General features: G+C 50.6%; 1 pseudogene; it reads left to right on the top strand.

Moving 5' to 3' along the window:
- Positions 1-41,647: 41,647 nt before the first annotated feature.
- Positions 41,648-122,815, top strand: LOC141264144 (uncharacterized; annotated as a pseudogene).
- The last annotated feature ends 21,364 nt before the right edge of the window (positions 122,816-144,179 follow it).

Raw genomic sequence — 144,179 nt, 5'->3', positions numbered from 1 at the left:
CCCCACCCTCACATGCCTGCCGCCTTGGTGCTGCCGACCGTCTGGACCTTGCAGATGTTAGCCCTTCCGCATACAACTCCTCCTCCTCTACTTCCTCCACCTCCTCTTGTGCCACCACCTGACTCCGAATTCTGTTTAACATGTGCTCCAGCATGTAAATCACCGGAATAGTCATGCTGATAATGGCATCGTCAGCACTAAACATCTTCGTCGCCATTTCAAAACTGTGCAGAAGGGTGCATAGGTCCCTGATCTGAGACCACTCCTCCAGCGTGATTTGCCCCACCTCTGAATCTCATTGGCCCAGGCTATACGTCAGAACGTATTGCACCAGGGCTTGTCGGTGCTGCCACAGTCGCTGCAACATGTGCAGAGTTGAATTCCACCGGGTAGGCACATCGCATTTTAGCCGGTGAAGTGGCAGGCCCAACGACTTCTGTAGAGATGTAAGTTGCTGAGCTGCGGGATGCGAACGGCGGAAGTGAGCACACAGCGACCGTGCCCTCTGCAGAAGGCCATCTAGTCTGGGATAGTGGGCTAAAAATTGCTGGACAACCAGGTTCAACACGTGAGCCATACAAGGCACGTGTGTGACATTGCCCCGGCGAAGGGCCGCACCCAGGTTTGCAGCATTGTCGCACACGGCCTTCCCTGGTTTCAGGTCCAGTGGAGACGACCATTCATGAAACTGGTTCTCCAGAGCTGACCACAACTCCTCAGCTGTGTGACTCACAATTCCCAGACATTTCAAAGTAAAAACCGCCTGATGACGTTGAGCCCTACTGCCAGCATAGTAAGGAGGTGTGCAGGATCCCTTCTGCGCAGTTAGAAAGCTTGTGGCATGACCAGACAGGCTTTGGGTGCAGGTGGAAGACCGAGAGGAGGTTGAGGAGGCAGAAGCAGTGGAGGAACTTTGACATAAAGAGGATTGACGCACAACTCGTGGGGACGGCAAGACTTGGACAGCAGCCCCTTGTCCTGCTGTCACCATAGTTACCCAGTGCCCAGTCAGCGACATGTAACGCCCCTGTCCATGCCTACTCGTCCAAGTGTCTGTGGTGAAATGCACCCTGTCACACACAGAGTTTCTCAAAGAAGCGGTGATGTTGTGTGCGACATGCTGGTGGAGCGCAGGCACACCTTTCTTTGAGAAGTAGTGCCGACTGGGCATCTGGTACTGGGGCACTGCGACGGACATAAGGTCTCGAAAATCCTCTGTGTCCACCAGGCGGAAAGGCAGCATTTCTGTAGCCAAGAGCTTGCAGATGGTGAAATTCAACCTCTTAGCTTTCTCATGGCTAGGAGGAAATGGTCTTTTACTTGTCCACATCTGAGGGACCGAGGGCTGGCTATTGTGCTTAGACGGGGTTGATAAGGGTGTCCCCGGCAAACTGCCGGTCTGTGAGGAAGATGCAGGCGGACATGTTAGGTTGCCTTCATCCAAAGGTGGTGCTATCGATGTCGGACAGCGCTCAACACCAGCTGGTGTTACCACCTCCAAAGAAAATGATGACCTGCCAATCACGCTGGCTGTTGCGGGTAAAGAGGTGGCAGGTCTGCGCCCCAAAACAGGTGTGACTGCTGTCCCCCCAGTCACAGAGGATGAAGAGGCCGCGGATGCACAAGATATGGCAGACGGTGGTTGGCCCGGCCGGCTAGGCCGCATTGTAGCACACTGAGCTTCCCACTGCAACTTATGCTTCATGTCCATGTGCCGGTTCATGCATGAAGTACTCAAACTATGTATTTTTTGGCCTCTACTTAGCTTTTGCTGACAAATGTTACAGATAACACGAGTTGGGTCATCTTTATCGATCTGAAAAAATGCCCAGGCTATGCAAGGCTTAGCACCCATGCGACCTGAAGAGCCACCACGACTTGTGGTGGGAGGCAGAGTTGTGTTTGAGGATGCAGTTGTTGACGTGCTTCCAGTACTACGTCTCTGTCCAGGAAGGCGCAACCTGACCTCGTCGTCACTAGCATCTTCCTCCACCTCCTCTGCTGACCTCATCTCTTGGCTGACTGTGGGTTGACAGTAAGTGGGATCTCCGACCTCATCATCATCACCCTGTGCGTTATCACACCCGTCGTCCTCAGAGCCAACCTGTTCCTGCCCTGACAAAAAACTAAAGTTGTCGCTCCAATCAGGTATTTGAGTCTTATCATCGTCTTCCTCATTGTCTCCACCAACAGGAGTTACAGTTTGGGAATGAGGGTCTACATTATGGTCAGAACCTTCTGCGTCTGGTCCTGGATCCGACTCATAAAGATTCTGGGCATCAGTGCAGATCATTTCCTCGTCTGGATTCACAGAAGCGCTGGAGTCGACCTCTGATTCCCAGGCTATAATATGAGTAAACAGCTCTGCAGACTCAACCATCTGTTCTACCTCATACTCAGACGGGCAGCTGGAGATTTGGGAGCTGTGAGGAAGCAAGTGCGATTTGGGTGACACCTTTGAGGACTGGAGTATTTGTGATGTTGAAGTTGATGTGGAGGAGAGCCCACTTAAAGGAGCACTTGATATCCGTTGAAGCACCTGCTGTTTTTGTGCCTCATCTGGAATTTGTAGCGATTGGCGTGGCCGTAAGAAAGGGATCTTATCACATTGTCCGCTAAAAGAAGTAGACATTTTAGTTTGGCTGGAAGATGGTCTTTCTTCTGCAGATGTTACTGTTGCTTTAACACCTACCCCACGGACACCACCTTTTTTTCCCTTCCCAACACGCCTATTCCCCTTTCCACCAGCAGCAGGCCTTTTTCCACTCATTTTGGTGGTTAACTAATTCACAACTCTGGAGTTGTTTGCACAAAAAAACAATGGATGGGAACCGAGCAGAGCTGAGTGGCCAAACTGTGGTATTAGGCCAAAACTATTGGCTGGGTTAGATGCAGAAAAAAATTATTTTGAATTTGCAACCTGATGGAGGTCAGTATAGATGGACTAATAGAGAAAGTCCGACACACTGCTAGAAGCCCAAATATGTTTTCAGAGGTACTGTAGATGCAGATAAAAATTAGTTTTAATTTGCAACCTGATGGAGGTCAGTATAGATGGACTAATAGAACAAGTCCCACACACTACTAGAAGGCCAAATATTTTTTCAGAGCTAGATGCAGAAAAAAATTATATTCAGTTTGCAACCTGATGGAGGTCAGTATAGATGGATTAATAGAACAAGTCCCACACACTGCTAGAAGCCCAAATATTTTTTCAGAGGTACTGTAGATGCAGATAAAAATTATATTCAGTTTGCAACCTGATGGAGGTCAGTATAGATGGATTAATAGAACAAGACCCACACACTGCTAGAAGCCCAAATATTTTTTCAGAGGTACTGTAGATGCAGATAAAAATTAGTTTTAATTTGCAACCTGATGGAGGTCAGTATAGATGGACTAATAGAATGATGCTATGCCCAAAAGATTTTACTTCACTAGGTGCAGTAAAAAAATTGGTATTCTATACACAGGTGGTATATCTTGCAACACAGATAGGCTACTCCACTGACTAACACACTCTGCAATAGGCCAAAAAGGATTAGCTTTGCTAGATTCAGCCAAATGCTGTGAAAAAAACTTGCACAGCACTGGCACAGACCTGCCTGGCAAAAACTGATAGGAACTGATGTAACCTAGTCCTGAAAAGGACTCCAATTACAATTAGTCTTTACTCCCACAATCTATCTATTTAAGAGCACAGACCTCCCTGATAAAAGTCGTAGGAAATGCTGTAACCTAGTCCTTAAAAGGACTGCAATCACAACTATTCCCTACTCCCAAGCTATCTGTAGATTTGTGCGAAAATTGGCTTGAAATTAACAAGGTATAGCGCACACAGCAACAGCGGTGCCGTCTAACACGCAGCTGCAGCAGTGAGAAAATGGTGGCGACGGGGAAAATGGCTTGGTCTTATAGGGCAAGGACATGTGACATACACTGCCAATGACACATGCCCTTGCTTGTGTGAAAAAAAGCACTTCGCTCCGTGTGTGCGCTGCTGATAGGCTGACAGATTGCACCTCCCCACTGCAAATGCGGGAAAGAGAAAAAAAAATGGAGATCTTCATTGTTCCTGCAGAGATCCATCCCCTGCCCCTCCCCCCACCCCGCTGTACACTCAAACTGCGTATTAACATTAATTTTCATCATTACTGAGAAAAAATCCAGTTATGATTTTGGTGCACGAACAGTTATCGAACATAACCTCGAACAGCCGAATTTTTCTCAAATTGTTCGTGTTCGCCGAACGGCTCGAACACCGCCCAAAACAGCTCGAATTTGAGATTGGCGAACAGTTCGAGTAGAACAACGCTCATCTCTAGTCTTTAATAAAAAGGAGGCAGAGACACTACCCCCTCATAGACCATACGACTGCCCTATCGACCTGTTACCTGGTACTTCTCCTCCCCGTGGGCGTATTTATCCATTATCCGCTGCTGAGACCCGGTCGATGTCCGAATATATTGAGGAGAATCTGGCCAGGGGATTCATCCGGAAATCTACCTCCCCGGCGGGAGCAGGCTTCTTTTTCGTCAAAAAGAAAGACGGCTCTCTCCGTCCCTGTATAGACTATAGAGGCCTTAACCAGATCACGGTGAAGAATAAGTACCCCCTTCCGCTCATTCCGGAGTTATTTGATCGTCTGAGGGGGGCTAGAATCTTCACCAAACTGGACCTCCGTGGGGCGTACAACCTGGTTCGTATCCGTCAGGGGGATGAATGGAAGACGGCATTCAACACCCGGGACGGCCACTATGAATATCTGGTAATGCCCTTTGGCCTCTGTAACGCTCCTGCCGTCTTTCAAGAGTTGGTCAATGACATCTTCCGGGACCTTCTCTACTCCTGCGTAGTGGTGTACCTGGACGACATCTTGGTCTTCTCTCCGGATCTCCAGACTCACCGGAGGGATGTTTGTCAGGTCCTGCTCAGGCTCAGGCAGAACCATCTCTACGCTAAATATGAGAAGTGCCTCTTTGAGCAGACCTCGCTTCCGTTTCTGGGCTACATTATCTCTCAGACCGGCCTACAAATGGATCCTGAGAAACTGTCTGCCATCGAGAAATGGCCCCGACCAGAGGGGTTGAAGGCTATTCAACGGTTCCTGGGCTTCGCCAACTATTACCGCCTCTTCATCCCGCACTTCTCTTCCCGGACTGCCCCAATTTCCGCGCTCACCCGTAAGGGTACTAATCCCAAAGAGTGGCCGCCCGAAGCAGAGGAGGCCTTTCTTTCCCTAAAACAGGCCTTCTCTTCCGCCCCGGTGCTGCACCGCCCGGACGGCAACAAGCAGTTCTTCCTGGAAGTTGACGCCTCCTCCTCTGGAGCCGGAGCGGTACTTACTCAAAAATCATCTTCCGGGAGAATGGTAACTTGTGGCTTCTTCTCCAAACTCTTCTCCTCTTCTGAGCGCAACTATTCCATAGGAGATCGAGAGTTATTGGCCATCAAGCTGGCGTTGGAGGAGTGGCGTTACCTACTCGAGGGGGTTCTTCATCCGGTAATAATTTACACTGACCACAAGAACTTGGCTTACCTCCAGCATGCCCAGAGACTTAACCCGCGCCAAGCCCGGTGGTCCTTGTTTTTTGCTCGCTTTGATTTTGTTCTTCATTTTCGCCCGGCTGACAAAAACGTCAAAGCAGACGCCTTGTCCCGATCCTTTCTGGTGTCCGATCTCGAGGAAGAACCTAAACATATCATCGATCCCGCCAGAGTAATGCAGGTGGCTCCCGTGAGTCTAAATCGTCTCCCTCCCGGTAAGACGTTTGTTTCAGTACCTGATCGGGAGAAGATCCTACACTGGGGCCATTCGTCTAAACTAGCTGGCCACGCCGGTCAGAAAAAGACCCTCCAGCTTATTGCCCGGCACTATTGGTGGCCTACCCTGCACAAGGACATAATAGACTTTGTTTCTGCCTGCGTGTCCTGCGCCCGCAACAAAGTCCCGAGACATCTGCCAGCCGGACGCCTCCTTCCGCTTCCTGTACCTGCTGCCCCCTGGCAGCATATAGCAATGGACTTTATAACTGATCTCCCCGTCTCTGCCGGTTGTACGGTCATTTGGGTGGTCGCTGACCGCTTTTCCAAGATGGCTCACTTTATTCCCCTGCCAGGCCTCCCGTCTGCACCCGAGCTGGCTAAAGACTTTATCCGCCACATCTTCCATCTTCATGGCCTGCCCCTCCACATCGTGTCGGATCGTGGGGTACAGTTCACCTCACGTTTCTGGAGAGCCACTTGTAAACTACTAGACGTCACCCTGGACTTCTCTTCCGCTTACCACCCACAGTCCAATGGTCAAGTGGAGCGGATCAATCAGAACCTGACCAGCTACCTCCGGCACTTCGTTAATGCCCACCATTCTGACTGGGTGGATCTCCTACTATGGGCCGAGTTCTCTTATAATAATCACGAGAGCGAATCCTCCTCCAAATCCCCGTTTTTTGTAGTCTTTGGTCAGCATCCTCGGATTCCTTTTCCTGTCTCCACCTCTGTGGACAACCCGGCTGCGGAATCTCTCGTTAGCAAATTTTCCTCCATATGGGAGAGTACCCGGTCCGCACTCCTTCTGTCATCCGAGCGTATGAAAAGACACGCTGACAAAAAACGCCTGGATCCTCCACAATTTCGTCCAGGAGATAAAGTCTGGCTCTCATCTAAATATGTTCGACTCAAGATACCTTCTTACAAGTTAGGGCCTCGGTTCATCGGTCCTCTGGAGGTCATCAGTCAGATCAACCCGGTGGCCTATAAATTGAAACTCCCGGCCAATTTACGGATCCCTAACTCCTTCCATGTATCTCTCCTCAAACCCGTGGTGCTTAACTCTTTTTCCAAGTCTACAGGTACGCCTCCTGCTCCGGTTTCTGCTGAGGACGAGTTTGAGGTAGAGAACATTCTTGCCACCAAAAGGGTAAGAGGAAAGACCTTTTTTCTGGTAGATTGGAAGGGGTTTGGTCCTGAGGAGAGAACGTGGGAGCCCCGGGAGAACATCCATGCCCCTCTCATCCTAGCTAAATTTCTATCTGGCCTAAAAAAGGGGGGGCCTAAAGGGGGGGGTACTGTAGCGTCGGCGTCCCTGCCCTCTGCTAGGCAGGGACGCTGTTCCCCTCACCGCTCTGCTCCGTGCCCGGCGTCCCTCTCCCGCTCTGCTGGCAGCGCGCGCTCCTTCCCGGCCACTGTGCTTAGGGCGCGCGCGCGCGCCCTCCCTCCCTCTTAAAGGGGCCGCGCGCGCCGTCCTAAGGAGTCCCCGGCCAATGGCCGGAGGACTTTACCATATATAAGGCACCTCCTCCAAAATGGAGGTGCCCGAGCAATGTTGTTGCACCGTTCTACTCTGCTTCAGCCCTCAGGTCCCGTTGCCAGTTACCTGCCAGATTCCTGCCAGCTTGCTGTCCTAATCCTGCCTGATTTCCTGTTACCTGTCTGCCTGCCTGAGGTCCGACGGTCTGCCTTACAACTCCGGTCAGTCTGTCTAAGGACCAACTTGCCCGCTCACCTGGGAGCGCACATCAGCTACCTGCCTGCTTGCCTGAGGTCCGATGGTCTGCCTTACAACTCCGGTCAGTCTGTCTATGGACCAGCTTGCCCGCTCACCTGGGAGCGCTTCTCCGCTACCTGCCTGCTTGCCTGCCTGGAGGCTCCGCCGTCACGTGCTGTGACCACCTGCTATTCCAGAGACTCTCGCTTGCTCACCTGGGAGCACACATCCTCCATCTGCCTTGCTAGCCTACCTGGAGGTTCAGCCATCACAGGTCGTACCTACCCTTTACCTAGAGACTGCCCCGGTCACTTGCCGTGACCTCCAGCCCGTTCTTCCAGAGACTGCCCCGGTCACTTGCCGTGACCTCCAGCCCGTTCTTCCAGAGACTGCCCTGATCACTTGCCGTGACCTCCTGCCCGTACACCCAGAGACTGTCCCGGTCACCTGCTGTGACTGCCTGCCTGGTCGCCACCCGCTCCCTTACAAGGACCGCTCCCTTGTATAGTAGCCTAGAGGTTCCGCCTCCCAGACCCGTTACACAAAGATACATGATAAGATTCTGCAGCCACCACTAGGGGGAGCTCACTGTATACAGAGATACATGATAAGATTCTGTCTGCAGTCACCACTAGGGGGAGCTCCCTGTATACAGAGATACATGATAAGATCCTGTCTGCAGTCACCACTAGGGGGAGCTCCCTGTATACAGAGATACATGATAAGATTCTGTCTGCAGCCACCACTAGGGGGAGCTCACTGTATACAGAGATACATCATAAGATCCTGTCTGCAGTCACCACTAGGGGGAGCTCCCTGTATGCAGAGATACATGATAAGATTCTGCAGACACCACTAGGGGGAGCTCCCTCTATACAGAGATACATGATAAGATTCTGCAGACACGACTAGGGGGAGCTCCCGCTATACAGAGATACATGATAAGATTCTGTCTGCAGCCACCACTAGGGGGAGCTCCCTGTATGCAGAGATAAATGATAAGATCCTGTCTGCAGCCACCACTAGGGGGAGCTCCCTGTATACAGAGATACATGATAAGATTCTGTCTACAGCCACCACTAGGTGGAGCTCCCTGTATACAGAGACACATGATAAGATCCTGTCTGCTGCCACCACTAGGGGCAGCTCCCTGTATACAGAGATACATGATAAGATTCTGCAGTCACCACTAGGGGGAGCACCCTGAATACAGAGATACATGATAAGATTCTGTCTACAGCCACCACTAGGGGGAGCTCCCTGTATACAGAGATACATGATAAGATTCTGTCTGAAGCCACCACTAGGTGGAGCTCCCTGTATACAGAGACACATGATAAGATCCTGTCTGCTGCCACCACTAGGGGGAGTTCCCTGTATACAGAGATACATGATAAGATTCTGCAGTCACCACTAGGGGAAGCTCCCTGTATACAGAGATACATGACTAGATTCTGGCTGCAGCCACCACTAGGGGGAGCACCCTATATACAGAGACACATGATAAGATCCTGTCTGCCTCCACCAGTAGGGGGAGCTCCCTGTATACAGAGATACATGATAAGATTCTGTCTGCAGTCACCACTAGGGGGAGCTCCCTGTATACAGAGATACATGACAATATTCTGTCTGCAGCCACCACTAGGGGACCTCCCTGTATACAGAGATACATGACAATATTCTGTCTGCAGCCATCAGTAGGGGGAGCTCCCTGTATACAGAGATATATGATAAGATTCTGTCTGCATACACCACTAGGGGGAGCTCCCGGTATACAGAGATACATGACAAGATTCTGTCTGCAGCCACCACTAGGGAGAGCTCCCTGTATACAGAGATACATGATAAGATCCTGTCTGCAGTCACCACTAGGGGGAGCTTCCTCTATACAGAGATACATGATAAGATCCTCTCTGCTGCCACCACTAGGGGGAGCTCACTGTATACAGAGATACATGATAAGATTCTGTCTGCAGTCACCATTAGGGGGAGCTCCCTGAATACAGAGATACATGATAAGATCCTGTCTGCAGTCACCACTAGGGGGAGCTCCCTGCATACAGAGATACATGATAAGATTCTGTCTGCAGCCACCACTAGGGGGAGCTCACTGTATACAGAGATACATGATAAGATCCTGTCTGCAGTCACCACTAGGGTGAGCTCCCTCTATACAGAGATACATGATAAGATTCTGCAGACACCACTAGGGGGAGCTCCCTGTATACAGAGATACATGATAAGATTCTGTCTACAGCCACCACTAGGTGGAGCTCCCTGTATACAGAGACACATGATAAGATCCTGTCTGCTGCCACCACTAGGGGGAGCTCCCTGTATACAGAGATACATGATAAGATTCTGTCTACAGCCACCACTAGGTGGAGCTCCCTGTATACAGAGACACATGATAAGATCCTGTCTGCTGCCACCACTAGGGGGAGCTCCCTGTATACAGAGATACATGATAAGATTCTGCAGTCACCACTAGGGGGAGCTCCCCGTATACAGAGATACATGATAAGATTCTGTCTGCAGCCACCACTAGGGGGAGCTCACTGTATACAGAGATACATGATAAGATCCTGTCTGCAGTCACCACTAGGGTGAGCTCCCTCTATACAGAGATACATGATAAGATTCTGCAGACACCACTAGGGGGAGCTCCCTGTATACAGAGATACATGATAAGATTCTGTCTACAGCCATCACTAGGTGGAGCTCCCTGTATACAGAGACACATGATAAGATCCTGTCTGCTGCCACCACTAGGGGGAGCTCCCTGTATACAGAGATACATGATAAGATTCTGTCTACAGCCACCACTAGGTGGAGCTCCCTGTATACAGAGACACATGATAAGATCCTGTCTGCTGCCACCACTAGGGGGAGCTCCCTGTATACAGACATACATGATAAGATTCTGCAGTCACCACTAGGGGGAGCTCACTGTATACAGAGATACATGACAAGATTCTGGCTGCAGCCACCACTAGGGGGAGCTCCCTATATACAGAGATACATGATAAGATCCTGTCTGCCTCCACCACTAGGGGGAGCTCCCTGTATACAGAGATACATGATAAGATGCTGTCTGTAGACACCACTAGGGGGAGCTCCCTGTATACAGAGATACATGATAAGATTCTGTCTGCAGTCACCACTAGGGGGAGCTCCCTGTATACAGAGATACATGACAATATTCTGTCTGCAGCCACCACTAGGGGAGCTCCCTGTATACAGAGATACATAAGATTCTGTGTGCAGCCACCACTAGGGGGAGCTCCCTGTATACAGAGATACATGATAAGATCCCTTCTGCAGCCACCACTAGGGGGAGCTCCCTGTATACAGAGATACATGATAAGATTCTGTCTGCAGCCACCACTAGAGGGAGCTCCCTGTATACAGAGATTCATGATAAGATTCTGTCTACAGCCACCACTAGGGGGAGCTCCCTGTATATAGAGATACATGATAAGATTCTGTCTGCAGTCACCACTAGGGGGAGCTCCCTGTATACAGGGATACATGATAAGATTCTGTCTGCATCCAGCACTAGGGGAGCTCCCTGTATACAGAGATACATGATAAGATTCTGTCTGCAGCCACCACTAGGGGGAGCTCCCTGTATACACAGATACATGATAAGATTCTGTCTGCAGTCACCACTAGAGGGAGCTCCCTGTATACAGAGATTCATGATAAGATTCTGTCTACAGCCACCACTAGGGGGAGCTCCCTGTATACAGAGATACATGATAAGATTCTGTCTGCAGTCACCACTAGGGGGAGCTCCCTGTATACAGAGATACATGATAAGATTCTGCAGTCACCACTAGGGGGAGCTCACTGTATACAGAGATACATGACAAGATTCTGGCTGCAGCCACCACCAGGGGGAGCTCCCTATATACAGAGATACATGATAAGATCCTGTCTGCCTCCACCACTAGGGGGAGCTCCCTGTATACAGAGATACATGATAAGATGCTGTCTGTAGACACCACTAGGGGGAGCTCCCTGTATACAGAGATACATGATAAGATTCTGTCTGCAGTCACCACTAGGGGGAGCTCCCTGTATACAGAGATACATGACAATATTCTGTCTGCAGCCACCACTAGGGGAGCTCCCTGTATACAGAGATACATAAGATTCTGTGTGCAGCCACCACTAGGGGGAGCTCCCTGTATACAGAGATACATGATAAGATCCTGTCTGCAGCCACCACTAGGGGGAGCTCCCTGTATACAGAGATACATGATAAGATTCTGTCTGCAGCCACCACTTGGGGGAGCTCCCTGTATACACAGATACATGATAAGATTCTGTCTGCAGTCACCACTAGAGGGAGCTCCCTGTATACAGAGATTCATGATAAGATTCTGTCTACAGCCACCACTAGGGGGAGCTCCCTGTATACAGAGATACATGATAAGATTCTGTCTGCAGTCACCACTAGGGGGAGCTCCCTGTATACAGAGATACATGATAAGATGCAGTCTGCAGCCACCACTAGGGGGAGCTCCCTGTGTACAGAGATACATGATAAGATTCTGTCTGAAGCCACCACTAGGTGGAGCTCCCTGTATACAGGGACACATGATAAGATCCTGTCTGCTGCCACCACTAGGGGGAGCTCCCTGTATTCAGAGATACATGATAAGATTCTGCAGTCACCACTAGGGGGAGTCACTGTATACAGAGATACATGACAAGATTCTGGCTGCAGCCACCACTAGGGGGAGCTCCCTATATACAGAGATACATGATAAGATCCTGTCTGCCTCCACCAGTAGGGGGAGCTCCCTGTATACAGAGATACATGATAAGATGCTGTCTGTAGACACCACTAGGGGGTGCTTCCTGTATACAGAGATACATGATAAGATTCTGTCTGCAGTCACCACTAGGGGGAGCTCCCTGTATACAGAGATACATGATAAGATTCTGTCTGCAGTCACCACTAGGGGGAGCTCCCTGTATACAGAGATACATGATAAGATGCAGTCTGCAGCCACCACTAGGGGGAGCTCCCTGTATACAGAGATACATGATAAGATTCTGTCTGAAGCCACCACTAGGTGGAGCTCCCTGTATACAGAGATACATGATAAGATCCTGTCTGCAGCCACCACTAGGGGGAGCTCCCTGTATACAGAGATATATGATAAGATTCTGTCTGCAGCCACCACTAAGGGGAGCTCCCTGTATACACAGATACATGATAAGATTCTGTCTGCAGCCACCACTAGGGGGAGCTCCCTGTATACAGAGATACATGATAAGATTCTGTCTGCAGCCACCACTAGGGGGAGCTCCCTGTATACAGAGATACATGATAAGATCCTGTCTGCAGCCACCACTAGGGGGAGCTCCCTGTATACAGAGATACATGATAAGATCCTGTCTGCAGCCACCACTAGGGGGAGCTCCCTGTATACAGAGATACATGATAAGATTCTGTCTGCAGTCACCAATAGAGGGAGCTCCCTGTATACAGAGATTCATGATAAGATTCTGTCTGCAGTCACCACTAGGGGGAGCTCCCTGTATACAGAGATACATGATAAGATTCTGTCTGCAGCCACCACTAGGGGGAGCTCCCTGTATACAGAGATACATGATAAGATCCTGTCTGCAGCCACCACTAGGGGGAGATCCCTGTATACAGAGATACATGATAAGATTCTGTCTGCAGCCACCACTAGGGGGAGCTCCCTGTATACAGAGATACATGATAAGATCCTGTCTGCAGCCACCACTAGGGGGAGCTCCCTGTATACAGAGATACATGATAAGATCCTGTCTGCAGCCACCACTAGGGGGAGCTCCCTGTATACAGAGATATATGATAAGATTCTGTCTGCAGCCAACACTAGGGGGAGCTCCCTGTATACAGAGATACATGATAAGATTCTGTCTGCAGCCACCACTAGGGGGAGCTCCCTGTATACAGAGATACATGATAAGATTCTGTCTGCATCCACCACTAGGGGAGCACCCTGTATACAGAGATACATGATAAGATTCTGTCTGCAGCCACCACTTGGGGGAGCTCCCTGTATACAGAGATTCATGATAAGATTCTGTCTACAGCCACCACTAGGGGGAGCTCCCTGTATACAGAGATACATGATAAGATTCTGTCTGCAGTCACCACTAGGGGGAGCTCCCTGTATACAGAGATACATGATAAGATGCAGTCTGCAGCCACCACTAGGGGTAGCTCCCTGTATACAGAGATACATGATAAGATTCTGTCTGAAGCCACCACTAGGTGGAGCTCCCTGTATACAGAGACACATGATAAGATCCTGTCTGCTGCCACCACTAGGGGGAGCTCCCTGTATTCAGAGATACATGATAAGATTCTGCAGTCACCACTAGGGGGAGTCACTGTATACAGAGATACATGACAAGATTCTGGCTGCAGCCACCACTAGGGGGAGCTCCCTATATACAGAGTTACATGATAAGATCCTGTCTGCCTCCACCAGTAGGGGGAGCTCCCTGTATACAGAGATACATGATAAGATGCTGTCTGTAGACACCACTAGGGGGAGCTCCCTGTATACAGAGATACATGACAATATTCTGTCTGCAGCCACCACTAGGGGGAACTCCCTGCATACACAGATACATGATAAGATTCTGTCTGCAGCCATCACTAGGGGGAGCTCCCTGTATACAGAGATACAAGATAAGATTCTGTCTGCAGCCACCACTAGGGGGAGCTCCCTGTATACAGAGATACATGATAAGATCCTGTCTGCAGCCACCACTAGGGGGAGCTCCAAGTATACAGAGATATATGATAAGATTCTGTCTGCAGCCACCACTAGGGGGAGCTCCCTGCATACACAGATACATGATAAGATTCTGTCTGCAGTCACCACTAGAGGGAGTTCCCTGTATACAGAGATTCATGATAAGATTCTGTCTACAGCCACCACTAGGGGGAGCTCCCTGTATACAGAGATACATGATAAGATTCTGTCTGCAGCCACCACTAGGGGGAGTTCCCTGTATACAGAGATACATGATAAGATCCTGTCTGCAGCCACCACTAGGGGGAGCTCCCTGTATACAGAGATACATGATAAGATTCTGTCTGCAGCCACCACTAGGGGGAGCTCCCTGTATACAGAGATACATGATAAGATCCTGTCTGCAGCCACCACTAGGGGGAGCTCCCTGTATACAGAGATATATGATAAGATTCTGTCTGCAGCCACCACTAGGGGGAGCTCCCTGTATACAGAGATACATGATAAGATTCTGTCTGCAGCCACCACTAGGGGGAGCTCCCTGTATACAGAGATACATGATAAGATTCTGTCTACAGCCACCACTAGGGGGAGCTCCCTTTATATAGAGATACATGATAAGATTCTGTCTGCAGTCACCACTAGGGGGAACTCCCTGTATACAGGGATACATGATAAGATTCTGTCTGCATCCACCACTAGGGGAGCTCCCTGTATACAGAGATACATGATAAGATTCTGTCTGCAGCCACCACTAGGGGGAGCTCCCTGTATACACAGATACATGATAAGATTCTGTCTGCAGTCACCACTAGAGGGAGCTCCCTGTATACAGAGATTCATGATAAGATTCTGTCTACAGCCACCACTAGGGGGAGCTCCCTGTATACAGAGATACATGATAAGATTCTGTCTGCAGTCACCACTAGGGGGAGCTCCCTGTATACAGAGATACATGATAAGATGCAGTCTGCAGCCACCACTAGGGGGAGCTCCCTGTATACAGAGATACATGATAAGATTCTGTCTGAAGCCACCACTAGGTGGAGCTCCCTGTATACAGAGATACATGATAAGATTCTGTCTGCAGCCACCACTAGGGGGAGCTCCCTGTATACAAAGATACATGATAAGATCCTGTCTGCAGCCACCACTAGGGGGAGATCCCTGTATACAGAGATACATGATAAGATTCTGTCTGCAGCCACCACTAGGGGGAGCTCCCTGTATACAGAGATACATGATAAGATCCTGTCTGCAGCCACCACTAGGGGGAGCTCCCTGTATACAGAGATATATGATAAGATTCTGTCTGCAGCCACCACTAGGGGGAGCTCCCTGTATACAGAGATACATGATAAGATTCTGTCTGCAGCCACCACTAGGGGGAGCTCCCTGTATACAGAGATACATGATAAGATTCTGTCTGCATCCACCACTAGGGGAGCACCCTGTATACAGAGATACATGATAAGATTCTGTCTGCAGCCACCACTTGGGGGAGCTCCCTGTATACACAGATACATGATAAGATTCTGTCTGCAGTCACCACTAGAGGGAGCTCCCTGTATACAGAGATTCATGATAAGATTCTGTCTACAGCCACCACTAGGGGGAGCTCCCTGTATACAGAGATACATGATAAGATTCTGTCTGCAGTCACCACTAGGGGGAGCTCCCTGTATACAGAGATACATGATAAGATGCAGTCTGCAGCCACCACTAGGGGGAGCTCCCTGTATACAGAGATACATGATAAGATTCTGTCTGAAGCCACCACTAGGTGGAGCTCCCTGTATACAGAGACACATGATAAGATTCTGTCTGCTGCCACCACTAGGGGGAGCTCCCTGTATTCAGAGATACATGATAAGATTCTGCAGTCACCACTAGGGGGAGTCACTGTATACAGAGATACATGACAAGATTCTGGCTGCAGCCACCACTAGGGGGAGCTCCCTATATACAGAGATACATGATAAGATCCTGTCTGCCTCCACCAGTAGGGGGAGCTCCCTGTATACAGAGATACATGATAAGATGCTGTCTGTAGACACCACTAGGGGGTGCTTCCTGTATACAGAGATACATGATAAGATTCTGTCTGCAGTCACCACTAGGGGGGCTCCCTGTATACAGAGATACATGACAATATTCTGTCTGCAGCCACCACTAGGGGAGCTCCCTGTATACAGTGATACATAAGATTCTGTGTGCAGCCACCACTACGGGGAGCTCCCTGTATACAGAGATACATGATAAGATCCTGTCTGCAGCCACCACTAGGGGGAGCTCCCTATATATAGAGATACATGATAAGATTCTGTCTGCAGCCACCACTAGGGGGAGCTCCCTGTATACAGAGATACATGATAAGATCCTGTCTGCAGACACCACTAGGGGGAGCTCCCTGTATACAGAGATATATGATAAGATTTTGTCTGCAGCCACCACTAGGGGGAGCTCCCTGTATACACAGATACATGATAAGATTCTGTCTGCAGCCACCACTAGGGGGAGCTCCCTGTATACAGAGATACATGATAAGATTCTGTCTGCAGCCACCACTAGGGGGAGCTCCCTGTATACAGAGATACATGATAAGATCCTGTCTGCAGCCACCACTAGAGGGAGCTCCCTGTATACAGAGATACATGATAAGTTCCTGTCTGCAGCCACCACTAGGGGAAGCTCCCTGTATACAGAGATACATGATAAGATTCTGTCTACAGCCACCACTAGGGGGAGCTCCCTGTATACAGAGATACATGATAAGATTCTGTCTGCAGCCACCACTAGGGGGAGCTCCCTGTATACAGAGATACATGATAAGATTCTGTCTGCAGCCACCACTAGGGGGAGCTCCCTGTATACAGAGATGCATGATAAGATTCTGTCTACAGCCACCACTAGGGGGAGCTCCCTGTATACAGAGATACATGATAAGATTCTGTCTGAAGCCACCACTAGGTGGAGCTCCCTGTATACAGAGACACATGATAAGATCCTGTCTGCTGCCACCACTAGGGGGAGCTCCCTGTATACAGAGATACATGATAAGATTCTGTCTGAAGCCACCACTAGGTGGAGCTCCCTGTATACAGAGACACATGATAAGATCCTGTCTGCAGCCACCACTAGGGGGAGCTCCCTGTATACAGAGATGCATGATAAGATTCTGTCTACAGCCACCACTAGGGGGAGCTCCCTGTATACAGAGATACATGATAAGATTCTGTCTGAAGCCACCACTAGGTGGAGCTCCCTGTATACAGAGACACATGATAAGATCCTGTCTGCAGCCACCACTAGGGGGAGCTCCCTGTATACAGAGATGCATGATAAGATTCTGTCTACAGCCACCACTAGGGGGAGCTCCCTGTATACAGAGATACATGATAAGATTCTGTCTGAAGCCACCACTAGGTGGAGCTCCCTGTATACAGAGACACATGATAAGATCCTGTCTGCTGCCACCACTAGGGGGAGCTCCCTGTATACAGAGATACATGATAAGATTCTGCAGTCACCACTAGGGGGAGCTCACTGTATACAGAGATACATGACAAGATTCTGGCTGCAGCCACCACTAGGGGGAGCTCCCTATATACAGAGATACATGATAAGATCCTGTCTGCCTCCACCAGTAGGGGGAGCTCCCTGTATACAGAGATACATGATAAGATGCTGTCTGTAGACACCACTAGGGGGAGCTCCCTGTATACAGAGATACATGATAAGATTCTGTCTGCAGTCACCACTAGGGGGAGCTCCCTGTATACAGAGATATATGATAAGATCCTGTCTGCCTCCACCAGTAGGGGGAGCTCCCTGTATACAGAGATACATGATAAGATCCTGTCTGCAGCCACCACTAGGGGGAGCTCCCTGTATACAGAGATACATGATAAGATTCTGTCTGCAGCCACCACTAGGGGGAGCTCCCTGTATACAGAGATATATGATAAGATTCTGTCTGCAGCCACCAGTAGGGGGAGCTCCCTGCATACACAGATACATGATAAGATTCTGTCTGCAGCCATCACTAGGGGGAGCTCCCTGTATACAGAGATACATGATAAGATTCTGTCTGCAGCCACCACTAGGGGGAGCTCCCTGTATACAGAGATACATGATAAGATCCTGTCTGCAGCCACCACTAGGGGGAGCTCCAAGTATACAGAGATATATGATAAGATTCTGTCTGCAGCCACCACTAGGGGGAGCTCCCTGCATACACAGATACATGATAAGATTCTGTCTGCAGTCACCACTAGAGGGAGTTCCCTGTATACAGAGATTCATGATAAGATTCTGTCTACAGCATCCACTAGGGGGAGCTCCCTGTATACAGAGATACATATTAAGATTCTGTCTGCAGCCACCACGGGGGGGAGTTCCCTGTATACAGAGATACATGATAAGATCCTGTCTGCAGCCACCACTAGGGGGAGCTCCCTGTATACAGAGATACATGATAAGATTCTGTCTGCAGCCACCACTAGGGGGAGCTCCCTGTATACAGAGATACATGATAAGATCCTGTCTGCAGCCACCACTAGGGGGAGCTCCCTGTATACAGAGATACATGATAAGATTCTGTCTGCAGCCACCACTAGGGGTCGCTCCCTGTATACAGAGATACATGATAAGATTCTGTCTACAGCCACCACTAGGGGGAGCTCCCTTTATATAGAGATACATGATAAGATTCTGTCTGCAGTCACCACTAGGGGGAGCTCCCTGTATACAGGGATACATGATAAGATTCTGTCTGCATCCACCACTAGGGGAGCTCCCTGTATACAGAGATACATGATAAGATTCTGTCTGCAGCCACCACTAGGGGGAGCTCCCTGTATACACAGATACATGATAAGATTCTGTCTGCAGTCACCACTAGAGGGATCTCCCTGTATACAGAGATTCATGATAAGATTCTGTCTACAGCCACCACTAGGGGGAGCTCCCTGTATACAGAGATACATGATAAGATTCTGTCTGCAGTCACCACTAGGGGGAGCTCCCTGTATACAGAGATACATGATAAGATGCAGTCTGCAGCCACCACTAGGGGGAGCTCCCTGTATACAGAGATACATGATAAGATTCTGTCTGAAGCCACCACTAGGTGGAGCTCCCTGTATACAGAGACACATGATAAGATCCTCTCTGCTGCCACCACTAGGGGGAGCTCCCTGTATACAAAGATACATGATAAGATTCTGCAGTCACCACTAGGGGGAGTCACTGTATACAGAGATACATGACAAGATTCTGGCTGCAGCCACCACTAGGGGGAGCTCCCTATATACAGAGATACATGATAAGATCCTGTCTGCCTCCACCAGTAGGGGGAGCTCCCTGTAAACAGAGATACATGATAAGATCCTGTCTGTAGACACCACTAGGGGGAGCTCCCTGTACACAGAGATACATGATAAGATCCTGTCTGCAGACACCACTAGGGGGAGCTCCCTGTATACAGAGATACATGATAAGATTCTGTCTGCAGCAACCACTAGGGGGAGCTCCCTGTATACACAGATACATGATAAGATTCTGTCTGCAGTCACCACTAGAGGGAGCTCCCTGTATACAGAGATTCATGATAAGATTCTGTCTACAGCCACCACTAGGGGGAGCTCCCTGTATACAGAGATACATGATAAGATTCTGTCTGCAGTCACCACTAGGGGGAGCTCCCTGTATACAGAGATACATGATAAGATGCAGTCTGCAGCCACCACTAGGGGGAGCTCCCTGTATACAGAGATACATGATAAGATTCTGTCTGAAGCCACCACTAGGTGGAGCTCCCTGTATACAGAGATACATGATAAGATTCTGTCTGCAGCCACCACTAGGGGGAGCTCCCTGTATACAGAGATACATGATAAGATCCTGTCTGCAGCCACCACTAGGGGGAGATCCCTGTATACAGAGATACATGATAAGATTCTGTCTGCAGCCACCACTAGGGGGAGCTCCCTGTATACAGAGATACATGATAAGATCCTGTCTGCAGCCACCACTAGGGGGAGCTCCCTGTATACAGAGATATATGATAAGATTCTGTCTGCAGCCACCACTAGGGGGAGCTCCCTGTATACAGAGATACATGATAAGATTCTGTCTGCAGCCACCACTAGGGGGAGCTCCCTGTATACAGAGATACATGATAAGATTCTGTCTGCATCCACCACTAGGGGAGCACCCTGTATACAGAGATACATGATAAGATTCTGTCTGCAGCCACCACTTGGGGGAGCTCCCTGTATACACAGATACATGATAAGATTCTGTCTGCAGTCACCACTAGAGGGAGCTCCCTGTATACAGAGATTCATGATAAGATTCTGTCTACAGCCACCACTAGGGTGAGCTCCCTGTATACAGAGATACATGATAAGATTCTGTCTGCAGTCACCACTAGGGGGAGCTCCCTGTATACAGAGATACATGATAAGATGCAGTCTGCAGCCACCACTAGGGGGAGCTCCCTGTATACAGAGATACATGATAAGATTCTGTCTGAAGCCACCACTAGGTGGAGCTCCCTGTATACAGAGACACATGATAAGATTCTGTCTGCTGCCACCACTAGGGGGAGCTCCCTGTATTCAGAGATACATGATAAGATTCTGCAGTCACCACTAGGGGGAGTCACTGTATACAGAGATACATGACAAGATTCTGGCTGCAGCCACCACTAGGGGGAGCTCCCTATATACAGAGATACATGATAAGATCCTGTCTGCCTCCACCAGTAGGGGGAGCTCCCTGTATACAGAGATACATGATAAGATGCTGTCTGTAGACACCACTAGGGGGTGCTTCCTGTATACAGAGATACATGATAAGATTCTGTCTGCAGTCACCACTAGGGGGGCTCCCTGTATACAGAGATACATGACAATATTCTGTCTGCAGCCACCACTAGGGGAGCTCCCTGTATACAGTGATACATAAGATTCTGTGTGCAGCCACCACTAGGGGAAGCTCCCTGTATACAGAGATACATGATAAGATTCTGTCTACAGCCACCACTAGGGGGAGCTCCCTGTATACAGAGATACATGATAAGATTCTGTCTGCAGCCACCACTAGGGGGAGCTCCCTGTATACAGAGATACATGATAAGATTCTGTCTGCAGCCACCACTAGGGGGAGCTCCCTGTATACAGAGATGCATGATAAGATTCTGTCTACAGCCACCACTAGGGGGAGCTCCCTGTATACAGAGATACATGATAAGATTCTGTCTGAAGCCACCACTAGGTGGAGCTCCCTGTATACAGAGACACATGATAAGATCCTGTCTGCTGCCACCACTAGGGGGAGCTCCCTGTATACAGAGATACATGATAAGATTCTGTCTGAAGCCACCACTAGGTGGAGCTCCCTGTATACAGAGACACATGATAAGATCCTGTCTGCAGCCACCACTAGGGGGAGCTCCCTGTATACAGAGATGCATGATAAGATTCTGTCTACAGCCACCACTAGGGGGAGCTCCCTGTATACAGAGATACATGATAAGATTCTGTCTGAAGCCACCACTAGGTGGAGCTCCCTGTATACAGAGACACATGATAAGATCCTGTCTGCTGCCACCACTAGGGGGAGCTCCCTGTATACAGAGATACATGATAAGATTCTGTCTGAAGCCACCACTAGGTGGAGCTCCCTGTATACAGAGACACATGATAAGATCCTGTCTGCAGCCACCACTAGGGGGAGCTCCCTGTATACAGAGATGCATGATAAGATTCTGTCTACAGCCACCACTAGGGGGAGCTCCCTGTATACAGAGATACATGATAAGATTCTGTCTGAAGCCACCACTAGGTGGAGCTCCCTGTATACAGAGACACATGATAAGATCCTGTCTGCAGCCACCACTAGGGGGAGCTCCCTGTATACAGAGATGCATGATAAGATTCTGTCTACAGCCACCACTAGGGGGAGCTCCCTGTATACAGAGATACATGATAAGATTCTGTCTGAAGCCACCACTAGGTGGAGCTCCCTGTATACAGAGACACATGATAAGATCCTGTCTGCTGCCACCACTAGGGGGAGCTCCCTGTATACAGAGATACATGATAAGATTCTGCAGTCACCACTAGGGGGAGCTCACTGTATACAGAGATACATGACAAGATTCTGGCTGCAGCCACCACTAGGGGGAGCTCCCTATATACAGAGATACATGATAAGATCCTGTCTGCCTCCACCAGTAGGGGGAGCTCCCTGTATACAGAGATACATGATAAGATGCTGTCTGTAGACACCACTAGGGGGAGCTCCCTGTATACAGAGATACATGATAAGATTCTGTCTGCAGTCACCACTAGGGGGAGCTCCCTGTATACAGAGATACATGATAAGATTCTGTCTGCAGCCACCACTAGGGGGAGCTCCCTGTATACAGAGATATATGATAAGATTCTGTCTGCAGCCACCACTAGGGGGAGCTCCCTGCATACACAGATACATGATAAGATTCTGTCTGCAGCCATCACTAGGGGGAGCTCCCTGTATACAGAGATACATGATAAGATTCTGTCTGCAGCCACCACTAGGGGGAGCTCCCTGTATACAGAGATACATGATAAGATCCTGTCTGCAGCCACCACTAGGGGGAGCTCCAAGTATACAGAGATATATGATAAGATTCTGTCTGCAGCCACCACTAGGGGGAGCTCCCTGCATACACAGATACATGATAAGATTCTGTCTGCAGTCACCACTAGAGGGAGTTCCCTGTATACAGAGATTCATGATAAGATTCTGTCTACAGCCACCACTAGGGGGAGCTCCCTGTATACAGAGATACATGATAAGATTCTGTCTGCAGCCACCACGGGGGGGAGTTCCCTGTATACAGAGATACATGATAAGATCCTGTCTGCAGCCACCACTAGGGGGAGCTCCCTGTATACAGAGATACATGATAAGATTCTGTCTGCAGCCACCACTAGGGGGAGCTCCCTGTATACAGAGATACATGATAAGATCCTGTCTGCAGCCACCACTAGGGGGAGCTCCCTGTATACAGAGATATATGATAAGATTCTGTCTGCAGCCACCACTAGGGGGAGCTCCCTGTATACAGAGATACATGATAAGATTCTGTCTGCAGCCACCACTAGGGGGAGCTCCCTGTATACAGAGATACATGATAAGATTCTGTCTACAGCCACCACTAGGGGGAGCTCCCTTTATATAGAGATACATGATAAGATTCTGTCTGCAGTCACCACTAGGGGGAGCTCCCTGTATACAGGGATACATGATAAGATTCTGTCTGCATCCACCACTAGGGGAGCTCCCTGTATACAGAGATACATGATAAGATTCTGTCTGCAGCCACCACTAGGGGGAGCTCCCTGTATACACAGATACATGATAAGATTCTGTCTGCAGTCACCACTAGAGGGAGCTCCCTGTATACAGAGATTCATGATAAGATTCTGTCTACAGCCACCACTAGGGGGAGCTCCCTGTATACAGAGATACATGATAAGATTCTGTCTGCAGTCACCACTAGGGGGAGCTCCCTGTATACAGAGATACATGATAAGATGCAGTCTGCAGCCACCACTAGGGGGAGCTCCCTGTATACAGAGATACATGATAAGATTCTGTCTGAAGCCACCACTAGGTGGAGCTCCCTGTATACAGAGACACATGATAAGATCCTCTCTGCTGCCACCACTAGGGGGAGCTCCCTGTATACAAAGATACATGATAAGATTCTGCAGTCACCACTAGGGGGAGTCACTGTATACAGAGATACATGACAAGATTCTGGCTGCAGCCACCACTAGGGGGAGCTCCCTATATACAGAGATACATGATAAGATCCTGTCTGCCTCCACCAGTAGGGAGAGCTCCCTGTATACAGAGATACATGATAAGATCCTGTCTGTAGACACCACTAGGGGGAGCTCCCTGTACACAGAGATACATGATAAGATCCTGTCTGCAGACACCACTAGGGGGAGCTCCCTGTATACAGAGATACATGATAAGATTCTGCAGTCACCACTAGGGGGAGTCACTGTATACAGAGATACATGACAAGATTCTGGCTGCAGTCACCACTAGGGGGAGCTCCCTATATACAGAGATACATGATAAGATCCTGTCTGCCTCCACCAGTAGGGGGAGCTCCCTGTATACAGAGATACATGATAAGATTCTGTCTGCAGTCACCACTAGGGGGAGCTCCCTGTATACAGAGATACATGATAAGATTCTGTCTGCAGCCACCACTAGGGGGAGCTCCCTGTATACAGAGATACATGATAAGATTCTGTCTGCAGCCACCACTAGGGGGAGCTCACTGTATACAGAGATACATGACAAGATTCTGGCTGCAGCCACCACTAGGGGGAGCTCCCTATATACAGAGATACATGATAAGATTCTGTCTGCAGCCACCACTAGGGGGAGCTCCCTGTATACAGAGATACATGATAAGATCCTGTCTGCAGCCACCACTAGGGGGAGCTCCCTGTATACAGAGATACATGATAAGATTCTGTCTGCAGCCACCACTAGGTGGAGCTCCCTGTATACAGAGATACATGATAAGATCCTGTCTGCAGCCACCACTAGGGGGAGCTCCCTGTATACAGAGATATATGATAAGATTCTGTCTGCAGCCACCACTAGGGTGAGCTCCCTGTATACACAGATACATGATAAGATTCTGTCTGCAGCCACCACTAGGGGGAGCTCCCTGTATACAGAGATACATGATAAGATTCTGTCTGCAGCCACCACTAGGGGGAGCTCACTGTATACAGAGATACATGACAAGATTCTGGCTGCAGCCACCACTAGGGGGAGCTCCCTATATACAGAGATACATGATAAGATCCTGTCTGCCTCCACCAGTAGGGGGAGCTCCCTGTATACAGAGATACATGATAAGATGCTGTCTGTAGACACCACTAGGGGGAGCTCCCTGTATACAGAGATACATGATAAGATTCTGTCTGCAGTCACCACTAGGGGGAGCTCCCTGTATACAGAGATACATGACAATATTCTGTCTGCAGCCACCACTAGGGGAGCTCCCTGTATACAGAAATACATAAGATTCTGTGTGCAGCCACCACTAGGGGGAGGCCCCTGTATACAGAGATACATGATAAGATCCTGTCTGCAGCCACCACTTGGGGGAGCTCCCTGTATACAGAGATACATGATAAGATTCTGTCTGCAGCCACCACTAGGGGGAGCTCCCTGTATACAGAGATATATGATAAGATTCTGTCTGCAGCCACCACTAGGGGGAGCTCCCTGCATACACAGATACATGATAAGATTCTGTCTGCAGCCATCACTAGGGGGAGCTCCCTGTATACAGAGATACATGATAAGATTCTGTCTGCAGCCACCACTAGGGGGAGCTCCCTGTATACAGAGATACATGATAAGATCCTGTCTGCAGCCACCACTAGGGGGAGCTCCAAGTATACAGAGATATATGATAAGATTCTGTCTGCAGCCACCACTAGGGGGAGCTCCCTGCATACACAGATACATGATAAGATTCTGTCTGCAGTCACCACTAGAGGGAGTTCCCTGTATACAGAGATACATGATAAGATTCTGTCTGCAGCCACCACTAGGGGGAGTTCCCTGTATACAGAGATACATGATAAGATCCTGTCTGCAGTCACCACTAGGGGGAGCTCCCTGTATACAGAGATACATGATAAGATTCTGTCTGCAGCCACCACTAGGGGGAGCTCCCTGTATACAGAGATACATGATAAGATCCTGTCTGCAGCCACCACTAGGGGGAGCTCCCTGTATACAGAGATATATGATAAGATTCTGTCTGCAGCCACCACTAGGGGGAGCTCCCTGTATACAGAGATACATGATAAGATTCTGTCTGCAGCCACCACTAGGGGGAGCTCCCTGTATACACAGATACATGATAAGATTCTGTCTGCAGTCACCACTAGAGGGAGCTCCCTGTATACAGAGATTCATGATAAGATTCTGTCTACAGCCACCACTAGGGGGAGCTCCCTGTATACAGAGATACATGATAAGATTCTGTCTGCAGTCACCACTAGGGGGAGCTCCCTGTATACAGAGATACATGATAAGATGCAGTCTGCAGCCACCACTAGGGGGAGCTCCCTGTATACAGAGATACATGATAAGATTCTGTCTGAAGCCACCACTAGGTGGAGCTCCCTGTATACAGAGACACATGATAAGATCCTGTCTGCTGCCACCACTAGGGGGAGCTCCCTGTATACAAAGATACATGATAAGATTCTGCAGTCACCACTAGGGGGAGTCACTGTATACAGAGATACATGACAAGATTCTGGCTGCAGCCACCACTAGGGGGAGCTCCCTATATACAGAGATACATGATAAGATCCTGTCTGCCTCCACCAGTAGGGGGAGCTCCCTGTATACAGAGATACATGATAAGATCCTGTCTGTAGACACCACTAGGGGGAGCTCCCTGTACACAGAGATACATGATAAGATCCTGTCTGCAGACACCACTAGGGGGAGCTCCCTGTATACAGAGATACATGATAAGATTCTGCAGTCACCACTAGGGGGAGTCACTGTATACAGAGATACATGACAAGATTCTGGCTGCAGTCACCACTAGGGGGAGCTCCCTATATACAGAGATACATGATAAGATCCTGTCTGCCTCCACCAGTAGGGGGAGCTCCCTGTATACAGAGATACATGATAAGATTCTGTCTGCAGTCACCACTAGGGGGAGCTCCCTGTATACAGAGATACATGACAATATTCTGTCTGCAGCCACCACTAGGGGAGCTCCCTGTATACAGAGATACATAAGATTCTGTGTGCAGCCACCACTAGGGGGAGCTCCCTGTATACAGAGATACATGATAAGATCCTGTCTGCAGCCACCACTAGGGGGAGCTCCCTGTATACAGAGATACATGATAAGATTCTGTCTGCAGACACCACTAGGGGGAGCTCCCTGTATACAGAGATACATGATAAGATCCTGTCTGCAGCCACCACTAGGGGGAGCTCCCTGTATACAGAGATACATGATAAGATTCTGTCTGCAGCCACCACTAGGTGGAGCTCCCTGTATACAGAGATACATGATAAGATCCTGTCTGCAGCCACCACTAGGGGGAGCTCCCTGTATACAGAGATATATGATAAGATTCTGTCTGCAGCCACCACTAGGGGGAGCTCCCTATATACAGAGATACATGATAAGATCCTGTCTGCCTCCACCAGTAGGGGGAGCTCCCTGTATACAGAGATACATGATAAGATTCTGTCTGCAGCCACCACTAGGGGGAACTCCCTGTAAACAGAGATTCTTGATAAGATTCACCTAGCTGCATCTTCCCTGCTGTCTACTAATCTCTTTTACTTCATATTTCTCCATCTTATGTATATGATTCTTATAATTTTATATTATGTATAATATTTCTTTTTGCTTAATTGCATATATTTGGGGCCATTAATCATTTTTGCATTTGGGATAAATAAATTTTGCATCATTTAGCTCTATGACTGCTGACTGCAGAATGAATTAACTGAGAATTCGACAGCGAGCTCGAACTGGGAGGGAACTTGCAACTCTTAGGCTGCGTGCACATGATGCGTTTTTCATGCGTTTATGCTGCGGAATTTCCGCAGTGGAAACTCATCAAAAACGCTTGGTAATCCGCACCCCATGGTCCTCAATGGCATTCCGCAATGTCAATGCACATGGTGCGGATTTTTCCGCAGCGTTTCTGCAGCGCAAATAAATCCGCAGCATGTTCATTAATTTTGCGGACATGCAGCGGAAGCGCCGCCATTGACTTGCATTGAGACGCATAGAATCTGTGTCAGTACATTTGTACAAGCGGCTTCTATGCGTCTGACGCGCCCCTGGGCCTGTGCTGAGTAGCGTTGCGCACGCGGGGGCCTACCCGGAGCCGGATCTGAGAGGGGTAGTAGTTTCGTGGCGGTGACCCGATCCGTGCCCAGGGAGTCAAACTGAGCGGCAGTATTTAGCAGTAGATGTTAGAATGTTCGACTACGCCACCCGTTGAATGCGGTCAAGAGACCGCCGCTGCAGGGCAGACCGCTGAGGCCGGTGATACGGTTATGCAGCGGGGATGGTATAACCCCCAACGGGAGGGGTATGGCCTCAGGGCAGCGGACGTGGATGATGAAACACTCGGAGACGGTGCGGTGTAGTTCAGGGTCTTTACTGGTGGCAAAGGTAGACCCTCCCGGAGTACTGGCTAGCGATCGGGGCCTGGTCAATCCGCGAGCAGATGGGATCTCCCCTGGCCAGGCGGAGTTGTAGGCCTCCCCAACTAATCGTACTCTTCTGGCTACCTTGCTAGAGGCTGGTAAAAGTAGCCCACGTCCCTGAGTGTACCGTGTGGTGCTCACCCGTATGGCCGGTGACTCGGGGCCTTTTGGTAGCTTCCGCTCCACGTCGCGGTGCTGGTCCCTTGCGTGTGACCGTGCCTTCGGGTTTCTTGGCCAGAGGACCTGAAATCCCCTGCCAGGCGGTTTCTGCTGCTGGGTAAGGATTAGTCCCCACAGCCTCGGTCTCCGGGTCCGGCAAGAACTCTTCAATCAGGGCGAGCTCTACAGCCTCCAGCCCCTGATCACTTTTTAGCACTGCTCCCACTGAGCTCCTGATCTTTCTTTTTCCTAAAGCTGCTCCACTCCAGACCAGACTGTGTCTCTGTCTGTGTTCTCTGCTCTTTCTCCCTAACCCTGCCTCAGCCCCAGCTTTATATAGGGGAAGTTCTTCCCCTCCCAGGACTGGGCAGGAGGTGTGGCATGCATAGGATTCCTGACCAAGAGACCTCCCACCTGCTCTCAGACATAACATTGCTGTTACTGTGGAAACCAGACCCCTGGGGTGCCACATTCCCCCCTAGTGAAATTTAGTACTCCGGGACTAAACATATTTTTAAACATAACAAGGTATAAACAATAATAGTACAATAAGAAAAACATATAAAGATGGTCACGGCGTGTCCGCAACCGGGTGCAGTTTTTGAAGAAAAGCGAGGTGTCCATTTCACCAAAACAGGGAGACGTAACCAGGTAGGGGTCTGTCCTACCCCGAGTCTTTAACAGTCTTTAGTCCATTCCTGGGTTACGCTCCAAACATATGTACAAAGGATTCCGGATAATCCATAAACGACACCTATAAACTAACTAGAAATACACAATTATTTACAGGTAACAATAAACAGGTAAATACAAATAAAGCAGTCTAAACACTTAGATCCTCCAACGTACGGGTAACTGGCCTCTAGTGGCTCTAGTGCAGAGGTCCCCAACCGCCGGTCCGCGGACCAGGACCGGGCCGTTGGGGTTTTTCAGCCGGTCCGCGGGGAGAGGGGGCCCCTCCAGCCTCCAGCAGGGCCGCCATCAGGGCATGACTGCCCTGACTCCAGTATGGGGCCCGGCCGGTAGGAGCCCCCTCGGAGCCCCCCTCTTGTGCGTCTCTCTCCTCATGGGGCCCCCGGCCGCATGCTAAGCGCCGGGTCCGGGACATCTTAGCGCTGCGCTGCTGCGGCAGCACCTTCATGATTCCCCTGACTTCCGGTCATGTGACGGCGCCGTCACATGGCCGGAAGTCAGGAGAACCAGGTGTCAGCGATTTGGACGAGCGCCAGGATTCTGCAGGGATCGCATGGGGGTAAGTATAACAAGTTTTATTTTTTTTAAAATACAATTAAATAGGAGTGGGGGGAATGGGAGATGCACATGGGGGGAGGGGAGAGATGAGAGATGCACATGGGGGAGGGGAGAGATGAGAGATCCACATGGGGGGAGGGGAGAGATGAGAGATGCACATGGGGGAGGGGAGAGATGAGAGATCCACATGGGGGGGGAGGGGAGAGATGAGAGATGCACATGGGGGAGGGGAGAGATGAGAGATCCACATGGGGGGGAGGGGAGAGATGAGAGATGCACATGGGAGGGAGGGGAGAGATGAGAGATGCACATGGGGGGAGGGGAGAGATGAGAGATGCACATGGGAGGGAGGGGAGAGATGAGAGATGCACGGGGGGTGAGAGATGCACGGGGGGGTGAGAGATGCACGGGAGGGATGAGAGATGCACGGGGGGTGGATGAGAGATGCACGGGGGGGTGAGAGATGCACGGGGGGGTGAGAGATGCACGGGGGGGATGAGAGATGCACGGAGGGGATGAGAGATGCACGGAGGGGATGAGAGATGCACGGGGGGTGGATGAGAGATGCACGGAGGGGGATGAGAGATGCACGGAGGGGGATGAGAGATGCACGGAGGGGGATGAGAGATGCACGGGGGTGAGCTGCACATGGGGGGGTGAGAGATGCACATGGGGGGGTTATGTTTACATAACTTTGTTGCCTTATGAAGGGCGGGGGGGGCCCCCAAAAATTTCTTGCACAGGGGCCCACTACAGTCTGTGTCCGCCCCTGGGATGAAGTAAATGCAGCTGAACAGCAGCTGTCAGGACAGCTGCCCTGTCCTGCTGCAGGGCGTGATGGGGCCTCAGTGATGCGGCTCCTGGCACAGCACATTATGTGGGGCTCCTGGCATAGCTCCTGGCGGGGACCTGGTCTACACTATATGATAAGTATGCACTAAACTCCAAATCCCTCCATTACCCCGCCCCCATATGACCAAAGCCCCGCCCACCCCACCCCCTCCTTGCTGGGCCATGGAAAAATGATCTTGCTTCAAGCCGGTCCCTGGTGCAAAAATGGTTGGGGACCACTGCTCTAGTGGACCTACGGAGCTGACTGACTGGTCCTGAGCTACGGGGTGTAGGAGCTGTCAAAGATAAACTGGGCAGCTGTCTACGGGCTCTTTGGCTCACTAGGGGTACGGCAGGCTCACTATAAGCAGAGGGTTGATCCTCCTGGTCTGCTTGTGTGGGGTCTCCTGCCTCCTGGACTGGCTGCTCTTCCAGCTCTACCTGTTTCTCCGTAGGTACTTGAGATGCTGGTTGGAGGAAGGTGAGGACGGGTACCACAACTGCGCCATTGACTTGAGTCCAAGACCGAGGGAAGTCTCCGAGCACAGTACTAACCATATCTTCCCTTTCCTCTGCGGGTCGAGGGTCTTCTTGTTCTTCTTCAGGGCTTCGTAGCTGTTCGGGACACTTCTTCAGGTGATCTCGGGATACAATGGCTGTGGTTTCTCCTCCATCCTTACTGATTATGCAGACTTTCGGGTTCTCATGGCTTGAGGGCAGTATGGTGTACGGGTCCTTCTCCCACTGGTCGTCCAACTTGTGGAGGCGTCTCTTCCTCTTCAAGACCTGCTCTCCAGGTACCAGGGGAACAGCGGGAGCATGCTGGTTGTAAGTCTTCTCCTGTCTTTCTCTAGCTTGACAGAGACTTCGCTCCACGCTCTCCTGTACTTTCCGGTACTGCTGCTGCCTTTCTGTGTCCCAGTCTGCTTCTGGTGAAGTGTCCTCGGGTGTCAGGACTCCCATCTCCAGATCAACAGGAAGCTTACCAGGTCTTGCTCTCATTAGGTAAGCCGGGGTACAGTTGGTAGAACCTACCGGGATGTGGTTGTATAGGTCCACCAGATCAGGCAGTTTCTCAGGCCACAGACTGCGTTCCTCCAGGGGCAATGTTTTCAGAAGATCTATCACCACCTGGTTCATTTTCTCGCAGAGCCCATTGGTTTGCGGATGATAGGGTGTTGTTCTTATCTTCCGGCAGCCATACAGAGTACAGAACTTCTGGAAGACTTCCGCTTCAAAGGCAGGTCCCTGGTCCGTCAGCACCTGCTCCGGGTATCCGTGTGGACGGCAGAAGTGCTGCTGGAAGGCTCTAGCTGCTGTTTGAGCCGTTAAGTCCTTGACCGGGACCACCACCAGGAACCGGGAGTAATGATCTACGATTGTGAGGGCGTAGACATACCCAGATCTGCTTGGAGCCAGTTTCACATGGTCCAGGGCTACCAGTTCCAGTGGCTGTCGGGTGATGATGGGCTGCAAGGGAGTCTTCTGGCTGGCACGGTCCTTCCTTCTTAGGTGGCACGGTCCACAGTCTCTGCACCACCTCTCGATGGTTCCCCTAATGCCTACCCAGTGGAACCGCCCACGCAGCAGGAACTCCAGCTTCTTCCACCCGAAGTGCCCAGCTCCGTCGTGGTATGCCTCCAGTACCATAGCCGCGTCTCTTCTTGGCACCACTACTTGCCAGATCAGTTCATGCGTCCGGGAGTTAACCATTCTGCGGCACAACTTCCCCTTGTAAAGGAACAGTCGACTCTTCTCAGCCCACAGTTGCTTGGTCTCTTCCAGAGCGTCTGAGTCAAGGCGGGCATCTGGCTGAGTCAGCATCTCCTTCACCAGTCGGACGGCGGGGTCACTGTCTTGCGTTTCCGCCCAGTTGTAATGAGGTAAGGGGTTGAACGTAGCGGATTGCTTACCCCTTACACGGTGGGAATACTGGATAGTCCCATGACGGTGGAACGCGGGGAGTTCAACTTCTTCCAATTCCTCTGGATCTTCCCCTACGTCCGGTAGGTTTGGCATTCTGGACAGGGCATCCGCGTTGGTATTGGAGCGTCCTGCCCGGTATTTGATCGTGAACTCATAGTTGGACAGGCGGGCCATCCATCTCTGCTCCAGGGCACCGAGTCTTGCCGTATCCAGGTGTGTCAACGGGTTGTTATCCGTGTACACGGTGAACCGGGAAGAGGCGAGGTAGTGCTTAAAGCGTTCGGTGACTGCCCACACCACTGCCAGGAATTCTAACTTGAATGAGCTGTAATTCTCAGGGTTTCTTTCGGTGGGTCGCAGTTTTCGGCTGGCGTAAGCAATTACCCGTTCCTTCCCCTGCTGAATCTGGGACAATACGGCTCCTAGCCCGATGTTACTTGCGTCGGTGTAGAGGATAAAGGGCTGGCTGTAATCAGGGTACGCCAGGATTTCATCCCCCGTGAGGGCCATCTTCAGCTGGCGGAAGGACTCTTCTTCCAGCTTCTCCCATCTGAAGGGTGGCTTCTGGTTCTTGGCCTTCCTGGACTGGCCTATCAGGAGGTCCTGCATAGGAGCTGCCTTTTTGGTGAAACCGGGAATGAATCTTCGGTAGTAGCCTACCAACCCGAGGAACTGCCGCACTTCCTTTACGCTGGAGGGGCTTGGCCATTCCTTAATTGCGGTGATCTTATCAGGGTCGGGAGCCACTCCGTCAGCACTCACCACGTGTCCCAGGTACTGCACCTTTGGTTTCAGGAGGTGACACTTGGAGGGTTTCACCTTTAGGCCGTAGTTTGCCAGGGCTTCGAACACTTCTGCCAGGTGACATCGTCCAGGTATAACAGGACCGTCTCGAAGTTTCGGTGTCCCAGACAGCATTCCATCAACCGTTGGAAGGTTCCTGGTGCGTTGCAGAGTCCGAACGGCATGCAGGTAAACTCGCTAAGTCCCATCGGGGTGGTGAATGCGGTCTTCTCCCGGTCCGCCTCTGCTACAGGAACCTGCCAGTACCCGCTAGTGAGATCCAAAGTAGAGAAGAAGTTAGCAGATTTTAAAGCAGCCAAAGACTCCTCTATCCTTGGTAAGGGGTACGCATCTTTGTGTGTGATACGGTTGATTTTCCAGTAATCTACACACATTCTCATAGTGTTGTCTTTCTTTTTAACCAAGACTAGTGGAGCTGCCCAGGGGCTACAGCTATCCCTGATTACCCCAGCCTCCTTCATGTCTCTAAGCATCCCCTTGGCGTGTTGGTAGTGTGCAGGGGGTACGGGTCGGTATCTCTCCTTTATGGGAGGATGGTCTCCCGTGGGGATGTGGTGTTCTACCCCCTTTACTCGCCCGAAGTCTAACGGGTGTTTACTAAACACTCTCTCGTACTCTTGAACCACCCGATAGACTCCCTGTTTCTGGTGTGAGGGAGTGGAGTCAGTACCCAAATGTAGTTGCTGACACCAGTCCTCTATTGTTTTCTTAGAGCCGTTACCTTCCTCTGGTTGAGATGGAGGCAAGGGTTCCACGGCCTGTACAGAATTCTGGTTTATGGTGAACAATTTAGCTAGCGTGGCATACCGGGGCAGGTGTACTTCTCTCTTCCCGATGTTTATTATGCGAACGGGCACGCTCCCATGGCGTACATCAACCACCCCCCGTGCTGTCAAAATGGTGGGCCTACTGTCTGAGTAGACGGGTTCTACCATTGCTTGGTAGTCTCTACCTCTTAGACCAATAGCTGCCCGGCACCAAATCATCATTTCACTTTTTGGGGGCATGGCAATAGGGAAAGGGTCACACATTCTCACGCTTCCAATCTCACCACCGGAGAGTTCCACCTGTTGCCGTCGCATCAGTGCCCGGATCTCTTTTTGGAGCACTCGCTGCTGGCCGGAGCTGGCGTTCTTGGCAACCTGCTGTAAAATGAAAATCACCTCTGCAAGACAATTTTCAATCACATTAGTTCCTAGCGTTATCTTTGGGTGACTCTCGCGCTTGTCAATGTCTACAATGATCAGTCCCTGTGCTGCCAGTTCGACTCTACCGATTTTAATGGTCATCTCTTTGAATCCGATCTGTGGCACGGGTTGACCATTGCTGGCGATGATACTCAAGTCGTCGTCAGGGTAGCGGGTTATATCCGAGTCATTCCAGTACTGCTTGAAGAGCACGTACGGGATGGTGGTGACCTGTGACCTGGTGTCAAGTAGGGCACTCATAGGAATGCCATCCAGTACTACAGGCAAGACTGGACATCCTCCCACATATCTGTCGCGCCAGTTCGATGGGCCTGGTGATCTTATTCCTGGGGGTTGGCCCTCTACCCCAGGTTGTGCCAGTTTAAAGGACAGTACCTTGCCATATGTCCGGGTTGATTGCAGCGGCGGCAGATGGGTTGTCCGTCCTCGTTGTATCGGTCGCTGGGTCTTCCTCTGGCCGATGGGGTCCTCCTTGGTCGACGCCACGGGATGTCCTCCGGTCCGGATGCCAGCTGGATCTTCCCTGGAGCAGAAACCTGTAACGACTGCACAGTTCGGGTTAGCGCAGCAACGCTTTTAGCTAGCTCTTGGACCTGATGGTGCAGGTCTGGAGCCGGGTCATTGTTCAAAGCCTGCGCATCAGCTCCCACAGGCCCTGCCGACAAGGGCGCCGCCTCCTGGTGGTAAGCGGTAGTAGGGCGCCTGTGGGCCACAACGCCACCCGGTGCCGGTTCTCGGAGCACCCGGATGGCTCTGTCCTTGAACTGTGCAAAGTCCAGATGAGGATCCTGTAAGGCCATTGCCCGCAACTGGGTTCGGTGGGCATTGCAATATAGTCCCTCTATAAATTGTTCGGTCAACAGCCTGTCCTCGTTTCCCACGCCGTCAGGGTCGGTCTGCTTAATGGCTCTCAGGGCCTCTTGTAGGTTTAGTGCATAGTCCCTTCTACTCTCGTGTGCTCGCTGCTTGCACCCGTAGAATCTAAGCTTGATCTCGGCTGAGGTGCGGGTATCAAAGGTGTCCTTCAGCCGGGTTAATATCCCTGCGACAGTCCTCCTCCCAGGTGGCCAGGACTTTACCTCCCTTTGGGCTGCCCCGGTTAGTTGGGCCACCAGGATGCTCACTTTTTGCTCTTCTGTGAGGGGGTACACCTGGAAGAGGCTATCCAGCTTTTCTCTCCTGGAGCATTGCAGCAGGTACGTGTTCACACTATTACACTTCTTTCTGACCATGTGTCCCTCCCATTCAGTCACAGGTGGTTTTAACTAGCTCTACCAGCCCATACATTGTAGGTTAAAAGCCCAAGCAAAGACATATTGTCCATACAGGCTTACAGCCCAAGAGTGGCATATCCAGTGGTAGCGTAGCGTAGTTTCCCATCATACGAAGGTGACCTTGTCGTGGTTGATGGGCACACATAAATTGGCCAAATTATGCGCAAAAAACCTTCATTTTTCAAAGTGACATTAGTCTAGATACAATATTTCTTATATTTTCATGTATGGAGTGCCGAAGTTCTTTTTGCAATTGATATTACTCTTTTCTTCAGAGCACCCGAATAGACCAGTGAGCGACCCCTCTCTTTTTTCTATCAGCTTTTCTCTAAAGTCATTCAGGGTATGTGACTCCCCTGAGTACTGGGGTAGCCAGGCTGCCCCCGGGATATAGGGCATAGTGAAAGGCATGACCGCAGCAGCGGTGGCGCTGGCGGTGGCTGCGGCAGTGAAGCTCTCCTCCGTATCCGACATCTTCCTCCCCCCTAGTGGACCGTGGCCTACCTTGCGATGATCCTCTTCCGTAGGCCGCGGCTCCGCAGTGGATCGTCAGGGTCGAGGACCTTCCGTCGCGCTCCTATGACGTCGGCGTCTGCTGGGCTCCTTCCAGGACCTTACGCAACATCCGGACGTGAGGCGGGGCTTCAGTTCTCGCGGGCTTTTCGGAGTCCACGCCCCTCTTCTTCCCGCGCGGCGTCTTCAAGATGGCGTCCAACGGCGGGAAAACTCCACGGATGGCGGGAAGAAGGCAGAAGATGGCGTCCAACGGCGGGAAAACTCCACGGATGGCGGGAAGAAGGTAGAAGATGGCGTCGGATGGCGGGAATCTTCACCACAGGTAAGTTGAAAAGTCTCTTTTTCAGGCACGCAGTACCCGGTGGTTGCGGGCACGAAATCCTGCCGACTACGCCAAAGTTGACGCGCCCCTGGGCCTGTGCTGAGTAGCGCTGCGCACGCGGGGGCCTACCCGGAGCCGGATCTGAGAGGGGTAGTAGTTTCGTGGCGGTGACCCGGTCCGTGCCCAGGGAGTCAAACTGAGCGGAAGTATTTAGCAGTAGATGTTAGAATGTTCGACTACGCCACCCGTTGAATGCGGTCAAGAGACCGCCGCTGCAGGACAGACCGCTGAGGCCGGTGATACGGTTATGCAGCGCGGATGGTATAACCCCCAACGGGAGGGGTATGGCCTCAGGGCAGCGGACGTGGATGATGAAACACTCGGAGACGGTGCGGTGTAGTTCAGGGTCTTTACTGGTGGCAAAGGTAGACCCTCCCGGAGTATTGGCTAGCGATCGGGGCCTGGTCAGTCCGCGAGCAGATGGGATCTCCCCTGGCCAGGCGGAGTTGTAGGCCTCCCCAACTAATCGTACTCTTCTGGCTACCTTGCTAGAGGCTGGTAAAAGTAGCCCACGTCCCTGAGTGTACCGTGTGGTGCTCACCCGTATGGCCGGTGACTCGGGGCCTTTTGGTAGCTTCCGCTCCACGTCGCGGTGCTGGTCCCTTGCGTGTGACCGTGCCTTCGGGTTTCTTGGCCAGAGGACCTGAAATCCCCTGCCGGGCGGTTTCTGCTGCTGGGTAAGGATTAGTCCCCACAGCCTCGGTCTCCGGGTCCGGCAAGAACTCTTCAATCAGGGCGAGCTCTACAGCCTCCAGCCCCTGATCTCTTTTTAGCACAGCTCCCACTGAGCTCCTGATCTTTCTTTTTCTTAAAGCTGCTCCACTCCAGACCAGACTGTGTCTCTGTCTGTGTTCTCTGCTCTTTCTCCCTAACCCTGCCTCAGCCCCAGCTTTATATAGGGGAAGTTCTTCCCCTCCCAGGACTGGGCAGGAGGTGTGGCATGCATACGATGTCTGACCAGGAAACCTCCCACCTGCTCACAGACGTAATATTGCTATCACTGTGGGAACCAGACCCCTGGGGTGCTACACGTCTCTATGTGCGGATGGTACCCGGGTGTAGAGGAGAGAAGACTCTCATCCAGACCTGGGTACCATAGAACCTGTAAAAAAAAGAATAAAATAATAAATAAAGTTTATATTCACCTGTCCGGCGTCTTCTCTCTGCTTGCCGGCAGCGCTTCTCCTTCCAGGACCTGAGATGACGTCGCGGTCATGTGACCGCAGGCTGTCTCGCGATATGCCGGCAACCCGGAAGAAGCCAGGACGAGCGCGACAGCACACGCGGCGGGGGATCAGGGGTAAGTATTGCTTTATTTTTTTTTTTTTACGGTCACACTATATAAATCCATGCAACCGGCATGCATTTATGTTGTGTGACCAAGTTACAATGTTGCAAATGCAGCATCAATAGTAAAAAAAAAAGAATAAAAATGTTGAAAAATAAAAAAAATCATTGTACTCACCTTCCGATGGCCCCCGGTCTCCTTCTCCGGAGCGTCCGATGTCTTCGGCGGCTCACAGTGCTCTAAAAAGGACCTTCCATGACGTCATTTGGTCATGTGATAGGTCACGCGTCCGCTGACGTCGCCGGGAGCAGACCAGGGGCCATCAGTAGGTGAGTAAAATGTTTTTTTTTTTGTTTTTTTTTCATTTTTATTCTTTTTTTAACTATTGATGCTGCATTTGTGCTGCATCGTAACTTGGTCACACAACATAAATCCATGCTGGTTGCTGGTTGCATGGATTTATATTGTGTGAAAAAGTTGTCAAGCACTTCCTTCCTCCTCAGGTGACTCATCCTCGGTGAATACAAACACATGGGCCATGCACACCGTGAATAAGTCTGTAGGACCACCACCAAAAGACTGATAGATATATGTAAATGGGGGTGCACCAGTGCCAATCATAGGACAAATAATGACCGGGTGCAAAATAGCTACATTGACAAGATAATCTGAAGCAAAACAAAAAAAAGAAAAAAAGAAGAGACAATGTAATATGGAAATGCACACCAATGAGTCAATAGTGTTAAATCAAAAAATTCCAAAATGTATTAATGTGCACTGACACAAACATGCTAAAACCAATTAAAAACAGAAACCATACAAAAAGGCCATGTCCACAAGTAATCAATAATCTGAAGGTACAGATAATGACGTAGATCAATAGGTAGGTACCCCCTCCCATAAGAACATGTTACAAATAACCACCATACATCAAATACTGCAGTTTGGTTGAATAAAATGGCAGGTATAGAGGATCATATAGGCAGAAAGATGTAGGTATATAGTATAATAAAGATATAGAACTCAAAACCAGGCGTCCCTGGAGAAAATATTTAACCTCAGCATAGCACCTATATAATGGCTGATATAACACATATATAACTATACAAATCCAGTGTGCGAGCAAAGAACCTGAAATGCAGACTAGTGTAGCCACTCCACCCTGTGAAAGGCAGTGTCACTCATATAGACCCCCATGTGGTGGGATGAAGAGGAATGCATGTGGATGTAGCGGGGAAAATGGGAGAGGGACCATAGGAGTGAGCGAAGCCCACGCGTATCGATCGCCATCAATACGGCTTCTTCAGGGCAGGTCCTGGTGTTTGAGGGTCAATGCACATATATATATATATATATATATATATATATATATACACAATGTGATTACCCTGTGCGGGGCGCACTATCCCCGGAGCAGGAAGAGGAAGTAAGTGAAAGAACAAGTCACATGAGAGGTATCACATGACACCTACCCATAAGGCAAAGCGCTGTCAGCGCCTGCACAGACCAATGGAAAAACGAGTGTGGGCAAAAACACCCAACACACAATAAGGAGCGTCGGTGAACAAGGGACTGAGTGCATATGTCAATGCGACCATGGATTCTCCTGCAGGATGGTAAAGGTTAAATGCAAACCAACAGATGTGAAAGTATGCATAATGAGTAAAAGAGGAAAAGGAAGGGGAAGAAAGGACGATCAGAGATAACTAATATATAGCCCAATAAGATATGGGATATTTAACCCAAATAGTCATCATTGAAGATCCATATATTGAAGGGGGCGGAGGAAAGGGGAATATGGAGAGAAAGATGTGCGCGTCCAGGTGCACATGGGCGCGCACATCAGAGAATGTAATATGCAACATGCACAGCGACGTTATTATGTACTGTACATGCGCATGTTTAAATCCCTGAGGACAAAGAGCCACCAATAAAACATAATAGGACAAATATGTTTAGTAATATATATATATATATATATATACATACATATATATAGATGCTAAGATTCATTCAGGGCCATATATCACGGCCCATAATTGGTTGGGGGTGGTATGTGCCCAAGAGAAAAGGGTACTAAAGAGGTGCCGCATGAGCAATGTAAAATAAACCAAATGATAAGTAAGATTGAGGGAATATATATTTTTTTCATGTAATGAGATTGACTCCCTATCAATTCTATGTAGCAATAGATCAAGATAGGAGAAGCTCTAGCGACATGATATGATCTTCCGGAAGCGTCTTTATTAATAGAGTCCATTACCCAGTGGATATGTGCAGAGCGAATTGATTAAGGACCCCAAAGATAATTCATGCCAGTCAGAGAAGGCATTACTGTGATGTTGCAACAATTGTCCAGGAGTTTGATTCCCGTTCTTTATAGAATAAGGTGGTCCCATCCAAAGAGAAATCCAAAGAAAAGAGCAAGAGGACAACAAAGATGAATGAGGAGGCCGATCCATAGTCCTGACCCAGGTTCACCCAGAAAGCCAGTGTGGAGGAGATCTTCGTTGAGTCCCAACAGAGCAACCGAGCGTAGTGTAGATATCCACCTGGATTCCATGCGTAATAATAAATTGTGGTCGCTACCACCTCTGTTGTTGTTGTGGATTTTCTGTAAGCCAAAGATAGAAACATTATTAGGTTTGCCACCATGTTCGGTCAAGAAGTGTGAGGCTATAGGGGTAAGTGTTTTTTCTTTCCTAAAATCCGAAGATGCTAAATGTATAGTAGATAGATGTTTCTGAGCCCACCTCCTCAGTTCTTGGGATGTTTGGCCCACATATACTTTAGGGCAGGAGCAAATAATTGCATAGATGACATTTTTCAGTCTTGCGATTAATGTACGATCTAAGTGGATGATGCTGATTGTCCAAAGGATTACAAAAATAATTTCTTGTCGGACGCATGTAGGGGCAGACGTTGCAATCACCACAAGGAAAGGAACCCCTCAAGGAGAAACCACGGTTCAGCCTGACAGTAGGTCTAACAAAATGGCTGGACGTGAGCAAATCACAAAGATTGGGGGCCCTCCTGGCAGCCATCAGGGGTTTAGGACTAACAATAGAAGAAGTTTGTGTATCAAAGGTGAGCACAGACCAATGTTGATTTAAAATATTCCTCACCTGATTCCAACCCGTACTGTGACTGGTAGTGAACCTGGGGGCAGTGTCCGATGGTCGATGACGTGCTCTGATCTGGGTTACCTTGACGTTGGTAGAGCGGCTTAGTATATATTTTTTGCAAAAAACGTGTCAACTAAATACCCTGTTTTTTATCACCTTTTTACGAGCACTTGCTGTTTACTGTTACTTTTTTACAGCAGAGTATTTTTATACGTTTGTTTTACTGTGTCCTCGTCTGTTTGACTCATCCTCGGTGTATTAAGAAGATGAAGACAAGGAAACGTCTTGCCAACTTCAGAATATTAATGTTAATGATGTTAATGCCGCACGTGGCGCGGAGGAAGCACAAACCTCCTGGGCATCTGCAAGGCTCGGCATTCAGTCGTCCGGGCACACTGACACCAGAGCTCTGCCACAGGACCAGCTGCGGGTGAATATGGCTGCCTGGCTCCTCTCCGCGCTGCTTCTAGCGGCCGCCGCATCACAAAGCGCAGGACGCGCAATTCCAGCCGGAGTCTCACAGCGAGAGGATTACATCTCCCAGGCAACCGCCCTCTACAACGCTAAGTCCGGGGGAGAAGCGGTCTATAGACTCCTGGGAGCCCCTCCTGAGGTAAGAGCCCCATGAGGTAGGAGTCCCCCTGATGTGAGTGCCCTCCTGAAGTGAGAGCCCCCTGAGGTAGGAGCCCCCTGCGGTGAGTGCCCCCTGAGGTGGGAGCCCCCCCTGATGTGAGTGCCCTTCTGAGGTGAGAGCCCCCTTACGTGAGAGCTCCCCGAGGTGAGTGCCCCCTGAGGTAGGAGCCCCACTGATGGTAGTGTCCCCTGAGGTAGGAACCCCCCTGATGTGAGTGCCCTACTGAGGGGAGAGCCCCGTTACGTGAGAGCTCCCTGAGATGAGTGCCCCCTGAAGTGTTTACCCCCTAAAGTGAGTGCCCACCTAAGTTGTGTACCCCTGTGAAGTGAATGCCCCTCTGAGGTGACTGCCCCCTGAGGTGAGTGCCCCCCTGAGTTGAGTGCCCCCCCTTGATGTGAGTTCCCCCCTGAGTTGAGTGTCCCCTGAGTTGAGTGCCCCCCAATGTGGGTGCCCCCCTGAGGTGAGCCTCACCCCCCGAGCGGTTTCATCGGATACTTTTATAGGATGGTTATCTGCAATGTACTTTTCCTCTAGAAATATAAGGGTGTGTTCACACTCAGCATATTGGCAGCGTTTTTTGCAGCGTATGGTGAGTTTGGGTGTAAAGTACGCAGCATTTTACTTTAGCCGCGTAGTTAGTGAGATTCCCGACTGGTTTTCTTTTTGCACCTATTTTTTGAGCCCTTCTGCGTTTTGGGCAATGCTTCGATTCTTTCAGCACTTTTGATGCATTCAAATGAACTGATAAAAAACGCAAGAAAAACGCAGCATGTGAACAAACCCTAAGAATTCCTGTGAAATATTGGAGTTTCCTTTTTGTATCTTGTGGAAAAATGTCACTTCGTTCTAATTATCTGTTAACTAATGACAACTGTGTGTGACAAGATGCTGGCACTGCAAATCAGGGGGCACTCTACTGCCAGTGCTATTTTTGGGGGGCACTCTACTGCCAATGCTATTTATTGGGGGCACTCTACTACCAGTATTATTTATTGGGGGTACCCTACTGCGAGTGTTATTTATTGGGGGCACTCTACTGTCAATGATATTTATTAGGGGCACTTTACCTCTTGTGTTATTTTTGGGGGGCACTCTACTGCCAGTGTTATTTATTGGGGGCACTCTACTACCAGTATTATTTATTGGGGGTACCCTACTGCCAGTGTTATTCATTGGGGGCACTTTACTACCATTATTATTTATTGGTGGTACCCTACTGTGAGTGTTATTTATTGGGGGCACTCTACTACCAGTATTATTTATTGGGGGTACCCTACTGCCAGTGTTATTTATTGGGGGCACTCTACTACCAGTATTTATTGGGGGTACCCTACTGTGAGTGTTATTTATTGGGGGCACTCTACTACCAGTATTATTTATTGGGCGTACCCTACTGCCAGTGTTATTTATTGGGGGCACTCTAATGACAATGATATTTATTGGGGGCACGCTACCACCTGTGTTATTTTTGGGGGGTACTCTACTGCCAGTTTTAATTATGAGCGGCACTCTTCTATCAATGTTATGTATTGGGGGCTCTCTAATAAAATGTTATATCAGGGACACTCCACAGACAGTACTGTTTAATAGGGGCACTCTACTGACAGTATTGCTTATAAAGGGACACTGTTCTGGCACTGTTTATATGGGGATACTCCACTGACCGTATCATTTTTGGGGGGGCACTGTACTGGCATTGTTTATTAGTGGACACTCTACTGATAGCACAATTTCTAAAAGGACACTGCTGCACTGTATACGTAGGCGCACTTTCCGGTGGTTATTCTGCTGACGGTACTGTCTCTTAGAGGGCACTCTACCGGTAAGATAAACAGCGTTCTAGGACTATATTAGGTCACTCTTCTGGTATTGTTTATCAGTAGACACTGTACCAATAGTACAGTTTATCAGTGGGCAATCTTACACCAATATATCAGTGGGCACCCTACTGACAAAACAGTTTTACAGGAGGCTTTCTTACGACAGACCTGTTTATCAGAGGGCACTCTACTGGTTTTCAGTAGCCACTCTGCTGACAGTACAGTTTGTAAGTGGGCACTTTAATGGCGTGCCTATTTTTCAGTAACAAATGTAAGGACAGTATTGTTTTTCAGAGGTTACTTTGCTGATGGTACTGTTTTTCAGTGGGCACTCTACTGACTGTGATCATTGGGTTCTCTCATGACAGGAATGTTTATCAGTGGCCAATCGAAGGACAATATTGTTTATCAGAGGGTCCTAAATTGATAGTACTGTTGATCAGTGGTCAGCACAGACAGCACTTTTTTAGTGGGCACTCTACTGACAGCACTTTTTTAGTGGGCACTCTACTGACAGCACTTTTTTAGTGGGCACTCTACTGACAGTACTTTTTTAGTGGGCACTCTACTGACAGTACTTTTTTAGTGGCCACTGTACTGACAGTACTTTTTTAGTGGGCACTCTACTGACAGCACTTTTTTAGTGGGCACTCTACTGACAGCACTTTTTTTTAGTGGCCACTCTACTGACAGCACTTTTTTTAGTGGGCACTCTACTGACAGCACTTTTTTAGTGGGCACTCTACTGACAGCACTTTTTTATAGTGGGCACTCTACTGACAGCACATTTTTATAGTGGGCACTCTACTGACAGTACTTTTTTAGTGGGCACTCTACTGACAGTACTTTTTTTTAGTGGGCACTCTACTGACTGCACATTTTTATAGTGGGCACTCTACTGACAGCACATTTTTTAGTGGGCACTCTACTGACAGCACATTTTTATAGTGGGCACTCTACTGACAGCACTTTTTTTAGTGGGCACTCTACTGACAACACATTTTTATAGTGGGCACTCTACTGACAGCACATTTTTATAGTGGGCACTCTACTGACAGCACTTTTTTAGTGGGCACTCTACTAACAGCACTTTTTTTAGTGGGCACTCTACTGACAACACATTTTTATAGTGGACACTCTACTGACAGCACATTTTTATAGTGGGCACTCTACTGACAGTACTTGTTTAGTGGGCACTCTACTGACAGCACTTTTTTTAGTGGGCACTCTACTGACAGCACTTTTTTTAGTGGGCACTCTACTGACAGCACAATTTTATAGTGGGCACTCTACTTACAGCACGTTTTTAGTGGGCACTCTACTAACAGCACTTTTTTTAGTGGGCACTCTACTGACTACACATTTTTATAGTGGACACTCTACTGACAGCACATTTTTATAGTGGGCACTCTACTGACAGTACTTTTTTTAGTGGGCACTCTACTGACAGCACTTTTTTTTAGTGGGCACTCTACTGACAGCACATTTTTATAGTGGGCACTCTACTGACAGCACTTTTTTAGTGGGCACTCTACTAACAGCACATTGTTATAGTGGGCACTCTACTGACAGCACTTTCTTTAGTGGGCACTCTACTGACAGTACTTTTTTTTATTGGGCACTCTACTGACAGCACATTTTTAAGTGGGCACTCTACTGACAGCACATTTTTATAGTGGGCACTTTACTGACAGCACTTTTTTAGTGGGCACTCTACTGACAACACATTTTTATAGTGGGCACTCTACTGACAGCACTTTTTTAGTTGGCACTCTACTGACAGTACTTTTTTAGTGGCCACTGTACTGACAGTACTTTTTTAGTGGGCACTCTACTGACAGCACTTTTTTAGTGGGCACTCTACTGACAGCACTTTTTTTTAGTGGCCACTCTACTGACAGCACTTTTTTTAGTGGGCACTCTACTGACAGCACTTTTTTAGTGGGCACTCTACTGACAGCACTTTTTTATAGTGGGCACTCTACTGACAGCACATTTTTATAGTGGGCACTCTACTGACAGTACTTTTTTAGTGGGCACTCTACTGACAGTACTTTTTTTTAGTGGGCACTCTACTGACTGCACATTTTTATAGTGGGCACTCTACTGACAGCACATTTTTTAGTGGGCACTCTACTGACAGCACATTTTTATAGTGGGCACTCTACTGACAGCACATTTTTTAGTGGGCACTACTGACAACACATTTTTATAGTGGGCACTCTACTGACAGCACATTTTTATAGTGGGCACTCTACTGACAGCACTTTTTTAGTGGGCACTCTACTAACAGCACTTTTTTTAGTGGGCACTCTACTGACAACACATTTTTATAGTGGACACTCTACTGACAGCACATTTTTATAGTGGGCACTCTACTGACAGTACTTGTTTAGTGGGCACTCTACTGACAGCACTTTTTTTTAGTGGGCACTCTACTGACAGCACTTTTTTTAGTGGGCACTCTACTGACAGCACAATTTTATAGTGGGCACTCTACTTACAGCACGTTTTTAGTGGGCACTCTACTAACAGCACTTTTTTTAGTGGGCACTCTACTGACTACACATTTTTATAGTGGACACTCTACTGACAGCACATTTTTATAGTGGGCACTCTACTGACAGTACTTTTTTTAGTGGGCACTCTACTGACAGCACTTTTTTTTAGTGGGCACTCTACTGACAGCACATTTTTATAGTGGGCACTCTACTGACAGCACTTTTTTAGTGGGCACTCTACTAACAGCACATTTTTATAGTGGGCACTCTACTGACAGCACTTTCTTTAGTGGGCACTCTACTGACAGTACTTTTTTTTATTGGGCACTCTACTGACAGCACATTTTTAAGTGGGCACTCTACTGACAGCACATTTTTATAGTGGGCACTTTACTGACAGCACTTTTTTAGTGGGCACTCTACTGACAACACATTTTTATAGTGGGCACTCTACTGACAGCACTTTTTTAGTTGGCACTCTACTGACAGTACTTTTTTAGTGGCCACTGTACTGACAGTACTTTTTTAGTGGGCACTCTACTGACAGCACTTTTTTAGTGGGCACTCTACTGACAGCACTTTTTTTTAGTGGCCACTCTACTGACAGCACTTTTTTTAGTGGGCACTCTACTGACAGCATTTTTTTAGTGGGCACTCTACTGACAGCACTTTTTTATAGTGGGCACTCTACTGACAGCACATTTTTATAGTGGGCACTCTACTGACAGTACTTTTTAGTGGGCACTCTACTGACAGTACTTTTTTTTAGTGGGCACTCTACTGACTGCACATTTTTATAGTGGGCACTCTACTGACAGCACATTTTTTAGTGGGCACTCTACTGACAGCACATTTTTATAGTGGGCACTCTACTGACAGCACTTTTTTTAGTGGGCACTCTACTGACAACACATTTTTATAGTGGGCACTCTACTGACAGCACATTTTTATAGTGGGCACTCTACTGACAGCACTTTTTTAGTGGGCACTCTACTAACAGCACTTTTTTTAGTGGGCACTCTACTGACAACACATTTTTATAGTGGACACTCTACTGACAGCACATTTTTATAGTGGGCACTCTACTGACAGTACTTTTTTAGTGGGCACTCTACTGACAGCACTTTTTTTTAGTGGGCACTCTACTGACAGCACTTTTTTTAGTGGGCACTCTACTGACAGCACAATTTTATAGTGGGCACTCTACTTACAGCACATTTTTAGTGGGCACTCTACTAACAGCACTTTTTTTAGTGGGCACTCTACTGACTACACATTTTTATAGTGGACACTCTACTGACAGCACATTTTTATAGTGGGCACTCTACTGACAGTACTTTTTTTAGTGGGCACTCTACTGACAGCACTTTTTTTTAGTGGGCACTCTACTGACAGCACATTTTTATAGTGGGCACTCTACTGACAGCACTTTTTTAGTGGGCACTCTACTAACAGCACATTTTTATAGTGGGCACTCTACTGACAGCACTTTCTTTAGTGGGCACTCTACTGACAGTACTTTTTTTTATTGGGCACTCTACTGACAGCACATTTTTAAGTGGGCACTCTACTGACAGCACATTTTTATAGTGGGCACTTTACTGACAGCACTTTTTTAGTGGGCACTCTACTGACAACACATTTTTATAGTGGGCACTCTACTGACAGCACTTTTTTAGTTGGCACTCTACTGACAGCACTTTTTTTTAGTGGGCACTCTACTGACAGCACTTTCTTTAGTGGGCACTCTACTGACATCACATTTTTATAGTGGGCACTCTACTGACAGCACATTTTTTAGCGGGCACTCTACTGACAGCACATTTTTAAAGTGGGCACTCTACTGACAGCACTTTTTTAGTGGGCACTCTACTGACAACACATTTTTATAGTGGGCACTCTACTGACAGCACTTTTTTAGTGGGCACTCTACTGACAGCACATTTTTATAGTGGGCACTCTACTGACAGCACTTTTTTTTAGTGGGCACTCTACTGACAGTGCATTTTTATAGTGGGCACTCTACTGACAGCACTTTTTTTTAGTGGGCACTCTACTGACAGTGCATTTTTATAGTGGCCACTCTACTGACAGTACTTTTTTTGTGGGCACTCTACTGACAGCACATTTTTATAGTGGGCACTCTACTGACAGCACATTTTTATAGCGGGCACTCTACTGACAGCACATTTTTATAGTGGGCACTCTACTGATAGCACTTTTTTTTAGTGGCCACTCTACTTACAGCACGTTTTTAGTGGGCACTCTACTAACAGCACTTTTTTTAGTGGGCACTCTACTGACTACACATTTTTATAGTGGACACTCTACTGACAGCACATTTTTATAGTGGGCACTCTACTGACAGTACTTTTTTTAGTGGGCACTCTACTGACAGCACATTTTTATAGTGGGCACTGTACTGACAGCACTTTTTTTTAGTGGGCACTCTACTGACAGCACATTTTTATAGTGGGCACTCTACTGACAGCACTTTTTTAGTGGGCACTCTACTAACAGCACATTTTTATAGTGGGCACTCTACTGACAGCACTTTCTTTAGTGGGCACTCTACTGACAGTACTTTTTTTTATTGGGCACTCTACTGACAGCACATTTTTATAGTGGGCACTCTACTGACAGCACATTTTTAAGTGGGCACTCTACTGACAGCACATTTTTATAGTGGGCACTTTACTGACAGCACTTTTTTAGTGGGCACTCTACTGACAACACATTTTTATAGTGGGCACTCTACTGACAGCACTTTTTTAGTTGGCACTCTACTGACAGCACTTTTTTTTAGTGGACACTCTACTGACAGCACTATTTTTTAGCGGGCACTCTACTGACAGCACATTTTTATAGTGGGCACCCTACTGACAGTACTTTCTTTAGTGGGCACTCTACTGACAGTACTTTTTTTTAGTGGGCACTCTACTAACAGCATATTTTTATAGTGGGCACTCTACTGGCAGTACTTTCTTTAGTGGGCACTCTACTGACAGCACATTTTTATAGTGGGCACTCTACTGACAGCACATTTTTTAGCGGGCACTCTACTGACAGCACATTTTTAAAGTGGGCACTCTACTGACAGCACTTTTTTAGTGGGCATTCTACTGACAGCACATTTTTATAGTGGGCACTCTACTGACAGCACTTTTTTTTAGTGGGCACTCTACTGACAGTGCATTTTTATAGTGGGCACTCTACTGACAACACTTTTTTTTAGTGGGCACTCTACTGACAGTGCATTTTTATAGTGGTCACTCTACTGACAGTACTTTTTTTGTGGGCACTCTACTGACAGCACATTTTTATAGTGGGCACTCTACTGACAGCACATTTTTATAGCGGGCACTCTACTGACAGCACATTTTTATAGTGGGCACTCTACTGATAGCACTTTTTTTTAGTGGGCACTCTACTGACAGCACTTTTTTTTAGTGGGCACTCTACTGACAGTGCATTTTTATAGTGGGCACTCTACTGACAGCACTTTTTTTTAGTGGGCACTCTACTGACAGTGCATTTTTATAGTGGCCACTCTACTGACAGTACTTTTTTTGTGGGCACTCTACTGACAGCACATTTTTATAGTGGGCACTCTACTGACAGCACATTTTTATAGCGGGCACTCTACTGACAGCACATTTTTATAGTGGGCACTCTACTGATAGCACTTTTTTTAAGTGGGCACTCTACTGACAGCACATTTTTATAGTGGGCACTCTACTGACAGCACTTTTTTTTAGTGGGCACTCTACTCACAACACTTTTTTATAGTGGGCACTCTACTGACAGCACTTGGCTGAGGACGATATCTGATAACCTCAGACTCCAATAGACAATGCTGGAAAGCTGGAGTCACTGCAGGATGAACAGACTAAGAATTTCGGGAGATGGTGACTTTGTAAGGAGCAGAGAGGACGGATCTTACACGATGGATTTGGCTGGTGAAGAACATTTTCCATCTGATTTGAGTCGCAGCCAATAGGAAGTCCCAGAGCCGGATATCGGAGCCGCTCGTAGTCTGTTTTCTGTTGGTTTAGGCAGATCAGCGTCTTTGGAAAGTTCCGTCACTTTTTAGAGACATTGACAGGAGATTTCCAGAAAAACATAACATGACAGGAAGACATAAATCTTCCGATGATAAAGAACAAGTACATTTCTGTGTGGATTCACCCGGACATCAGCCTCACCCACGACAAAAGATTTGGATATTTCAGTTCCCGTCACCTGTGACACCTTCTCCCTCCCAGATGTCTATCTTCAGGCCATGTGGGTTGTGGGGGCTTTTATCTTTTATCATAGCTCCTCCACCTTACGGGGGTGGGGAGGGCGGCTTCCGCATCTCTCCGTGACATCCATTGCAGGCAGTGAACCTATAAACCGATTATACTATTATACATAGAGATACATTGTATATAACAATGTATTTCTATGTTCCCTGTATTTTAAAGGTGAAGAAAAAGTCAGGTTTCTTTAAAAAAAAAAATGCTAAAAATAATAAAGGCAATTACAAAAATGTCATTTTTTCTTTTTTTTATGAGTCTCCCCAGTATTTGCACCCATAATCTTTAACATTACAGGCAGGAGCTGGAGCGGCTGAGCCACAGGCTCTGGTGATGGCGCTGGGAGAATTTTGTGTACTTGATTAGTATCGCAGGCTCTGAGTCTACATGCAGATTACATAGAGATACATTGTACACAGCTGTGTATTTCTATGTTTCTGTATTATAGAGGGAGAAAAAACGAGATTTTTTTTCCTATAAAATTACTAAAAAATAATGAAAAACACTTGATAATGAAAAAAATAATGTCATTTTAAATATATATATTTTTAAATAATAATCATCCCACATCAGCAAATAACATATTTGGTGTCCCTGTAATCGTAAAGACCCTCACTACACAGCGATCAGATTATTTACAGGGATCGATAAATTGTGTAAAAAATGGCGTGATTGATATTTATTCTCTATTAAACCCATAAATTGAACAAAAATGTATCTCTGAGACCGTGTTCACACATAGCTTAAATTCTGCGTTCTTTCTACTGCTTTTTTTTCTGCACATTTTCTGCAGGTGTCCCTCTGATATCTCCTCCTGCCAGGGTAGAAAGAAATGGTAAATGGTCGTGGATTGGGATGTGGCCAGGGGTGAGGTCAGATTTGCATAATTTGTCCCTCTTTCTGTTCTTCAAAAGTTGGAAAGTATTCTGCACCTACTGTGTGGTACAATAATGGCTCCTCTTACTGACACACATAATAATGTCACCGCTGTGCCCCTTACATAGTAATGTCACCGCTGTGCCCCATACATAGTAATGTCACCGCTGTGCCCCATACATAGTAATGTCACCGCTGTGCCCCATACATAGTAATGTCACCGCTGTGCCCCTTACATAGTAATGTCACCGCTGTGCCCCATACATAGTAATGTCACCGCTGTGCCCCATACATAGTAATGTCACCGCTGTGCCCCATACATAATAATGTCACCGCTGTGCCCCATACATAGTAATGTCACCGCTGTGCCCCATACATAATAATGTCACCGCTGTGCCCCTTACATAGTAATGTCACCGCTGTGCCCCATACATAGTAATGTCACCGCTGTGGCCCCTTACATAGTAATGTCACCGCTGTGGCCCCATACATAGTAATGTCACCGCTGTGCCCCATACATAGTAATGTCACCGCTGTGCCCCATACATAGTAATGTCACCGCTGTGCCCCATACATAATAATGTCACCGCTGTGCCCCTTACATAGTAATGTCACCGCTGTGCCCCATACATAGTAATGTCACCGCTGTGCCCCATACATAGTAATGTCACCGCTGTGGCCCCATACATAGTAATGTCACCGCTGTGCCCCATACATAGTAATGTCACCGCTGTGCCCCATACATAGTAATGTCACCGCTGTGGCCCCATACATAGTAATGTCACCGCTGTGGCCCCATACATAGTAATGTCCCCGCTGTGGCCCCATACATAATAATGTCACCGCTGTGCCCCATACATAATAATGTCACCGCTGTGCCCCTTACATAGTAATGTCACCGCTGTGCCCCATACATAGTAATGTCACCGCTGTGCCCCATACATAGTAATGTCACCACTGTGCCCCATACATAGTAATGTCACCGCTGTGCCCCATACATAGTAATGTCACCGCTGTGGCCCCATACATAGTAATGTCACCGCTGTGCCCCATACATAGTAATGTCACCGCTGTGCCCCATACATAGTAATGTCACCGCTGTGGCCCCATACATAGTAATGTCACCGCTGTGGCCCCATACATAGTAATGTCCCCGCTGTGGCCCCATACATAATAATGTCACCGCTGTGCCCCATACATAATAATGTCACCGCTGTGCCCCTTACATAGTAATGTCACCGCTGTGCCCCATACATAGTAATGTCACCGCTGTGCCCCATACATAGTAATGTCACCGCTGTGCCCCATACATAGTAATGTCACCGCTGTGCCCCATACATAATAATGTCACCGCTGTGCCCCATACATAGTAATGTCACCGCTGTGCCCCATACATAATAATGTCACCGCTGTGCCCCTTACATAGTAATGTCACCGCTGTGCCCCATACATAGTAATGTCACCGCTGTGGCCCCTTACATAGTAATGTCACCGCTGTGGCCCCATACATAGTAATGTCACCGCTGTGCCCCATACATAGTAATGTCACCGCTGTGCCCCATACATAGTAATGTCACCGCTGTGCCCCATACATAATAATGTCACCGCTGTGCCCCTTACATAGTAATGTCACCGCTGTGCCCCATACATAGTAATGTCACCGCTGTGCCCCATACATAGTAATGTCACCGCTGTGGCCCCATACATAGTAATGTCACCGCTGTGCCCCATACATAGTAATGTCACCGCTGTGCCCCATACATAGTAATGTCACCGCTGTGGCCCCATACATAGTAATGTCACCGCTGTGGCCCCATACATAGTAATGTCCCCGCTGTGGCCCCATACATAATAATGTCACCGCTGTGCCCCATACATAATAATGTCACCGCTGTGCCCCTTACATAGTAATGTCACCGCTGTGCCCCATACATAGTAATGTCACCGCTGTGCCCCATACATAGTAATGTCACCACTGTGCCCCATACATAGTAATGTCACCGCTGTGCCCCATACATAGTAATGTCACCGCTGTGGCCCCATACATAGTAATGTCACCGCTGTGCCCCATACATAGTAATGTCACCGCTGTGCCCCATACATAGTAATGTCACCGCTGTGGCCCCATACATAGTAATGTCACCGCTGTGGCCCCATACATAGTAATGTCCCCGCTGTGGCCCCATACATAATAATGTCACCGCTGTGCCCCATACATAATAATGTCACCGCTGTGCCCCTTACATAGTAATGTCACCGCTGTGCCCCATACATAGTAATGTCACTGCTGTGGCCCCATACATAATAATGTCACCGCTGTGCCCCTTACATAGTAATGTCACCGCTGTGCCCCATACATAGTAATGTCACCGCTGTGCCCCATACATAGTAATGTCACCGCTGTGCCCCATACATAGTAATGTCACCACTGTGCCCCATACATAGTAATGTCACCGCTGTGCCCCATACATAGTAATGTCACCGCTGTGGCCCCATACATAGTAATGTCACCGCTGTGCCCCATACATAGTAATGTCACCGCTGTGCCCCATACATAGTAATGTCACCGCTGTGGCCCCATACATAGTAATGTCCCCGCTGTGGCCCCATACATAATAATGTCACCGCTGTGCCCCATACATAATAATGTCACCGCTGTGCCCCTTACATAGTAATGTCACCGCTGTGCCCAATACATAGTAATGTCACTGCTGTGGCCCCATACATAATAATGTCACCGCTGTGCCCCTTACATAGTAATGTCACCGCTGTGCCCCATACATAGTAATGTCACCGCTGTGCCCCATACATAGTAATGTCACCGCTGTGGCCCCATACATAGTAATGTCACCGCTGTGCCCCATACATAATAATGTCACCGCTGTGCCCCATACATAGTAATGTCACCGCTGTGGCCCCATACATAATAATGTCACCGCTGTGCCCCATACATAGTAATGTCACTGCTGTGGCCCCTTACATAGTAATGTCACCACTGTGCCCCATACATAGTAATGTCACCACTGTGCCCCATACATAGTAATGTCACCGCTGTGGCCCCATACATAGTAATGTCACCACTGTGCCCCATACATAGCAATGTCACCGCTGTGGCCCCATACATAGTAATGTCACCGCTGTGCCCCATACATAGTAATGTCACCGCTGTGCCCCATACATAGTAATGTCACCGCTGTGGCCCCATACATAGTAATGTCACCGCTGTGGCCCCATACATAGTAATGTCACCGCTGTGGCCCCATACATAGTAATGTCACCGCTGTGGCCCCATACATAGTAATGTCACTGCTTTGGCCCCTTACATAATAATGTCACCGCTGTGCCCCTTACATAATAATGTCACCACTGTGCCCCATACATAGCAATGTCACCGCTGTGGCCCCATACATAGTAATGTCACCGCTGTGCCCCATACATAGTAATGTCACCGCTGTGCCCCATACATAGTAATGTCACCGCTGTGGCCCCATACATAGTAATGTCACCGCTGTGGCCCCATACATAGTAATGTCACTGCTGTGGCCCCTTACATAATAATGTCACCGCTGTGCCCCTTACATAATAATGTCACCGCTGTGCCCCATACATAGTAACGTCACCGCTGTGCCCCATACATAATAATGTCACCGCTGTGCCCCTTACATAATAATGTCACCGCTGTGCCCCTTACATAGTAATGTCACCGCTGTGCCCCATACATAGTAATGTCACCGCTGTGCCCCTTACATAGTAATGTCACCACTGTGCCCCATACATAATAATATCACCGCTGTGCCCCTTACATAATAATGTCACCGCTGTGCCCCATACATAGTAATGTCACTGCTGTGGCCCCATACATAATAATGTCACCGCTGTGCCCCTTACATAATAATGTCACCGCTGTGCCCCATACATAGTAATAATGGCACCACTGTGCCCCTTACATAGTAATGTCACCGCTGTGCCCCATACATAGTAATGTCACCGCTGTGCCCCTTACATAGTAATGTCACCACTGTGCCCCATACATAATAATGTCACCGCTGTGCCCCATACATAGTAATGTCACCGCTGTGCCCCATACATAATAATATCACCGCTGTGCCCCTTACATAATAATGTCACCGCTGTGCCCCTTACATAGTAATGTCACCACTGTGCCCCATACATAGTAATGTCACCACTGTGCCCCATACATAATAATATCACCGCTGTGCCTCTTACATAATAATGTCACCACTGTGGCCACTTACATAGTAATGTCACCGCTGTGCCCCATACATAATGTCACCGCTGTGCCCCATACATAGTAATGTCACCGCTGTGCCCCATACATAATAATGTCACTGCTGTGGCCCCTTACATAGTAATGTCACCGCTGTGCCCCATACATAATAATGTCACCGCTGTGCCCCATACATAGTAATGTCACCGCTGTGCCCCATACATAATAATGTCACCGCTGTGCCCCTTACATAATAATGTCACCGCTGTGCCCCATACATAATAATGTCACCGCTGTGCCCCATACATAGTAATGTCACCGCTGTGCCCCATACATAGTAATGTCACCGCTGTGCCCCATACATAATAATGTCACCGCTGTGGCCCCTTACATAGTAATGTCACCGCTGTGCCCCATACATAATAATGTCACCACTGTGCCCCATACATAGTAATGTCACCACTGTGCCCCATACATAATAATGTCACCACTGTGCCCCATACATAGTAATGTCACCGCTGTGCCCCATACATAATAATGTCACCGCTGTGCCCCTTACATAGTAATGTCACCGCTGTGCCCCATACATAATAATGTCACCGCAGTGCCCCTTACATAGTAATGTCACCGCTGTGCCCCCATACATAATAATGTCACCGCTGTGCCCCATACATAGTAATGTCACCGCTGTGCCCCTTACATAGTAATGTCACCGCTGTGCCCCCATACATAATAATGTCACCGCTGTGCCCCATACATAGTAATGTCACCGCTGTGCCCCTTACATAGTAATGTCACCACTGTGCCCCTTACATAATAATGTCACCGCTGTGGCCCCATACATAGTAATGTCACCGCTGTGGCCCCATACATAATAATGTCACCGCTGTGCCCCTTACATAATAATGTCACCGCTGTGGCCTCTTACATAATAATGTCACCGCTGTGCCCCTTACATAGTAATGTCACCACTGTGCCCCATACATAGTAATGTCAAAACTGTACCCATACATAATAATGTCACCGCTGTGCCCCTTACATAGTAATGTCACCGCTGTGCCCCATACATAATAATGTCACCGCTGTGCCCCTTACATAATAATGTCACCGCTGTGCCCCATACATAGTAATGTCACCGCTGTGCCCCTTACATAGTAATGTCACCGCTGTGCCCCCATACATAATAATGTCACCGCTGTGCCCCATACATAGTAATGTCACCGCTGTGCCCCTTACATAGTAATGTCACCACTGTGCCCCTTACATAATAATGTCACCGCTGTGGCCCCATACATAGTAATGTCACCGCTGTGGCCCCATACATAATAATGTCACCGCTGTGCCCCTTACATAATAATGTCACCGCTGTGGCCTCTTACATAATAATGTCACCGCTGTGCCCCTTACATAGTAATGTCACCACTGTGCCCCATACATAGTAATGTCAAAACTGTACCCATACATAATAATGTCACCGCTGTGCCCCTTACATAGTAATGTCACCGCTGTGCCCCATACATAATAATGTCACCGCTGTGCCCCTTACATAATAATGTCACCGCTGTGCCCCTTACATAGTAATGTCACCGCTGTGCCCCTTACATAGTAATGTCACCACTGTGCCCCATACATAATAATGTCACCGCTGTGCCCCATACATAGTAATGTCACCGCTGTGCCACATACATAGTAATGTCACCGCTGTGGCCTCTTACATAATAATGTCACCGCTGTGCCCCTTACATAGTAATGTCACCACTGTGCCCCATACATAGTAATGTCACCACTGTGCCCCATACATAATAATGTCACCGCTGTGGCCCTTACAAAGTAATGTCACCACTATGCCCCCATACATAATAATGTCACCGCTGTTCCCCATACATAATAATCTCACCGCTGTGCCCCATACATAGTAATGTCACCGCTGTGGCCCCATACATAGTAATGTCACCGCTGTGCCCCATACATAATAATGTCACCGCTGTGCCCCATACATAGTAATGTCACCGCTGTGCCCCATACATAATAATGTCACCGCTGTGCCCCATACATAGTAATGTCACCGCTGTGGCCCCATACATAATAATGTCACCGCTGTGCCCCTTACATAGTAATGTCACCGCTGTGCCCCTTACATAGTAATGTCACCGCTGTGCCCCATACATAGTAATGTCACCACTGTGCCCCATACATAGTAATGTCACCACTGTACCCCATACATAATAATGTCACCGCTGTGCCCCATACATAGTAATGTCACCACTGTGCCCCATACATAGTAATGTCACCACTGTGCCCCATACATAGTAATGTCACCACTGTGCCCCTTACATAGTAATGTCACCACTGTGCCCCATACATAATAATGTCACCGCTGTGGCCTTTACATAGTAATGTCACCGCTGTGCCCCTTACATAATAATGTCACCGCTGTGCCCCATACATAATAATGTCACCGCTGTGCCCCTTACATAATAATGTCACCGCTGTGCCCCTTACATAGTAATGTCACCACTGTGCCCCTTACATAGTAATGTCACCACTGTGCCCCATACATAATAATGTCACCGCTGTGCCCCATACATAGTAATGTCACCGCTGTGCCCCATACATAATAATGTCACCGCTGTGCCCCATACATAGTAATGTCACCGCTGTGGCCCCATACATAATAATGTCACCGCTGTGCCCCTTACATAGTAATGTCACCGCTGTGCCCCTTACATAGTAATGTCACCGCTGTGCCCCATACATAGTAATGTCACCACTGTGCCCCATACATAGTAATGTCACCACTGTACCCCATACATAATAATGTCACCGCTGTGCCCTATACATAGTAATGTCACCACTGTGCCCCATACATAGTAATGTCACCACTGTGCCCCATACATAGTAATGTCACCACTGTGCCCGTTACATAGTAATGTCACCACTGTGCCCCATACATAATAATGTCACCGCTGTGGCCCTTACATAGTAATGTCACCGCTGTGCCCCTTACATAATAATGTCACCGCTGTGCCCCATACATAATAATGTCACCGCTGTGCCCCTTACATAATAATGTCACCGCTGTGCCCCTTACATAGTAATGTCACCACTGTGCCCCATACATAGTAATGTCACCACTGTACCCCATATATAATAATGTCACCGCTGTGCCCCTTACATAATAATGTCACCGCTGTGCCCCTTACATAATAATGTCACCGCTGTGCCCCTTACATAGTAATGTCACCACTGTGCCCCATACATAGTAATGTCACCGCTGTGCCCCATACATAATAATGTCACCGCTGTGCCCCTTACATAATAATGTCACCGCTGTGCCCCATACATAGTAATGTCACCACTGTGCCCCATACATAGTAATGTCACCACTGTACCCCATACATAATAATGTCACCGCTGTGCCCCATACATAGTAATGTCACCGCTGTGGCCCCATACATAATAATGTCACCGCTGTGGCCCCATACATAATAATGTCACCGCTGTGCCCCATACATAGTAATGTCACCACTGTACCCATACATAATAATGTCACCGCTGTGCCCCTTACATAGTAATGTCACCACTGTGCCCCATACATAATAATGTCACCGCTGTGGCCCTTACATAGTAATGTCACCGCTGTGCCCCTTACATAATAATGTCACCGCTGTGCCCCATACATAATAATGTCACCGCTGTGCCCCTTACATAATAATGTCACCGCTGTGCCCCTTACATAGTAATGTCACCGCTGTGCCCCTTACATAGTAATGTCACCGCTGTGCCCCTTACATAGTAATGTCACCACTGTGCCCCATACATAGTAATGTCACCGCTGTGCCCCATACATAGTAATGTCACCACTGTGCCCCATACATAGTAATGTCACCACTGTGCCCCATACATAGTAATGTCACCGCTGTGCCCCATACATAGTAATGTCACCACTGTGCCCCATATATAGTAATGTCACCGCTGTGCCCCTTACATAGTAATGTCACTGCTGTGCCCCATACATAATAATGTCACCGCTGTGCCCCATACATAGTAATGTCACCGCTGTGGCCCCTTATATAAGTAAAATGTCTCCTTTGTGCCCTCACAGTAGCCCCCACACTGTATATTGGCCTCCGCAATAGCTCCCACGCTGTATAATGGCCTCCGCATTAACTCCCACGCTGTATAATGGCCTCCGCATTAACTCCCCCGCTGTATAATGACCCCCGCATTAACTCCCACGCTGTATAATGGCTTCCGCATTAGCTCCCACGCTGTATAATGGCCTCCGCATTAACTCCCCCGCTGTATAATGACCCCCGCATTAACTCCCCCGCTGTATAATGACTCCCGCATTAACTCCCACGCTGTATAATGGCCTCCGCATTAACTCCCCCGCTGTATAATGACCCCCGCATTAACTCCCACGCTGTATAATGGCCCCCACATTAGCTCCCACACTGTATAATGGCCTCCGCATTAGCTCCCACGCTGTATAATGGCCTCCGCATTAACTCCCACGCTGTATAATGGCCTCCGCATTAACTCCCCCGCTGTATAATGACCCCCGCATTAACTCCCCCGCTGTATAATGACCCCCGCATTAGCTCCCACGCTGTATAATGGCCTCCGCATTAACTCCCACACTGTATAATGGCCTCCGCATTAACTCCCCCGCTGCATAATGACCCCCGCATTAACTCCCACGCTGTATAATGGCCTCCGCATTAGCTCCCACACTGTATAATGGCTTCCGCATTATCTCCCACACTGTATAATGACCCCCGCATTATCTCCCATGCTGTATAATGGCCTCCGCATTAACTCCAACACTGTATAATGGCCTCCGCATTAGCTCCCATGCTGTATAATGGCCTCCGCATTAACTCGAACACTGTATAATGGCCTCCGCATTAGCTCCCATGCTGTATAATATCCCCCGCATTAGCTCCCACGCTGTATAATGGCCCCCGCATTAGCTCCCATGCTGTATAATATCCCCCGCATTAGCTCCCACGCTGTATAATGGCCCCCGCATTAGCTCCCATGCTGTATAATGGCCTCCGCATTAGCTCCCACACTGTATATTGGCCTCCGCATTAGCTCCCATGCTGTATAATGGCCTCCGCATTAGCTCCCACACTGTATAATGGCCTCCGCAATAGCTCCCACGCTGTATAATGGCCCCCGCATTAACTTCAACGCTGTATAATGGCCTCCGCATTAGCTCCCATGCTGTATAATGGCCTCCGCATTAGCTCCCACACTGTATATTGGCCTCCACATTAGCTCCCATGCTGTATAATGGCCTCCGCATTAGCTCCCATGCTGTATAATGGCCTCCGCATTAGCTCCCACACTGTATATTGGCCTCCGCATTAGCTCCCACACTGTATAATGGCCTCCGCAATAGCTCCCACGCTGTATAATGGCCCCCGCATTAACTCCAACACTGTATAATGGCCTCCGCATTAGCTCCCATGCTGTATAATATCCCCCGCATTAGCTCCCACGCTGTATAATGGCCTCCGCATTAGCTCCCATGCTGTATAATGGCCCCCACATTAGCTCCCACACTGTATAATGGCCTCCACATTAACTCCAACACTGTATAATGGCCTCCGCATTAGCTCCTATGCTGTATAATGGCCCCCACATTAACTCCAACACTGTATAATGGCCTCCGCATTAGCTCCCATGCTGTATAATATCCCCCGCATTAGCTCCCACGCTGTATAATGGCCTCCGCATTAGCTCCCACGCTTTATAATGGCCTCCGCATTAGCTCCCATGCTGTATAATGGCCTCCGCACTAACTCCAACACTGTATAATGGCCTCCGCATTAGCTCCCATGCTGTATAATATCCCCCGCATTAGCTCCCACGCTGTATAATGGCGCCCGCATTAGCTCCCATGCTGTATAATGGCCTCCGCATTAGCTCCCACACTGTATATTGGCCTCCGCATTAGCTCCCATGCTGTATAATGGCCTCCGCATTAGCTCCCACACTGTATATTGGCCTCCGCATTAGCTCCCACACTGTATAATGGCCCCTACATTAGCTCCTGTGCTGTATAATGGCCTCCGCATTAGCTCCCACACTGTATATTGGCCTCCGCATTAGCTCCCACACTGTATAATGGCCCCTACATTAGCTCCCACACTGTATAATGGCCCCTACATTAGCTCCCACGCTGTATAATGGCCTCCGCATTAGCTCCTGTGCTGTATAATGGCCTCCGCATTAGCTCCCATGCTGTATAATGGCCCCCACATTAGCTCCCACACTGTATAATGGCCCCTACATTAGCTCCCACGCTGTATAATGGCCTCCGCATTAACTCCCACGCTGTATAATGGCCTCCGCATTAGCTCCCATGCTGTATAATGGCCCCCACATTAGCTCCTGTGCTATATAATGGCCTCCGCATTAACTCCCACGCTGTATAATGGCCTCCGCATTAGCTCCCATGCTGTATAATGGCCCCCACATTAGCTCCCACGCTGTATAATGGCCTCCGCATTAACTCCCACGCTGTATAATGGCCTCCGCATTAGCTCCCACACTGTATAATGGCCCCCACATTAGCTCCTGTGCTGTATAATGGCCCCCACATTAGCTCCCACGCTGTATAATGGCCCCCACATTAGCTCCCACGCTGTATAATGGCCCCCACATTAGCTCCCACGCTGTATAATGGCCTCCGCATTAGCTCCCACGCTGTATAATGGCCCCCACATTAGCTTACATGCTGTATAATGGCCTCCGCATTAGCTCCCATGCTGTATAATAGCCTCCACATTAACTCCCATGCTGTATAATGGCCTCCGCATTAGCTCCCATGCTGTATAATGGCCTCCGCATTAGCTCCCACGCTGTATAATGGCCTCCGCATTAACTCCCATGCTGTATAATGGCCTCCGCATTAGCTCCCACGCTGTATAATGGCCCCCGCATTAGCTCCCATGCTGTATAATGGCCTCCGCATTAGCTCCCATGCTGTATAATGGCCTCCGCATTAGCTCCCACGCTGTATAATGGCCCCCGCATTAGCTCCCATGCTGTATAATGGCCTCCGCATTAACTCCCATGCTGTATAATGGCCTCCGCATTAGCTCCCACGCTGTATAATGGCCCCCGCATTAGCTCCCATGCTGTATAATGGCCTCCGCATTAACTCCCATGCTGTATAATGGCCTCCGCATTAGCTCCCACGCTGTATAATGGCCCCCGCATTAGCTCCCATGCTGTATAATGGCCTCCGCATTAACTCCCATGCTGTATAATGGCCTCCGCATTAGCTCCCACGCTGTATAATGGCCCCCGCATTAGCTCCCATGCTGTATAATGGCCTCCGCATTAGCTCCCACGCTGTATAATGGCCTCCGCATTAACTCCCATGCTGTATAATGGCCTCCGCATTAGCTCCCACACTGTATAATGGCCTCCGCATTAGCTCCCACGCTGTATAATGGCTCCCGCATTAGCTCCCATGCTGTATAATGGCTCCCACATTAGCTCCCATGCTGTATAATGGCCCCCGCATTAGCTCCCACGCTGTATAATGGCCCCCGCATTAACTCCCACGCTGTATAATGGCCCCCGCATTAACTCCCACGCTGTATAATGGCCTCCGCATTAACTCCCATGCTGTATAATGGCCCCACATTAGCTCCTATGCTGTATAATGGCCCCACATTAGCTCCTATGCTGTATAATGGCTCCCACATTAGCTCCCACACTGTATAATGGCCCCCACATTAGCTCCCACGCTGTATAATGGCCTCCGCATTAACTTCCACACTGTATAATGACCCCCGCATTAACTCCCACGCTGTATAATGGCTTGCGCATTAGCTCCCATGCTGTATAATGGCCTCTGCATTAACTCCAACACTTTATAATGGCCTCCGCATTAGCTCCCACGCTGTATAATGGCCTCCACATTAACTCCCATGCTGTATAATGGCTCCACATTAGCTCCCATGCTGTATAATGGCCTCCGCATTAGCTCCCATGCTGTATAATGGCTCCCGCATTAGCTCCCATGCTGTATAATGGCTCCCGCATTAGCTCCCACGCTGTATAATGGCCTCCACATTAGCTCCCACGCTGTATAATGGCCTCCGCATTAGCTCCCATGCTGTATAATGGCCTCCACATTAGCTCCCACGCTGTATAATGGCCTCCGCATTAGCTCCCACGCTGTATAATGGCCTCCGCATTAGCTCCCACACTGTATAATGGCCCCCACATTAGCTCCCACGCTGTATAATGGCCCCCACATTAGCTCCCACGCTGTATAATGGCCTCCGCATTAACTCCCACGCTGTATAATGGCCCCCACATTAGCTCCCACGCTGTATAATGGCCTCCGCATTAGCTCCCACGCTGTATAATGGCCTCCGCATTAACTCCCACGCTGTATAATGGCCCCCACATTAGCTCCCACGCTGTATAATGGCCTCCGCATTAGCTCCCACACTGTATAATGGCCCCACATTAGCTCCCACGTGTATAATGGCCTCCGCATTAGCTCCCACACTGTATAATGGCCCCACATTAGCTCCCACGTGTATAATGGCCTCCACATTAACTCCCATGCTGTATAATGGCTCCACATTAGCTCCCATGCTGTATAATGGCCTCCGCATAAGCTCCCACACTGTATAATGGCCTCCGCAATAGCTCCCACGCTGTATAATGGCCCCCGCATTAACTCCCACGCTGTATAATGGCCCCCACATTAGCTCCCACGCTGTATAATGGCCTCCGCATTAGCTTCCACGCTGTATAATGGCCTCTGCATTAGCTCCCACACTGTATAATGGCCCCCACATTAGCTCCCACGCTGTATAATGGCCCCCGCATTAACTCCCATGCTGTATAATGGCCTCTGCATTAGCTCCCACGCTGTATAATGGCCCCCACATTAGCTCCCACGCTGTATAATGGCCTCCGCATTAGCTCCCACGCTGTATAATGGCCCCCACATTAGCTCCCACGCTGTATAATGGCCTCCGCATTAGCTCCCACGCTGTATAATGGCCCCCGCATTAGCTCCCATGCGGTATAATGGCCTCCGCATTAGCTCCCACACTGTATATTGGCCTCCGCATTAGCTCCCATGCTGTATAATGGCCTCCGCATTAGCTCCCACACTGTATAATGGCCCCCGCATTAGCTCCCACGCTGTATAATGGCCCCCACATTAGCTCCCACGCTGTATAATGGCCTCCGCATTAGCTCCCATGCTGTATAATGGCCTCCGCATTAGCTCCCACGCTGTATAATGGCCCCCACATTAGCTCCCACGCTGTATAATGGCCCCCACATTAGCTCCCACGCTGTATAATGGCATCCGCATTAGCTCCCACGCTGTATAATGGCCCCCACATTAGCTTCCACGCTGTATAATGGCCCCCACATTAGCTTCCACGCTGTATAATGGCCCCCACATTAGCTCCCACGCTGTATAATGGCCTCCGCATTAGCTCCCACGCTGTATAATGGCCCCCACATTAGCTCCCACGCTGTATAATGGCCTCCGCATTAGCTCCCATCCTGTATAATGGCCCCCACATTAGCTCCCACGCTGTATAATGGCCTCCGCATTAGCTCCCACGCTGTATAATGGCCCCCACATTAGCTCCCACGCTGTATAATGGCCTCCGCATTAGCTCCCATCCTGTATAATGGCCCCCACATTAGCTCCCATGCTGTATAATGGCCCCCACATTAGCTCCCACGCTGTATAATGACCCCCACATTAGCTCCCACGCTGTATAATGGCCCCGCATTAGCTCCCACGCTGTATAATGGCCCCTGCATTAGCTCCCATGCTGTATAATGGCCCCGCATTAGCTCCCATGCTGTATAATGGCCTCCACATTAGTTCCCACGCTGTATAAAGGTCCCTCACTGTAGCTCCCACACACTATGTCCCCCATAGTTCCAATAAACATTTCAAATACAATAAAATACATCCTATACTCACCTAATCCACGATCCTGATGAGTCCTCCATCAAAGCGTGGGCGGATGAATGCGCTGTCATAGCACTCTCCGGACATCAGAGTCCCTGTGCGGAGCGATGGAGTCACTGCGCTGGGACTCTGACGTCTTGTTCTTACTCCGGCGCATCACTTGCTGTTCGGCAGACTGAAAACTACCTGCAGTCTACAGGACAGGGAGTGGTAGTGCGGGCAGACATGGCTGTGTCCGCCGATATAGCTACCGGTGTCAGAAACTCCGTGTGGGCCCCTTTGAGCACAGGGCCCGGGGCGACCGCACCCTCTGATACCCCTTCCCGGTAGTTACTTTACTGCTTTCAGCTCATGTGAAGCCACAGAAGTTTTGTGGCTTCCTGTATCAATAACCAAGGTAGCAAAGAGCTAAAAATGTAACAAGAAAATTAACAATTAAAAAAAAATACAATGTATTAATGAAAAGTCTAATTCGCCTTTTTGCTTCCCGACTGTAAATAACAATAATAAACATAAAAGTCCGAACATTGGAAGCATTATTTATCCCCCACAGTGAACGCAGGACAGGATAAAAAGATGCCAGAATTGTCTTCTGTTCAGTATCTTCACTTTACTAAAAAAATAAATGAAAAAAATGCAATAACAAATGATCAAAACATTGTATCTACCCCAAAATGGTACAAAAACCCTACAACTCACCCTGAAAAAAAGACCCTCCCACTGGTCTGCCAGTGCGACTGTACAGTGATGAGAGCTGAGCGGACGCTTCATGGTTCATGACAATGGCGGAATGTTATTAATCACAGAACCGTGGACGTCAGATGTAAATATCCCGGAGGGTGATTCATGGTGGAAAACCCGGGGGGCGAGACATTGCACCATGTCCGATGAGGGACAATTCTAAAAACAATGATTTCAATGACCTCAGAGGTTTCACATCTTTATTCTCTCGGGGACTGACATGTCATGGGACTGATCTTATAAACCTAGTATAAAAAAAACAGAAATCAATAGATAACTCGCTACATCTGTGCTCCCCAACTACAAGTCCCAGCATGCCCTGGCAGCCTGCTCTGTGATCAGCGGCAGAGATCAGCTGTGATCTGAACCCAGCAGCAATGTTCAATCTTCCTGCAGCGCCTCCCCAGGTGAAATGAAGAATTACATAGTGTCCATTGAAATCCATTGCCTGTGTAATGCCTCCAGAAAGAGGCGCTCTTTGTAGGAAACCTTTACCCCACTACTTACCCAGACTTAGGCCACTTGAGAGAGGTTTTATAGTTTTTTGGGAGGTTCAACTAATTACAGGATCACCATGAAAGAAGTCAAATCTGTTGGCAAATCAAGTGGCCTTCTTATATTGTGACCAGGGGTGTAATGATCACAGTCTCAGGGGGGTCCCAGGAGGGGGGCCTGCGGACGCCAGCACCAATTTCACCTTCACATTCAGCTGAAATGTATTGTGGCGCGAAATCGGAGGCCGGCAGCAGACGCTGGCATGCCCGTGATGAGCGACACATGGCAGTGACGTTATCCGCACACCAAAATCAGCCGACAGCCGCCGCACCAGCCATAGAGGAGGACGCCGCACGTCATGGGAGGGGGAGGATAGTAGGAAGAATCATTTGTTTCTTTTTAAAATGTGCTGGAGAAAAACAGAAGGAGCCCAGGATTGGGGGGGCATTAAACCAAGATGGGGGGGCATTATCAAAAATCCTTTAGTCCTCTGGAAAGATGCAAAAAAAATGCCAAAGAGGTAACAAACCACCACTGGAAAAAAGCAACAAGACAAGGACACATCAAACTTCAAGATCTGAAGAACATGTCAATGCCGTGGTCTCAACTCTATGACGGTGTCTTGGTAGATCTCCATCTCTTGTTGACTGTTTTCCACTGTGGTTTCTTGCCCTGTTCTTGTTCTTAAGTCCATCGTGATTCCTCATTAGATGGTGGCCAAGGGTGTGAGATACCTACAGCTCTACTCTGAGGAGAACTTCATGCACTTTGCTAAGGACCGTAACACCGCAGCTATGATCTTGGGCGGAGGAAATGTTTTTCATGGAATGCCAGATCTGGGTTTTGGTGGATGCCCAATTATTATGACCTTCGAAGCTCATTTCATGGACAACTTTGTACGGAAAAATGTTCTCACCATCTTTTACCAATCCCCACTATCCATCAAGCATAGTGAATGTCTTTCCTTCTTCATTTTTCCAATTTCTTACACCTTCTGTGGCTGCTCTTAGAGGATAGTTTTGGATAACACCATGTAGCAAAAGGGAATGAGCCAAACAAGACTTGGCCCCATTGTTCCTCCAGGGCCCCATAGCATGGCTTTCATGACTTTCTCTGACCTCCATACAGATCTTGGGACTATTTTATTTTTTGCAGAATTTCTGGGGACAGGTTTGCCTTGTATTCTTCAGTCTTCTGCCAGAAGGTTGGAATTTTATGCTGTTTTTCAGCCCAGTCTATAGATTGGATCCAAATCACTAGTACCACAGGTAACCACTGATGGATCCTTGGAGAACAGGAAAACTTTCAATACTTTTTTTTACCCCTAATATTTATATTGCCAAAGACCGTGTCAGACCGAATGTTCCTGAGCCCCTGGAGATCTTTTAGGACCCCCTCTATATGGACATCTCCAATAATCGCATGATGGAGATGACAGTCCCATAGTCAGGGTCATGAATGTCATTTCTCCATATCTGATTTATGTAAATCGTGAAGTGTTCTCGGTGGTGACTGCAACTTTGTGGTGAAGATAAGATTTCCTGTCGGTAGATATTTCCTTGTTAAACTAATAATAATAAGAAGAAGTGACGCGCCCCTGGGCCTGTGTCGCGCTGCGTTGCGCACGCGGGAGCTTACCCGGAGCCGGATCTGTTGAGGGTTGTAGTCTCGTGGCGGTGACCCGGTCCGTGCCCAGGGAGTCAAACTGAGCGGCGATGTATCAGCGGTAGATGTTGGACGACTACGCCACCCGTTGAGTACAGCTAAGGAGCTGCTGCTGCAGGGCAGACCGCTGAGGCCGGTGGTAGGATTGTGCAGTGTGATAGTATAACCCCCAACGGGAGGGGTATGGCCTCAGGGCAGCCGACGTGGATGATGGGGGTAGCAGGAACCACTCGGAGACGGTACGGTGTAGTTCAGGGTCTTTACTGGTGACAAAGATAGACCCTCCCGGAGTACTGGCTAGCGATTGGGGCCTGGTCAGTCCTTGAGCAGATGGGATCTCCCCTGGCCAGGCGGAGTTGTAGGCCTCCCAAACTAGCTGTACTCTTCTGGCTACCTTGCTAGAGGCGGGTATAAGTAGCCCACGTCCCTCAGTGTACCGTGTGGTGCTCACCCGTATGGCCGGTGACTCGGGGCCTTCGGGTTTCTTGGCCAGAGGACCTGGAATCCCCTGCCTGACGGATTCTGCTGCTGGGTAGGAGTTAGTCCCCACAGCCTCGGACTCCGGGTCCGGTAAGAAATCTTCTCAGTCAGGGCGAGCTCTGCAGCTGCCAGCCCCTGACTCCTTGTAACACTGCTCCCACAGAGCTCCTGATGTTCTGTTCCTATATTTGCTTCTTTTCTCTGTCTCTACTTCTTCTCTACTCCCTAACCCTGCCTCAGCCCTAGGTTTATATAGGGGAAGTTCTTCCCCTCCCAGGACTGGGCAGGAGGTGTGGCATGCATAGGATTCCTGACCAAGAGACCTCCCACCTGCTCTCAGACATAATATCTCTATCACTGTGGCAACCAGACCCCTGGGGTGTCACATTCCCCCCTAGTGAAATTTAGTACTCCGGGACTAAACATATTTTAGAAAAACATAACAAGATATAACAATAACAATACAATAAAGAAACACATAAAGGTGGTCACGGCATGTCCGTAACCGGGTGCAGTCTTTGAAGAAAGCAAGGTGTCCATTTCACCAAAACAGGGAGACGTAACCAGGTAGGGGTCTGTCCTGCCCCGAGTCCTTAACAGTCTTTAGTCCGTCCTGGGTTACGCTCCAACTATGTACACAGGATTCCCGGTAAATCCACCAAAGACTCCTATAAACAACTAGAAACACATAATTATACACAAGCAACAAGAAAAACAGGTAACCACAAATAAAACAATTTATACACTTCAAATCCTCCAACGTGCGGGTAACTGGCCTCTAGTGGCCCTAGTGGACCTACGGAGCTGACTGTCTGGCCCTGAACTACAGGGTGTAGGAGCTGTCAAGGGTAAATTGGGCAGCTGTCTACGGGCCCTTTGGCTCACTAGGGATATGGCAGGCTCACTGCAAGCAGAGGGTTGATCCTCCTGATCTGCTGGTGTGGGGTCTTCTGCCTCCTGGACCGGCTGTTCTTCCAGCTCTACCTGTTGCTCCGTAGGTGCTTGGGATGCTGGTTGGAGGAAGGTGAGTACGGGTACCACAACTGCACCATTGACTTGAGTCCAAGACCGAGGGAAGTCTCCGAGCACAGTACTAACCATATCTTCCCTTTCCTCTACGGGTCGATGGTCTTCTTGTTCCTCTTCAGGGTTCCGTAGCTGTTCAGGACACTTCTTCAGGTGATCCCGGGATACAATGGCTGTGGTCTCCCTTCCGTCTTTACTGATGGTACAGACCTTCGGGTTCTCGTGGCTTGAGGGCAGTACGGTGTACGGGTCCTTCTCCCACTGGTCGTCCAACTTGTGGAGCCGTCTTTTCCTCTTCAAGACCTGCTCTCCGGGCACCAGGGGAACAGCGGGAGCATACTGGTTGTAAGTTTTCTCTTGTCTCTCCCTAGCCTGACAGAGACTTCGCTCCACGCTCTCCTGTACTTTCCGGTACTGCTGCTGCCTCTCTGTGTCCCAGTCTGCTTCTGGTGAAGTGTCCTCGGGTGTCAGGACTCCCATTTCCAGGTCAACAGGTAACTTACCAGGTCTCGCCCTCATTAGGTAAGCCGGGGTACAGTTGGTGGAACCTACCGGGATGTGGTTGTATAGGTCCACCAGATCGGGCAACTTCTCAGGCCACAGACTGCGTTCTTCCAGGGGCAACGTTTTCAGAAGATCCATTACCACCTGGTTCATTTTCTCACAAAGTCCATTAGTTTGCGGATGATAGGGTGTCGTCCTTATCTTCCGGCAGCCATACAGATTGCAGAATTCCTGGAAGACCTCCGCTTCAAAGGCAGGTCCCTGGTCCGTCAGCACTTGGTCCGGGTACCCGTGTGGACGGCAGAAGTGCTGCTGGAAGGCTCTAGCTGCTGTTTGAGCCGTTAAGTCCTTGACGGGGACGACAACCAAGAACCGGGAGTAATGATCCACGATGGTTAACGCGTAGACGTAGCCACTTCTGCTTGGGGTCAGTTTTACATGATCCAAGGCTACCAGTTCCAACGGCTGCCGGGTGACGATGGACTGCAGGGGAGTCTTCTGGCTGGCACGGTCCTTCCTCATCAGGTTGCACGGGCCACAGTCTCTGCACCACCTCTCGATGGTTCCCCTCATGCCTACCCAATGGAACCGCCCGCGCAGCAGGAACTCCAGCTTCTTCCATCCGAAATGCCCAGCTCCATCGTGGTATGCCTCCATCACCATGGCTGCGTCTCGTCGTGGCACCACTACTTGCCAGATTAGTTCATGCGTCCGGGAGTTAACCATCCTGCGGCACAACTTCCCCTTGTAAAGGAACAGTCTACTCTTTTCTGCCCACAGTTGCTTGGCTTCCTCCGGAGCGTCTGGGTCAAGGCGAGCCTCTGGCCGAGTCAGCATCTCCTTCACCAGCCGGACGGCAGGGTCACTGTCTTGCGTTTCCGCCCAGTTGTAGTGAGGTAAGGGGTTAAGCGTAGCGCCTTGCTTACTCCTTACCCGATGGGAATACTGGATAGTCCCATGACGGTGAAACGCGGGGAGTTCGACTTCTTCCAGTCCCTCTGGATCTTCTCCTACGTCCGGTAGGTTTGGCATCCTGGACAGGGCGTCCGCGTTGGTATTGGAGCGTCCTGCCCGGTATTTGATGGTGAACTCGTAGTTGGACAGGCGGGCCATCCATCTCTGCTCTAGGGCACCGAGTCTTGCCGTGTCCAGGTGTGTCAACGGGTTGTTATCCGTGTACACGACGAACCGGGAAGAAGCGAGGTAGTGCTTAAAGCGTTCGGTGACTGCCCACACCACTGCCAGGAACTCTAGCTTAAATGAGCTGTAATTCTCAGGGTTTCTTTCGGTGGGTCGCAGTTTTCGGCTGGCATAAGCGATTACTCGCTCTTTCCCCTGCTGGATCTGGGACAGCACGGCTCCTAGCCCGATGTTACTTGCGTCGGTGTAGAGGATAAAGGGCTGGCTGTAATCCGGGTACGCCAGGATTTCATCCCCCTTGAGGGCCATCTTCAGCTGGCGGAAGGACTCTTCTTCCAACTTCTCCCATCTGAAGGGCGGCTTCTGGTTCTTGGCCTTCCGGGACTGGCCTATCAGGAGGTCCTGCATAGGAGCTGCCTTTTTGGTGAAACCGGGGATGAACCTGCGGTAGTAGCCTACCAACCCGAGGAACTGCCGCACTTCCTTTACACTGGAGGGACTTGGCCATTCCTTAATTGCGGTGATCTTATCAGGGTCGGGAGCCACTCCGTCAGCGCTCACCACGTGTCCCAGGTACTGCACCTTTGGTTTCAGGAGGTGACACTTGGAGGGTTTCACCTTTAGGCCGTAGCTTGCCAGAGCTTCGAACACTTCCGCCAGGTGTTTCAGGTGGTCCTCATAAGTCTTAGAATATACGATGACATCGTCCAGGTACAACAGGACTGTCTCGAAGTTTCTGTGGCCCAGACAGCACTCCATTAATCGTTGGAAGGTTCCTGGTGCGTTGCAGAGTCCGAACGGCATACAGGTAAACTCGCTAAGTCCCATCGGGGTGGTGAATGCGGTCTTCTCCCGGTCCGCCTCTGCTACAGGAACCTGCCAGTACCCACTAGTGAGATCCAAGGTAGAGAAGAAGTTAGCAGATCTTAAAGCAGCCAAAGACTCCTCTATCCTTGGTAAGGGGTATGCATCCTTGTGTGTGATACGGTTGATTTTCCGGTAATCTACACACATCCTCATGGTGTTGTCTTTCTTTTTGACTAAGACTAGTGGAGCTGCCCAGGGGCTACAGCTATCCCTGATCACCCCAGCCTCGTTCATGTCTCTAAGCATCCCCTTGGCGTGTTGGTAGTGTGCAGGGGGTACGGGTCGATACCTCTCTTTTATGGGAGGATGGTCTCCCGTGGGGATGTGGTGTTCTACACCCTTGACTCGCCCGAAGTCTAACGGGTGTTTACTAAACACTCTCTCGTACTCTTGAACCACCCGATAGACTCCCTGTTTCTGGTGTGAGGGAGTGGAGTCAGTACCCAAATGTAGTTGCTGACACCAGTCCTCCATTGTTTTCTTAGAGCCGTTACCTTCCTCCGGGTGAGATGGAGGCAAGGGTTCCACAGATTGTATAGCATTTTGGTTAATGGTATATAATTTGGCTAGCGTGGCATACCGGGGCAGGTACACTTCCCTCTTCCCGATATTGATTATGCGAACGGGCACCCTCCCATGGCGTACATTAACCACCCCCCGTGCTGTCAAGATGGTGGGCCTACTGTCTGAGTAAACTGGTTCTACCATTGCCTGGTAATCTCTACCTCTCAGACCAATAGCTGCCCGGCACCAAATCATCATTTCACTTTTTGGGGGCATGGCAATAGGGAAAGGGTCACACATTCTCACGCTACCAATCTCACCGCCGGAGAGTTCCACCTGTTGCCGTCGCATCAGTGCCCGGATCTCTTTTTGGAGCACTCGCTGCTCGCCGGAGCTGGCGTTCTTGGCAACCTGCTGTAAAAGGAAAATCACCTCTGCAAGACAATTTTCAATTACATTAGTTCCTAGAGTTATCTTTGGGTGACTCTCGTGTTTGTCAATGTCTACAATGATCAGTCCCTGTGCTGCCAGTTCAACTCTACCAATTTTAATGGTCACCTCTTTAAATCCGATCTGTGGCACGGGCTGACCATTGCTGGCGATGATACTCAAGTCGTCGTCAGGGTAGCGGGTAATATCCGAGTCATTCCAGTACTGCTTGAAGAGCACGTACGGGATGGTGGTGACCTGTGACCCGGTGTCCAGTAGGGCACTCATAGGAATGCCATCCAGTACCACAGGCAAGACTGGACGTCCTCCCACATATTTGTCGCGCCAGTTCGATGGGCCTGATGATCTTTTTCCTAGGGGTTGGCCCTCTACCCTAGGTTGTGCCAGTTTAAAGGACAGTACCTTGCCATATGTCCGGGTTGATTGCAGCGGCGGCAGATGGGTCGTCCGTCCTCGTTGTATCGGTCGCTGGGTCTCCCTCTGGCCGGTGGGGTCCTCCTCGGTCGACGCCACGGGATGTCCTCCGGTCCGGATGCCAGCTGGATCTTCCCTGGAGTGGAAACCTGTAAAGACTGCACAGTTCGGGTTAGCGCAGCAACGCTTTTAGCTAGCTCTTGGACCTGATGGTGCAGGTCTGGAGCCGGGTCATTGTTCAAAGCCTGCGCATCAGCTCCCACAGGCCCTGCCGACAAGGGTGCCGCCTCCTGGTGGTAAGTGGTAGTGGGGCGTCTGTGGGTCACAACGCCACCTGGTGCCGGTTCTCGGAGCACCCGGATGGCTCTGTCCTTGAACTGTGCAAATCCCAGATGACGGTCCTGTAAGGCCATTGCCCGCAACTGGGTTCGGTGGGCATTGCAATATAAACCCTCTATAAATTGTTCAGTCAACAGCCTGTCCTCGTCTCCCACGCCGTCAGGGTCGGTCTGCTTAATGGCTCTCAGGGCCTCTTGTAGGTTCAGGGCATAGTCCCTTATACTCTCGTGTGCTCGCTGCTTGCACCCGTAGAATCTAAGCTTGATCTCGGCTGAGGTGCGGGTATCAAAGGTGTCCCTCATCCGGGTTAGTATCCCTGCGACAGTCCTCCCCCCAGGTGGCCAGGACTTTACCTCCCTTCGGGCTGCCCCAGTTAATTGGGCCACCAGGATGCTCACTTTTTGCTCTTCTGTGAGGGGGTACACCTGGAAGAGGCTATCCAGCTTTTCTCTAAAGTCATGCAGGGTATGTGACTCCCCTGAGTACTGGGGTAGCCAGGCCGCTCCCGGGATATAGGGCATGGTGAAAGGCGTGACTGCAGCAGCGGTGGCGCTGGCGGGGGTTGAGGCAGTGAAGCTCTCCTCCGTATCCGACATCCTCCTCCCCCCTAGTGGACCGTGGCCTACCTTGCGATGATCCTCTTCCGTAGGCCGCGGCTCCGCAGTAGATCGTCAGGGTTGAGGACCTTCCGTCGCGCTCCTGTGACGTCGGCGTCTGCTGGGCTCCTTCCAGGACCTTACTCGACGTCCGGACGTGAGGCGGGGCTTCAGTTCTCGCGCGCTTTCGGAGTCCACGCCCCTCTTCTTCCCGCGCGACGTCTTCAAGATGGCGTCCAACGGCGGGAAAACTCCACGGAAGGCGGGAACAAGGCTGAAAATGGCGCCGGATGGCGGGAATCTTCACCGATGGCGGGAAGAAGGCTGAAGATGGCGCCGGATGGCGGGAATCTTCACCACAGGTAAGTTTGAACAGTCTTTTTCAGGCACGCAGTACCCGGTGGTTGCGGGCACGAAATCCTGCCGACTACGCCAAAAGGTTGACGCGCCCCTGGGCCTGTGTCGCGCTGCGTTGCGCACGCGGGAGCTTACCCGGAGCCGGATCTGTTGAGGGTTGTAGTCTCGTGGCGGTGACCCGGTCCGTGCCCAGGGAGTCAAACTGAGCGGCGATGTATCAGCGGTAGATGTTGGACGACTACGCCACCCGTTGAGTACAGCTAAGGAGCTGCTGCTGCAGGGCAGACCGCTGAGGCCGGTGGTAGGATTGTGCAGCGTGATAGTATAACCCCCAACGGGAGGGGTATGGCCTCAGGGCAGCCGACGTGGATGATGGGGGTAGCAGGAACCACTCGGAGACGGTACGGTGTAGTTCAGGGTCTTTACTGGTGACAAAGATAGACCCTCCCGGAGTACTGGCTAGCGATTGGGGCCTGGTCAGTCCTTTAGCAGATGGGATCTCCCCTGGCCAGGCGGAGTTGTAGGCCTCCCAAACTAGCTGTACTCTTCTGGCTACCTTGCTAGAGGCGGGTATAAGTAGCCCACGTCCCTCAGTGTACCGTGTGGTGCTCACCCGTATGGCCGGTGACTCGGGGCCTTCGGGTTTCTTGGCCAGAGGACCTGGAATCCCCTGCCTGACGGATTCTGCTGCTGGGTAGGAGTTAGTCCCCACAGCCTCGGACTCCGGGTCCGGTAAGAAATCTTCTCAGTCAGGGCGAGCTCTGCAGCTGCCAGCCCCTGACTCCTTGTAACACTGCTCCCACAGAGCTCCTGATGTTCTGTTCCTATATTTGCTTCTTTTCTCTGTCTCTACTTCTTCTCTACTCCCTAACCCTGCCTCAGCCCTAGGTTTATATAGGGGAAGTTCTTCCCCTCCCAGGACTGGGCAGGAGGTGTGGCATGCATAGGATTCCTGACCAAGAGACCTCCCACCTGCTCTCAGACATAATATCTCTATCACTGTGGCAACCAGACCCCTGGGGTGTCACAGAAGCATCTCTGGATATTGTGCAATTACACAGAATATTAAGCCGGGTGCTGCATACACAATACGGCAGACTGGGCACAAACAGGGGGACAGGGCAGATTCACCAAGATACCGTACAAAGGGAAGAATAAGAGTCTAAGCTGAGATACAATCCAGCTACTGACAGTACTGCGTGGCATCCCCAGCTTAGATACACTGGAGTGATTGCACGGAGTGGAGCAGTACAAGTAGTAATAGTCTTCGCTGGAGGAACATTGGCATTATACACTGCACAGTACCATTCCTCCTGTCCTGTATATATACACTGCACAGTACCACTCCTCCTGTCCTGTATATATACACTGCACAGTACCACTCCTCCTGTCCTGTATATATACACTGCACAGTATCACTTCTCCTGTCCTGTATATATACACTGCACAGTATCACTTCTCCTGTCCTGTATATATACACTGCACAGTACCACTCCTCCTGTCCTGTATATATACACTGCACAGTACCACTCCTCCTGTCCTGTATATATACACTGCACAGTACCACTCCTCCTGTCCTGTATATATACACTGCACTGTACCACTCCTTCTGTCCTGTATATATATGCTGCACAGTACCACTCCTCCTGTCCTGTATATATGTTCCACCCCCCTCCCACTCCAGCCAGGGACAGACGCTGTCGTACCTGCACATTTATCTGGTGGGAGTACCGTAGTTCTGTCCCCCGGAAATGGGATGTATGTAGTGCATGCAGCCTACTGAGCTCAGTCCCACACTCCATCCTTACCCGGGAGTGGAATACCACACCTCTGGGTCGAGGTGCAATACCCCTGTAGCAACCGAGTCCTCAGGGTGCTACATTCCCCCCTGGTAAATCACAGCACGTCCTCGGGCTGTAAAAGAGCAAAACATAAAACATACAAATTTTGAAAGTGCACTTACATATAAAATATAACTTTCAACCCGTCCCTTTATGGGAGGTACTTCTCTCTTAAAATGTTACAGACACATCATAAAATAATATTAACTCTTTCAGCATAATAAAACTTTTCATATAAAACATTTCTGACCAATACGTCCTTGATCTCTGGCCACCGTGCAACTTGTGACCAGGTAAAAGTGCAACAGTCTCTAGTTCTAAAATAGAAACGCAGTCCTTCTATAAAACCAGTAGGGGGCGCCTTAAGAAGCGCAACTATTTACAGGGGATATGGCCGCTCTCAGTCCTCGGCCAGTGGGGAAAAGGGGAATGGCTGCTCACAGTCCTCAGCCTGTGGGGAGATGGGACACACTGGAACAGTTCACACTTGTCCCAACGGGGAACTCATTTTAATTAAGCAGCATGGCATATACCCTTACGGGTAACTATATACAGTTTCAGTTCACCTCTTAATGGTGACGATGCCCTCCTGCTCCTTCCTGAGGGTAGGCTTCAGACCCGTCCGGGTCCTCTTGTTCCTCCTCACACCGCAGCTCCTCTTCCGTCAGGCGATGTACATAAAGGGCATAGGGTCCTTTGGCACACTGGTGCCGGGTGAAGGTGACCTCGTCACCCAGGTACAGGTCACGACCACGGTGTCCCTCCGGTAGGTGAGACTCGACATCTCTGCGGGTTACAAAAACGTCACCGGGGGTTTTGTGATCCCTGATGAAGCCCCAACCGTGCTGCAGTTGGAATTTGATTACAGTCCCGGTGGCACGGGGACCGTGGGCTGCACGGGGGTTCCGTCGGGTCCGGCTTTTCTGCTCTGCACTCTGGATTTGCAGCCGCTCCTCGCGGACCCGCCTCTCTCTCCTTTCTCTGTCAAAGACCTCTAACTGCTGCCGGCAGCACTCTGCACGCTGGGCTGCGGCCGCCCGGGTCTCTTGGGTGAACCCGATGAGGTCTTCTCCAGTGGGGTCCCACGCGAACTGCGCCTCCTCCAACGAGAGTGGGGTGATCTTGGCGGGCGCCGGAGCCGGGATCAGGGGCTCATCCAGAGGCCGTTCTCTCCGGAGTCGGGGATTGACGACCTCCGGTGGCCACACAAAGGGCTGCCCATCCGGGCAAGTATGCTGGGTAAACAAGTCTTCTCCCAGGGGTAGCACGATGGAGGTTGAGGGCGCGATGATTGCCGCGGCGCCCGGGGGCACTCTGAATGTGAAGGGCACTGTGGAGACGGCTGCGCCCGGGGGTACTCTGCCCTGTGACCAGGCCGATGGCGCTTCCTGTTTGGTCGCACTCTGATTTGAGGCGCGTGACGTCACGGGGAGCGCGGCCGCGGCTCCTGCCGCGTGAGGCCTAGTTTGGAGCGGTGGCGGTGCAGCGACGGGCGCAGTGAACGGGATTTCGGGCTCTGCGACGGGGAGCTGGGGCAAGTCCTCGGCCTCCGGGTACGGGGTGTAGACGTCCCCATTACCTGCCTCCGTTACTTCAGCTCCCTCCACGGCGCCGTCTCCGGCCTTCGTCCCTCCTGCTCTTCCTTCAGGGGCAGGCGTGCTCCTCGCTGCTGGCGGTGTCTTTTGCTGGCGGTTTCCAGCCTGCTGGGCCATCTCCTTGCTCCACGCGCCCAGTACGTCTCGCTGCACTCGGGCCATCCTCTGAGCCAAGCCCTCCAGTGCGGTCCGTGCATGCTCCCGATCTCTGGGGAGCTGCGCCAGGATCTCCACCAAGCCTTCTGGGGTAGTCGCTTGCAACAGGCTTCTGACCACTGGGTCGGTGCTGCCTGCCTCTCCCTCCATCTCCGGGTGCGTTCTCTCCAGACTCCTCCAGGCTGCTCCCATCTTCACTCCTTTGTTCTTGATCCGCCCACACTCAGGGCGGTCCTGGGGCAACTTGGTGATTGTCAGTTCCAGGGGCAGACCCCCCACGCTGACGGACATCTCAATCATTACAGTCTCTGATGGTGGGGGCGGTCTTTGCTTTTGGCGCCATTCTTGGACCTGGCCCACGATGGGAGGTGGTCTCTTGCCACCCTCTGGCACGCCCATAATGGCGTCCGCTCTGCCAGGGCGGGAAATCTTCTCTGATGGCGGGAATCGTCTCCCAGTAGCGGGAAACTCCGTGGATGGCGGGAAAAGGCTGCAGATGGCGGGCAACCGGCGGGAAATGATCCGAGATGGCGTCCGATGGCGAGGACCCTCCGGAACTGGCGGGAGACTTCTTTTTACGGTACATTTAGACTTTTCTTCAGGCACGCAGTACCCGGTAGTTGCGGGCACGTGATCCTGCCGACTACGCCAAAGTTGACGCGCCCCCTGGGCCATGTTCAGGGGATACCCGGAGCCGGATCTGACAGGGGTAGTAGTCCTCGTGGCGGTGACCCGGTCCGTGCCCAGGGTGTCAAACTAAGTGTGTGGCAGTCTTTGTAGATGTTGTTAAGTGTCGACTATGCCACCCGTTGATTTGCGGTCACAAGGCCGCCGCTGCAGAACAGTCTGCTGAGGCCGGTAGTATGGGTGCAGCGATGGTGGTATAACCCCCAACGGGAGGGGTATGGCCTCAGGGCAGCTGGTGCGGATGATGGGGGTAGTGATAGTACAGAAAGGAGAGTCAGAGACGTGAGATGCAGTTTCAGGGTTTTTACTCACTGGTGTTCCTTCAGTCACTCTGGCCTTGAGTGACCACCCGAGCCGTGCTGCATTCACCAGGTGTGGGACTCGGCTAACCCCCAGGCAGTTCCGGAGCGTGGTCCTGAGCTCCCTTCTCTTTCTCTCTCTGCTGGCCGTCCCCACCAGGGATCCACCTTTGTCCGGTTCCCTTGGGCCTCCTGGTGGCAAAACCTTCTCTGGCTTTCCTGACCCTACTCTTGGTGTACCTTCCTGGTGGATGTGGTGAGGGTCGTGGCAAAGCTTGACCACGACCTCCGGTTCCTGGCTAAGGGTTACTTTTGCCTCCGCCAGCTTGGGATCCGGTGCCCTCTTCTGCCAACCCTTCACCCTTCTGGCTTAATTCTGGGATCTCAGGGTTCCCTCTGGCTCTGCGTCTCTGGGCCTTTCTTCTTCCTCCTCCACTACAAGCCTGGCCCTGGAGCTGGGCCCAGCAGGAGCCACAGCTCCCTGTCAGCCCTCCTGGCTGAGCTCCTCTGCTCTGCTTCTCCTCAGGCTGAACTGACTGACTGACTGACCCTGATCTAAGATGGTGCCCACCTTATATACTCCCTCTATGTGTGAGCCCAGGTGACTAGCACCCAATGGTCTCCTATCTGCCCCTACACTACTGGCATGTTCCACCCCCCTCCCACTCCAGCCAGGGACAGACGCTGTCGTACCTGCACATTTATCTGGTGGGAGTACCGTAGTTCTGTCCCCCGGAAATGGGATGTATGTAGTGCATGCAGCCTACTGAGCTCAGTCCCACACTCCATCCTTACCCGGGAGTGGAATACCACACCTCTGGGTCGAGGTGCAATACCCCTGTAGGAACCGAGTCCTCAGGGTGCTACATATACACTGCACAGCACCACTCCTCCTGTCCTGTATATACACTGCACAGTACCACTCCTCCTGTCCTGTATATATACACTGCACAGTACCACTTCTCCTGTCCTGTATATATACACTGCACAGTACCACTCCTCCTGTCCTGTATATATACACTGCACAGTACCACTCCTCCTGTCCTGTATATATACACTGCACAGTACCCCTCCTCCTGTCCTGTATATATACACTGCACAGTATCACTTCTCCTGTCCTGTATATATATGACGCGCCCCTGGGCCTGTGTCGCGCTGCGTTGCGCACGCGGGAGCTTACCCGGAGCCGGATCTCTTGAGGGTTGTAGTCTCGTGGCGGTGACCCGGTCCGTGCCCAGGGAGTCAAACTGAGCGGCGATGTAACAGCGGTAGATGCAGGACGACTACGCCACCCGTTGAATGCAGCTATGGAGCTGCCGCTGCAGGACAGTCCGCTGAGGCCGGTGGATGGATGGTGCAGCGTAGATGGTATAACCCCCAACGGGAGAGGTATGGCCTCAGGGCAGCAGATGTGGATGATGGGGGTAGCAGGAACCACTCAGAGACGGTGCGGTGTAATTCAGGGTCTTTACTGGTAACAACGATAGACCCTCCCGGAGTACTTGCTAGTGAACGGGGCCTGGTCAGTCCTTGAGCAGATGGGATCTCCCCTGGCCAGGCGGAGTTGTAGGCCTCCCAAACTGACTGTACTCTTCTGGCTACCTTGCTAGAAGCGGATATAAGTAGCCCACGTCCCTGAGTGTACCGTGTGGTGCTCACCCGTATGGCCGGTGACTCGGGGCCTTCTAATGGCTTCCGCTCCACGATGGCGGTGCTGGTCCCACGCGTGTGACCGTGCCTTCGGGTTTCTGGGCCTGAGGACCTGAAATCCCCTGCCGGTCGGCTTCTGCTGCTGGGTAAGAGTTAGTCCCCACAGCCTCGGACGCCGGGTCCGGTAAGAAAGCTTCTCAGTCAGGGCGAGCTCTGCAGCTGCCAGCCCCTGACTCGTAGTAGTATTGCTTCTGCTGTTTCTTGTCTCTACTCTCCTTGACTGACTGACCCTGCCTCAGCCCAGGGTTTTTACAGGGGAAGTTCTTCCCCTCCCAAGACTGGGCAGGAGGTGTGGCATGCACAGGATCCCTGACCAAAGGACCTCCCACCTGCTCTCAGACATAACATTACATTACTGTGGAAAACCAGACCCCTGGGGTGCCACATTCCCCACTAGTGAAATTTAGTACTCAGGGACTAAACATATTTTAGAAAAAACATAACAAGATATAACAACAATAATAGTACAATAAGAAGAAACACATAAAGGTGGTCACGGCATGTCCGTAACCGGGTGTAGTCTTTGAAGAAAGCAAGGTGTCCATTTCACCAAAACAGGGAGACGTAACCAGGTAGGGGTCTGTCCTACCCCGAGTCCTTAACAGTCTCTAGTCCATCCTGGGTTACGCTCCAACTATGTACAAGGATTCCCGGTAAACCCACCAAGGATTCCTAAAAATAACTGGAAACACAAAATTATACACAAGCAACAATACACAGATAAACATAAATAAAACAATTTATACACTTCAAATCCTCCAGCGTGCGGGTAACTGGCCTCTAGTGGCCCTAGTGGACCTACGGAGCTGACTGTCTGGCCCTGAACTACAGGGTGTAGGAGCTGTCAAGGGTAAACTGGGCAGCTGTCTACCGGCTCTTTGTCTCACTAGGGGTACGGCAGGCTCACTACAAGCAGAGGGTTGATCCTCCTGTTCTGCTTGTGTGGAGTCTTCTGCCTCCTGGACCGGCTGTTCTTCCAGCTCTACCTGTTGCTCCGTAGGTGCTTGGGATGCTGGTTGGAGGAAGGTGAGTACGGGTACCACAACTGCACCATTGACTTGAGTCCAAGACCGAGGGAAGTCCCCGAGCACAGTACTAACCATATCTTCCCTTTCCTCTACGGGTCGATGGTCTTCTTGTTCCTCTTCAGGGTTCCTCAGTTGTTCGGGACACTTCTTCAGGTGGTCCCGGGATACAATGGCTGTGGTTTCCCCTCCGTCTTTACTGATGGTACAAACCTTCGGGTTCTCGTGGCTTGAGGGCAGTACGGTGTACGGGTCCTTCTCCCACTGGTCATCCAACTTGTGGAGCCGTCTCTTCCTCTTCAAGACCTGCTCTCCGGGTACCAGGGGAACAGCGGGAGCATACTGGTTGTAAGTTTTCTCTTGTCTTTCCCTAGCCTGACAGAGACTTCGCTCCACGCTCTCCTGTACTCTCCGGTACTGCTGCTGCCTCTCTGTGTCCCAGTCTGTTTCTGGTGAAGTGTCCTCGGGTGTCAGGACTCCCATTTCCAGGTCAACAGGTAACTTACCAGGTCTTGCCCTCATTAGGTAAGCCGGGGTACAGTTGGTGGAACCTACCGGGATGTGGTTGTATAGGTCCACCAGATCGGGCAACTTCTCAGGCCACAGACTGCGTTCTTCCAGGGGCAATGTTTTTAGAAGATCCATTACCACCTGGTTCATTTTCTCACAAAGTCCATTAGTTTGCGGATGGTAGGGTGTCGTCCTTATCTTCCGGCAGCCATACAGATTGCAGAATTCCTGGAAGACCTCCGCTTCAAAGGCAGGTCCCTGGTCCGTCAGCACTTGGTCCGGGTACCCGTGTGGACGGCAAAAGTGCTGCTGGAAGGCTCTAGCTGCTGTTTGAGCCGTTAAGTCCTTGACGGGGACGACAACCAGAAACCGGGAGTAATGATCCACGATGGTTAACGCGTAGACGTAGCCACTTCTGCTTGGGGTCAGTTTTACATGATCCAAGGCTACCAGTTCCAACGGTTGCCGGGTGACGATGGACTGCAGGGGAGTCTTCTGGCTGGCACGGTCCTTCCTTCTCAGGTTGCACGGGCCACAGTCTCTGCACCACTTCTCGATGGTTCCCCTCATGCCTACCCAGTGGAACCGCTCGCGCAGCAGGAACTCCAGCTTCTTCCACCCGAAGTGTCCAGCTCCGTCGTGGTATGCCTCCATCACCATGGCTGCGTCTCTTCGTGGCACCACTACTTGCCAGAGTAATTCATGCGTCCGGGAGTTAACCATTCTGCGGCACAACTTCCCTTTGTAAAGGAACAGTCGACTCTTCTCTGCCCATAGTTGTTTGGCTTCCTCCGGAGCTTCTGGTTCAAGGCGAGCCTCCGGCCGAGTCAGCATCTCCTTCACCAGTCGGACGGCAGGGTCGCTGTCTTGCGTTTCCGCCCAGTTGTAGTGGGGTAAGGGGTTCAACGTAGCAACCTGCTTACTCCTTACCCGGTGGGAATACTGGATAGTCCCATGACGGTGGAATGCAGGGAGTTCAACTTCTTCCAGTCCCTCCGGATCTTCTCCTCCGTCCGGCAGGTTGGGCATCCTGGACAGGGCGTCCGCGTTGGTATTGGAGCGTCCTGCCCGGTATTTGATTGTGAACTCGTAGTTGGACAGACGGGCCATCCACCTCTGCTCCAGGGCACCGAGTCTTGCCGTGTCCAGGTGTGTCAACGGGTTGTTATCCGTGTACACGGTGAACCGGGAAGAAGCGAGGTAATGCTTAAAGCGCTCGGTGACTGCCCATACTACGGCCAGGAACTCTAACTTAAATGAGCTGTAATTCTCGGGGTTCCTTTCGGTGGGTCGCAGTTTTCGGCTGGCGTAGGCAATTACTCGTTCCTTCCCCTGCTGGATCTGGGACAGTACGGCTCCTAGCCCGATGTTACTGGCGTCGGTGTAGAGGATAAAGGGCTGGCTATAATCCGGGTACGCCAGGATTTCGTCCCCCGTGAGGGCCATCTTCAGCTGGCGGAAGGACTCTTCTTCCAGCTCCTCCCATTTGAAGGGCGGCTTCTGGTTCTTGGCCTTCCGGGACTGGCCTATCAGGAGGTCCTGCATAGGTGCTGCCTTTTTGGTGAAACCGGGAATAAACCTTCGGTAGTAGCCTACCAACCCGAGGAACTGCCGCACTTCTTTTACGCTGGAGGGGCTTGGCCATTCCTTAATTGCGGTGATCTTATCAGGGTCGGGAGCCACTCCGTCAGCGCTCACCACGTGTCCCAGGTACTGCACCTTTGGTTTCAGGAGGTGACACTTGGAGGGTTTCACCTTTAGGCCGTAACTTGCCAGAGCTTCGAACACTTCCGCCAGGTGTTTCAGGTGGTCCTCATACGTCTTGGAATATACGATGACATCGTCCAGGTACAACAGGACCGTCTCGAAGTTTCTGTGGCCCAGACAACACTCCATTAGTCGTTGGAAGGTTCCCGGTGCGTTGCAGAGTCCGAACGGCATGCAGGTGAACTCGCTAAGTCCCATCGGGGTGGTGAATGCAGTCTTCTCCCGGTCCGCCTCTGCTACAGGAACCTGCCAGTACCCGCTAGTGAGATCCAAGGTAGAGAAGAAGTTAGCAGATCTTAAAGCAGCCAATGACTCCTCTATCCTTGGTAAGGGGTACGCATCCTTGTGTGTGATACGATTGATTTTCCGGTAATCTACACACATCCTCATGGTGTTGTCTTTCTTTCGGACTAAGACTAGTGGAGCTGCCCAGGGGCTACAGCTATCCCTGATCACCCCAGCCTCCTTCATGTCTCTAAGCATCCCCTTGGCGTGTTGGTAGTGGGCAGGGGGTACGGGTCGATACCTCTCTTTTATAGGAGGATGGTCTCCCGTGGGGATGTGGTATTCTACCCCCTTGACTCGCCCGAAGTCTAACGGGTGTTTACTGAACACTCTCTCGTACTCCTGAACCACCCGATAGACTCCTTGTTTCTGGTGTGCGGGAGTGGAGTCAGTACCCAGATGTAGTTGCTGACACCAGTCCTCCATGTTTTTCTTAGAGCCGTTACCTTCCTCCGGGTGAGATGGAGGCAAGGGTTCCACAGATTGTATAGAATTTTGGTTAATGGTATATAATTTGGCTAGAGTGGCATACCGGGGCAGGTACACTTCCCTCTCTCCGATATTTATTATGCGAACGGGCACCCTCCCATGGCGTACATCAACCACCCCCTGTGCTGTCAAAATGGTGGGCCTACTATCCGAGTAAACTGGTTCTACCATTGCCTGGTAATCTCTACCTCTCAGACCAATAGCTGCCCGGCACCAAATCATCATTTCACTTTTTGGGGGCATGGCAATAGGAAAAGGGTCACACATTCTTACGCTACCAATCTCACCGCCGGAGAGTTCCACCTGTTGCCGTCGCATCAGTGCCCGGATCTCTTTCTGGAGCACCCGCTGCTCGCCGGAGCTGGCGTTCTTGGCAACCTGCTGTAAAAGGAAAATCACCTCTGCAAGACAATTTTCAATTACATTAGTTCCTAGAGTTATTTTTGGGTGACTCTCATGTTTGTCAATATCTACAATGATCAGTCCCTGTGCTGCCAGTTCGACTCTACCGATTTTGATGGTCACCTCTTTAAATCCGATCTGTGGCACGGGCTGGCCATTGCTGGCGATGATACTCAAGTCGTCGTCAGGGTAGCGCGTAATATCCGAGTCATTCCAGTACTGCTTAAAGAGCACGTACGGGATGGTGGTGACCTGTGACCCGGTGTCCAGTAGGGCACTCATGGGAATGCCATCCAGTACCACAGGCAAGACTGGACGTCCTCCCACATATCTGTCGCGCCAGTTCGATGGGCCTGGTGATCTTTTTCCTGGGGGTTGGCCCTCTACCCCAGGTTGTGCCCGTTTAAAGAACAGTACCTTGCCATATGTCCAGGTTGATTGCAGCGGCGGCAGATGGGTCGTCCGTCCTCGCTGTATCGGTCACTGGGTCTTCCTCTGGCCGGTGGGGTCCTCCTTGGTCGACGCCACGGGATGTCCTCCGGTCCGGATGCCAGCTGGATCTTCCCTGGGGTGGAAGCCTGTAAAGACTGCACAGTTCGGGTTAGCGCAGCAACGCTCTTAGCTAGCTCTTGGACCTGATGGTGTAGGTCTGGAGCCGGGTCATTGTCCAAAGCCTGCGCATCAGCTCCCACAGGCCCTGCCGACAAGGGCGCCGCCTCCTGGTGGTAAGTGATAGCAGGGCGCTTGTGGGTCACAACGCCACCCGGTGCCGGTTCTCGGAGCACCCGGATGGCTCTGTCCTTGAACTGTGCAAAGCCCAGATGGGGATCCTGTAAGGCCATTGCCCGCAACTGGGTTCGGTGGGTATTACAATACAGTCCCTCTATAAACTGTTCGGTCAACAGCCTGTCCTCGTTTCCCACTCCATCAGGGTCGGTCTGCTTAATGGCCCTCAGGGCCTCTTGTAGGTTTAGTGCATAGTCCCTTATACTCTCATGCGCTTGCTGCTTGCACCCGTAGAATCTAAGCTTAATCTCGGCTGAGGTGCGGGTATCAAAGGTGTCCTTCAGCCGGGTTAGTATCCCTGCGACAGTCTTCCTCCCAGGTGGCCAGGATTTTACTTCCCTTTTGGCTGCCCCGGTTAGTTGGGCCACCAGGATGCTCACTTTTTGCTCTTCTGTGAGGGGGTACACCTGGAAGAGGCTATCCAGCTTTTCTCTAAAGTCATGCAGGGTATGTGACTCCCCTGAGTACTGGGGTAGCCAAGCTGCTCCCGGGATATAGGGCATGGTGAAGGGCATAACTGCAGCAGCGGTAGCGCTGGCGGGGGTTGAGGCAGTGAAGCTCTCCTCCGTATCCGACATCTTCCTCCCCCCTAGTGGACCGTGGCCTACCTTGCGATGATCCTGTTCCGTAGGCCGCGGCTCCGCAGTGGATCGTCAGGGTTGAGGACCTTCCGTCGCGCTCCTGTGACGTCGGCGTCTGCTGGGCTCCTTCCAGGACCTTACGCAACGTCCGGACGTGAGGCGGGGCTTCAGTTCTCGCGCGCTTTCGGAGTCCACGCCCCTCTTCTTCCCGCGCGGCATCCTCAAGATGGCGTCCAATGGCGGGAAAACTCCACGGATGGCGGGAAGAAGGCAGAAGATGGCGCCGGATGGCGGGAAACTTCACCGATGGCGGGAAGAAGGCTGAAGATGGCGCCGGATGGCGGGAATCTTCACCACAGGTAAGTTTGAAAAGTCTCTTTTTCAGGCACGCAGTACCCGGTGGTTGCGGGCACGAAATCCTGCCGACTACGCCAAAGTTGACGCGCCCCTGGGCCTGTGTCGCGCTGCGTTGCGCACGCGGGAGCTTACCCGGAGCCGGATCTCTTGAGGGTTGTAGTCTCGTGGCGGTGACCCGGTCCGTGCCCAGGGAGTCAAACTGAGCGGCGATGTAACAGCGGTAGATGCAGGACGACTACGCCACCCGTTGAATGCAGCTATGGAGCTGCCGCTGCAGGACAGTCCGCTGAGGCCGGTGGATGGATGGTGCAGCGTAGATGGTATAACCCCCAACGGGAGAGGTATGGCCTCAGGGCAGCAGATGTGGATGATGGGGGTAGCAGGAACCACTCAGAGACGGTGCGGTGTAATTCAGGGTCTTTACTGGTAACAACGATAGACCCTCCCGGAGTACTTGCTAGTGAACGGGGCCTGGTCAGTCCTTGAGCAGATGGGATCTCCCCTGGCCAGGCGGAGTTGTAGGCCTCCCAAACTGACTGTACTCTTCTGGCTACCTTGCTAGAAGCGGATATAAGTAGCCCACGTCCCTGAGTGTACCGTGTGGTGCTCACCCGTATGGCCGGTGACTCGGGGCCTTCTAATGGCTTCCGCTCCACGATGGCGGTGCTGGTCCCACGCGTGTGACCGTGCCTTCGGGTTTCTGGGCCTGAGGACCTGAAATCCCCTGCCGGTCGGCTTCTGCTGCTGGGTAAGAGTTAGTCCCCACAGCCTCGGACGCCGGGTCCGGTAAGAAAGCTTCTCAGTCAGGGCGAGCTCTGCAGCTGCCAGCCCCTGACTCGTAGTAGTATTGCTTCTGCTGTTTCTTGTCTCTACTCTCCTTGACTGACTGACCCTGCCTCAGCCCAGGGTTTTTACAGGGGAAGTTCTTCCCCTCCCAAGACTGGGCAGGAGGTGTGGCATGCACAGGATCCCTGACCAAAGGACCTCCCACCTGCTCTCAGACATAACATTACATTACTGTGGAAAACCAGACCCCTGGGGTGCCACATATACACTGCACAGTACCACTCCTCCTGTCCTGTATATATACACTGCACAGTACCACTCCTCCTGTCCTGTATATATACACTGCACAGTATCACTTCTCCTGTCCTGTATATATACACTGCACAGTACTACTCCTCCTGTCCTGTATATATACACTGCACAGTACCACTCCTCCTGTCCTGTATATATACACTGCACAGTACCACTCCTCCTGTCCTGTATATATACACTGCACAGTACCACTCCTCCTGTCCTGTATATATACACTGCACAGTATCACTTCTCCTGTCCTGTATATATACACTGCACAGTACCACTCCTCCTGTCCTGTATATATACACTGCACAGTACCACTCCTCCTGTCCTGTATATATACACTGCACAGTACCACTCCTCCTGTCCTGTATATATATACACTGCACAGTACCACTCCTCCTGTCCTGTATATATACACTGCACAGTACCACTCCTCCTGTCCTGTATATATACACTGCACAGTACCACTCCTCCTGTCCTGTATATATACACTGCATGGTACCACTCCTCCTGTCCTGTATATATACACTGCACAGTACCACTCCTCCTGTCCTGTATATATACACTGCACAGTACCACTCCTCCTGTCCTGTATATATACACTGCACAGTACCACTCCTCCTGTCCTGTATATATACACTGCACAGTACCACTCCTCCTGTCCTGTATATATACACTGCACAGTACCACTTCTCCTGTCCTGTATAGATACACTGCACAGTACCTCTCCTCCTGTCCTGTATATATACACTGCACAGTACCACTCCTCCTGTCCTGTATATATACACTGCACAGTACCACTCCTCCTGTCCTGTATACATACACTGCACAGTACCACTCCTCCTGTCCTGTATATATACACTGCAGGTCTTTTTTTTTATTGATAGAATAAGTACAGTACATGACAGAACAATAATACATTACAGGACACCGAACATAAGAACAAAACAAGACGACAAATCACAGAAAATGGAAACAAAATAAATCCCCCCAGGAATATATATATATATACAAGAAATAAATATTATAAAACCTATAAAACCTCCGGCCCAGCTTCATTCATACTACTATATACAATCCCACACAACGCTCACACCGTCCTATATACACATAAAACACCGTCCTATATACAAGATTATATACAATAAAACACTAAACCTAATATAATGTATATACAACCGGGAACTAACACTAACCTACTGGCCCCACTGCCTGACCTTAGTCACCCCCTTACCGCACCTCATTCACACCACAGAAAACCAAAAATAACAATATATACAACAGTGACATGAACAAATTTAAACTTTTTTTTTTTTTTTTTGTAATTTTTTAATATATATATAAAACACAGACCTACACTAACTATCCCGCCACCCCTGATCCAGCTCTGGCCACAAAGTTCAGGATTACTCCGAGCTAGGATCAGGCCCCAAAGTTTTTCCCCAGGCGGGGCCTGGACCAGGCCAGATCAGTCCTCTTATCACCGCCGATGAAGAACCCCCCCAAATCCCCCACCCAACCTAACTAAAACCCCCTATTATACATTATATACAATATAAACAGAACACAACCTACACACTCACCATCCAAGGCTCAAGTTCGATGCCGGCAAACCTTCTATCCAGGAGACAGAAATACAAAACAAAAATCTAGGGTGGAAAGACATCAACCCACCACCAGGATATAGGAGTACTACCGGACTAAGGCACCCTGAAGGAAAAGCCCCTCCAGAGACGGGCCGCCCTCCGGGCACCCAGTCCTTCATACTCCAGAGAACGTACCTTCACCAGGTCACCTAGGATGTTCCTACAGACTTCATCTACATGGAGGATTTTACTCTGCGTCGAAACTAAAACTCGTGCGTTCCACATGAAATACCTGACCACTGCGCTGACTATGAATAAAGTGTCTCGGTCCCTTCTCCCAAGGTCTCCGAACGCTCCATAGGCCCACCCGGCGTAGGACAGAGTAGCCAGCCGCGGCCAACCAATGGAAGCCCCCACCCTGTTGTACACCTCTGTATTAAAGGGACAATGCAGCAGGAAGTGCTCCATGCTTTCCAGCACGTTAGCACAAGCCTCACGGGGGCAATTCCTGTCCTTGGAGCTCCTGAACTTCAAATTGTCCCTCACATACAGCTTACCATGGAAGCAGCGCCAAGTCAAGTCCCAGTACTTCTCGGGGATCCTGCTAGAATTTAACAAACTCAACCCAACCTCCAGATCCCGACTTGGGCAGTCTTTGAGGGCCAATGGACTCTGAAAATGAGAAAGCAAGACCCTCATATCGAGGAGTTTCCTCGGGAGGGACCTCACCTCCCACATTCCCAGACCCCACCGGCGGATCATTTTCAGAACCGGGGTAACATAAGCCGGGAGATGCCCGTGTGGTGTGCGAAGATCCTTCAATCTTCCCCCTGTCTCCCATTCCTGGAAGAAAGGCTGAAACCATCCCTTGCAGGAGAATACCCACGGAGGAGCCCTCTCTTTCCAGAGGTTTGCCACGTTCACTTTCAAGAAGGTGTTCACTAGGAACACCACGGGGTTCACCATATTCAAACCCCCTAGTCTCCTCGTGCGGTAAGTGACCTCCCGCTTGACTAGGTTCAGTCTGTTCCCCCATAACATCTGGAAGAACAGACTGTAGACCCGTGTCCAGAGAGGCTCTGGCAAGACACAGACGCTGCCCAGGTAGATTAGCAAGGGGAGCAGGAAAGCTTTGCACAGGCCAACCCTTTCCCTCAGGGTCAAAGACCAACCCCTCCATTGGTCCACTCTTTGGGTGACACCTTTGATTCTGCCTTCCCAGTTTTTCGTGGGGTAATCACCCTGGCCGAATTCGATGCCCAGGACTTTGGCATGTTCTTGGGGTTCGGGGAGGGTGTCCGGAAGATCAAACCCGGGATCTCCGCCTCCCAGCCAGAGACTCTCACACTTATCCTGGTTGACCTTGGACCCGGATGCCTCCGAGTAGCGTTCCACTTCTGACATCACCACCACTGCCTCCTCTTGCGAAGAAACAAAGACGGTGACATCGTCCGCGTAGGCCACCACCCTCAGGATAGCCTCCGGCGCCGCCCCACCCATCCGCACCCCCGCCAACGGTCCACAATCGATCCTTCTGAGGAAGGGATCGATCGCAAATGCGTAAAGCAAAGGGCTAAGAGGACAGCCCTGACGGACACCGGATCCTACCCCGAAAGGTCGTCCAATCCACCCATTCACCAGAGGGAAAGTCTCAGCCCCTGCATACAAGGTCTTAAGCCAGTCCACAAACCCTCCAGGCAGACCATACCTCAAAAGAGTGGACCAGAGGTACTCGTGGTTAACCCGATCAAAGGCTTTTGCCTGATCCAGGGTCAGCAAGAACCCCTTCCAGAGGCCCACCCTGCCTTGCTCCACGGCCTCTCGGACACCTAGAACAGCACTAAAAGTGCTACGGCCAGGAACGCAACAGTGCTGAACCTCCGAAAGGAGCCGGGGTGCAAACTTCACCAGCCTGTTGAAAAGTATCTTAGCCAAAATCTTCCTGTCCACATTGAGAAGTGCTATGGGACGCCAGTTCTCAATGCGTGACGGATCCTTACCCTTTGACAAAATGATCAAAGCTGACCTCCTTAATGATCTCGGCAGAGTGCCCGAGGAGAGACACTCGTTAAACACCTGAGTCAAGAGGGGGACCAAAGAGTCCCTAAAGGTCCTAAAGAACTCGGATGTTAAGCCATCCGGACCTGGCGACTTTTTGGGCCTAAGCCCATCGATCGCCAGTCTCACTTCCTCTTCTTTGATCGCTTCTGCCAAATCGCCCAGCGAGAGGTCAGCCCCTGGCTCAGGAACGGATTCAGCCAGGAAAGCCGACATCCCGTCACGATCAAGCTCCCTCCTTCCCAAGAGGTGCGAGTAGTAGGAACTGACGACCTCCAAGATCCCTGATCTGGACCTTCTCAGGGACCCCGTACTGTCCACCAGCCCCGTCACTCTCTTACTATTCACTGACATCTTACAGTTTCTGTAAGGGTCGGGCGAGCAGTACTTCCCGTAGTCCCTCTCGAAAACCAAAGATGCGTGCCTATCGTACTGACACCTCTTCAGCAAGGACTTCACTCTGGAGATCTCCTCGCGGCTACCTCCAGTCGAGACAAGATGCTCGAGTTTCCTCCTCAGGCTCTGATACAGGCGATCCCTGTTCAGGCTTCTGAGGTTCGAGAGCTGCCGGAAGAATCTCGCCACCCGATGTTTGAACATCTCCCACCACTCTGACTTAGTGTTACTTAGGCCCAGCAATGGTACCTAGCTCTGAAGGAATTCCTCAAAAGACCGTCTCACAGCTTCTTCCTCAAGGAGGGACGAATTCAGCTTCCAATAGCCTCTTCCCATCCGAGGAGTCTCTGTAACGTTCAGAGAAAACATAATCAAACAGTGATCGGAGAACTCCACCTCCACAACCGACAACGGTGAAGAGACGGCCTCCTCCTTCAAATAAAACCTGTCTAGCCTAGACCTGCACTGACTACCTCTAAAAAAGGTGAATCCCGTGTCGCCCAGGTTGTGCCGGATGTGGACATCCACCAGGCGAGCCTCACTCACTATCTTGTTTAACGCGACGCAGTCATAAGCCAGCCGGTCTCCGAAACCTCCTCTATCACAGGATCTCGTGACATTGTTGAAATCCCCTCCGAAGACCACCTGCCGACTCGAAAATAAAAAAGGTTTGATCTTCAGGAAGAGACATTTGCGGTCCCACTTGGACTGGGAACCATAGATGTTAATGAGCTGAAGCTCTTGTCCCCCCATGGAGACATCTAGGATCAAGCATCTCCCCATTTCTAATTCGATCACTCGTCTGCATTCAACCGCTGCGGTCTTAAAAAGGACCGCCACCCCGCTATACGGCTCGGCCGCAAGAGACCAGTAGGAGGGCCCATGCCTCCACTCCCGCCTTGCTTTATGCAAGGTTGATATATCGGTCAACCTGGTCTCCTGCAAAAACAAAATGTCGGCGTCAAGTTGGCCGAGAAAATGAAAGGCCGTGTACCTTGCCGCATCTGACTTTATGCTGCAAACATTAATAGTTGCCAGCGTCAACGGGGTGGGTGCCGCCATCATGATTGATTGAATTAGATAGCCTTTTTCTTCCCACCACTGACAGTCCCAACCTCTTCCTCCGATAATGACGGGTTTTTAGTGCGCTTAAGACAAACAGACTCGTCCATTCTCTCCTTACATACATTCTTGCCCTCGTCTGGTGGTCCTGGGTTAGTCGTCCCCACAGAGGGCTTTGTATTTGCCCCCCGAGAGGAAGACCCAGCCATCTCCTGAGCCCCAACCACCTTGTCCGCATCCTCCGGCCCCGGGTCCCCACTTCCCCCCTCCAGAGGGAGGTCCTGGAGAGCCCCGAACCGGTTGGAGAGATCCACCAGAGGGGGGGCGGCTGAACCCTCCAATGGCGCTTGGATCACGGCCAGAGAGTCAGAGGGGTCGCACTCCAAAGAGGCAGCTCGAGACCTGGTCCCCCTCCTACCTCTGGCCGTTTTTCTGTTACCCTTTTTCTTTTTTTGTGACCACTCCCCCTCTCCCTCATCTAGACTGTCACCAGAAGAGGGTTCTTGGGAAGACGTGGCGTCCTCTCGCTCTTCCCTTTCAAGCCTCTTGACTTCCCTGCTCAATTCACTGTCTTTAGGATCCTCAGCTGCAAGTGAAGTACCTGGGTCAGAGTTTAGGGACATTACTCCCTGCCCCCTGTCCCCACGGCGCTTCTCCTGCCGCCTGATGGTGGATGGCGACAACTTGCTCCTCACCGGTTCCCTGCCTCCCCCGCCCCTACTGGTCCCTTCACCGGCAAGATTAGTTCCAGCTTTCGCCTGTCCCGCACTCGCCGCTTTCAGGACCGCATTGGCGAAGGAACGCGGACAGCGACTGAACGGGTGACCGAGGTCACCACACAAGTTACACCTAATCCTGCGACAGGCAGCAGCAAGATGACCGAGGTCCCCACACAGTGCGCATTTCTGGGTGGTACACTGCGCACTGAAGTGTGTGGGACTACCGCACCTGTGACAGACCTTAGGCTGCCCCCGGTAGAAAATCAAGATCCTATCCCTCCCCAAAAAGGTTGAGGAGGGGATATGGGTAACAGTGTTTCCCGAAACCTTCAATCTCACCATGAAGGTCCAGGCCCCTGACCAGATACCATGGTCATCCAGATTCTTTTCGGGAATATTGGTGACCTCTCCGTATCGACTCACCCAGGTGGTAATGTCCATACAGGAAAGCGACTCGTTACTAGTCAAAACGGTCACTTTCCTGACTGAATCTTGGCGGGTTATTGCCAGGGGAAAGAGACCATGCCATTCGGGGCGACTCCGAGCCAGCTCATGGCGAGACCAGAAAAGCTCAAGGCCCTCCGGTCTCACGAAGCTGACATCGAAGTAGGAGGTCCCGTAGGGATGGATCAAGGCAAAGATGTCATATGCCGCAAAGCCCATCCCCAGCAGGAGCTCAACCACCTTCGACCTATCAGGACAGGCATCCTTGCTTACCCACTGGAGACGGACCACGTTCCTACGGTTACTCCTCTGCCCCGTTGTCGGCAGAGACCAGACAGTCTCTGCCCCTCTATCTCGGAAGGCTGAAAGACCATGTCTCTCTATCCAGAAAGACAGATCAACCTCCCTCCCCTCTACAGTGATGGAGCTCTCCCCTCTCCTCAGGGCGTCCAGGAGCTGCTGTTGCAAGTCACCATCCCCAGGGCCACCAGACGAGGGCGCACTACTACCCCCAGCACTGACAGCTCCTGAATAGCTTTGGGCTGAAGCCCCCGCCAATGCTGGGGGGGCAGCGGGACCAGCGCCTACTTCCCCCCCACCAACACCAGTGCTGCTCCCACCATTCACTCCAGTACTATTCACACCATTCGCAGGACCATTACTCCCACCATTCATTACACCACTACCCCCAACATTTGCTACACCACAACTCCCACCATTCCCACAACTCCCAGCATTCATTCCACCACTACCCCCACCATTTGCTGCATCATCATTCGCTGCACCACAACCCCCACCATTTGCTGCATCATCATTCACTGTACCACTACTTCCACCATTCCTACTACTCTCATCATCTGCTCCACCATTACTCTCACCATCTGCTCCACCATTACTCCCATCATTCACTGCACCACTATTTCCATTCCCTTTACTTGTCACCCCATTACCTCTGCTGTTCTCTGCACCTTCCACAGTCACCTCCATTCCTTCCTCCCTTGTGTCTGGTGTCTCTGCACTCACACCTGCTGGGCCGGGGGAGGGGAGCACTCCCAGAGACTCCTTTCCCTGCAGCACCACACCCGTTTCCCTTTGGTTGCTACTGGCTTTCTGCAGGTCGTCTCCTGGAGCGCCCCGCCCCCCTACTGCAGCATTTTGGTCCTTGTTCTGGCCAGACTGTTTTCTCGGCACCTCTGCCCGCCCTGCACCCACAGACTTTGGGGTCTTAGTGTCCTTTTTGGGCGCTGGGGCACACTGCCCCCCTGTCGCAGCAGTGCGCCCAGTGTTCTTTGCAGATGTGTTTTTCACATCCTTCCCTGCCCCCCCAGCCCCGGTGATAACCGGCTTAGCCGCAGAGGGCAGGGTGGGAAACTCCACAGAACTTCCTATGTCCGGCGCTGTGAGTACCTCCACAGCCTCGCCCCCTGCACTGTTCCCCGCACAGATGGCAGCATCGCCGGACGTCCTCCTCCTCTCCCCACCTTGCCTCTGCCTCGAGCCCACTGCAGAGCCCGTGCCTTTAGGTTTGGAGGGGTTTAAACAGAAGGTGGCAGGCGCAACATCAGTCATTGGTACATACTTGTAACTCACCACCTCCTGTGCAGCTCCTCCGGTCTTCTTCTTCCTCCTCTTCCCTGTCTCCTTCACTGGTTTGTCCTCACCGAAGGAAAACCGCGTCAGGTCCACTGGAGACTCCAGCAGTCGGATCTCCCTCAGCAGTCCTCCTTCCTCCTCCTCCCCCGATACTTCAGCCTCTGCTGTGGGAGTCCTCTGCCCTGCAGGGAGACCACTGGAACTCTGGCTCTGCCCCTCACTGGCTCCAGCACCTGGAACTCCAGTCACCTCTTCATCCTCCTCCTCCTCTTCGCTAAGGACGCCGGCTGGCGGTTCTCCTGAGGTGTTTAACCCCTTCATTTCAGAGAACCGCCGCTGGTTCTTAAACCTCTCCAGGAAGGGACCTGCGCTTTTCTCAATCCCCTCCCGGAGGAGCACTAACCTGACCACCTCGTCTCTGAGGGCTTTAAACCTCTGGGAGGTCGCGGGTCTTTCCTTGTTGGATGCCCGGGTGTTCAGGACCCGGGCCTCCCTCAGCTCCTCTTTCAGCTGGGTTAGTGCTTTGCCGGCGTCCTCGTACTCTCGCAATGTGGTGACCACTCGGGAGGAGAAGGAACTTGTGGACTCGCTGGAGCTCATCTCCCCCCAGGATCTTGCTGGGCTCTTGTTCCTGGGGCCTGGGGTGCCCCGGTCTCCCTCTCTGGGCTGGTGGTGAACAGTCTCGGGGTTGGAGCAGGTGGATGTATTCTTCCTCACCCTTCCCGATCTCCTCACTCCCTCCTGGGCCGGTTGTTGAGGCTCCTTCTCCCCCGCCGGCATAGACCGGGGGATAGGAGGCTGGGAAGCCATGCCAGCCTCCCAGTAAGCCTGCCTCTCCCTGGGGAGAAGAGAGGCAGACGACGACCCTCCTCCTGGAAGTGCTTGAGCTCAGGAGGCAGGTGCTACTCTCAGCGCCACTCCTCCTGTCCTGTGTGTATACACTGCACAGTACCACTCCTCCTGTCCTGTATATATACAGTGCACAGTACCACTCCTCCTGTCCTGTATATATACACTGCACAGTACCACTCCTCCTGTCCTGTATATATACACTGCACAGTACCACTCCTCCTGCCCTGTATATATACACTGCACAGTACCACTCCTCCTGTCCTGTATATATACACTGCACAGTACCACTTCCCCTGTCCTGTATATATACACTGCACAGTACCACTCCTCCTGTCCTGTATATATACACTGCACAGTACCACTTCTCCTGTCCTGTATAGATACACTGCACAGTACCTCTCCTCCTGTCCTGTATATATACACTGCACAGCACCACTCCTCCTGTCCTGTATATATACACTGCAAAGTACCACTCCCCCTGTCCTGTATATATACACTGCACAGTACCACTCCTCCTGTCCTGTATATATACACTGCACAGTACCACTCCCCCTGTCCTTTATATATACACTGCACAGTACCACTCCCCCTGTCCTGTATATATACACTGCACAGTACCACTCCTCCTGTCCTGTATATATACACTGCACAGTACCACTCCTCCTGTCCTGTATATATACACTGCACAGTACCATTCCTCCTGTCCTGTATATATACACTGCACAGCACCACTCCTCCTGTCCTGTATATATACACTGCACAATACCACTCCTCCTGTATATATACACTGCACAGTACCACTCCTCCTGTCCTGTATATATACACTGCACAGTACCTCTCCTCCTGTCCTGTATATATATACTGCACAGTACCACTCCTCCTGTCCTGTATATATACACTGCACAGTACCACTCCTCCTGTCCTGTATATATACACTGCACAGTACCACTCCTCCTGTCCTGTATATATACACTGCACAGTACCACTCCTCCTGTCCTGTATATATACACTGCACAGTACCACTCCTCCTGTCCTGTATATATACACTGCACAGTACCACTCCTCCTGTCCTGTATATATACACTGCACAGTACCACTCCTCCTGTCCTGTATATATACTCCGCACAGTACCACTCCTCCTGTCCTGTATATATACACTGCACAGTACCACTCCTCCTGTCCTGTACAGTCATGGCCAAAAGTTTTGAGAATGACACCAAAATTCTATTTTCCCATGATCTGCTGGCCTCTGGTTTTTATTAGTGTTTGTCTGATGTTTATATCACATACAGAAATATAATTGCAATCATATTATGAGGACCAATAGGTTATATTGACAGTTAGAATGAGTTAATGCAGCAAGTCAATATTTGCAGTGTTGCCCCTTTTTCTTCATGACCCCTGTAATTCTCCCTGGCATGCTCTCAATCAACTTTTGGACCAAATCCTGACTGATAGCAGTCCATTCTTGCATAATCAATGCTTGCATTTTGCCAGAATTTGTTGGTTTTTGTTTGTCCACCCGTCTCTTGATGATTGACCACAAGTTCTCAATGGGATTAAGATCTGGGGAGTTTCCAGGCCATGGACCCAAAATCTCTATGTTTTGTTCCATGAGCCATTTAGTTATCACCTTTGCTTTATGGCATGGTGCTCCATCATGCTGGAAAAGGCATTGTTGGGCGCCAAACTGCTCTTGGACGGTTGGGAGAAGTTGCTCTTGGAGGACATTCTGGTACCATTCTTTATTCATGGCTGTGTTTTTAGGCAAGACGGTGAGTGAGCCGATTCCCTTGGCTGAGAAGCAACCCCAGACATGAATGGTTTCAGGATGCTTTACAGTTGGCATGAGACAAGACTGGTGGTAGCGCTCACCTCTTCTTCTCCGAATAAGCTGTTTTCCAGATGTCCCAAACAATCGAAAAGGGGATTCATCAGAGAAAATGACTTTGCCCCAGTCCTCAGCAGTCCACTCCCTGTACCTTTTGCAGAATATCAGTCGGTCCCTGATGTTTTTTCTGGAGAGAAGTGGCTTCTTTGCTGCCCTCCTTGAAACCAGCCCTTGCTCAAAGAGTCTCCGCCTCACAGTGCGTGCAGAAGCACTCACACCAGCCTGCTGCCATTCCTGAGCAAGCTCGGCACTGCTGGTAGTCCCATCCCGCAGCTGAAACAGTTTTAAGATACGGTCCTGGCGCTTGCTGGTCTTTCTTGGGCGCCCTGGAGCCTTTTTGACAACAATGGAAGCTCTCTCCTTGAAGTTCTTGATGATGCGATAGATTGTTGACTGAGGTGCAATCTTTGTAGCTGCAATACTCTTCCCTGTTAGGCCATTTTTGTGCAGTGCAATGATGGCTGCACGTGTTTCTTTAGAGATAACCATGGTTAACTGAAGAGAAACAATGATACCAAGAACCAGCCTCCTTTTAAAGTGTCCAGTGATGTCATTCTTACTTAATCATGACTGATTGATCGCCAGCCCTGTCCTCATCAACACCCACACCTGTGTTAATGGATCAATCACTAAAACGATGTTAGCTGCTCCTTTTAAGGCAGGACTGCAATGATGTTGAAATGTGTTTTGGGGGTTAAAGTTCATTTTCTGGGCAAATATTGACTTTGCAAGTACAGTAATTGCTGTTAAGCTGATCACTCTTTGACATTCAGGAGTATATGCAAATTGCCATTACAAAAAATGAAGCAGTAAACTTTGGAAAAATTACTATTTGTCTCATTCTCAATACTTTTGGCCATGACTGTATATATACACTGCACAGTACCACTCCTCCTGCCCTGTATATATACACTGCACAGTACCACTCCTCCTGTCCTGTATATATACACTGCACAGTACCACTTCTCCTGTCCTGTATATATACACTGCACAGTACCACTCCTCTTGTCCTGTATATATACACTGCACAGTACCACTCCTCCTGTCCTGTATATATACACTGCACAGTACCACTTCTCCTGTCCTGTATAGATACACTGCACAGTACCTCTCCTCCTGTCCTGTATATATACACTGCACAGCACCACTCCTCCTGTCCTGTATATATACACTGCAAAGTACCACTCCCCCTGTCCTGTATATATACACTGCACAGTACCACTCCTCCTGTATATATACACTGCACAGTACCACTCCTCCTGTCCTGTATATATACACTGCACAGTACCACTCCCCCTGTCCTTTATATATACACTGCACAGTACCACTCCCCCTGTCCTGTATATATACACTGCACAGTACCACTCCTCCTGTCCTGTATATATACACTGCACAGTACCACTCCTCCTGTCCTGTATATATACACTGCACAGTACCATTCCTCCTGTCCTGTATATATACACTGCACAGCACCACTCCTCCTGTCCTGTATATATACACTGCACAGTACCACTCCTCCTGTATATATACACTGCACAGTACCACTCCTCCTGTCCTGTATATATACACTGCACAGTACCACTCCTCCTGTCCTGTATATATACACTGCACAGTACCACTCCTCCTGTCCTGTATATATACACCGCACAGTACCACTCCTCCTGTCCTGTATATATACACTGCACAGTACCACTCCTCCTGTCCTGTATATATACACTGCACAGTACCACTCCTCCTGTCCTGTACAGTCATGGCCAAAAGTTTTGAGAATGACACCAAAATGATATTTTCCCATGATCTGCTGGCCTCTGGTTTTTATTAGTGTTTGTCTGATGTTTATATCACATACAGAAATATAATTGCAATCATATTATGAGGACCAATAGGTTATATTGACAGTTAGAATGAGTTAATGCAGCAAGTCAATATTTGCAGTGTTGCCCCTTCTTCTTCAAGACCCCTGTAATTCTCCCTGGCTGCTCTCAATCAACTTTGGGACCAAATCCTGACTGATAGCAGTCCATTCTTGCATAATCAATGCTTGCATTTTGCCAGAATTTGTTGGTTTTTGTTTGTCCACCCGTCTCTTGATGATTGACCACAAGTTCTCAATGGGATTAAGATCTGGGGAGTTTCCAGGCCATGGACCCAAAATCTCTATGTTTTGTTCCATGAGCCATTTAGTTATCACCTTTGCTTTATGGCAAGGTGCTCCATCATGCTGGAAAAGGCATTGTTGGGCGCCAAACTGCTCTTGGACGGTTGGGAGAAGTTGCTCTTGGAGGACATTCTGGTACCATTCTTTATTCATGGCTGTGCTTTTAGGCAAGACTGTGAGTGAGCCGATTCCCTTGGCTGAGAAGCAACCCCACACATGTATGGGTTCAGGATGCTTTACAGTTGGCATGAGACAAGACTGGTGGTAGCGCTCACCTCTTCTTCTCCGAATAAGCTGTTTTCCAGATGTCCCAAACAATCGAAAAGGGGATTCATCAGAGAAAATGACTTTGCCCCAGTCCTCAGCAGTCCACTCCCTGTACCTTTTGCAGAATATCAGTCGGTCCCTGATGTTTTTTCTGGAGAGAAGTGGCTTCTTTGCTGCCCTCCTTGAAACCAGTCCTTGCTCAAAGAGTCTCCGCCTCACAGTGCGTGCAGAAGCACTCACACCAGCCTGCTGCCATTCCTGAGCAAGCTCGGCACTGCTGGTAGTCCCATCCCGCAGCTGAAACAGTTTTAAGATACGGTCCTGGCGCTTGCTGGTCTTTCTTGGGCGCCCTGGAGCCTTTTTGACAACAATGGAAGCTCTCTCCTTGAAGTTCTTGATGATGCGATAGATTGTTGACTGAGGTGCAATCTTTGTAGCTGCAATACTCTTCCCTGTTAGGCCATTTTTGTGCAGTGCAATGATGGCTGCACGTGTTTCTTTAGAGATAACCATGGTTAACTGAAGAGAAACAATGATACCAAGAACCAGCCTCCTTTTAAAGTGTCCAGTGATGTCATTCTTACTTAATCATGACTGATTGATCGCCAGCCCTGTCCTCATCAACACCCACACCTGTGTTAATGGATCAATCACTAAAACGATGTTAGCTGCTCCTTTTAAGGCAGGACTGCAATGATGTTGAAATGTGTTTTGGGGGTTAAAGTTCATTTTCTGGGCAAATATTGACTTTGCAAGTACAGTAATTGCTGTTAAGCTGATCACTCTTTGACATTCAGGAGTATATGCAAATTGCCATTACAAAAAATGAAGCAGTAAACTTTGGAAAAATTACTATTTGTCTCATTCTCAATACTTTTGGCCATGACTGTATATATACACTGCACAGTACCACTCCTCCTGCCCTGTATATATACACTGCACAGTACCACTCCTCCTGTCCTGTATATATACACTGCACAGTACCACTCCTCCTGTCCTGTATATATACACTGCATAGTACCACTTCTCCTGTCCTTTATATATACACTCCACAGTACCACTCCTCCTGTCCTGTATATATACACTGCACAGTACCACTCCTCCTGTCCTGTATATATACACTGCACAGTACCACTTCTCCTGTCCTGTATATATACACTGCACAGTACCACTCCTCCTGTCCTGTATATATACACTGCACAGCACCACTCCTCCTGTCCTGTATATATACACTGCAAAGTACCACTCCCCCTGTCCTGTATATATACACTGCACAGTACCACTCCTCCTGTATATATACACTGCACAGTACCACTCCTCCTGTCCTGTATGTATACACTGCACAGTACCACTCCCCCTGTCCTTTATATATACACTGCACAGTACCACTCCCCCTGTCCTGTATATATACACTGCACAGTACCACTCCTCCTGTCCTGTATATATACACTGCACAGTACCACTCCTCCTGTCCTGTATATATACACTGCACAGTACCACTCCTCCTGTCCTGTATATATACACTGCACAGTACCACTCCTCCTGTCCTGTATATATACACTGCACAGTACCACTTCTCCTGTCCTGTATAGATACACTGCACAGTACCTCTCCTCCTGTCCTGTATATATACACTGCACAGCACCACTCCTCCTGTCCTGTACATATACACTGCACAGTACCACTCCTCCTGTCCTGTATATATACACTGCACAGTACCACTCCTCCTGTCCTGTATATATACACTGCACAGTACTACTCCTCCTGTCCTGTATATATACACTGCACAGTACCACTCCTCCTGTATATATACACTGCACAGTACCACTCCTCCTGTCCTGTATATATACACTGCACAGTACCACTCCTCCTGTCCTGTATATATACACTGCACAGTAGCAGTCCTCCTGTCCTGTATAGATACACTGCACAGTACCACTCCTCCTGTCCTGTATATATACACTGCACAGTACCACTCCTCCTGTATATATACACTGCACAGTACCACTCCTCCTGTCCTGTATATATACACTGCACAGTACCACTCCTCCTGTCCTGTATATATACACTGCACAGTACCACTCCTCCTGTCCTGTATATATACACTGCACAGTACCACTCCTCCTGTCCTGTATATATACACCGCACAGTACCACTCCTCCTGTCCTGTATATATACACTGCACAGTACCACTCCTCCTGTCCTGTATATATACACTGCACAGTACCACTCCTCCTGTATATATACACTGCACAGTACCACTCCTCCTGTCCTGTATAGATACACTGCACAGTACCACTCCTCCTGTCCTGTATATATACACTGCACAGTACCACTCCTCCTGTCCTGTATATATACACTGCACAGTACCACTCCTCCTGTCCTGTATATATACACTGCACAGTACCACTCCTCCTGTCCTGTATATATACACTGCACAGTACCACTCCTCCTGTCCTGTATATATACACTGCACAGTACCACTCCTCCTGTCCTGTATATATACACTGCACAGTACCACTCCTCCTGTCCTGTATATATACACTGCACAGTACCACTCCTCCTGTCCTGTATATATACACTGCACAGTGCCACTCCTCCTGTCCTGTATATATACACTGCTCAGTACCACTCCTCCTGTCATGTATATATACACTGCACAGTACCACTCCTCCTGTCCTGTATATATACACTGCACAGTACCACTCCTCCTGTCCTGTATATATACACTGCACAGTACCACTCCTCCTGTCCTGTATATATACACTGCACAGTACCACTCCTCCTGTCCTGTATATATACACTGCACAGTACCACTCCTCCTGTCCTGTATATATACACTGCACAGTACCACTCCTCCTGTCCTGTATACACTGTGTTCCAAATTATTATGCAAATAATATTTTCTCAGATTTTCCCAAATTCCCTATATGAATTGCAGTCATTGTAATTTTCCAGTCTAATAACTATTAGAGGACAATTGAAAGTTTTTTGCATAAACTGCCGATGATAACAGGATATTTAAAAAAAAATAAAACACTCAAAATGCAGGTTCCAAATTATTATGCACAGCAGAGTTTTCAACCTTTTCATTTTAATAAAGAACAAAAAAATGGTCATTTTTGAAATTATAAGCATTAGCAGGTTATTACAAACTGAAATCAAACAGTTTTCACCTCAAAACTTTATTCTAGGTGATGTTACATTTGCACATAGGACCCCTTGTTCGAAAGGAGCTTCTGTACTCTCTCGTCCATTGAATTTGTCAGGTTTTGGATGGTTTCTGCTTCAATTGTTTTGCATGAGGACAGAATACCCTCCCAGAGCTGTTGCTTAGATGTGAACTGCCTCCCGCCATCATAGACACTCCTTTTGATGATGCTCCAGAGGTTCTCAATGGGGTTGAGGTCAGGGGAGCATGGGGGCCCACCATAAGTTTGTCCCCTTTTATGCCCATAGCAGCCAGAGATGCAGATGTGTTATGTGCAGCATGAGATGGTGCATTATCATGCATGAAATGATCTCGATGGTCCAGATGGATGGAGTGGAGGATGGCTGGTTGATGGACACCCCATGCAAACATGGCTACGGCGCTAACAAGGAGGAGGTGGAGTAATGTTTTGGGCTGGAATCATGGGGAGAGAGATTGTCGGCCCTTTTAGGATCCCTGAAGGGGTAAAGATGAACTCCATAATGTATGTTGAGTTTCTCAAACAGCACTTCCTTCCATGGTTCAAGAAGAAGAACCGTGCATTCCGCAGCAAGATCATTTTCATGCATGATAATGCCCCGTCTCATGCTGCACATAACACATCTGCATCTCTGGCTGCTATGGGCATAAAAGGGGACAAACTTATGGTGTGACCCCCATGCTCCCCTGACCTCAACCCCATTGAGAACCTCTGGAGCATCATCAAAAGGAGTGTCTATGATGGCGGGAGGCAGTTCACATCTAAGCAACAGCTCTGGGAGGGTATTCTGTCCTCATGCAAAACAATTGAAGCAGAAACCATCCAAAACCTGACAAATTCAATGGACGAGAGAGTTCAGAAGCTCCTTTCGAACAAGGGGTCCTATGTGAAAATGTAACATCACCTAGAATAAAGTTTTGAGTTGAAAACTGTTTGATTTCAGTTTGTAATAACCTGCTAATGCTTATAATTTCACAAATGACCATTTTTTTGTTCTTTATTAAAATGAAAAGGTTGAAAACTCTGCTGTGCATAATAATTTGGAACCTGCATTTTGAGTGCAGTTTGAGTTTTTTATTTTTTTAAATATCCTGTTATCATCGGCAGTTTATACAAAAACCTTTCAATTGTCCTCTAATAGTTATTAGACTGGAAAATTACAATGACTGCAATTCATATAGGGAATTTGGGAAAATCTGAGAAAATATTATTTGCATAATAATTTGGAACACAGTGTACATTACTCCAACCTTTATCTAAACAGCGCACAAAAAACAAACTACTAGATGGAAAAAACAATTGGCCCCGGCCTTTATTTATATATTTAAAACACATAAAATGTCATTGTAAACAAACAAATATTCAACTTTATTAAAACAAATTCAAACCTTTACCAATCCGCAGCTTAGCCATAAGGCTCAAGCCCGTTAACCAAAATTACCTGTCCATCCAGATCCCTGGACGACTAACCCCCAACCGGCCATCTTGCCTAACCAGACAAGCACGGCCACACCAAGGGCTATTTCCACCATTGCTTGCAAATTTAAATTAAAGATATCATTACCGATATCCGATAAATGAACCAAATCATTCCGAAACAGGACGCGGACACCACCCTCTAAATCAATGTGTCGAAATGCAAAACCACCTAAAGATGGCAAAAAAATTACACATATATCTATTCAGCCTTTTTTCTAATCTTGTTACAAAAGCGCAGTTCCTTTCGACTCCGACCACACCAATCTTGGGATAATCTCAGAAAAGATGATCTTCACTCCTGAAAATAAACTGGCGATCTTCTGTAAACTTTTTTTCATCATAAATAACAGGTCCACAGTTCCTAATTTTCCGATGTCATTACCCCCCAGATGCAGACTTATAACATCCGGGGCTGGAAAGGTATCACCCATGACCAGTATTTGTTCCAGTAGTCAATCCCATTTTTGCCCTCTCACACCCATCCAATACTCTCTTACCCGCTCCAAGGACTCAGCCGCTTTACATAAGTCAATTTGTATAACTGGAGTGATAGGACACCTGCCATCTCTTACACAGTGATCCTTTCTATACCCGTTTTACTATAAAATAACTATTCAAAGGACATTTACCTGCTATTTTCAGAAAAAATGAAACACCTGCCAACTGCTTCACTGTATGCCACACCATTCTCACAGATCGACATGCAAAAAGACAAAGCCCTCATTTTTAGAACTCCTAAACTTATCCCAACCTTTACTGCTACAAAATGAAACCCACACTTCCCACGCCGCTAAATAACCTTACCATGTTGACGCTGCGACCGAACGCTCCAACAATTCCATAATTAGGACCATATTAAGCCCCATAAGTAATCCGGACACTTTTCTCCCGTTGCTCTGGCCTCTGGCACCAGCTCGAAAAACTTGCTGAACTGCAAATGAGAAAGCGCATTGGCAATTAACTTCACTTTCCCTTCAACAGGCACCGCCTTCAACCAAATATTGAGGCAAATAAGGACTAAATGACGCGACCACTTCACCACCATAGAGCATTTAGAGGAAACACAATTAATAGCGAAAACTAACCCTTTGCTATCCGACTGTACCAAAATACTTCTGTTAGCCAAACTCTGTCCCCACGTTGGTGACCACCAATGGAAAAAGCTCCAATAACACCCTATTTTTTGTCACCTTCTGAGCTACCCACATATGCTGCCAACTAGTGTTGAGCGAGTATGTTCTGTTAACCCTTTCGCTGAGTATGCTCGGGCCGAGCTCCGAGTAGTTACAGCTGCTCGGTGATGAGGTTAAATCGCTCCCATGTGCATGATTTGCAACTGTTTGACAGCTTTATTACATGTGAGGAATGTCTATTTCTTACACATTCCTCACATGTAGTAAAGCTGCCAAACAGTTGCAAATCATGCACACGGGAGTGATTCAACCATATCACCGAGCAGCTATAAATACTCGGAGCTCGGCCGAGAATACTCGGACAGAACATACTCGCTCAACCCTAGAGCTCACCTCTCAACGAATCAATGACAATTCCTAAAAACTCCATACAACAAATTGGCTAAACTGTCTTTTCAGCTGCTAGAGGTATCCCCAAAATCATGACGAATATTCTCAAATGTCATCAACAATTCCAAACACACCTCACTCTCCTTAGGCCCTACAAACAAGAAATCCTCTAAATAATGGACCACGCCACCTTTAGGACACTGTATGGCAACAACCCATTCTATAAAAGTAGAAAAAGCCTCAAAATATCAACATGACAACGCACAACCCATCGGAAGACATTCATCCACATAAAATGACCCGTCAAACTGGAAACCTAAAGGGTTATAACTATCTGGATGAATAGGTGATAATCTGAACGCAGCTTCCACATCAGCCTTAGCCATCAAACCCCTTTACTATCTCCACCGCCGTATCAAATGAAGTATAACACACTGTCTTTAGATTCTCATCAATACTGTCATTAAGGGATGCACCATAAGGAAAAGACAAGTGATGGATAAGTCTAAAAGCATTAGCTTCTTTCTTGGGCACAACCCCAAGTAGTGATAGACGAAATTTGGCAAAAGGTGGAACATCAAATGGTCCCGCCACTCTACCTGCCGCAATCTCCTTGACAATTTTCACCTTCACCACCTCCGGGTGTAAAGCTATAGACTTTTAATTATTTACCCAATTGACAACCAGTCCCGCCAAAAGACGGTATACCAAATCCATCTGTAAACCCGTCAGTTAGCAGCCTGGCTATCTTGTGATTTGGGTACTGATTTAATCATACCCGCATGCTCTCCGCCTTTACCGGCGTCAAGGTACTCCCTTGTGGGGGGCTGGCTTTTTTAAAGCATCTCGCCATCGGGTGCGCCCCTCCACAAAAGGAGCACTGGTGCCTATATCTGCAGGTGTTAGGCCATTTACACTGACTTTCATTAAATGCAAAACACGTCCCTTTCCTCAGCAGATAAGCGCTCCGCGTGTCCGAACTCAGCCCATGGGTTTGTGGTTTCTGAAAATTATTAACCTTAGTAGGTGTCATTAAATTTAACCACAACCCCACATCTTTAACCCCCCCATTTTAAGGACGGGTACACAGATAATTTCTGCTTGAAATTCTCGTCATAGAAGAACCAGCTTAATCCGCTAAAATTTTTATATGTTTCCAGGACAAAATCTACATGCTGGAATAAGCCTGAACATCTGCTTCCCCCATTATACTAGCGTATATACAAAACGCCTGCAACCAATATACAAAACGCCTGCAACCAATTATTAAAAGACCTCGCAATAGGTCTCCTCCTACCTTCCTCATCCTCCCTCTCTATACGTGCTAACACTTCTTTAGACGCCGGTGGTAATGACAATACATCTATAAACTCACCGCGCCATATTCTCTCTTTAATAGACATAGGCAAATGGTAACCTAACGGCAAAACTGCGCAACGTTAGTGCCTCTTTATAACATGCCTCCCCCACCCCCTTGACTCCTGACACTATGGGTGTCCCTACCGAGTCATGCCCCCCCCCCCCACCGGCCAGTCCAGACCCTCATCCAAATGCCTCCATACTTCAGCAGCATCCTGATGCTGAGAAGACCGGCTCACTGAGGCTGACATGTCAGACCAACAGGGAAGCATACCCCTCAGCGACCCCAATAAAGTAGCTAGCTGAGACAAGGTAGTGGGGAGTTGGGGGTGAGCAGTGTCGTACTGACCACCCGTTGTGCTGTGCTGGATCCTGCCGCTGTGACCGCCAGCACCTCCAGCCTGCACGCTGCCTGACCCGGGACCATCAACGGCTTTAGGCAGCCAGAGGCCAACCGAGCCCTGGCCAGCCCGCAGACTCCCTGCACCTGCTCCTGGTGCCCTCTGCTTCCACCTCCTGTCCAACCGTCTGGTCCCGGTGCCCTGCGGTGGTGAGAAGGCAATCCTCCTCTTCTTCATGTGCTCTCCAGCGCGCACACCGGCGGGTCCTGATGACGCTCCCTCACCAGGCGTCGCATCATCCGTGACGTCCCCGCTCACCTCCTGGTCCCCACTCACTTGCGTTCCGACCGCCGGCACAGCAACATCACCGCTTGCTTAGGAAAGGCACCGCTGGATCACCGCCCGCTCTCCCTCTTCTCCCATCTTCACCCGCAGCTCGTCCAGGAGGGCTTCCATGTCCAAAGATCCTGCACCTCCAAGGTATGACAGTGCCGGAGAACAGACACACACCCCCCGGAGCTGCCCACTTATATCACCCTGCACTCCCCCCGGTAACCACAGCCCAGGCCAATCAGGGGCGGTCACCAGGGCAGAAACTTCTATCTACCCTACAACTGACCCCTGAGTGTCCGGACCCACTCACCAATCATTTAACCCCCTCACCCTGTGGACGTGACCCATAAAAAAACAGTGGGAAAAACCTTTTCCTGCCATTTAACCCCTTCAATACCAGGGAAATACAAGGCACCAGATAATGCCATGTATTTCCCTCCTGAAGGTCCAGGGAAAATCACCCTATCAACATTGAGCTTCGAGAATATATCAGAGGAGCATGGAGAGCTGCCTGCAGCTGAGTCTCATACTGCAGCTGGCAGCCATGATGTATTCTGCCCCCCTTCCCCATAGCAGCCCCCCGCAGAAGCGACCACAGGACGAGGCCTTAGATGCATATAATAAGGATGTGGGCACTGCAGGATTTCGGTTTGGGATACTCCAGGTATGTATATTGTAAGGTGGCTAATGGTCGCGTAGTCGATGGGAGGTATGTATCACAGAGATGGCTGTCCTCTGTGATGTAACCCAGAGAGTTGCTCTAGTGCACATAAGCACTAAGAGGATGGTGTGGTGCACCTGGGGCCGGGTTACCGGTAATTGGAGAGATGGGCAGGTCTAGCTACCCACATACCTCACCTCTGGGTGTGGCTAACAGGTTATAATGGAGGCCATTGTTTGGCACATGGTCTGTGTGTTTGGAGGGAGAAGGCCTCCTGTGTGATGTTGTCTCCAGACAGAGCCAGTGAACTAGATGCTATCCAGCCAGTGTGCCCACAGGACTGGCTAACCAGAGACTTTGACTAAAGGACTCTTTACTTTGTTTTGCCTGAACTAAAGGCTGTTTGTTTTCCTTTTGCTTTGTTTTTTAAATAAAAACACTTTCTGTTTGCCTCCCGACGCACCCAAGTGAGTAGAAGCCCCACAATATGTATAACTATGTGTATACTATGTACATATATAATATGATATCTATACATATAAAATACTTCCTTCCTCTCTGTAACGGGTCTGGGAGGCGGAACCTCTGAGCTACTATACAAGGGGGCAGTCCTTGTAAGGGAGCGGGTGGCGACCAGGGAAGACGGGCAGGAGGTCACAGCAGGTGACCGGGACAGTCTCTGAGTGAACGGGTTGGAGGTCACGGCAAGTGACCGGGACAGTCTCTGGATGAACGGGCTGATGGTCACAGCAGGTGACCGGGACAGTCTCTGAGTGAACGGGCTGGAGGTCACGGCAAGTGACCGGGGCAGTCTCTGGATGAACGGGCAGATGGTCACGGCAAGTGACCGGGGCAGTCTCTGGGTAAAGGGTTGGTACGACCTGTGGCGGCTGATGATAGACGTGAGCTCCCAGGTGAGCAGGCGAGAGTCTCTGGATGAACGGGTGGTCACAGCATGTGACGGCGGAGCCTCCAGGAAGACCAACAGACAGGCGGCAGATGAGCGCTCCCAGGTGAGCGGGCAGAAGTCTCTGGACAGGCGGGTGGTCACAGCACGTGACGGCAGAGCCTCCAGGTAGGCTAGCAGACAGGCAGCAGATGAGCGCTCCCAGGTGAGCGAGCAGGAGTCACTGGACAGGCAGGTGGTCACAGCACGTGACGGCGGAGCCTCCAGGTAGACTAGCAGGCAGGTAGCAGGTGTGTGCTCCCAGGTGAGCGGGCAAGCTGGTCCATAGACAGACTGACAGGAGTTGGAAGGCAGACCGTCGGACCTCGGGCAAGCAGGCAGGTGGCTGATGTGCGCTCCCAGGTGAGCGGGCAGGCTGGTCCTTAGACAGACTGACAGGAGAAGTAAGGCAGACCGTCGGACCTCAGACTAGCAGGCAGGTAGCAGATAATCAGGCAGGAATCTGGCAGGTAACTGGCAGGTAACTGGCAACGGGACCTGAGGGCTGAAGCAGAGTAGTGAACAGTGCAACAACATTGCTCGGGCACCTCCATTTTGGGGGAGGTGCCTTATATATGGTGAAGTCCTCCGGCCATTGGCCGGGGACTCCTTAGGACGGCGCGCGCGGCCCCTTTAAGAGGGAGGGAGAGCGCGCGCGCGCGCCCTAAGCACAGTGGCCGGGAAGGAGCGCGCGCTGCCAGCAGAGCGGGAGGAGGACGCCGGGCACGGAGCAGAGAGGTGAGGGGAACAGCGTCCCTGCCTAGCAGAGGGCAGGGACGCCGGCGCTACAGTACCCCCCCCCCCTTTAGGCCCCCCCTTTTTTAGGCCAGACAGAAATTTAGCTAGGATAAGAGGGGCATGGATGTTCTCCCGGGGCTCCCACGTTCTCTCCTCAGGACCAAACCCCTTCCAATCTACTAGAAAAAAGGTCTTTCCTCTTACCCTTTTGGTGGCCAGAATGTTCTCTACCTCAAACTCGTCCTCAGCAGAAACCGGAGCAGGAGGCGTACCTGTAGACTTGGAAAAAGAGTTAAGTACCACAGGTTTGAGGAGAGATACATGGAAGGAGTTAGGGATCCGTAAGTTGGCCGGGAGTTTCAATTTATAGGCCACCGGGTTGATCTGACTGATGACCTCCAGAGGACCGATGAACCGAGGCCCTAACTTGTAAGAAGGTATCTTGAGTCGGACATATTTAGATGAGAGCCAGACTTTATCTCCAGGACGAAATTGTGGAGGATCCAGGCGTTTTTTGTCAGCGTGTCTTTTCATCCGTTCGGACGACTGAAGGAGTGCGGATCGGGTACTCTCCCAAATGGAGGAAAATTTGCTAACGAGAGATTCCGCAGCCGGGTTGTCCACAAAGGTGGAGACAGGAAAAGGAATCCGAGGATGCTGACCGAAGACTACAAAAAACGGGGATTTGGAGGAGGATTCGCTCTCGTGATTGTTATAGGAGAACTCGGCCCAAGGTAGGAGATCCACCCAGTCTGAATGGTGGGCATTAACGAAGTGCCGGAGGTAACTGGTCAGGTTCTGATTGATCCGCTCCACTTGACCATTGGACTGTGGGTGGTAAGCGGAAGAGAAGTCCAGGGTGACGTCTAGCAGTTTACAAGTGGCTCTCCAGAAACGTGAGGTGAACTGTACCCCACGATCCGACACGATGTGGAGGGGCAGGCCATGAAGACGGAAGATGTGGCGGATAAAGTCTTTAGCCAGCTCGGGTGCAGACGGGAGGCCTGGCAGGGGAATAAAGTGAGCCATCTTGGAAAAGCGGTCAGCGACCACCCAAATGACCGTACAACCGGCAGAGACGGGGAGATCAGTTATGAAGTCCATAGCAATATGCTGCCAGGGGGCAGCAGGCACAGGAAGCGGAAGAAGGCGACCGGCTGGCAGGTGTCTCGGGACTTTGTTGCGGGCGCAGGACACACAGGCAGAAACAAAGTCTATTACGTCCTTGTGCAGGGTAGGCCACCAGTAGTGCCGGGCAATAAGCTGGAGGGTCTTTTTCTGACCGGCGTGGCCAGCTAGTTTAGACGAGTGACCCCAGTGTAGGATCTTCTCCCGATCAGGTACTGATACAAACGTCTTACCGGGAGGGAGACGATTTAGACTCACGGGAGCCACCTGCATTACTCTGGCGGGATCGATGATATGTTTAGGTTCTTCCTCGAGATCGGACACCAGAAAGGATCGGGACAAGGCATCTGCTTTGACGTTTTTGTCAGCCGGGCGAAAATGAAGAACAAAATCAAAGCGAGCAAAAAACAAGGACCACCGGGCTTGGCGCGGGTTAAGTCTCTGGGCATGCTGGAGGTAAGCCAAGTTCTTGTGGTCAGTGTAAATTATTACCGGGTGGAGAGCCCCCTCGAGTAGGTAACGCCACTCCTCCAATGCCAGCTTGATGGCCAATAACTCTCGGTCTCCTATGGAATAGTTGCGCTCAGAAGAGGAGAAGAGTTTGGAGAAGAAGCCACAAGTTACCATTCTCCCGGAAGATGATTTTTGAGTAAGTACCGCTCCGGCTCCAGAGGAGGAGGCGTCAACTTCCAGGAAGAACTGCTTGTTGCCGTCCGGGCGATGCAGCACCGGGGCGGAAGAGAAGGCCTGTTTTAGGGAAAGAAAGGCCTCCTCTGCTTCGGGCGGCCACTCTTTGGGATTAGTACCCTTACGGGTGAGCGTGGAAATTGGGGCAGTCCGGGAAGAGAAGTGTGGTATGAAGAGGCGGTAGTAGTTGGCGAAGCCCAGGAATCGCTGAATGGCCTTCAACCCCTCCGGTCGAGGCCATTTCTCGATGGCAGACAGTTTCTCTGGATCCATTCGTAGGCCGGTCTGAGAAATAATGTAGCCCAAAAACGGAAGCGAGGTCTGCTCAAAGAGGCACTTCTCGTATTTAGCGAACAGGTGATTCTGCCTGAGCCTGAGCAGGACCTGACGAACGTCCCTCCGGTGAGTCTGGAGATCCGGAGAGAAGACCAAGATGTCGTCCAGGTACACCACTACGCAGGAGTAGAGAAGGTCCCGGAAGATGTCGTTGACCAACTCTTGAAAGACGGCAGGAGCGTTACAGAGACCAAAGGGCATTACCAGATATTCATAGTGACCGTCCCGGGTGTTGAATGCCGTCTTCCATTCATCCCCCTGACGGATACGAACCAGGTTGTACGCCCCACGGAGGTCCAGTTTGGTGAAGATTCTAGCCCCCCTCAGACGATCAAATAACTCCGGAATGAGCGGAAGGGGGTACTTATTCTTCACCATGATCTGGTTAAGGCCTCTATAGTCTATACAGGGACGGAGAGAGCCGTCCTTTTTGACGAAAAAGAAGCCTGCTCCCGCCGGGGAGGTAGATTTCCGGATGAATCCCCTGGCCAGATTCTCCTCAATATATTCGGACATCGACCGGGTCTCAGCAGCGGATAAAGGATAAATACGCCCACGGGGAGGAGTAGTACCAGGTAACAGGTCGATAGGGCAGTCGTATGGTCTATGAGGGGGTAGTGTCTCTGCTTCCTTTTTATTAAAGACATCAGCATAAGACCAATAAGGAATCGGAAGTCCGGGTAGATTAGCTGGGGTAGGAGAAGGACGGACGGGATGGACGGGAACCAGACAGGTCTTATGGCAGTCCTGTCCCCAGCGAAGGACTTCTCCGATCTGCCAGTCAAGCACGGGTGCATGTCTCTGGAGCCAAGGTAGGCCTAGCAAGAGGGCGTGAGAGAGTCCAGGCAGAACATGAAAGGAGATACTCTCAGAATGCAGCATTCCCACCTGCAGAGTAATGGATTCGGTGATGAGTTGGATGGGGCGTGGTAAGAGACCCCCATCCACGGCAGCAACAGACAAGGGTACAGCCAGAGGTTTGGTGGGGATGCGGTATTTCTCTACCAGGGACTGTGAAATAAGATTTCCGGCTGCTCCAGAGTCACGTTGGGCTAGTTCGAAATAACGGTTCTCCCCGCAGACGATTGAGACTGACAACAGCAGAGATGGAGAGGATTTATTCTTGTCTAGGTCGACCTCTCTGAGCGAACCTAGACACAGGCGTTTCCCGACCTCTCCGGGCAGGCACGGATCCGGTGCTCCTTACTGCCACAGTAGAAGCAGCTACCCTCGGCACGGCGTAAGTCCTGACGGGTTTTGACCATCTTGGTCTGGTCGACCTGCATAGGCTCAGGAGAGTGTACCTGGGTAGAGACGGAGGGAGTGACGGGTTTCTGAAAAGTAGGAGCTAGACGTGGTAACCTTCTCTCACGGGTGACCTCTTTGGCACGCTCCTGGAACCGTAGGTCAATCCGGGTGGCAAGAGTTATTAGGTCATCGAGAGTGGTAGGAATGTCCCGACCGGCAAGTTCATCTTTAATACGGCCGGACAGACCCTCCCAGAAGACGGATACCAGAGCGTCGTTATCCCAGGCCAGCTCCGAGGCAAGGGTACGGAACCGTATGGCATATTGGCCCACGGTGAGACTTCCCTGACGGAGGCGTAGCAGTGATGATGCGGATGAGGTCTTCCGTCCGGGTTCGTCGAAGACTTTCCGGAAAGCCGTGAGAAAAGCAGGCAAGTTGGACACCAGGGGGTCTCCTCTCTCCCATAGAGGATTTAGCCAGGCCAGGGCCTCCCCGGTGAGATGGGACATGATGAATGCAATTTTGGCCCGGTCGGAGTTAAATTGGTAGGACAATAGTTCAAAATGCAGGGTGCACTGATTTATGAAGCCCCGAGCCTGGGCGGAGTCGCCTCCGAAGCGAGGAGGTGCAGAAAGCCGGGGTCCGGGGTAGGATACCATGGTATTAGCGGACAGCGGAGCTGCCGGACTGCGAGACATGGCACTGGCGGAGGTTGCTGGTGGAGCAGTCAGAGTGTCCAGGCGAGTATTGACATTCCGCAGGTGACCCAGGATGGACTCCTGTTGGGACCTTTGACGGGACAGTTCATGACACAGGTCCGAGAGCGAGGGAGCTTGGGTGCCACCGGGTTCCATGGCCCGAGCAAACTGTAACGGGTCTGGGAGGCGGAACCTCTGAGCTACTATACAAGGGGGCAGTCCTTGTAAGGGAGCGGGTGGCGACCAGGGAAGACGGGCAGGAGGTCACAGCAGGTGACCGGGACAGTCTCTGAGTGAACGGGTTGGAGGTCACGGCAAGTGACCGGGGCAGTCTCTGGATGAATGGGCTGATGGTCACAGCAGGTGACCGGGGCAGTCTCTGAGTGAACGGGCTGGAGGTCACGGCAAGTGACCGGGGCAGTCTCTGGATGAACGGGCAGATGGTCACGGCAAGTGACCGGGGCAGTCTCTGGGTAAAGGGTTGGTACGACCTGTGGCGGCTGATGATAGACGTGAGCTCCCAGGTGAGCAGGCGAGAGTCTCTGGATGAATGGGTGGTCACAGCATGTGACGGCGGAGCCTCCAGGAAGACCAACAGACAGGCGGCAGATGAGCGCTCCCAGGTGAGCGGGCAGAAGTCTCTGGACAGGCGGGTGGTCACAGCACGTGACGGCAGAGCCTCCAGGTAGGCTAGTAGACAGGCAGCTGATGAGCGCTCCCAGGTGAGCGAGCAGGAGTCACTGGACAGGCAGGTGGTCACAGCACGTGACGGCGGAGCCTCCAGGTAGGCTAGCAGGCAGGTAGCAGGTGTGTGCTCCCAGGTGAGCGGGCAAGCTGGTCCATAGACAGACTGACAGGAGTTGGAAGGCAGACCGTCGGACCTCGGGCAAGCAGGCAGGTGGCTGATGTGCGCTCCCAGGTGAGCGGGCAGGCTGGTCCTTAGACAGACTGACAGGAGAAGTAAGGCAGACCGTCGGACCTCAGACTAGCAGGCAGGTAGCAGATAATCAGGCAGGAATCTGGCAGGTAACTGGCAGGTAACTGGCAGGTAACTGGCAACGGGACCTGAGGGCTGAAGCAGAGTAGTGAACAGTGCAACAACATTGCTCGGGCACCTCCATTTTGGGGGAGGTGCCTTATATATGGTGAAGTCCTCCGGCCATTGGCCGGGGACTCCTTAGGACGGCGCGCGCGGCCCCTTTAAGAGGGAGGGAGAGCGCGCGCGCGCGCCCTAAGCACAGTGGCCGGGAAGGAGCGCGCGCTGCCAGCAGAGCGGGAGGAGGACGCCGGGCACGGAGCAGAGAGGTGAGGGGAACAGCGTCCCTGCCTAGCAGAGGGCAGGGACGCCGGCGCTACACTCTCTATATTGGGATTTAGAGTGTACCGGTCGCCTCCATCATCAGTATCTGGTGACCGTCTGTCGCCTCCATCATCAGTATCTGGTGACCGCCCATCTCCTCCATCATCAGTATCTGGTGACCGCCCGTCTCCTCCATCATCAGCATCTGGTGACCGCCTGTCGCCTCAATCATCAGTATCTGGGGACCGCCCTTCACCTCCATTATCAGTATCTGGTGACCGCCTGTCGCCTCCATCATCAGTATCTGGTGACCGCCTGTCGCCTCCATCATCAGTATCTGGGGACCGCCCTTCACCTCCATCATCAGTATCTGGTGACTGCCCGTCCCCTCCATCATCAGTATCTGGTGACTGCCCATCGCCTCAATCATCAGTATCTGGTGACCGCCCGTCACCTCCATCACTTCTTCTCGTCACTTGTACATAGGTTATGGAGGAACTCGGCAGGAGGTTGTTCCCAACATCTTGGAGCACTGTCCCCCAGATCTTCTATGTGTGAGGCTTGTGCAGATCCTTAGGTCTGTCCATGTGATCCCAGACAGACTGGATTCTTCTCCATCATGTGATACCATCAGGAGGCATCTGATTGGCTCCAAATTTATTCTGCAGCCAATGACCCCCAATATCCATCCAATATCCATTAATAAGGAGGAGTCCTGGGGGTGATGATCCGGCCACGGACTCCTGATCTCTCACCATCCAGCCATCAATGTAATATCATCTCTTTCCCATAGAGAACACAGGAATTTGGCCGAGCGATCGCTCCAGTGCTTGTGAGTCGGCTGAGATTAGGGCTGAAGCATCGTTTGTCCGGCAGCCATCTAATGTGTACGGTGACTTTAGTGTCTCAATTCTGGGAAATTCTTCCAGAAACTTAAGTTCAGGAGAAAGGTCTGACATTTCCATGAGGAATCGGGGATAGAGGTGAAATCGTCCGGTTATATGGAGGAGCGCAGACCGCCTAGACCCAAAATACCTCATATACCCGTCTGCTCCTCTGACCGGCCAGTAAAGGGTTAAACATGATGATTGTAAGATATTAACACATTCCGTCTTTGTTTAGGATGAGTCACGTGACAGCGAGAATATGGCGTTTACCATCAAGGAGACGATTTGCTCGAAATCAGCCAAAAAAGGAGAAGATTGTCCCTTCAAGGAAGACGGGGTAGGTGGGGGGCTGCAGATGGGGCTCCGGTGATACCTGCTATTTTCTCATAGCAGTTAGCACCAATTTTGACATTTTGTTTTGCAGGTTGTGAAAATTTGCACAACGTCACTGTCCGGGCAAAGCGGAAAGCGTCCAGACGTCACCTGCCAGAACATGGACGTCTCGGTAAGTGTCCTGCCCTCCGAGGTCTCCTGAGTATTGCCAAGTCATGAATAACTGAGGTGGAGGGGATCGATAGCGATCAGCTGAGGTGGAGGGGATCAATAATTATGAGCTGAGATGAAGAGGATCAATAGTGATCAGCTGAAGTTAAAAGAGATCAATAGTGATCAGCTGAGATCAAGAGGATCAATAGCGATCAGCTGAGATGAAGAGGATCAACAGTGATCAGCTGAGGTGGAGGGTATCAATAATGATCAGCTGAAGTGAAAGTGATCAGTTGATGATGGAGAGCAATAGTGATAATTTTAGGCAGGGGAGATCAATAGTGACCACCTCAAGCAAAGATCAATGCTCTTCAGCTGGGTGGAGGAGTATAGTAATCATATAAGGTGGAGGAGATCAATAGTGAGAAATTGGGGTGGAGAGGATCAATACTGATCAACTAAGGCCAAGAAGGTAAGTTGGGATGTAGGCGTCAAAAGTGATTCCTTGTGGTGGAGGAGGGCGATAGTGATCAACAAAGGTGAATGAAGTGGTTAATAGAGGTTAGCGAAGGGGAATATCAATGGTGATCAGCTGAGATGAAGCGGATTAATAGTGATCGGCTGAGATGAAGCGGATCAATAGTGATCAGCTGAGATGAAGCGGATCAATAGCGATCAGCTGAGATGAAGTGGATCAATAGTGATCAGCTGAGATGAAGCGGATCAATAGCGATCAGCTGAGATGAAGTGGATCAATAGTGATCAGCTGAGATGAAGCGGATCAATAGTGATCAGCTGAGATGAAGCGGATCAATAGTGATCAGCTGAGATGAAGAGGATCAATAGTGATCAGCTGAGATGAAGATCAATAGTGATCCGTAGTGTCGATAGCAATAGTCAGCGTGCAGCAGGAATCCGGCTGCGGTGACTGCAGTGGACGAGCTCAGCTGTGATTCTATCAAGTGAACTGGAGGATTTCCTAATACAAAAAAACCCCTTTCTGGCCAATAATCGGCTGCCGATCACCCGATACATTAACAAAACGTTTCTTCATCAAGTAAAATGATTTTTTATCCCGCTTAAATATCATCGTTCTCGGCAGCGCATTATTGTGCTGAGCCAGACGGGTCTGAGATGTTAAGTCAGAAGTCTGAGATGATATCACCGACTTACTATCTCAGACCTCTCACTTACTATCTTAGACTTCTGAACTCAGATCAATGACTTATTATCTCAGATCCCTGATTTACTATCTCAGACATCTGACTTATCTTAGATCACTGACCTATTATCTCAGACCTCTGAATTATTATCTCAGATCCCTGACCTATTCTCAGACTTCTGATTTATTATCTCAGACCTGTGACTTATTATCTCACATCATTGACTTATTATCTCAGACCTCTCACTTATTATCTCAGATCCCTGACTTACTATCTCTGTACTCTGATTTATTATCTCAAACCTCTGACTTATTATCTCAGATTACTGACCTATTATCTCAAACCTCTGACTTACTATCCCTAACCTAATTTATTATCTCAGACCTCTGGCTTATTATCTCAGATCACTGAGTTATTATCTCAGAACTCTGACTTATTATCTCAGATCACAGACCTATTATCTCAGATCACTGAATTAGTTTCTCAGACCTCTGACTTATTATCTCAGAACTCTGACCTATTATCTCAGATCAATGACCTTTTATCTCAGACCTCTGACTTATTATCTTAGAACTCTGACCTATTATCTCAGATCACTGACTTACTATCTCTAACCTCTGTTTAATTATCACAGACCTCTGGCTTATTGTCTCAGAACTCTGATCTATTATCTCAGACCTCTGACTTATTATCTCACATCACTGACTTATTATCTCAGACCTCTCACTTATTATCTCAGATCCCTGACTTACTATCTCTGTACTCTGATTTATTATCTCAGACCTCTGACTTATTATCCCTAACCTAATTTATTATCTCAGACCTCTGGCTTATTATCTCAGATCACTGACTTATTATCTCAGAACTCTGACCTATTATCTCAGATCAATGACCTTTTATCTCAGACCTCTGACTTATTATCTTAGATCTCTGACCTATTATCTCACATCACTGACTTACTATCTCTAACCTCTGTTTAATTATCACAGACCTCTGGCTTATTGTCTCAGAACTCTGATTTATTATCTCTGATCACTGACCTATTATCTCAGGTCACTGACCTATTATCTCAGGTCACTGACCTATTATCTCAGATCACTGACTTATCTCAGATCACTGACTTATCTCAGAACTCTGACTTATTATCTCAGATCACTGACTTATTATCTCAGTCCTCTGACTTATTATCTCAGATCCCTGACCTATTATCTCAGATTACTGACCTTTTATCTCAGACGTCTGACTTATTATCTCATATCTCTGACCTATTATCTCTGATCACTGACCTATTTATCTCAGATCCATGACTTATTTATCTCAGATCACTGACCTATTATCTCAGACCTCTGACTTATTATCTCAGACCTCTGACTTATCTCAGACCTCTGACTTATTATCTCAGACCTCTGACTTATCTCAGACCTCTGACTTTTTATCTCAGACCACTGACCTCTTATCTCAGATGACTGACCTATTATCTCAGATCCCTGACTTATTATCTCAGGTCACTGACCTATTATCTCAGACCTCTGTCCTATGATCTCAGATCCCTGACTTATTATCTCAGGTCACTGACCTATTATCTCAGATCCCTGACATATTATCTCAGACCTCTGACTTATTATCTCATATCACTGACCTATTATCTCAGACCTCTGACTTATTATCTCAGACCTCTGTCCTATGATCTCAGATCCCTGACTTATTATCTCAGGTCACTGACCTATTATCTCAGATCCCTGACATATTATCTCAGACCTCTGACTTATTATCTCAGATCCCTGACTTATTATCTCATATCACTGACCTATTATCTCAGACCTCTGACTTATTATCTCAGACCTCTGTCCTATGATCTCAGATCCCTGACTTATTATCTCATATCACTGACCTATTATCTCAGATCCCTGACTTATTATCTCATATCACTGACCTATTATCTCAGACCTCTGACTTATTATCTCAGGCCGGACTTACTTTTTCCTCCATCAATAACCACACACACTATACACAAGATGTCACAATCTCGTGTCCTTCACAGGTTGCAGCTTTGCCGAGTGGAGAAAACGAGTCAAGCACAAAGACTCATCACTTTCTAAAGCTTTTAAAAAGCGGCAAAAAGAAAGTGGAGACCAACTTCCGTCAGATCGATAAGCAGAGCGTGGTGGGCAGCCACGCCGTGTCCTCCTGTGTCGCCTGCATCTTTGACATGTTCAATCCAAACAGGAACACAAACGTCTCAGGTCAATAATGTCGTCCAGACGTCGTCCGAAGTCACCGAAGTCCGAGCGGAGAAACCCCATAATGTAATAATGTGTACTGACCGCCACCGATCTCCACGGCAGGATGAGAGCAGCAGCTTGGTGTCTTCCCTCTGATGCTTAATCATTGTATTTTATGCTTGGAATAATTGGAGTTTTGTCTTTTGATGGTGAAAGTAAATAAAGTTTCTGAATGAAAACCAACCCTGTGTCCCTCTGCCAGAGCAGCTGATGATGGGCTTACACATTGCTCTATGGTCTTGTTACAATGTATCATCATTGCAGATAAAATGTATCAGGTTTACTGAGCAGAAAACAAACAGCCAAAAGAGTTTGGGAATTAGGCCACGGCCCCACTATCAGTATTTGATCAGTATCCAGTCAGTATTCGGTCAGTATTCGGTCAGTATTTTTTCTCAGGAGCCAAAACCAGGTGAGGAACAATCAGAGAAAAGGTTGAATAGAAACAAGTCACCAATTCTGCATTTATCACCCACTCCTGGTTTTGTCTCCCACTCCTGAGAAGAAACACTGCCCGAATACTGACCAAATACTGATAGTGGGGCTGTGGCCTTAGGCTGATTGTGTCCTGCACCACATCAGCCAATGCCAGACAGCTGCTGGTAAAGCATCAGATTCATTAAAGGCTGTGAGATGAGCGTTCACACAGGAAAAGCCTTCAGTCATTGTCATCTTTGTCTTTTGTCTCTTTTCCTCCATCTCTCGGTCTCTCAGCAAACTGCAGTCTCCCAACTGACTAAAAGGGATGGATGGAAGGAAGGAAGGAAGGAAGGAAGGAAGGAAAGAAAGAAAGAAAGAAAGAAAGAAAGAAAGAAAGAAAGAAAGAAAGAAAGAAAGAAAGAAAGAAAGAAAGAAAGAATGGGAATGAGGGAAGCATAAGAGGAAGTCATGGGGCAAGAAAAAAAAGGACAGCAGGGAGAATGAATGGTGAGCGAGAGAAGGATGAAAAGAAAAGAGAGAAAAAAGGATGAAAAGAGAGAAAAAAGGATGAAAAGAAAAGAGAGAAAAAAGGATGAAAAGAAAAGAGAGAAAAAAGGATGAAAAGAAAAGAGAAAAAAGGATGAAAAGGGATAAAGAAAGGAAGGGAAAGGGAATGAATGCAGGAGTGGGAGAGACAAGAACGAAAAGAAAGGAAGGACAAAAAGTGAAAGGGAGAAAAGAAGGAAAAACAGAGAAAAGATAAATGACAAAAGGAAAGGAAGAGCAAAGAAAAAGAAAGGAACAATGAGAGGAAGGATGAAAAGAGAGAGAAAGGATGGACGAAAAGAGAAATAAAGAAAGCAAGAGGAAGGAAAGAAGAAAAAGAAAAGAAAGGAAGAAAAACATATAGCAGAAGGAAGGAAGACAAAAAGAAAGTATTGGTAGAGGTAAAACGATAATATAAGAAGTGAAGGATGGATAAGTGTAGAAGAGAGAGGGAGGAATTACTGGAGAAGGACGTCATGGTGGGAAGAATGGAAGGAACAAGGAGAAGAGGAAGACCAGCAACCCGATGGCTTGATACAATCAGGGTAACAGTGGAGAAGACCCTGGTGACCTCTCTAGGCTGCACAAGATCCATCTTCCTACAGATCGTTCATCCATCAAGTCACCATGGCTCCAGATCGAGCTGAAGAATGATAAATAATATAGAATATATATATATATCCATCACATCATTTGTTTCCTGGCTGCAGCGGTGACATCACAACGGCTGTGCCGTCTCTATCAGTGGAGCTGCTGAGCTTAGTGACTGGCTGCAGCGGTCACGTGTGCTGTAGCTGTGACATTATTGCTGCATCCAGGTCAGTTGTGGAGGGGCAGCACCGGACCCCGGGAGTGTGAGTATCAGCTCCGTTTATTACTTTCAACATGTGCAACTCTAAGGGGAGTAAAAAATCATGGAAAACCCCTTTAATCGAACACAGCGAAACACTGAAATAAGAAGGACTGCAACAGTGAAAGGATTTGGATTTTTAAAAAGTTTTATTTTACAAAAAAAGATCCAAAATATCCAAAAATATCACAAATGCTAAGAACTGTGAAGCCTCAGATCCCACAGGGCGTGTTCCATCACCGGCCCCTGTCCTCAGAAATATGTGCGCCCGAGCCTCGAGTGTTTGCTGAGCGGACACTTGAGATTGTGAGTCCTCGTACATCAGCCGGGTGATACCGGGGCATCACTGCACCCGGAGCCTGGAGCTTCTGACCCCAGGGATGGACCGTTCCTTGAAGTGTCTGCTCCTCTGCAGCCATGTCTTCTCCATAGCGGCCGCCCCCGTCCCCCCTCACAAACTCTTTGCAGAAATCGTCCATTTTACTAATATATTTTGGGCTCAGGATTTCCTATTTAAGCTCTTGAAGATTGAAGATGAAGACGGCGCCGATGGGCAGGTAAGTGTTAACAAGGCGGCTTCATGTGGGGGTGGGGATCACTGATCAGACAATCATCGGGGGGGGGGGGGGCAGGAATATTTCACTTTTAGTAGAGTCATGCCATTATTTATCTGAAGAAAAGAGCTGCACTTTTCCAATATACTTTCCACATCAGTTCAGCACAATTTTCAAGATCTCCGTTGGCTGTCAACCCAGGGGAATCTATGTAAATGATGTGATGGCCGCACAGCTGCCGGCTCCTTACAGGAATCTACTGCGATAAATGCAAGGTGTGCGTCCATCACACGACCGGGACCCATCATCATAACCCACCGGAGACAACACTGAAGGCTCCTATTGTTTGACAGCAAGCAGAGATATTGAAAAATCAAGAATTAGGACAGAAAGGATGTTAGAACTTGGGATTTTTATTTCTTCATTTTGAACAATTAATGTCGGATTGTGAGTTTTAGTTGCGATATGTCCCTTTCTCTGTTTCTGACAATTTCTTTCTCTACTTTTTTTCAGGAATCATCTACAGGGAAGAAAATCCTGAAATTCTCCATCAAAGAGACGACTTGTTTGACCTCCGGGAACGAGGATTCTGCAAACTGTGAATATAAATCTGACGGGGTCAGCGCCATTATGTGAATTGTTACTGGCAGAGGATGGGAGTTATAGTCGAGATCTGGGGTAGTCACTGATAACAGGGGCTCATGTAGATGAATACGGAGCAGACGGAGGAAAGATATAGAAGAGATGCAGATGTAGATACCTGCCGACATCTGCTCGATATATATGACGCGCCCCTGGGCCTGTGTCGCGCTGCGTTGCGCACGCGGGAGCTTACCCGGAGCCGGATCTCTTTAGGGTTGTAGTCTCGTGGCGGTGATCCGGTCCGTGCCCAGGGAGTCAGACTAAGTGGCGCTGTATTAGCGGTAGATGTTGGACGACTACGCCACCCGTTGAGTACAGCTAAGGAGATGCTGCTGCAGGGCAGACCGCTGAGGCCGGTGGTAGGATTGTGCAGCGTGATAGTATAACCCCCAACGGGAGGGGTATGGCCTCAGGGCAGCCGACGTGGATGATGGGGGTAGCAGGAACCACTCGGAGACGGTACGGTGTAGTTCAGGGTCTTTACTGGTGACAAAGATAGACCCTCCCGGAGTACTGGCTAGCGATTGGGGCCTGGTCAGTCCTTGAGCAGATGGGATCTCCCCTGGCCAGGCGGAGTTGTAGGCCTCCCAAACTAACGATACTCTTCCGGCTACCTTGCTAGAGGCGGGTATAAGTAGCCCACGTCCCTGAGTGTACCGTGTGGTGCTCACCCGTATGGCCGGTGACTCGGGGCCTTCTAGTAGCTTCCGCTCCACGACGGCGGTGCTGGTCCCACGCGTGTGACCGTGCCTTCGGGTTTCTGGGCCAGAGGACCTGCAATCCCCTGCCGGTCGGTTTCTGCTGCTGGATAGGAGTTAGTCCCCACAGCCTCGGACTCCGGGTCCGGTGATAACTTCTCAGTCAGGGCGAGCTCTGCAGCTGCCAGCCCCTGACTCCTTGTAGCACTGCTCCCACAGAGCTCCTGATGTTCTTTTCTTATATCTGCTTCTCTGTCTCTACTTCTTCTCTACTCTCTAACCCTGCCTCAGCCCTAGGTTTATATAGGGGAAGTTCTTCCCCTCCCAGGACTGGGCAGGAGGTGTGGCATGCACAGGATCCCTGACCAAGAGACCTCCCACCTGCTCTCAGACATAACATTGCTGTTACTGTGGAAACCAGACCCCTGGGGTGCCACATTCCCCCCTAGTGAAATTTAGTACTCCGGGACTAAACATATTTTTAGAAAAACATAACAAGGTATAAACAATAATAATACAATAAGAAAAACACATAAAGATGGTTACGGCGTGTCCGCAACCGGGTGCAGTTTTGAAGAAAAGCAAGGTGTCCATTTCACCAAAACAGGGAGACGTAACCAGGTAGGGGTCTGTCCTGCCCCGAGTCCTTAACAGTCTTTAGTCCATTCCTAGGTTACGCTCCAACCAATTGTACAAGGATTCCCGGTAAATCCACCAAGGACTCCTAAAAATAACTAGAAACACATAATTATTTACAAGTAACAAGAAAAACAGGTAACCATAAATAAAACAACTTATACACTTCAAATCCTCCAACGTGCGGGTAACTGGCCTCTAGTGGCCCTAGTGGACCTACGGAGCTGACTGTCTAGCCCCGAACTACAGGGTGTAGGAACTGTCAAGGGTAAACTGCGCAGCTGTCCACGGGCCCTTTGGCTCACTAGAGGCATGGCAGGTTCACTATAAGCAGAGGGTTGATCCTCCTGGTCTGCTGGTGTGGGGTCTTCTGCCTCCTGGACCGGCTGTTCTTCCAGCTCTACCTGTTGCTCCGTAGGTGCTTGGGATGCTGGTTGGAGGAAGGTGAGTACGGGTACCACAACTGCGCCATTGACTTGAGTCCAAGACCGAGGGAAGTCTCCGAGCACAGTACTAACCATATCTTCCCTTTCCTCTACGGGTCGAGGGTCTTCTTGTTCCTCTTCAGGGTTCCGTAGCTGTTCGGGACACTTCTTCAGGTGATCCCGGGATACAATGGTTGTGGTTTCCCCTCCGTCTTTACTGATGGTACAGACCTTTGGGTTGTCGTGGCTTGAGGGCAGTACGATGTACGGGTCCTTCTCCCACTGGTCGTCCAACTTGTGGAGCCGCCTTTTCCTCTTCAAGACCTGCTCTCCGGGTACCAGGGGAACAGCGGGAGCATACTGGTTGTAAGTTTTCTCTTGTCTTTCCCTAGCTTGACAGAGACTTCGCTCCACGCTCTCCTGTACTTTCCGGTACTGCTGCTGCCTCTCTGTGTCCCAGTCTGCTTCTGGTGAAGTGTCCTCGGGTGTCAGGACTCCCATCTCCAGGTCAACAGGTAGCTTACCAGGTCTTGCCCTCATCAGGTAAGCCGGGGTACAGTTGGTGGAACCTACCGGGATGTGGTTGTATAGGTCCACTAGGTCGGGCAGCCTCTCAGGCCACAGACTGCGTTCTTCCAGGGGCAATGTTTTCAGAAGATCTATCACCACCTGGTTCATTTTCTCACAAAGTCCATTAGTTTGCGGATGATAGGGTGTCGTCCTTATCTTCCGGCAGCCATACAGAGTGCAGAATTCTTGGAAGACCTCCGCTTCAAAGGCAGGTCCCTGGTCTGTCAACACTTGGTCCGGGTACCCGTGTGGACGGCAGAAATGCTGCTGGAAGGCTCTAGCTGCTGTTCGAGCGGTTAAGTCCTTGACGGGGACGACAACCAAGAACCGGGAGTAGTGATCCACGATGGTTAGTGCGTAGACGTAGCCACTTCTGCTTGGGGTCAGTTTTACATGATCCAAGGCTACCAGTTCCAACGGCTGCCGGGTGACGATGGACTGCAGGGGAGTCTTCTGGCTGGCACGGTCCTTCCTTCTTAGGTTGCACGGGCCACAGTCTCTGCACCACCTCTCGATGGTTCCCCTCATGCCTACCCAGTGGAACCGCCCGCGCAGCAGGAACTCCAGCTTCTTCCATCCGAAGTGTCCAGCCCCATCGTGGTATGCCTCCATCACCACGGCTGCGTCTCTTCGTGGCACCACTACTTGCCAGATTAGTTCATGCGTCCGGGAGTTAACCATTCGGCGGCACAACTTCCCCTTATAAAGGAACAGTCGACTCTTCTCAGCCCACAGTTGCTTGGCTTCCTCCGGAGCGTCTGGGTCAAGGCGAGCCTCTGGCCGAGTCAGCATCTCTTTCACCAGTCGGACGGCAGGGTCACTGTCTTGCGTTTCCTCCCAGTTGTAGTGAGGCAAGGGGTTAAACGTAGCGGCTTGCTTACTCCTTACCCGATGGGAATACTGGATAGTCCCATGACGGTGGAACGCGGGGAGTTCGACTTCTTCCAGTCCCTCTGGATCTTCTCCTACGTCCGGTAGGTTTGGCATCCTGGACAGGGCGTCCGCGTTGGTATTGGAGCGTCCTGCCCGGTATTTGATTGTGAACTCGTAGTTGGACAGACGGGCCATCCATCTCTGCTCTAGGGCACCGAGTCTTGCCGTGTCCAGGTGTGTCAACGGGTTGTTATCCGTGTACACGGTGAACCGGGAAGAAGCGAGGTAGTGCTTAAAGCGTTCGGTGACTGCCCACACCACTGCCAGGAACTCTAGCTTAAATGAGCTGTAATTCTCAGGGTTTCTCTCGGTGGGTCGCAGTTTTCGGCTGGCGTAAGCGATTACTCGTTCTTTCCCCTGCTGGATCTGGGACAGCACGGCTCCTAGCCCGATGTTACTTGCGTCGGTGTAGAGGATAAAGGGCTGGCTGTAATCAGGGTACGCCAGGATTTCATCCCCCGTGAGGGCCATCTTCAGCTGGCGGAAGGACTCTTCTTCTAACTTCTCCCATCTGAAGGGTGGCTTCTGGTTCTTGGCCTTCCGGGACTGGCCTATCAGGAGGTCCTGCATAGGAGCTGCCTTTTTGGTGAAACCGGGGATGAATCTGCGGTAATAGCCTACCAACCCGAGGAACTGCCGCACTTCCTTTACACTGGAGGGACTTGGCCATTCCTTAATTGCGGTGATCTTATCAGGGTCGGGAGCGACTCCATCAGCGCTCACCACGTGTCCCAGGTACTGCACCTTTGGTTTCAGGAGGTGACACTTGGAGGGTTTCACCTTTAGGCCGTAGCTTGCCAAGAGCTTCGAACACTTCCGCCAGGTGTTTCAGGTGGTCCTCATACGTCTTGGAATATATGATGACATCGTCCAGGTACAGCAGGACCGTCTCGAAGTTTCTGTGGCCCAGACAGCACTCCATTAATCGTTGGAAGGTTCCTGGTGCGTTGCAGAGTCCGAACGGCATGCAGGTAAACTCGCTAAGTCCCATCGGGGTGGTGAATGCGGTCTTCTCCCGGTCCGCCTCTGCTACAGGAACCTGCCAGTACCCACTAGTGAGATCCAAGGTAGAGAAGAAGTTAGCAGATCTTAACGCAGCCAAAGACTCCTCTATCCTTGGTAAGGGGTACGCATCTTTGTGTGTGATACGATTGATTTTCCAGTAATCTACACACATCCTCATGGTGTTGTCTTTCTTTTTGACTAAGACTAGTGGAGCTGCCCAGGGGCTACAGCTATCCCTGATCACCCCAGCCTCCTTCATGTCTCTAAGCATCCCCTTGGCGTGTTGGTAGTGTGCAGGGGGTACGGGTCGATACCTCTCTTTTATGGGAGGATGGTCTCCCGTGGGGATGTGGTGTTCTACCCCCTTGACTCGCCCGAAGTCTAACGGGTGTTTACTAAACACTCTCTCGTACTCTTGAACCACCCGATAGACTCCCTGTTTCTGGTGTGAGGGAGTGGAGTCAGTACCCAAATGTAATTGCTGACACCAGTCCTCCATTGTTTTCTGAGAGCCGTTACCTTCCTCCGGGAAGATGGAGGCAAGGGTTCTACGGACCGTATGGAATCTTGATTGATGGTATACAATTTGGCTAGCGTGGCATACCGGGGCAGGTACACTTCCCTCTTCCCGATATTTATTATGCGAACGGGCACCCTCCCATGGCGTACATTGACCACCCCCCGTGCTGTCAAAATGGTGGGCCTACTGTCTGAGTAAACTGGTTCTACCATTGCCTGGTAATCTCTACCTCTCAGACCAATAGCTGCCCGGCACCAAATCATCATTTCACTTTTCGGGGGCATGGCAATAGGGAAAGGGTCACAGATTCGCACGCTACCAATCTCACCACCGGAGAGTTCTAGCTGTTGCCGTCGCATCAGTGCCCGGATCTCTTTCTGGAGCACTCGCTGCTCGCCGGAGCTGGCGTTCTTGGCAACCTGCTGTAAAAGGAAAATCACCTCTGCAAGACAATTTTCAATCACATTAGTTCCTAGAGTTATCTTTGGGTGACTCTCGTGTTTGTCAATGTCTACAATGATCAGTCCCTGTGCTGCCAGTTCGACTCTACCAATTTTAATGGTCACCTCTTTAAATCCAATCTGTGGCACGGGCTGACCATTGCTGGCGATGATACTCAAGTCGTCGTCAGGGTAGCGGGTGATATCCGAGTCATTCCAGTACTGCTTGAAGAGCACGTACGGGATGGTGGTGACCTGTGACCCGGTGTCCAGTAGGGCACTCATAGGAATGCCATCCAGTACCACGGGTAAGACTGGACGTCCTCCCACATATTTGTTGCGCCAGTTCGATGGGCCTGGTGATCTTTTTCGTGGGGGTTGGCCCTCTACCCCAGGTTGTGCCAGTTTAAAGGACAGTACCTTGCCATATGTCCGGGTTGATTGCAGCGGCGGCAGATGGGTCGTCCGTCCTCGTTGTATCGGTCGCTGGGTCTTCCTCTGGCCTGTGGGGTCCTCCTTGGTCGACGCCACGGGATGTCCTCCGGTCCGGATGCCAGCTGGATCTTCCCTGGAGTGGAAACCTGTAAAGACTGCACAGTTCGGGTTAGCGCAGCAACGCTTTTAGCTAGCTCTTGGACCTGATGGTGCAGGTCTGGAGCCGGGTCATTGTTCAAAGCCTGCGCACCAGCTCCCACAGGCCCTGCCAACAAGGGCGCCGCCTCCTGGTGGTAAGTGGTAGTGGGGCGTCTGGGGGTCACAACGCCACCTGGTGCCGGTTCTCGAAGCACCCGGATGGCTCTGTCCTTGAACTGTGCAAATCCCAGATGAGGGTCCTGTAAGGCCATTGCCCGCAACTGGGTTCGGTGGGCATTGCAATATAAACCCTCTATAAATTGTTCAGTCAACAGCCTGTCCTCGTCTCCCACGCCGTCAGGGTCGGTCTGCTTAATGGCTCTCAGGGCCTCTTGTAGGTTCAGGGCATAGTCCCTTATACTCTCATGTGCCCGCTGTTTGCACCCGTAGAATCTAAGCTTGATCTCGGCTGAGGTGCGGGTATCAAAGGTGTCCCTCAGCCGGGTTAGTATCCCTGCGACAGTCCTCCCCCCAGGTGGCCAGGACTTTACCTCCCTTTGGGCTGCCCCGGTTAATTGGGCCACCAGGATGCTCACCTTTTGCTCCTCTGTGAGGGGGTACACCTGGAAGAGGCTATCCAGCTTTTCTCTAAAGTCATGCAGGGTATGTGACTCCCCTGAGTACTGGGGTAGCCAGGCTGCCCCCGGGATATAGGGCATGGTGAAAGGCATGACCGCAACAGCGGTGGCGCTGGCGGGGGTTGAAGCGGTGAAGCTCTCCTCCGTATCCGACATCCTTCTCCCCCCTAGTGGACCGTGGCCTACCTTGCGATGATCCTCTTCCGTAGGCCGCGGCTCCGCAGTGGATCGTCAGGGTTGAGGACCTTCCGTCGCGCTCCTGTGACGTCGGCGTCTGCTGGGCTCCTTCCAGGACCTTACGCAACGTCCGGACGTGAGGCGGGGCTTCAGTTCTCGCGCGCTTTCGGAGTCCACGCCCCTCTTCTTCCCGCGCGGCGTCCTCAAATGGCGTCCAATGGTGGGAAAACTCCACGTATGGCGGGAAGAAGGCCGAAGATGGCGCCGGATGGCGGGAATCTTCACCACAGGTAAGTTTGAACAGTCTTTTTCAGGCACGCAGTACCCGGTGGTTGCGGGCACGAAATCCTGCCGACTACGCCAAAAGTTGACGCGCCCCTGGGCCTGTGTCGCGCTGCGTTGCGCACGCGGGAGCTTACCCGGAGCCAGATCTCTTTAGGGTTGTAGTCTCGTGGCGGTGATCCGGTCCGTGCCCAGGGAGTCAGACTAAGTGGCGCTGTATTAGCGGTAGATGTTGGACGACTACGCCACCCGTTGAGTACAGCTAAGGAGCTGCTGCTGCAGGGCAGACCGCTGAGGCCGGTGGTAGGATTGTGCAGCGTGATAGTATAACCCTCAACGGGAGGGGTATGGCCTCAGGGCAGCCGACGTGGATGATGGGGGTAGCAGGAACCACTCGGAGACGGTACGGTGTAGTTCAGGGTCCTTACTGGTGACAAAGATAGACCCTCCCGGAGTACTGGCTAGCGATTGGGGCCTGGTCAGTCCTTGAGCAGATGGGATCTCCCCTGGCCAGGCGGAGTTGTAGGCCTCCCAAACTAACGATACTCTTCCGGCTACCTTGCTAGAGGCGGTGTGATGAAAGCCGGCCGGTGGGTGCAGCTCTCTGGCGCCCCCTTACCTCTCAGGTCAGTCAAGGTACTGCACCTAGAGAAAGTAGTGCCAGGAAGCTGCAACCAGCGCAGGGAACACGGTAGTGTGTTATCCCTTCAACGTCACTAAACCGTAACGTCACTACACAGCACAACTCGCTAGCGCCCTCTTAGCCTCAGGTCAGTCAAGGAACTGCACCTAGGATAAGCGGTCGCCAGGGAGACTGTCCTGTAACCTACTGGGTATCGGGGCCCTCTGTAGTGAGGGCGGTATATATATCTTCCTTGGCCGCGCCAGGAATATATATATCTGAACCTCCGACCGTCACTACCAGCCTTCCCCAATCCCCAGTTGGTATGCTGCCACCAGTCCCTATTTTAGATATACGCCCAGTCCGTGAATGGGCCTATATCGGGTCAGGAACCAACCCTGGGTAGCGTTTTTGGCTTGAGCCGAGCTCACACGGACGTGCGTTCGTTATGCAGAATAAAAGGCAGGCCCACAATTACTTGAGGTAATTGATTATAATAATACACTAGATACACGATATACAACTAAATATACACAGGTATAAGGTCAGGCTAAACTATACAACAATGGAATACAACACACAGAATCACCACAGCATATCAGTTACCGGTTTCTTGATTTTCTTGTGACGCAGGGAGAGGATTCTGCGGTCGCAGGCACGGTTCTTTGTTACAGGCTGAGGCCTACCACCGCATGGTCAAACTGCTCCTCCCCTTGGTGGCCTCAGCTGGTGCTCAGATGTTCAGCACACCACTCTTGGGTCAAAAACTGACTTGTCTCTTGTCTGTCCTGCTATCTTACCTGCCCCGTCCCGCCCACTGCTGGTGAGGTCAGCTGGCTCAGTCTCCACCCTCAGGTCTAACTTCGATCAGAAGCCCAAATTCTATGGAACCCAATAACTTCTTCTGGGATGGTCTCATGATACCCCCAGGGGTTCCCATGGATTCGGGCCGCCGTAACCGACCTTTTGATATCAATTATGATACCATACGGTCCTCAGGAATGGCTCCGCGCTATATCTTGGCTTCCAGAGCACGTACAAACGTCTACCGCGGAGGCTTGTGTGCGCAATGGCTCCGGGACGCCGTGATATTTTTTTATTGGCCCATCCCACGCAACATGCGTGTACTATTCATGTTTCTATATCTTATGCCTCCATGCTTGTGACAGACAAAGAAACTAGTCCTATGGGACAAATGGTCAGGTACAGATAGACGAAGCACCCCCCCCTGCTGGCTGTGTTTCCTCTCGAAGTCTTTGAAGCTCCTAGCATTCAAGTGTTAAGTAGGCTTCTTATCTTACAGGAGCCTGGATGGGGGGAAACTATCTAGTTGACGTTTTAACAGAAGGTCCCAAGGGTGGGGGCTGCTGAAGTGTGGCCATCCCTGGATATGATTTATCATTACCAAGATGGCGGCTACAGGTTCATCACACCTCCCCCTATACGAGGGCGCGAGGGGGTAGCACATTCCTGTGTTCCCCCGTGCGTCCTTCTGCACCCTCCCCTTGCCGGGATAACCCGTCAGCGTTACCGTGGTCACGGCCTCTTCTGTGGCGAATGGAGAAGTGGTACTGCTGGAGAGCGAGGCTCCAGCGTAGCAACCTGCCATTCGACCCAGAGACCGTGTGTAACCAGCTGAGGGGGTTGTGGTCCGTCTCCACGGTGAAATGGCTCCCGTACAAGTAGGGCTGCAGACGCTGCAGGGCCCATACAATTGCCAGGCATTCTTTTTCCACCGTGGAGTAAGCCACCTCCCGGGGCAGTAGCTTCCTGCTCAGGTACAAGACAGGATGTTCCTGGCCTGTCGTGTTGACCTGACTTAGCACAGCACCGAGGCCAAAGTCACTGGCGTCGGTCTGTACCACAAACGGCCGGTCGAAGTCGGCAGCTTGCAGTACAGGGGAGCTACTTAGGGCGGCCTTGAGTGCCCCGAAAGCTGTCTCGCAGGCGACTGTCCAGTCGACTGCGACGGGCAGCTTCTTCTTGGTGAGGTCCGTCAGGGGCTTGGCCAGGGTGCTATAGTGTGGGACGAACCTCCTATAGTACCCGGCGGTCCCCAAGAAGGACATCACCTGCTTTTTGGTCCTAGGAGTGGGCCAGGATGCGATGGCATCCACTTTACCCGGTTCTGGCTTCAGAACCCCCCCGCCTACCCGGTGACCCAGGTAGAGGACCTCACTCATGCCCAGCTGGCACTTTTCCGGCTTGATGGTCAAGCCTGCCCGGTGGATCCGACCGAGCACCTGCCGCAGGTGCTCTAGGTGATCCTCCCAAGTGGGACTGAAGACTGCAATATCGTCCAAGTACGCAGCCGCGTACCCTTCAAGTCCCTCAAGCAGCGTATTGACCATCCGCTGAAAAGTGGCAGGGGCATTCTTCATGCCGAATGGCATCACTGTGGACTCGTACAGTCCAAAAGGGGTGATAAAGGCAGAGCGTTCCCTTGCCGCGGGGGTCAGAGGAATCTGCCAGTACCCCCGGCTCAGATCCATGATGGTCAGGTACTTAGCCCCGGCCATCCGATCGAGCAGGTCATCGATGCGTGGTATGGGGAACGCATCGGTGGCCGTTACAGCGTTGAGCCCCCGGTAGTCCACGCAGAACCGTGTAGTTCGGTCCTTCTTTGGTACGAGGACTACAGGCGAGGCCCACGCGCTGCTGGATGCCTGGATCACCCCCAGCTTCAGCATCTCGTCTATCTCTTGGCGCATGTTTCCCTGCACCTCGAAAGAGACCCGATATGCTGAACGCCGGATCGGCGGGTGATCGCCAGTGTCCACGTCGTGGACAGCCATCTCAGTCCTTCCGGGCAGGCTGCTGAACAGCCCCCGGAAGGGGTGCAGGGTGGTCCCCAGCTGGGACCGTTGGTCCTCCGTGAGCTGGTGGCCAACCCCCACATCCTCGATGGACCCACCCGCCTTGGCTTGGGTGAGCAGATCCAGGAGGGTTTCTACCTCTCCTTCCTCGGGAAGGTTGCACACTGGGTGGGCAGTCGCTTCCCGCTCATGATGAGCCTTCATCATGTTCACGTGGAAGGCCTTCCTCCTTCCACGGGCGTGATCCAGGGTGACCAGATAGGTGACGGCATTGAGTTTCTGGTGCACGAAGTAGGGACCTTCCCAGGCTGCCTGAAGCTTGTTCTGTGGTACGGGGACCAGTACCCACACCTTTTGACCCACCTGGTAGGTCCTCTCACAAGCATTCTGGTCGTACCACCGCTTCTGGTCGGCCTGGGCCTGGGCCATATTGTCCTGCACCAGCTTTGCCAAGGCCATCATCCTGTCCCGGTGGCGCACGACATACTCGATGACCGACACCTCGGGGGTGGCCAAATCCCCTTCCCATGCTTCCTTCACCAGAGCCAGGGGGCCCCATACCCGTCGCCCGTACAGGAGCTCAAAGGGGGAGAACCCCGTTGAGGCCTGCGGAACCTCCCGGTAAGCAAATAGGAGGTGTGGGAGGTAACGCTCCCAGTCTCTCCCGTGGGAGTCGACCAACATCTTAAGCATCTGCTTTAAGGTGCCATTGAACCGCTCACACAGGCCATTAGTCTGTGGGTGATACGGGCTGGCCACCAGATGTTGCACCTGCATTTGCTTACAGAGGGACTCCATCAGCCGCGACATGAACTGGGTCCCTCGGTCGGTGAGCATTTCTTGGGGGAAACCCACTCTGGAGAAGATCTCCAGTAAGGCGGTAGCCACCTTGTCGGCCCGAATGGACGACAAAGCTACCGCTTCCGGGTACCGGGTGGCATAGTCCACTACCGTGAGTATGAAGCATTTCCCGGAGTGGCTGGGAGTGGACAGAGGTCCAATAAGATCCACAGCGACCCTCGAGAAAGGCTCTTCGATGATTGGCAGAGTTACCAGTGGGGCTTTGGGGCGCGGCCCCGCCTTCCCCACCCTCTGACAGGTGTCACACGAACGGCAGTAGGCACCCACCGCGGCTCCCATCCCAGGCCAGTAGAAATGCTGAGCTATCCTGGCCTTGGTTTTAGCGATCCCTAGGTGTCCGGCCATCGGAATCTCGTGTGCGATCCGCAACAATTCCGCCCTGAACGGATAGGGTACCACTAACTGTCGGTCCCTGGGCCACGCCTCCGGTGAACCCTGCTGGACCGTTACCCGGTACAGCCGTCCCTGGTCCCAGACCACACGCTCGCAGTCTGACTCCATGGGAGGCTGTGCCGCCTGTTCCTTGAGAGCTTTCAGGCTGTCGTCTGCTTCCAACGCAGCCTGAAATTCCTGACTTGATGTGGCCAGAATCGACGAAACTGCCACATCCTCTGTCAGCCCCTCCGGGCATGTCACCTGGCCGCTGTCTGACCCGGCAGACACTTGGTCAGAAGTGGGGAAGCCGTCGGACCTCTGCAAGGCTCCTTGGGCTCCGGCGCTCCCACTCCTGGTGACAGCGGCTATGACCGCTGTGACCGTGGGTAGTGCCTGCTTCCCCTCTGTTTCTGACCAAGCCGCCCGATCAGGCAGGCTTCCTAGGCCTTTGGACATCTCGGATGTGGGGAACTCCTGCCCTGGGGTCTTACCTGGCGGCTCCTCTCTTGGGACACCCCCACCTCCCATGGCCTGTTCCTCCCCCTGCAGTGGGCCTATACTCAGCAGCCTGGATACCCCTGGGAGCCCTACACTGCCGGTAGCTGCCCCCCTCTCCATCCCTGAGCTTCCCTCTACAGAATCCTGCCCGCCCCCTCCCTCACCGGAGGACAAGAGGTCACGGCACGCCGGCTGAGCACCTCTGCGGGCATCCCCACACTCCCCACCTGCTTTCACTAACCCTGTTTGTGTTGTGTCTGTGCAGGTGTTACCCTCAGGTTTCACTCCCTCCTCCTCAGCAGGACACACACTACATACAACATGGTTGGCATTAGCAGCAGACAAATCAATACACTCTTGGGGGGCCGAACTTGGGGGTTCAGAGGGTACATACTGCGATACTAGACGCCCCAAGTCGGTCCCTAATAAAACATTTGCGGGAATATTTGGCGTTACTCCCACCTCCCGCATCCCCCTTCCGGCACCCCAGTCCAAATACACCATGGCAACGGGAAGTGCCGGCTCCACGCCTCCAACCCCGGAGACGGAAAGAGTCTTTCCTGGTACCAAGTCCTGGGGGGACACCACCTCAGGCCGTACCAGTGTTCGTTCAGCGCCCGTGTCCCGCAGTCCCATGACCGCAGAACGGCCTATGGTGACGGGTTGGATGTTGTCCAGGGACCTACCACCACCCCCTCCCACACACAAAACATTGGGCGCTCTCTGGGACTGGGATGGGGTCTTTTGGCGCTGGGGACACTCAGCCCTAAAGTGTCCTGGTTTGTTGCATAGATGACAACGTCTTACGTCTGGTCCTTGCCTGGAGAGGGCAACAGGGGGATACACCCCTTGTGTTCTAGGGGCCGGGGAAACAGGGGCATGACTGGGCTTACCCCCTCTCCAGGTGCTGCTGGCAGACTTCTTCAGCTCAGGCGCCCTGTTATTGGCATACTCGTCTGCCAGGGCGGCTGTAGCAGAAGCCCCTGTTGGTTTTCGGTCACGGAGGAACTGTCGGAGGTCCTCTGGGCAGTTCCACAAAAACTGCTCCGTGACGAACAGTTCCTGGACCTCCTGGCGGGTAGTAAGCGCTAGACCCAAGGTCCAGTGCTCTGCGGCTCTCAACAGCGCCCGCATATGATCGGTCCAGGTGTCCTTGGGGCCACGCAGCAGGCTCCGGAACTTCTGGCGGTACGACTCGGGAGTGAGGTTGTACTGCCGGATCAGGGCCCGCTTGATGCAGTCGTAGTTCTGTACCTCCCCGGCAGGTAAGTCCCCCAAGGCATCCAGGGACTTACCCCTCAAACGGGGGGTCAGGTATCTGGCCCACTGATCCCGGGCCAGATGGTGCTGAAGACAGGTCCGTTCAAATGCCACCAGAAAGGAGTCCAGGTCCCCATCCTTCTCCAGTAGAGGGAAGTCCTCAGCTCGGACTTTGGACGACTTGGTCTCCTGATGGGTTGGTTGCTCTAGCGGAAGCCCCCGCTGGGCCAGGTCCAGTTGGTGCTGGCGCTCCGCAGCTCGCTCTGCACGCTCCGCAGCCTCCCGGCGCTCTGCAGCTTCACGCTCCGCAGCCTCCCGGCGCTCCGCAGCTTCGCGCTCCTCCTCCGCTGCCTTCTCTGATGCTGCCAGGAGGGTTTTGTAGACGGCATCGCCATGAGACTGGAGACTTGCCATAGCCGCTTGTAAAAGGGCTTGTGATCTGGACAGGCTGGGCTGGGTAGGTGGTGGGCAGCCCACTGCGGGACCGTATACTGGGGACTGGCTCCCTGAGGTGCCCGGGCTGGACTCCTCCTCGCCATGAGTAACAATGTCCTCCCCTCCTGCCACACGGACCGTAGCATTAGCCTCCTGCAGGGTCTTGCTCCTGGTGCCGTCTGCCATCTTGGTAACCGACACCGCTGCAACCCTGAGTTTGCACACACCTTGTTATACTTTTAGCCTGACCGTCTAACGTTGGGCTGACCTTAAGACTCCAGCAGTGGAAGTTACCACTGGCAGTCTTTAGTGCCTGGGAGTAGGGGTCCCACAACACTATTATTCTGCAATCCCACCGCTCTGCCACCAATGTGATGAAAGCCGGCCGGTGGGTGCAGCTCTCTGGCGCCCCCTTACCTCTCAGGTCAGTCAAGGTACTGCACCTAGAGAAAGTAGTGCCAGGAAGCTGCAACCAGCGCAGGGAACACGGTAGTGTGTTATCCCTTCAACGTCACTAAACCGTAACGTCACTACACAGCACAACTCGCTAGCGCCCTCTTAGCCTCAGGTCAGTCAAGGAACTGCACCTAGGATAAGCGGTCGCCAGGGAGACTGTCCTGTAACCTACTGGGTATCGGGGCCCTCTGTAGTGAGGGCGGTATATATATCTTCCTTGGCCGCGCCAGGAATATATATATCTGAACCTCCGACCGTCACTACCAGCCTTCCCCAATCCCCAGTTGGTATGCTGCCACCAGTCCCTATTTTAGATATACGCCCAGTCCGTGAATAGGCCTATATCGGGTCAGGAACCAACCCTGGGTAGCGTTTTTGGCTTGAGCCGAGCTCACACGGACGTGCGTTCGTTATGCAGAATAAAAGGCAGGCCCACAATTACTTGAGGTAATTGATTATAATAATACACTAGATACACGATATACAACTAAATATACACAGGTATAAGGTCAGGCTAAACTATACAACAATGGAATACAACACACAGAATCACCACAGCATATCAGTTACCGGTTTCTTGATTTTCTTGTGACGCAGGGAGAGGATTCTGCGGTCGCAGGCACGGTTCTTTGTTACAGGCTGAGGCCTACCACCGCATGGTCAAACTGCTCCTCCCCTTGGTGGCCTCAGCTGGTGCTCAGATGTTCAGCACACCACTCTTGGGTCAAAAACTGACTTGTCTCTTGTCTGTCCTGCTATCTTACCTGCCCCGTCCCGCCCACTGCTGGTGAGGTCAGCTGGCTCAGTCTCCACCCTCAGGTCTAACTTCGATCAGAAGCCCAAATTCTATGGAACCCAATAACTTCTTCTGGGATGGTCTCATGATACCCCCAGGGGTTCCCATGGATTCGGGCCGCCGTAACCGACCTTTTGATATCAATTATGATACCATACGGTCCTCAGGAATGGCTCCGCGCTATATCTTGGCTTCCAGAGCACGTACAAACGTCTACCGCGGAGGCTTGTGTGCGCAATGGCTCCTGGACGCCGTGATATTTTTTTATTGGCCCATCCCACGCAACATGCGTGTACTATTCATGTTTCTATATCTTATGCCTCCATGCTTGTGACAGACAAAGAAACTAGTCCTATGGGACAAATGGTCAGGTACAGATAGACGAAGCACCCCCCCCTGCTGGCTGTGTTTCCTCTCGAAGTCTTTGAAGCTCCTAGCATTCAAGTGTTAAGTAGGCTTCTTATCTTACAGGAGCCTGGATGGGGGGAAACTATCTAGTTGACGTTTTAACAGAAGGTCCCAAGGGTGGGGGCTGCTGAAGTGTGGCCATCCCTGGATATGATTTATCATTACCAAGATGGCGGCTACAGGTTCATCACAGGCGGGTATAAGTAGCCCACGTCCCTGAGTGTACCGTGTGGTGCTCACCCGTATGGCCGGTGACTCGGGGCCTTCTAGTAGCTTCCGCTCCACGACGGCGGTGCTGGTCCCACGCGTGTGACCGTGCCTTCGGGTTTCTGGGCCAGAGGACCTGCAATCCCCTGCCGGTCGGTTTCTGCTGCTGGATAGGAGTTAGTCCCCACAGCCTCGGACTCCGGTCTGGTGATAACTTCTCAGTCAGGGCGAGCTCTGCAGCTGCCAGCCCCTGACTCCTTGTAGCACTGCTCCCACAGAGCTCCTGATGTTCTTTTCCTATATCTGCTTCTCTGTCTCTACTTCTTCTCTACTCACTAACCCTGCCTCAGCCCTAGGTTTTTTATAGGGGAAGTTCTTCCCCTCCCAGGACTGGGCAGGAGGTGTGGCATGCACAGGATCCCTGACCAAGAGACCTCCCACCTGCTCTCAGACATAACATTGCTGTTACTGTGGAAACCAGACCCCTGGGGTGCCACATATACACCAGCTGTAGATTATATAGAGCCACCAGATATATAAAGACGAATGTAGGATTCATACAGAAAATGTCACATGTAGAGTCAATAGCAGATATGGAACAGAGAGAAATGTTTGCTATAAATGATAAAGCCTCTGTACAATGCACATATACAGACCAGATAAAGCTTTGCCCACTGTCTTGGTTCTGTGTCTGTGTACCAGCACCAAATGCATCATCCTATCCTGTATATACCCATCACTGATGTGTATAGATTAGTGGACCTCTGCTCTTCTCTTATGATTATTACTATTTGGTCACCGCCGCACTGAGTGCGGGGATAATGTGGGATACTGATACGTCCGCAGGTTATTAGCAGCAGATACTCATCTCATTGATCGCAGCTCGTCCACAGTCATACATGGACCATAGAAAGCCTGCGCTGCTGTATGAGCCTCAGACCGGTGCCATAATGTATCACCACCAACATGTATCACTGCCACTAATATCTCATCACGTGCAGGTGGTGATGGCGTGTGTGGCCGATATCATTACCGATCAGAACAAGAGCAAGATCACATGGCAATGTAGGAAAGAAAACTACAAACAGAAGCGAGAGGTAAGAGCAGGCGCAGCATGGCGGCTTCCTCCATCTGGTTAAACAGAAGATATCACTGTCCAGTTATTTATTTTATTTTACTCACTTATATAACGCCGTTAATTCCACAGCGATGTACGGACATTATCACTGTCCCCATTGGATAATAGATTCCCTATCAGTCTTTGGAGTGTGGGAGGAAACCGGAGAACCCGGAGGAAACTCACAAAACACGGGGAGAACATACAAACTCCTTGCAGATGTCGTCCTTGGTGGGATTTGAACCCAGGACCCCAGCGCTGCAAGGCTGCAGTGCTAACCACTGAGCCACCGTGCAATGCTAACCACTGAGCCACCATACAGTGCTAACCACTGAGCCACCGTACAGTACTAACCACTGAGCCACCGTACAGTGCTAACCACTGAGCCACTGTGCCGCCCTATATAGCATATTGCTCACCAGTGAGCCACCATGCTGTCCGGTTGTGCCGGATTTTTCAGATCTTGTCGTTCCTGATGTGCGCGGTACATTATTCCAGTGTTCTCCATTTAGTCAAAAGAAAAAGAAGTTCTGGTTCCGTGGCAGAAAAAAAGTTTGATTGACAGATTGCTCTCCATAAGGCCACGTTCACAAGCTCAATATTTTGTCAGTGACTGGAATGTGACATTTTACCTTCCATGAACCCTTAACCTATGTCCGTTACATCGATGACATCTTAATAATCTTGACTGTGTCTGAACAAGAACTTATAAAATTCCAAGAAAGATTCAATACCTTTCATCCCACCATAAACCTGACATTGGACCTCTCTGTACAGAAATCAACTAACAGCAGCCCACCATAAAACTCAAAATGCTTCAATCCAGACATCCAAGTATCACAAACCTATTGCCCGGACTATAGGCCTCAGATGGTACGGCGCCCACAGTGCAGACAGTATACAGATCCCAGGACTCTGCTCCAGAGACGGCCGGGGCGTCAGGACCCTGCTCCAGAGACGGCCGGGGCGTCAGGACCCTGCTCCAGAGACGGCCGGGGCGTCAGGACCCTGCTCCAGAGACGGCCGGGGCATCAGGACCCTGCTCCATAGACGGCCGGGGCGTCAGGACCCTGCTCCATAGACGGCCGGGGCGTCAGGACCCTGCTCCAGAGACGGACGGTGTGTCAGGACCCTGCTCCAGAGACGGCCGGTGTGTCAGGACCTTGCTCCAGAGACGGCCGGGGCATCAGGACCCTGCTCCATAGACGGCCGGGGCGTCAGGACCCTGCTCCATAGACGGCCGGTGTGTCAGGACCTTGCTCCAGAGACGGCCGGTGTGTCAGGACCCTGCTCCAGAGGCGGCCGGTGTGTCAGGACCTTGCTCCAGAGACGGCCGGTGTGTCAGAACCCTGCTCCAGAGACAGCCGGTGTGTCAGGACCTTGCTCCAGAGACGGCCGGTGTGCCAGGACCCTGCTCCAGAGACGGCCGGTGTGTCAGGACCTTGCTCCAGAGACGGCCGGTGTGTCAGGACCCTGCTCCAGAGACAGCCGGTGTGTCAGGACCTTGCTCCAGAGACGGCCGGTGTGTCAGGACCCTGCTCCAGAGACGGCCAGTGTGTCAGGACCCTGCTCCAGAGACGGCCGGTGTGTCAGGACCCTGCTCCAGAGACAGCCGGTGTGTCAGGACTTGCTCCAGAGACGGCCGGTGTGTCAGGACTTGCTCCAGAGACGGCCGGTGTGTCAGGACCTTGCTCCAGAGACGGCCGGTGTGTCAGGACCCTGCTCCAGAGACGGCCGGGGCGTCAGGACCCTGCTCCAGAGACAGCTGGTGTGTCAGGACCCTTCTC

This window comes from Phyllobates terribilis, unplaced genomic scaffold (genome assembly GCF_046119375.1).
Source record: "Phyllobates terribilis strain yellow unplaced genomic scaffold, ASM4611937v1 Scaffold_4__5_contigs__length_816908805, whole genome shotgun sequence".
Taxonomy (NCBI): domain Eukaryota; kingdom Metazoa; phylum Chordata; class Amphibia; order Anura; family Dendrobatidae; genus Phyllobates; species Phyllobates terribilis.
This window is presented reverse-complemented; position numbering and strand designations above follow the sequence as displayed.